Here is a 144,179-nt window from a genome sequence, read left to right as displayed (position 1 = left end):
ATAGGGAACAGGGAATTGAATTGAGGAATATATTCTGAATAATTTATTTAGTGCATTAAAATTTAAGATCACTTCCGATTTATTTTTATTTATTTAATTGCTTTCAGAATTATTAAGAGTTTTAAAGATTAGATCTTTTTTTTTTTTTTTTGCTAAAGTTATATAGCTACAAAATTAAAACTAACAGAAGTGACTGCTGAAGCTATGGGACAGTCTATAAAGAGCTCCCTACTTTTCCCCTTATTTACGGCAAAAATCTTCATATTGATTTTACCATTGAGAAATTCTGGTGCTGATTTACATTATTATCCTCTTTCAGATTAATCTTTCCCAAACACAGTTATCTTTATCAACAAAGTTCTCTGATCAATTATTTTCTGATTTTCCCACTGTATATTAAAGATTGTAAAAAACTGCATAAATCCACAGCTTCAATAATGTAGCCTCACTACAGTTTGTCTTTACATTTCTAATAACTATTACTCCTTTTTCACATACACCAGCTCTCAAGCTAAATCAAGTTGCTTTCTATTCTGTAAATACACGCTTGCTTGATGGCTGCATGATTGTACTTCTACTTAGAATTCCCATTTTTATCCATTCCATAGCTAATCTAAACTCCCCCTGGTATTTAATTTTTCTTGTTAATTATACCTACTGTAGAAAGAGATCATCAAATTTCTTGAACTGTCTTTCTTCTTAAATTTTTCCAGATAGCAAAGAATATATTATCATACACACAGGTTTGTGACGATTATATATTAGTCATGCATATATATGTATATTATCAATCTGTAACTCATGATCTCAAAAAGTTTAGCATTATCAGGAACACATAGCCATAAGTGCCATTGCAATAAATTGTGAGTAAAGTTATGAATGAATGGCAAATCTATAGGCCTTCACAAAAATATGTTGATACTTTATCATGTATTTCAATATATGCTCATGTCCATGGAAATTGTCTGTTTTCTCTCCTTAAATCACTATTTTCTGATATAATGATTTAAGTATAAAACTCTATGCTGGCCGGCACCATGGCTCGCTTGGCTAATCTTCTGCCTGCGGCGCCAGAACCCCAGGTTCTGGTCCCGGTTGGGGCGCCGGATTCCGTCCTGGTTGCTCCTCTTCCAGTCCAGCTCTCTGCTGTAGTCCGGGAAGGCAGTGCAGAATGGCCCAAGTGCCTGGGCCCTGCACCCACATGGCAGACCAGGAGAAAGCACCTGGCTCCTGGCTTTGGATCTGTGCAGCGCGCTGGCCGTAGTGGCTATTTGGGGGGTGAACCAATGGAAAGGAAGACCTTTCTCTCTGACTCTTTCTCTCATTGTCTAACTCTGCCTGTCCAAAATAAAATAAAATAAAATAAAAATAACTCTATGCTGCATGTGGAATGAGAAACAGGATCAGTCATGGCTTTTCTACAATCTGAAAGTGTTGAATTCCATATGAGAGTTCGTGTGAGTTCCAATTGCTTTTGGTTTTGTTGAAGATCTATTTATTTCTTTATTTGTTTACTAAAAATAAAAAAAAATTCTTTATTTATTTATTTTGAAAGAGTTACAGAGAAAGGAAAAGACAAAGAGATAGAGGTAGAGAGAGACAGAGACCAAGAGAGAGATCTTCCATCTACTGATTCTTTCCCAGATAACCAAAGGCCAGCGCTGGGCCAGGCTGAAGACAGGAATTAGGAGCTTCAATTGGGTCTCCTACAAGGGTGGCAGAGGCCCAAACATATGGGCCATCTTCTTTTGCTTTTCTTAGGCCATTAGCTGGGAACTGGATCTGAAATGGAGCAGCTAGAACTTGAGTTGGTGCCCAAATTGGATGCTGGCCTTGCTAGCGATGGCATTACCCACTATACCACAATGTTAGCCCCAATATGTGAGTTCTTTAACCATCTTGTGCCCTGTTGTCCTTGCTTAGAAAACGTAACAGAACTTATTTTGTATTATATTATCATGAATGGGTATTAAGCATGGCAATATACCTAACAATATTAACTCAGCAACTGTTAGCTGATATTTTTGTATATCATAAATTTGCATTCTTTTATTTTTTATGTAGTCCTTCTTCCACTGCCCTCCCAAGCCCCAGCAGAGAGCTGGACTGGAAGAGGAGCAACCGGGACTAGAATCCGGCGCCCATATGGGAGGATTAACCAAGTGAACCACTGTGCTGGCCCCTATATTTTTGAAAATTTGTAACACTCAAGAAGTTATGAGAACAAAAATAATGTCATAGAAAATTTTATCACAATAAAATACCACTTTTTTAAGATTATTTTATTTGTTTGAAAGACAGAATTACAGATAGAGGGAGAGAGAGAGAGAGAATCTTCCATCTGCCAATTAACTCCCCTAATGGCTGCAATAGCAGGGGCTGGGACAGGCCAAAGCCAGAAATTGGGAACTCTGCCGGGCTCTTCCATGTGGGTGTCAGAGGCCCAAGTACGTGATTCACCATCCACTGCTTTCCCAGGAGCATTAACAAGGAACTGGGTCAGAAGTGCAGTAATCGGGACTCAAACCAGCCCTCACATGGAATTCAGGTGGCGGCTTAACCCACTATGTCACAAGAGTGGCTCAAATATACCACTTTATTCATAGGAGTGTTGAGACAGGGGGAAACACATATGCATTGAAGATAATCATTAGCAGCTAAATGTCAGCCCGAAATAGAAAAATGAAATCCTGTCATTGGCAATAAAATGTATGCAAGTGGAAACCATTATATTTAGTGAAATAAGCCACTCCCCAAAAGACAAATGCCATGTTTTGCCTGATCTGTGGCAACTAGCGGAGTGCCTGAAAGGTTATCTATAGAAGTGAAGTAGACACTTTGAGATGTGATGATTTTGAACAGCCCTTGTCTCTACTGTTGAGGAACAATGCTATTTTTTTTCCTTCACACTATTTGTTGAACTCTTCATGTAGAGTTAATTTTATGAGTACAAAGTTAAAAGAAAATAGATCTTTGCAAAAAATAAGAATAGGAATAGGAGAGGGAGGAGGAAGAAAAGTGAGAGTGCGGGTGGGAAGAGGGTAGAGTGGGAAGAATCACAATGTTCCTAAATTTGTATATATGAACTGCATGAAGTTTGTATGACTTAAATAAATTTCTAGGTTTAAAAAAGAAGAAAAATGTTACTCAAACACATATATAAAGGCAGACTGCACATTTCCAGATTTTCTAGGATTATGTGAAACCATGGTGTTCTTCACACTGTGGCATATCTACTCATTTTCCAAGTGTGTCACCACACCCAGTGATATAAAGGAAAACAAACAGAGTTTCTGTTAAAGGTGGCACTTCAGCTCCCTGTGCCACCAGAAGCCACTGCATTGAAATCAATATGCAGGAGGCTAAAATTAGAATCAGTTAAATCAGCTAAAATTGGAATCAGTTGTCTTAAATGAAAGAAACAAGATGCCCTTGTCTTATAGACTTATTTTGATCGATTCCCACCTCCTACATGCCATCTCAGTCACCCCAAACTTTTCAAACCTTTACAACATACCCACTTATCCACATGCTCTTTCATCTCGATTCCCTAAACCTTAAGTAATTTCTTCTGCATGTCTCCTTTCACATTAGTATTTGTTCTGTTTCGTAAAATTAAGAGTCATTATAGTTTACAAGAGTGAGATTTATTTCTCTCACACCATGTATCTACCATGGGCTTGAATCTGTGGGTAAAGAAGTATTTTACTTGCTGCCAATCACTGGATCCAAATATTTTTTCCATGGCTGTCTTAAAACTCCAACCTCTTCTGAAAGTAACATCAATTGGTTCTGTTACACTTATTTCTAAATTTTGCAGCCAGTACAAAACATTAGTTTAATATTTAAAACTTGAACCATCCTACTTCCCTTTGCTATTAATAATTGTTTTTTGTCATGATCTTCAACATCTACTATCTAGAAAATCCTCGCTGCTTGAAATTTCAGATGTTTGACATTTTCAATCAAAATGTTTTTGCTATATTCCATCTAGCCAAACCATCTCAAGGTCTTTACCTAGACATTTTTACTACCAATAAATATATGACATACTAAATTTTCATGTAAAGCACACACACTTAATACCACTTCCTAGGAAAAATGTCAGTTCATTTCCTTTGCACACATGTGAGCAAGGTCTTCATTTCCCTAGATCATTTGGAGTGTGCCTGCCACCATTCTCAGTTCTACGGTGCATTTTGTATACAGTTTGTGTTTCTTGGTCTTTACTATAATTTCTTCCTTCATACAACAAAAGCACATAATACACTGTCAATCTGTGTTAACACTGGCATTGTTATTAAGACTAAACTCAAAACTCCACCTAATTTGAAAAAAAAAGGAAACATGCTGACTTGCCTCCTTTTAAATTTATGACTATTAATTTGGCATGTATGCTCAAAAGGGCCTATCAATAATATTTGCTTTGTTGACATTTTACTTTTCCTATATCTGAGACAATAATTCTACACTTTCTCCTTTTAAGTAGAAATAAATTCCAGGGCTGACTTTCTTGAATTCTTTCCTCATATGTGTGTGTGTGTGTGTGTGTGTGTTAAAGATTTATTTGTTTTATTTGAAAGTCATAAATACAGAAAGAGGGAGGGAGGGAGAGAGAAAGAGATATTTATGTATATATATTTATGTATATATTTATGTATATATTATGTATATTTATGTGTGTATATATATATATACATACATACAGAGAGAGAGAGAGAGAGAGAGATCTTCCATTTGCTGGTTCACTTTCCAAATGGCCACAAAGTCCAGGAATGAGCCAGGCTGAGCCAGGAGCCAGGAGCCTCATGTGGGTCTCCCAGGTTGATGCAGGGACCCAAGACCTCAGGTTATCTTCCTCTGTTTTCTTAGGAATATTAGCAGCAAGCTGGATTGGAAGTGTTGCAGTCAGGACCAGCAAACATACGGGATGCCAAAGCTGGGGATGGCGGCTTAACACACTGCACCACAGTGCCTGGCCCTGCTCATGTGTGTTTTGTTTTTGTTTTTGTTTTTATATTTGTTTTTGTGTGTTTGTTTCGATTTTATTTATTTATTTTAAAGGCAGAGTTACAGAGAGGCAGAAGCAAAGAGAGAGTGTTCTTCCATTCGCTGACTTACTTCCCAAATGTCAGAAATGGCTGGAGCTGGGCCGTACTGCAGCCAGGAGACAGAAGCTTCTTCCATGTCTCTCATGCAAGTGCAGGGGCCCAGGCATTTGGGCCACCTTCTACTGCTTTCCTAGGCCATATCAGAGAGCTGGATTAAAAGTGGAGCAACCAGAACTCGAACCAGAGCCCATAAGAGATGCCAACACTGTAGGCTTTACATGCTATGCCACAGCACCAATCCCTCATATATGTTATGAGGTTGTGCTTACTTCTCAGTTGCTTAATATTGTATAGTACATGCTTTTTGTATTCTGAGATCAAATGTTTTTATTTCACTGCTAATGTCCTGTTCTCGTTGTTTAATTTTTGAACCTCTTTTCATCTTTCATTTGCTTGTCTCCCATCTCTTATTTGTATTGGGCTATGATACAAGGTGAAAGTACTTTTTCAAAATACCATCTTGATTCAATTTCATTCTTTCTGGACTCAATTATTTTATACTTGGACATAATCATTTTTGTGTAGATAGCTCTAAAATCTATCTTGTGCTTTGATATTTTTCTGTGCTTCAAACTCTGATTACTGTGCATTATTACTTAGATTTTTCTTTCAACATAATTTAAAATTTATTTGTATAAAAATAATAAACTTTATGTATTTCATATACACAAATTTCAATTACGGTAACATAATCTACCAATTTGTCCATTCTAGAAATCTTGTGTGAGCATCATATTTGATGCCTCCTCTCTATTACCCTCAGCTCTCACAGTCAATCAATCCCAGGCCATCATTATACATTATCATGTTTCCTACATTATGCAAATTGCCTCCTAACTTGATTCCTGGCACCCAAATTAGCTCATCTCTGATCTACTCTTCTAGTTTAGTCAGGCTATTCTGAAATTTAAAAAAAAAAAAAAAGTTACCAATTTAATATGTAATGGCTTCAAAGCATTTGTGCTTAGTCCAAAGCCCACATGAAAGGCATTGCTGAGTACCTAGCCAAAGCTATGTCTCTCCAATTCGTGTGCCAACAAAGCCTGTCTTCTTCAACTTCACCTACTGAAATTGTCAAATGTCTGCCTTTCCAGATATTCTTGAGCTTGAAATTGCTCAGCCTACTGGACCTGAAGAATGACCTATTTGAGGGCTTCTCCCAAATATTTAAGTTTTTGAAAAAAATTGAGAGATGAATTTAGTTTATTGTGTTATTTCCTACTTCCCTCTGGTCTCTGTCACCCATGTGGACATCTGTTTGATGCCTGGCTGCTCCACTTCAATTCCAGCTCCCTGCTAATGCACCTGGGCAAGCAGCAGCAGAGGGCACAAGTGCTCAAGATGCTGCACTTACACAAGAGACCCAGAAGCTCCTGGCTTCAGCCTGGCTCAGCGGTGGCTATTGCAGCCATTTGGGGAGTCAACTAGCTCATGGACCATCTCTCTCTCTTTCCCTCTCTCTTGTGACTGTGCCTTTTAACTAACTAAATAAATCTTTTAAAAATATCATGAAAAATTCAAATAATTTTCATTTAACATTTGATGCTCTGGAAACACTTTGAAATATTTCATCACAGGGTAGATGAATTAATTTTAATTAACAATGGAAATTTAATTACTAATGGAAAGAACTACCAAAACTACAGATACATTTCGACACCTTCAGGTATCTTGATTTATCTACCCTAATTGAATGACATTTGAAGAAAAAAATAAGTCTTGCATCTTCCAAACCTTTCTAAAGAAACATATTATATAACTGTGGAATTCTTTTTAATATTCACTTTTTATTAACATAAAGAGAACAGTTGCCATGTATTCTATATATATGTGTATATATACATATATATATACCTTATTAAAAATATCTACTCACTGTTCATTTTTAAACAAATTTTCCAATATGGATCAGAAATAAAAGAAAAGAAAGAGTAGAGATATTCTCAGAAAATTGCCTGCAAAATATTTCTTTAACCAATTAAACATATATTAGATTCATTGTATTATAGAATTTCAATTTAAAATTAATTTTCTAAAAGAGTTAAAGTAGAAATATGTAATCAGATGAAGAAAGGTCCCTGTGCCATATAGCCAAATAAAACTAAACATGCATATCATAGGCAAAGTGGTGTTTTATTTATGAAGCAGAAATTGGAAAAAAATGAAGAATGAAAATATTTTACTCTTCTGGAAGATTAGGACATTAAATACACACAGAAGTACCTAAAACTTTAAAATAATCATTTAAATCATTTAAATTTATTAATAGCATTCCAATTGTTATTCATATGCTCTTAATCATAAATATGTTTTAATATTTTTATGCATCTACATTTCTAAACCTCCAAAGAATTGGAAAAAGTTACTTACGCTAGTGCTTTGTCTTTTCTAAGCAAACAAAAAGATTGAAAATAATATACTAAATTATTAAATCACAAAATTAGTCATTTTTTAAGATTTTCCTCAATAAGGCTATTCCTTTATTTAGCAGACATTTTTGAATGTCTGGTATGTGCCAGAAACTTCTTTTTAGACACTGGAAATATTTTAAGTAAATAGACAGGGAAGCCCTTCCAAGCTCTTTTGGAGCTTCTATTCTCTGAAGTAAAAATAGAATTTAAAAAACTACATGTTATGAAGTCTATAGCTAAGGTATTATGAGACAGTGTGAGTTGGATTGAGTGCACATTTAAATGGAGTTATTTGGAAATCTTTACAGAAGTGGTGAGGATATATAATATTGGCAAGAAGGCAAGTGTTTGGTGGAGGGATATCCCAATAGAGGAACAGCACAGTTTACACCAAAGGAGCTTTGCAAGTTTAAACAGTGGAAAGACGGTTTGGCTCCAACAAGCAGAGATAGCTGTCTAGAGAATGGATCACTGAAGAACAAGACAGGCAGAATGCACACTATTTAGGTGGTTGTTAACATAGTTCAGGTGAGAGATGAGGACAGATGGACCGGAGGGCAGTATTGGAGATGGGACAAAGGAATTGGTAAGCAGAGCTTGTTCATTTGTCGACTTTTATTCTTTTTTTTTTTTTTTTTTTTTTGACAGGCAGAGTGGACAGTGAGAGAGAGAGAGAGACAGAAAGAAAGGTCTTCCTTTTTTCCGTTGGTTCACCCCCCATGGCTGCTGCAGCTGGTGCGCTGCGGGGTGCCAGCACCACAGGCAGAGGATTAGCCTAGTGAGCCCTGGGCTCTGGCCGACTTTTATTCTTTAATTAAATTGAAACTCTGTATTTGCTGTGATATTGCATTTCACATAATTGTGTACCCATTCAATTAGTTTTGATTCTTAATTGATATAATTTGTTTGTTTTCCTTTTAATAACTAATGCCAATCACCAGCTTGGAAAGAAAAACTATCTGGATCCTAGTAAGTCAATAAATTTGAAACAATTGATACTTTAACGTCGCAGACACGGTAACAGAGGAGGAAAAATGTAATAAAAATTATTTTCTTCCATATAAATTAAATATGGTGAGTTTGGCAGTTTTTCAGATATTGGAAGCCAATATGCTGAACAAGTTCTTTTGAATAACTGACTGCAATTTGAAATACCGCCAAGAAAGTTATTTGTAAATTTTTAGTTTATATTCTTGAACCACGGTTTATAAGCACCTCTTTTTTTAGAAAACTTTTATTTAAACTTTTAGAAAACTTTTATTTATTTATTGGATTATAGCAGTTTCTTCCCCCCATAACCACCCTCCCATCCTCAAACCATCCCATCTCCAACTACCTCTCCCATCCCATTCTTCATTAAGATTTATTTTTAATTATCTTTATATACAGAACATCAACTTAGTATATACTAAGTAAAGATTTCAACAGATTGCACCCACACAGACACACAAAGTATAAAGTACTGTTTGAAAACTGGTTTCATCATTAATTTGCATAGTATAACACATTAAGGACAGAATGGAAGTTCTCTCCTCCCTTCAGAGAAAGGTACCTCCTTCTGTGATATCTCCTTCTTTCCACTGGGATCTAACTCACAGAGATTTTTCAATGCCTTAAGGGCTGATTCGGAGGCCAGAGTGCTGTTTAAGGCATTTGCCATTCTGTGAGTCTGCTGTGTATCCCGTACTCATGTTAGGTAGGTCTCTCCTTTTTAATTCTATCAATTATTATTAGCAGACACTGGACTTATTTATGAAATCTCTTTGACACTAAATCCTATCTTTATGATCAATTATGAACTTAAACTGATCACTTTAACTAGTAAAAAATCTACTATGAGGGCCGGCACCGCAGCTCACTAGGCTAATCCTCCACCTGTGGCGCTGGCACCCCAGGTTCTAGTCCCGGTCGGGGCGTTGGATTCTGTCCTGGTTGCTCCTCTTCCAGTCCAGCTCTCTGCTGTGGCCCTGGAGTGCTGGATCCTGGCTTCGGATCAGCTCGGGGGGCCGGCCACAGCGCACCAGTCGCAGCGGCCATTGCGGGGTGAACCAACGGAAAAAGGAAGACCTTTTTGTTTGTCTCTCTCTCTCACTGACCACTCTGCCTGTCAAAAAAAAAAAAAAATCTACTATGAGACCTTTAGCAGGTGAAACTTTAGTGCAAAACATTTTAGATGTCAGTACAAACAAACCAGTTTTTCTTCAGTATAGGTCTGTAATCCATTTGTAATTTTTAGCATTAGAATATAAAATTCATATAAATTAACATATATAAAAGTGGCCTATCTATATAAAATAAAATATATTTAATACAAAATGGGGGGAAACACATATTGAGATCAAAAGCAGGCTGCAAATATTTCCTCATTATTTCTTTTCCATACAAAGAACTATAAGCCATCCTAAATAGTTTTGTATTTCAAATCAAGCCTTGCAATGTCTGTAACAATAGAAACACACAGAATAACAGAATAATAAGTCTCTTTAACTGGCTTTATTTTTTTTTTTTTGACAGGCAGAGTGGACAGTGAGAGAGACAGAGACAGAGAGAAAGGTCTTCCTTTCCCTTGGTTCACCCCCCAATGGCCTCTGCGGCCAGCGCACCATGCTGATCCGAAGCCAGGAGCCAGGTGCTTCTCCTGGTCTCCCATGCGTGTGCAGGGCCCAAGGACTTGGGCCATCCTCCAGTGCACTCCCAGGCCACAGCAGAGAGCTGGACTGGAAGAGGGGCAACTTGGACAGAATCTGGCGCCCCGACCGGGACTAGAACCTGGGGTGCCAGCACTGCAGGCGCAGGATTAGCCTTTTGAGCAGCGGCACCAGCCTTTTTTTTTTAAGCAACAGTTGCAATATATAATTTAATATAACAAGAATATCTGACAAGTTGTAAAGTTGTATACTTTTACATTTAAGATGCTAATATTATAAAGCTTAATTACGCTCCATCTCCCACATACTATGTGTTTTCCAGTAATTAAAAATTCATATGGGAGGGGCAGCGCTGTAGCTCTGTGGGTTAACGCCCTGGCCTGAAGTACCAGCATCCCATATGGCCGTTGGTTCGAGACCCAGCTGCTCCACTTCCTCTCCAGCTCTCTGCTTTGGACCCAGAAAGCAGCGGAACATGGCCCAAGTCCTTGGGCCCTGCACCCACATGGGAGACCCAGAAGACACACCTGGCTCCTGGCTTCTGGCTTCAGATCAGTGCAGCTCCGGCCGTTGTGGCCATTTGGGGAGTGAACCAGTAGTTGGAAGAACTCTCTCTCTCTCTCTCTCTCTCTCTCTCTCTGCCTCTCCTCTCTCTCTGTAACTCTGACTTTCAAATAAATAAATAAATAAGTAAATCTTAAAAAATTCATGTATATTGTTTCCATAAACTTTCAATCAAATCCTTACTTTCTAAATCATTTTAAGCTGTTTTACCTGTAATTTCATTTCCAAAACACTGAAAACTCCTTTTAAAATAAATGAATATTCCAGCCTTTGAATTGACATACGCAACAGTCATGGCCTTCACTTCAGAACAGCATCTTCCAGGTGCCTGCATTGTGGTGCAGTCAGTTAAGCCAGGGCTTGGAACACTGGCCTCCCATTTTCGAATGACAGTTCCTGTCCTGGCTGTTTTATGTATAATCCAGTTTCCTGCTAATGCTCCTGGGAAGGCAGTAGAAAATATCCCAAATCTTTTCCTCCTCTGTAAATTATTTATCTATAAGAATCATGTGGGACTTCATTGGTAACTGCTAATTTTTTGTGTTGTACATGTTTGTCTCTCATCTATAGAATTTTTTAGTGCATTTAGTTGGGACATATGCTTTCCATACAAGAATCATCCCTAATATTTTCCATTAGCCTACACCATTTTTATGTTATTTGTTTCTTTATATATATATATACATTTATACATATGTTTATTATATGTGTGTGTATATATATATATAGAGAGAGAGAGAGAGAGAAAGAGAGAGAGAGAAATTGATTTAGATTGACTGAGCTCTCATCTCCTGGGCCATTGCTAAAATGGCTACAATAGATGAATATGTAGGCCAGGGCCAGGGACCAAGCCAGGAGTCAGTCTCCCACATGAATGACAGGGACCCAACCTCTTGAGATACCACTGCTGCTTCTTGGAGTATACTTTAACTTGAATCTAGAATCAGGAGTCCAGGTCAGTTATGGAACCCAAGGATGCCAGTTGAGACACAGGCATACCAATCCACATCCTAATCATTACACTAAACACCTGGGGAGATAAGATTTTTTTTTTCCTAATCACTCGGTGCTTTGTATATAGAGTCCACTTTATACACATACATTAAAGTACTAAACAGAAAAAAATCTTTCATGTGAATGAACTTTATTTTTTTTCAACTTTTATATATTAAATATAAATTTTGAAAGTACAACTTTTGGATTATAGTAGCTTTTCCCCCATAACCTCCCTCCCACCTACAAACATCCCATTTCCCACTCCCTATCCCATCCCATTCTTCATCAAGATTCATTTTCAATTATCTTTATATACAAAAGATCAAATTAGTATATACTAAGTAAAGATTTCAACAGACTGCACCCACATAGAAACACAAATTATAGAGTACTGTTTGAGTAGTAGTTCTACCATTAATTCGCATAGTAAAACACATTAAGGACAGGGATCCTACATGGGGAGTAGGTGCACAATGACTCCCGTTGTTGATTTAACAATTGGCACTCTTATTTATGACATCAGTAATCACCTGAAGCACTTGTCATGAGCTGCCAAGGCTATGGAAGCCTTTTGAATTCACCAACTCTGATCTTATTTAGACAAGGCCATAGTTAAAGTGGAAGTTCTCTCCTCCCTTCAGAGAAAGGTACCTCCTTCTTTGATTGCCAGTTCTTTCCGCTGGGATCTCACTCACAGAGATCTTTCATTTAAGTCATTTTTTGCCACAGTGTCTTGGCTTTCCATGCCTGAAATACTCTCATTTACTTTTTAACCAGATGCAAATGCCTTAAGGGCTGATTCTGAGGCCAGAGTGCTGTTTAGGACATCTGCCATTCTATGAGTCTGCTGTGTATCCCACTTCCCATGTTGGATTGTTCTCTCCTTTTAAATTCTATCATTTATTATTAGCAGACATTTGTTTATGTGATCCCTTTGACACTTAATCCTATCATTATGATCAGTTATGAACTTAAACTGATCACTTGGATTGGTAAGATGGCATTGGTAAATGGCACTTGATGGGATTGAATTGGAATCCCCTGACATGTTTCTAGCTCCATCATTAGGGGTAAGTCTCAGTGAGCATGTGCCAAACTGTACATCTCCTCCCTCTCTTATTTCCAGTCTTGCATTTAATAGGTATAACTTTTCAGTTAATTTTAAAATTATTATTTTGACAGGCAGAGTGGACAGTGAGAGAGAGAGAGACAAAGAGAAAGGTTCCTTTACCATTGGTTCACCCTCCAATGGCCGCTGTGGCCTGTGCACTGCGGCTGGGGCACCACGCTGAACCGAAGCCAGGAGCCAGGTGCTTCTCCTGGTCTCCCATGCGGATGCAAGGCCCAAGGACTTGGGCCATCCTCCTCTGCACTCCCAGGCCACAGCAGAGAGCTGGACTGGAAGAGGGGCAACCGGGACATAATCCAGTGCCCCAACCGGGACTAGAGCCCAGTGTGCCAGCGCCACAGGAGGATTAGCCTATTGAGCCGCGGTGCGGCCAACTTTTCAGTTAACTCTAAATACCTAAGAATAATTATGTGCTAATTAAAGAGTTCAACCAATGGTATTAAGTAGAACAAAAAAGTACTAAAAGAATAAAATAGTAAGTTGTTCTTCAACAGCCAGGACCATATCATGGTCAGGATCAAGTAATTGTTTCTCATAGTGTCCATTTCACTTCAACAGGTTTCCTTTCAGGTGCTCAATTGGTTGTCACTGATCAGGGAGAACATATGATATTTGTGCCTTTGGGACTGGCTTATTTGACTCAGCATGATGTGAGTGAACTTCAAATGAGAAATTTTGAGTTTTCTTCTAGTCATCATCATTCACTGATCCACAGAACAGAAAATTAGCTCTGAAGAGTTGAATGTCATGCCCAATGTTACACAACATGTAGGATAAGCTTAGAAACTGACCAGATCATACATAGGCATAACTTTTTTGTTCATACTATGACTGCACGATTCATCATACTAAGCATTGTTAGTATTTCATGTCTCTTCATTAGAACAAAAGCTGTTTATTCAAATTTTTGTGAAATTATTTCAGAGTCAGAAAGAGAAAAAGATAGGGAAATAGAAAGAGAGAGGTAGATGGAGACAGAGAGCAGAGATCGCTCCTATATTATGGTTCCCTCCCCAGATATGCCCAACAGAAGCTTGTCCAGACCACTGATTTGGGTACTCAGTTTAATATTCTCATATTGGTGGCAGGAATCCAACTTAAAGACTTGGGCAATCACTTGCTCACTCCAAAGGTGAGTAGGAAGCTAGAAATGAGAGCAGAGCAGGACCTTGAGTCCAGCCATATTGCTATGGCATGATGGCTCCCAAATGACATATTAACTGAAAGTAAAATTCTTGCCCTTGTTATTCAACATTTTTCCTGACAAAAATGTTGCATATAGTAAGCAATTAAAAAATGAGCTATTGATTCAACTACATCACATGAAAATTATGCTTCTTCAAAATTATTAGAATTCTCTGTTATTCCTTTTAGCTCTTGTTTCCTTTGAATTTTTTTATACTTTTTCCTATATTTCCATTGACTTTATTTTTTTTTTTTTGACAGGCAGATGGACAGTGAGAGAGAGAGAGAGAGAGAGAGAGAAAGGTCTTCCTTTGCCATTGGTTCACCCTCCAATGGCCTCCACAGCTGGCGTGCTACAGCCAGCGCATCACGCTGATCCGAAGACAGGGGCCAGGTGCCTCCTCCTGGTCTCCCATGCGGGTCCAGGGCCCAAGGACTTGGGTCATCCTCCACTGCACTCCCGGGCCACAGCAGAGAGCTGGACTGGAAGAGGGGCAACCAGGACAGAATCCAGCGCCCCGACTGTGACTAGAACCCGGAGTGCCAGTGCCGCAGGCAGAGGATTAGCCTGTTGAGCTGTGGCACCAGCCTCCAGTGACTTTAAAAGATGGAAAGGAAAAAAAAAATGTTGCCTTTCATCATCTTGGTACATCAGCTGGAGAAGAAAAAAATGAAAAAAAAAAGAAGTTTCTCCAAACAGCTTATGTATTCCTGTCAATTTCTTCCTGTTGGAAACATACTTCTTTCACAGTAGCCAGCAATGAAAATATTTGGAGCCAAAGTGATGCCTCTGCCTTCCTTGCCAACTAGTACCAAGTTGCGCTTTTGGAACCAAAAGCTAAGATATTTTATCCACCTCCTGTTACAAAATGAAGCTTAACCATTTTATGATGCTTTTCAATGACCCTGATTGGTAGAATTCACAACAGAACTGCTGAACAAGGTCTAACCACGAAGTTTATTTTTTCATATTTTCATGTTAATGTAATATTAATACTACACAACAGTCAATGTAGTCAGCAGAACTGCTGAACAAGTTCTAACCATGAAGTTTATTTTTCCTGATACTTTATTTTTTCATTTTAATGTAATATTAATATTAAAATAATAGAGTCAATGTAGTTCATAGATGCAATTCTTTTTTTTTAAAGATTTTATTTATTTATTTGACAGGTATAGTTACAGACAGTGAAAGAGAAAGGCAGAGAGAATGGTCTTCCTTCTGCTGGTTCAATCCCCAAGTGGTCCCAACTACCGTAGCTGTGCCGATCCAAAGCCAGGAGCCAGGTGTTTCTTCTTGGTCTCCCAAGTGGGTGCAGGGACCAAGGACTTGGGCCATCTTCTACTGATTTCCCAGGCCACAGCAGAGAGCTGCACTGGAAGAGGAGCAACCATGACTAGAACTGGCGACCATATGGGATGCCGGTGCCACAGGCAGAGGATTAACCTAGTGAGACACGGCATAGGCCCCACAATTCTAAGAATATAGTAATATTCCCTTCCATCATGAAATATTTCATCAAGTTCCCCAGGGATTCCTTTGATCTTGAATGGAGTGAGTCATTTAACAACTTGAAAACCTACTAATCAAGAAGTAAACAAATCATCAGTATGTCTATATACATCCCAAACTAAAGTATAATTCCAGTGTCCTAATGAGTTAATCTTTAAGACCATATTAACCATTTAAAAATAAGCATAAATACTTGAAAGTATGTTCTAAGCATTATATCAATGCTCTGAAAAGACAAGTTTAATATTGAATATATGTTTATTGTTCACAGTTTTAACAATTATACAGGGATTGGCATTGTGGCAAAGTGGGTTAAACCGCTGCCTTCAATACCAGCATCCCATATAGATGTCAGTAGGAATCCCAGTTACTTCATTTCTAATCCAGCTCCCAGCTAATGCACCTGGGAAAGCAGTTGAATATGATTCAAGTACTTGGGCTGCTAAATCCATGGTGGAGATCTCAATGAACCTCCTGGATCCTGGCTTTTACCTGGCCCGGCTCTGGCCATTGAGGCCTATTGGGGAGTGAACCAGAGTATAGACAATCTCTCTCTCTCTCTCTCTCTGTGTGTGTGTGTGTATGTGTGTGTGTGTGTGTGTCTCCATAACTCAGTCTTTCAGATAAATAACCATTTTTAACAAAAAATTTATGTAAACCATCTTCTGGGATCAATTCAAATAACGTTTTTATCTCAAAACTATCCTGCAGTTCCATTGCGTTTGCAAGATTATTGTTTACTGTCTTTGTATACAATGTTGTCCCCTCCCCATGCTCAGATAATGTGGTGGCTCTAATTCACAGAAGACAGGATTCAATGAATTTACTGTACATATTTTAGGTTTTAAATATCTATAATTCTCTATCTCTCTCTCTCTCTCTGTATATGTTTCTCTGCCTTTCAAGTAAATGAAAAATAAACTTTTTTAAAGAAAAACAGATTCAACCTTTCACTTAAAGTTTATTTTTCTCACATTAGTAATAAAGCTTTACAGATTTTACCTTCACTAGTTTAAAGTTGTATGTAATATCCTAAAATATGATGAAAAGTTAAAATATTCATTAAATTATTTAATTACAAACTTAGGTAAATACACAAATATCCATTTTCTTACAATAAGGTTACATTTTGTTAAATCATTGTAAAGTTGAAAATATTAAGTCAAAAATGAACTTAATATCCCTTAGCAGCTACTGAACCTCATAGTTTAGCAACCATATATTACACTACTGAATATCAGTTGTTTACCTTGGAATCGAGGACCAATGGGAGCTGCAGGTTATTGTCACAGACCAACATCACACAGTGTCATAATACTGCATGTAGCTAATCTACAAAAAGTTCAAAATGTGAAATTTGAAATATGATTTCTACTAAATACATATCTTTTTGATGTGATCATAAGTCAACAACCATCTGTGTAGGGAAGTGAATAAAAATACATCAGACAGGATTGGATTTCAATAATACATCTTCTACTTACTGGATTGCTTAATTAGTTTTAGGAAAATTACATCATTTCTGTAGTCCTTAATTTCCTATTTCTAGATAGGGTCAATGAAAGTGTGTACTTCATGATGTGAGATCAAAGGAGTTGATTAAAATGCAATGGAAGTGGATCCTATACAACATTTAAGGTGTGTAATTGTAGAACAAAAGTACTCTACCAAATTCTTGAAGCATATACATTTGTGTAAGACAATGTCTTTTGCTTCCAATGTAGGGAGAGATCTCTGTTTCTTCTATCAAGTATAAGGTATAGTCTATTTTGTGTTCACAAATGATATTACCTGAAAATCCTTTATGTTAAACTCTAGAGTAACACACAGGGCAACATGATGCTAATTTTGTGAAATTGCATAAAATGAGATCCAAGAGGATACACCAGCTAACATCTCACATCCTTGGCAAACTCCTGAACATATTAGTATTGAAATTACTTCTCTGTTATTATAGTTTCCATTCGGGATTATGTGAATGTTTTTATTCTTTGTTTCTGTTCTCTTTTAGGGAATACGGAGCACAGATTTTGAAATTTATTGATATCTGGGGTTTAGGATTTTTTATACTGATGCAGTTTAATTAATGCAGTGTTTTCTTTTTTTTGTTTGTTTGTTTGTTTGCTTTGACAGGCAGAGTGGACAGTGAGAGAGAGAGAGAAAGGTCTTCCTTTGCCATTGGTTCACCCTCCAATGGCCGCCGCGGTGCTTCTCCTGGTCTCCCATGGGGTGCAGGGCCCAAGGACTTGGGCCATACTCCACTGCACTCCCTGGCCAGAGCAGAGAGCTGGCCTGGAAGAGTGGCAACTGGGACAGAATCCGGTGCCCCGACCGGGACTAGAACCCGGTGTGCTGGCACAGCAAGGCGGAGGATTAGCCTAGTGAGCCGCGGCACTGGCAAATTAATGCAGTTTTATAATCATTTTCATAGTAGATCTTCCATATTTAACCTATTAACAATACTGTTTTGTTCATGCGTTCTTGAAATGCAGAATGAACAGATCCTCAGTATTTTGACAAATCCCTTAGCTACGTCTTTCCCCCCAAAATTGTAAAAATAGTAGAGGTGGAAAGTTTAATACATCACCTGTTTCTGCCTAAACCATGAGTAAAGTGGACACATTTCTTCAAAATAGGTTAGTCCATTTTAAGTTCACTGCTCTCTTACAACATTATAGTTCAAATTCCACTATTTTCTCCTTTTCTGTATTTTATCCCAAAACTCCCAGATGCATACTAACTTAAATGAAAATAAATAATTTCTTTTACTCTGACATTAGTTCTCTTCACATATTTGTACATGGTGGCTTATTCCCCTTCAGTTTAGCTGTAAATGCTTATTTCATTTATTGTTTACTGCTAAAATAGCCCTTTAATCAATTTTGGTGCTCTTATTTCAGAGCTGAATTCAACACAGTCAGTAATTTAAATCTTATGAAAGACCTTGACCATACTGAATATAATGTGTTTAAGTTTGATTTGAAGGTTTGGGTGCACACTTAGGAAAGCACTCACTATAAATGCACAATTGATATTAAGCTGAAAGACATTGATTTTATCTTGATATATATTCTGAAGGTGATTGGTAGTTGAACACTTTTAGCTCCTTTGTACCTGAAAGCGACAATACATTATTGCCTGGCCTCTCAAGAATTAATGAAGTTTCCGATACCCATCATCTTTGAGCAAAATCAATAAGCCTCCGGTTTTTAAGGCTGCTGTAACATCTGTGAGAGATATTGGTTATTTGAATATTTTTTTCTTGATCGCTGGAGTTGTCCCTTGATGATTCCCAAAAAACTGAAAGGCAGATATAGCAAAACAAGTTCTTGTGGTGACTAATAGACCTTTTATAATGATACTTGTAAGCATTTACTTTATTTTTTCATATATTTAAAGTTTATTCTTGTTATTCTCCCAGCTAACTACTGATTTTCTCTGCAACTGCCTGCAATCTCCCAGGAGTCAAGAATTCAGTCCAGGTTTCTAATGCGGGTAATAGAGACCGAATACTCCAGCTATCAACTATGGCCTCTCAGGGCCAGCTCCATGGCTCACTTGGTTAATCCTCCTCCTGTGGTGCCGGCATCCCATATGGGTGCCAGGTTCTAGTCCCAGTTGCTCCTCTTCCAGTCCAGCTCTCTGCTGTGGCCCAGGAGGGCAGTGGAGGATGGCCAAGTCCTTGGACCCCTGCACCCTCACGGGAGACTGGGAAGAAACACCTGGCTCCTGGCTTCGAATAGGCGTAGCTCCGGCCGTAGCGGCCATTTGGGAAGTGAACCAATGGAAGGAAGACCTTTCTGTCTCTCTCTCTGTGTCTATAACTCTACCTGTCAAATAAAAAAAAATGTGGCCTCTCCAGGTCTGCTTTAGGAAAAAATTGGAATTGAGATTAGAGCCAGAACTCAAATCCAGGCACTCTAATATGGAATGTGGGCATCCTAGTTGGTTTTATAATTACTAGGACAAATGTTCTGCACTGCACTTTGTTTTATATATAGAAATGATGACAAATGTACATTTATTCCTTCTCTTCTAGATCAACAAAAACGAAAAGCAAAGACTTTCTGAATTCTATATTTTGACACAAACTTGAAATTCATTTATTCTTAAATTTCTATTACAATACTAGACAACATTTTCTTTGAAAAGAAGAATTTTTACTAGCCATCAAAAGACTTGTGTATTTCCAGGTCGTACAGTAATTGTATGTATGATGGTGATTATCTGTCTTCCTAACTGAAAGCATGAAACATTCTAGTAGTGGTCGCTACTGCACAGAACACAGTGACTGCTTTGGCCATGTTTTATAAATAGGTTGTTGCAGGAAAATAGTCACACTGTGGTTGCAACACAGCAAATATAGACTTGGAGTATGGCTGACCCAGATTTGAATCCTTCCTGCCAGAGCAGAGGAAGGTTATGTGATCTTCAATATATGACTTAGACTGTCTGAGCTGAAGCTTCTTCATTTAGAAGCTGTGGATGATATCTTTTTACCCCAAATACTTGCTAAGGTCATAGAATAAAGAATCTAGGACACCGATTTGTACTTTGCATATATTTCACAAAAATCTAAATTTATCTGTCATGTTTTGTCATTTTTTGAATTCAATGAAATGTCTCAAATTTATGAATGCAGAGTAAAAGTAAATGTCTTCTGGAAAACAGGGGGACGTATGTGAGAGAAAATTTTAACTTGTTCATTTCACTTTTGACCTTCAGATGGTTTTTAAAAATCTCAGTGGAAATCTAAGGTTCAAGGAATCATGGTTATTACATGCATGATCTAAAATATTTTCCATGGTGGGTATTTGACTTAGCAGTTAAGACCTGAATAAGACACCTGTGTCCCATATCAGAGTACTTGCATTTGGTTGCCAACTCTGGATCCAGATCCAGTTTCCTGGTAATGCACACTCTGGGAGGTAGCAGTAATATTTCAGTTAGTTGGGTAATTGCCACCCATGTAGGAGACCTGGATTGTGTACGTGGCCCCCAGGTTCAACCTATATCCTAATCCCAGCCCTTGCAGGAATTAAGGGAGTAAATAAGCAAATGATTCCCTTTGTTAAATAAATAAAAACTAAATTACTCTCCACAGACTGATATGACTAACATAATCATGCTGTTGGTCAACATTTCTTTAATTTCATATATTCCTCCCTTATTAATATAAACTAATTGAATTCTTTATTGTTCTTAAAACATTCCAATTGCATCCATCTCAGAGATTTTGCTGTTTCTGCACCTATGTCTTAAAAAACCCTTCACAAGTATTTTGTGGTCCATTTATTCCATCCATCTACTCTTTCCAATATTTCCTTCTCAGAATGACCTTCCATAAACAGCTAGCTTAAATGCCACTCACTAGTCCCTATCCTGTTACTGAATTCCATCACTAAAACACGTAGTCTGAGAATTAAGACTTGATATCTTTCGTATGTCAATGTAATTTCTCTTCTTGGGACACTGCCCCATATAAAGTAGGTGTGTCCAAACCTATAATCACAGAATCATATTTATGTGAATAATATGTTATTGGAAAAATTTGGAGGAGACAGTTCATTTATATAATGTCCAGTATTTTTGTTTACAAATATGTTTACATGAATATATTTACTTGTCACTGTGAACTATAATCTGTCTTGACATACATTCTTTAAAAAGAAAGACTAGGTTGCAAAGAAATTTTGGTGTAATATACTTAGCATAAAAAGTTCCCTTTCTACGTGAACATTTTAATGAGCTTTTTTTGTTTTTGTTTTGTTTTTGTTTTTTCGTTGTTGACAGGCAGAGTGGACGATGAGAGAGAGAGAGACAGAGAGAATGGTCTTCCTTTGCCGTTGGTTCACCCTCCAATGGCTGCCGCGGCTGGTGTGCTGCGGCCGGCGCACTGCGCTGATCCGATGGCAGGAGCCAGGTGCTTTTCCTGGTCTCCCATGTGGGTCCAGGGCCCAAGGACTTGGGCTGTCCTCCACTGCACTCCCTGGCCACAGCAGAGAGCTGGCCTGGAAGAGGGGCAACCAGGACAGAATCCGGTGCCCCGCCCGGGACTAGAACCCGGTGTGCTGGCGCCACAAGGCGGAGGATTAGCCTAGTGAGCTGTGGCGCCGGCTTAATGAATTTTAAAATATGTGTACTCATCTATCACCATAATCAATAGCATATGCTTACTAACTCAGAAAAATCCCCTTTTGGCCCTTCCAAATTATTTTCTACTCTATGTCTGGTGTGTAACAACTACTGCTCTGGTGTCTTCAGATCATAGCTTGCCTTTTAGAGATTCAAATAAATGGAATAAAATAATATCCACTCTTCTGATCTGCTTTCTTTCAAACCATACAATGTCAGTGAAATTTATGAAATTTTTGTGTACACATATGTATTTCAGTGCTTTTTATTGCTTAATAGTAGCTTACTGTATCAACATCACACTTTTGTTTATCTTTAGCAGTAAAGGACATATGAGGTTTTTTGTTTAAGTGCTTGCTTGTTTGGCGCTATTAGGTATGAATATGCTGTGAATACCAATGTACAAATCTTGTATGGATTTGTTTGGCAATTTTAGCAGTGCAGTAAGTGAAGGTTAAGAAATAATTATGACTGGAAAGGCTTTATGGAGAAGTAACATCTGTGAAATATAAAAGGAGGGCGAATGGTAGATTATACAGGAAACTATTTCAGACTTCATTGCTAAACCGAAATTTGTTAAAGAATAAAAAGAGTAGAGTTTGGCAAGGATCACTATATACTAAAATGAGAACGTGAACAAATTTCAGCCAACCTAATGGGAAATACTGTCAAACATATTGCCTGTTATGGGAGTCATGCTAAACCAATTCATTCATTCTGGTCCCAAGACAGGTTTAGATAAACAAGAATATTATTGGGCCTGCTGGATAAGATGCTAAGACATCTTTCATGATGGCCTAGACTTGCTACAAACATTTTCCATGTCAAGTAAAATAGGGATAGGGAAGTATTCCTATGTAGGGCATATGTGCACTTCTGAAACAAATCTGTGCTTACCAGAGATTTTGCTTCCCATTATTTAATCAGTTTAGTTATCATGTTATCACTGAGTTATAAGAAGTCATTATATATTCTGAAATCAATCCCTCTGTATTAAGTGTCTTAAATATTGTTTGTAGTATTGATATCATTTAATTATAAAGTCTAATTTAATTATTGTTATTTAATTTAATATAAAATTAATTATGCTATTGCTTTAGTTCAAAGTAATATTTTTGCTCAAACAAGATTAAGAATATTTTCTCCTATGTTTGATTCTACTAATTTTATAGTTTTAGATTTTACATTTTGATTTGTGACATATTTTGACTTTTTCATTGTGGTACACATACACAAAATTTACTGTTTTGTCATTTTTAAAATGTAAAAATTTTATTAATGTAAAGATAACAAATTTCATGTATTTCTTTTTTTAAAGTTTTTTTTTTATTTATTTGAAAGACAAAGTTACAGAGAGAAGTAGAGACAGAGAGAGGTCTTCCAACTGCTGGTTCACTCTCCAGATGGCCACAACGGCCGGAGCTGCGCCAATCGAAGCCAGGAGCCTGGAGCTTCCTCCGGGTTTCCCCCATGGGTGCAGGGGCCCAAGGACTTGGGCCATCTTTCACTGATTTCCCAGGCCATAGCAGAGAGCTGGATCAGAAGAGGAGAAGCTGGGACTTAAACCTGTGCCCATATGGGATGCCGGAACCCTAGAGAGAGGATTAACCTACTGCACCACAGCACCAGCCTTGGCTCATTTGTTAAATGGATTGCTGAATTTTTTGTTACAGAGTTTCTTGAGTTTCTTATGTATCCTGTATATTAACCCTTTATATGATGCATAATTTGCAAATATTTTCTCCCATTCTGTTAGTTCCATTCTTTACTTTATTGAATGCTTCCTTTGATGTATAGATTCTTAGCTTGATATAATCCAAGTTGTCCATTTTTCCCTTTATTACCTGTGCTTCTTGGATCTTATCCAAGAAGTTTTTGCCTATGATAATGTCTTGCACTGTTTCCCTCTATTAATTTTATGGTTTTAAGTCTTAGATTTAGATCATGATCCGTTGTATGTTTATTTTTCTGTCTAGAGTATAAAGTAGAGGTCTTGTTTCATACTTATAGATGTGAACATGTAATTTTCCCAAAACCATTCATTGATGAGACTGTCCTTTCTCCAGGAAGTAGCTTTTGCTTGTTTGTCAAAGATTAGTTGCTTGTAGAGGCATGGGTTAATTTCTGGGGTTTTATAGTTTGTTCCATTGGCCGACATGTCTATTCTTGTGTCAGCACAAAACTGTATCAATTATAGCTTCCTTGTAATATATTGTGAAATCAGGTATTATAGTTCCTATAGATTTATTTTTATTGTTTAGGATTGCTTTTTCTATTGGGATCTCTTGTGATTCCTTATGAATTTTAGCGTCATGTTTTCAAGATCTGAGGAAAATATCATATTTTGATTGGGATGGTATTGGATCTGTAATTTGCTTTTGGTTGCATGGTCATTTCCATGATATTCATTCTTCCAACCATGAACATGGAAAAATTTTATATTTTTGATGATTTATTCTATTTATTTCATTGTAGAAATCTTTCACAACCTTGGTTAAATGTATCTTTAAAATCTTGGTGCCCTGGCCTTATATGCATATACATTTACTGTAGTCACATTTCCTGTTGAATCAATCTGTTAATTACATAATGCCCTTCTTGTATCTTTTAACAGTTTTAGTGTTCAAGTCCATTTGACTTCATATTAATATGGCTACTATTGTTCGTTTTTGCTTTCTGTTAGCATGGAATAACATTTTCCATGCTGTCACTTTCAGTCTACATGTACCTTTGTTGGTGAGATGTGTTTCTTATAGGCAGCAAATAGATGGATTTTGTTAGTTAATCTATTCAACCTGTTTGTATCTTTTAATTGAAAAATTTAGGCTATTTACATTCAAAGTTATTATTGATAAGTAACACTTGTTCCTGCCATTTCCACATAAATATTCCTACTGTTTGTTTTGGATTTCCTTTGTACCTTAACTAGCAGATTTTCTGTTTTCACATTGTTCCATGATCTTTCTCTGTTTCTGTGTGTAGCACATCCTTGATTATCATTTGTGAGGCTGGATGGATGCTGACAGATTCTTCAAATTTACATTTGTTTTGGAAGTTATTTCACCTTCCTTTATAAATGAGATCTTTGTTGTGTACAAAATGCTTGTTGACTTTTTTTTTTTTTTTGGACTTGGACTATGTCTCTCCATTCTCTCCTAACCTATAAGGTTTCTAATGAGTAATAAGCTGGGGCAATTGGAGATCCTGTGATATAATCTGGCAGTTTTCTCATGCACATTTTATGAATTTTTCTTTATGTTTTACTTTTGAAAGTTTGACTGTAGTGTGTCTTGGTGAAGATCTTTTTTGATCCTGTGTATTGGAGTTCTATGTCCTATCTATTCTTGGGTGTCCCTATCTAGCTCCAAATCAGGAATGATTTTTGCTATTATTTCATAGAATAATGTTCAAAGCCATCCTGTGTTTACATACCTTCAGGAAACCCTTAAGACATGTAGGTTTGGTTGTTTGATAGCACCCCATAAATCTCAAAGATTATTTTCAGTTTTTCTAATTTTTTCTCTTTTTTTTCTGTCTGACTGAAATATTTTGAGAATTTGTATTATAACTCAGATATTCTTTCTTCTGACTCCACTGAGTTTGCTTTAACGGATTTCCACTGCATTTTTAATTTGATATATTAGAGTGTTCATTTCTAATATTTCAGTTTGATTTTTCTCTAATATCTCTATTACCCAGCAAATTTTTTCATCTATATTGTGGATTTCTTTAACTCACGTATTCGCTTCTCCATGCTTTTGAGTAATTTTATCATTCTTTTTAATTCCTAGTCAGGCATTCCATTGAAATCTTTGTCCACATATTCTAATATTGAAGCATTGTTGTGTTTCTTTTGGGGAGTCATATTTTCCTCCTAGTTCATGTTCTTGTATTTTTAGATTTATTTTTAGGCACTTACAGAAAAACTTGGTTTTCTCTTCTGATATCTTTATCTATGAATCATGCTTTTGTGGCTTAGTGAGGTGTCTGCTCCTGGAGCAGATATCCAGAACCCTGTGCTGAGTGGGGCCAGGGAACTCTGGCCAGTGCTTGAGGGTGAAGCAAGAGTCCCAAATGGCTCTTGAGCATACCAGACCTCCTTTATCATCAGCCAGGAGAAGGATATGCTCATGTTGGCTGTTGTGATCAGAGCCTCAACCTCTCTTGGACAGGGTACACCAACTGCACGGTGTGAGCCCACAGTGGCTACACACTCCACCCACACAGGAACACGAAAAGCACAAAAGATATGTGCACTCCTGTAATATGGATCTCTGTGATGACTCACCCCAGGCACCCAGGGAACTATGAGCCTCTGAAGCCAAAGTGATTGCCCAAAGACCCAGCCACACCAATTTCTATCATACTGTCATAGAATTCCCACAGTCATTGTGTGCAGGGCTTCCACAGTCACAGGGAGCAGCAGATCTACTCTCAGCCCTGCAAGCTTCCCCTATCCATGAAGAGTGGCAGCATGGGCCAGCTGTCTGCCCAATGGAAGTTGCTTAATGCTTCACCTTGGCAAATCAAGGCTAGATACCACGATACAATAGGGGAGGGGAACGCTTCACAGGCTAAGTGGGTACCCCATGCCCACCAACTCTCCAGGCTAGACTCAAAGTCAGTGGGAACTGTGTTATTTATCCCTCTGATTAAATCACACAATCACCAGGAGCCGCACGGCCTTTACTGACTTTATTAACATGGAAGTTCCTTCCTGCTAGTCACTGAGTGCCCTTGGGAGATTGGGAATAAAGTGCTCTCCCTTCAAAGAGTTAGGTTGGCACTCTGTCCCCAGGTAGACTCCAGGCCAGACTTAAATTCAGTGGGGTGCATGAGGTTCTCCTTCTGGCAATGTCACAGGCTGCTGCATGGTCCTTGCACCTTGCTCCAAGAAAACATTTTCTTCTCCAGCCACTAGCTACAGCGTACCTGCCAGTGCCCAGCCCAGTGCTGTGTTATTGTACCATCCCCACTGCTCCATAGCATCTCTCTTTCTGTAGAATTTCCACTGCAAATATCTCTAGCCATCACCTGGGAATGCATTCCCCGCACCCCCACCTTTTCTTCTATTTTCTTCCAGTTGTCAAAATTAGCACATCTTTTCCCTATTCAGTCATCTTGGATTCCTATTATGTAAGGTTTTTTGTTACAATTCTGTGTTATTAAAAAATATTTACACAGTTGTGCAACATAGATCCATATTCATTCCCAAAACATTTGTATCATTTCTCATGCAAACTCTGTATATTTTTATTTTTATTTTTCTTAAAGATTTATTTATTTTTTTGAAAGTCAGAGTTACACAGAGAGAGAGGAGAGGCTGAGAGAAAGAGATAGATCTGCTAGTTCACTCCCCAGTTGGTCACAATGGCCCGAGCTGCGCAGATCTGAAGTCAGAAGCCAGGAGTTTCTTCTGGGTCTTCCACGTGGGTGCAGCGGCTCAAGGACTTGGTCCATCTTCTACTGCTTTCCCAGGCCATAGCACAGAGCTGGATCAGAAGTGGAGCAGCTGGGATTTAAACCAGCGCCAATATGGGATGCCAGCACTGCAGGAAGTGGCTTTACCTGCTATGCCACAGCACCAGCCCCAGCTCTGTACCCTTTAAACAATAACTCTTCATTCCACCCTCCTCACAGCTCCTAGTAACCCTTTTTCTATTTCTATATCTATAAATGTGCCTATTTTAAGTAACTCATATAAGTGAAATCTTGCAATGAAAAATGTTTTGTATCTGACTTATTTCACTTAGCAAATTATTTTTCAAGTTCCTTTCATGTCACAGCATATATTAAAGTATTATTCTTTTTAAGGCAACAATATTGAATTAAATTCAAATATAATATTAGTTTATTAGTGGGCCACAACGACCAGATCTGGGCCAGACTGAAGCCAGGAACCAGAAACTTCATCTGGGTCTCTTGTGTAAGTGGCAAAGACTCAAACACTTGGGCTATCTTCTATTGCTTTTTCCCAGACAATTAACAGGGAGCTGGATGGGAAATAGAGCAGCCAGGACCCAAAGTGGTACCCATATGAAATGTTGGCATTGATGGTGACAGCTTTACCTACTATGCCACAAAGGTGGTCCCTCGGTCTTTCTTTACTGTTCATACTAATCTCCTTACTGAATGTATTATCCTTATAATTCACTTAGTTTTGCTAGATTCTTTTTTGTGATTTTATTATTGAATTGTAGATACATTCGTTTCTTAATGTTTTTTTTTTGATGTATTGTTTTCTTGGTTACATTTTTTGATGAGACATCTTTAACTTTGGTGGACATTAATGTATCTCTTGTTACGTTTATTGCTTTCAGTTACCTGATAAAATATCAATTTATATATGATATCACTTAAGAAGAAAAGAGGAAATAAACATTGTTCATGAGCCTGACATGGTTTTAAAGTAAAAAAAAAAATTATGTGGGATGTACCATAGAGGGAATAATGACTGCACAGAGGGAATAATAAAATCCTGAAAGTAGAGACTGTATTCTCATCCATTCTGCACACAAAGTTTAAGTCCAGTTAAGGGTCTGCTGCTGATGTTTGGATAGTTAATATTCCCTTTAGTTCTGTTTGTACCTCTTGTCTGCACTTTGACCTCAAGTGATACACTTTGGAAGGTTCACTCTACCAGTAAATTTGCAGATGAAAAGAAAAGACAATATTAAAGTCCAGGTCCAAAAAGTGCCACTGTTTCTTTATCTGATGCAGATACAAAGAACTCATCAATCTTCCTAGGAAACACTTTATAGGTGATTTATGAGAAGTCTTCTAGTGTAATAAACACAAGTAAAATATAGTAGTTTAGAATTAATAATTTATCTGAGGGGGACCGGCACCGTTACTTGGTTAATCTTCCACCTACCACAGGGGCATCCCATATGGGCACCGGGTTCTAGTCCCAGTTGCTCCTCTTCCAGTCCAGCTCTCTGTTGTGGGAAGGCAGTGGAGGATGGGCCAAATGCTTGGGCCCCTACACCCGCATGGGAGACCAGGAGGAAGCACCTGGCTCCTGGCTTTGGATCGGCATAGCTCCGGCCTTAGCTGCCATTTAGGGGGTGAATCAATGGAAGGAAGACCTTTCTCTCTCTCTCTCTCACTGTCTAACTCTACCTGTCAAATAAAAAAAAAAAAAAATAAAATAATTTATCTGAGGATCTGTATTTTGCCTGATCTAAAAGTTGGTGTTCTTTAGGACTTTGGCTTATAGAGTAATTATATCACCAAATATATATTAGCTGCCTGTACACAAGCAACCCAACAAGCACAATGAAACCCAAATTATTTTCTGTTAAATAGAGTTATTTTTATTCAAATTTTTACCATATTTACTGTTTGTGAATGATTTTGTATAATGACATATGGGAGGAATCCTCTCCAGCTGTACTCATTTATTGTTTTCCCACCAATAAAGATAGTCACTTATTAATTCCTCATTCCAACTGTTTTAATCATCTGAATTGTTACTTATAATAAATAACGTTTTACAAATAGGTTTTTAATGAGGATTAAATAAATGCTTCATTAATATAAGTACACTATTTGTTTCTAGTAAATTTCATCATCATCATTCTTATAATGTAGTTGTAAGATTTTAAATTATGCATATTGAGGTTATTTTATATAGAAGTAATAATATGATAAATGCATTTACATTCAAATCACTGTTTATAAGGCCCAAATTATCCTATTTTTCCAATCTTGGAAATTGATCCTCCAATTATATGATAATTACTATTAAGTGATAGGGTAATTATAGAGTAATTGCTAAGTCATCATTGAGTAATAACATTGTAACACCATGAAATTACAGGATAGGTAATTGCATGACAAATTCTGCATACAAGCCACAGTACAGAAAGATGAATAATTATATTTCATTGTATTTGAGAAAAGCAAACAATAAATCACAGTAATCAGTTCTCAGCATTTATATATGGCAGGGAAATTGCTTTTAAGCAAAACCTTTATTGCTTTTCTAATTAAAGCAACTGGCTTTGTTTTTGTGTTAAAGTTAGTAATGGAGACAGAGTGTGTGATTAAGAGTTTATGTTTTCTCTTTAAATATCACTCTTTATATTACCTTTTACATTTCAGTAAACTATATTATACAACACAAATGAGTTTTCTTAGGAAAAAAAAAAAACTCCCAATGTTATTATTTTTAATGTAGTTATCCTCCAGAATTGGACACTAAACTTGAAAGAGCTAGCTTTTATCATTCTAATTTATATGCTAAATTTACATATATATTCCCATTTACAGGAAAGAAACAAGGAAACAAATGAAAAAGTCTGCTGTGTGAAAATGGATTCTAAGCTTCAGTTGAGTGCTTTCGCAAGGCTTTAATGTCATGGATGGTAAAGAAATCATTGGGGAAATTCTAGAAGATTAAAGGCTTATTAAATTCATGATGGCCAAAATTAAGGAATGATTCTAGATTAAATCCTGTCTGAAAGAAAACATGTATGGGCTGGCACTGTGGGGTAGTAGACTAAGTGTCAACATCCCATATTGGTGCTGGTTGGTGTCCCCACTGTTCTGATCAGGCTTTCTGCTTATGGGCTGGTAAAGCAGTAGAAGATGACCCAGACCCCGCAGCCATGTGGGAGACTCAAAAGAAGCTCCCATGCTCCTGGCTTTGGATAGACCCAGCTCTGGCCTACATGGCCATTTGAGGAATGCACCAGTGGATGGAAGACCTTTTTCTCTGTCTCACCTTCTCTCTGTCTCTAAATCTACCTCCTAAATAAATAAATAAAATCTGTTAAACAAAAAGAAAAGAAAACATTTAGAATAAATATCATTAAGAAGATAGAGGAATAATAATTTTAGTTATATTATTAAAATAAAATGATTGAAATTATGTATAGATTACTCATTGTGTTAATTATTTCGTTTTTTTCTTCCCTGAGAGGTTATATTTTAATCCAAAATCTTAAATATTTTTCAAACAGAACATAACGTTTTCTATTTTCCTTCTTGCAAGGCCTACACAGAAAATTGAAATGTTTTGGAGGGGCAAGTAGAGGGCCAGCACAGAGGATGAGTGCTTGCAGTTTGTCAGAAAGACCCTTCATGGTGAATGCTCTTCTGTCAGTTCCACAGCTTTTGCCACAGCTTCTTCTGTGGGTCCCACCATATGGAAGCTTCTGGAAGATGGTCATATGCACCTGCCAAAATCTTCAGGAATCCTTCAAGGACCTCCTTCAAGGGAACTAGCTTACCCATATGACCCAATCTGCAACCTGGAATGGCTGAGACAGGAAGTACTATATTTTCTGTACACAGGACATGGTCAAATTGTCTTCCCCAGGAAGTTCAGCCATACCCAGAATGGCAATGATGATCTGGAGTGATTTGAGGTCCTGCAGGACCTCTTGTGCTCCACAGACAACATCATCATCTTCGCTGCCAACGGTGCAGTCTAGAGGATCCACAGCTGAATAGATGCCCAGCTCAGAATATATTAGAGACAACACATGTTAATCAAGAAGTCATGCTCCATCATGAACTATATTGCTTACAATGTAAAATGTGTATATACACACATAACATACACATTTATTATAAAGGGCTCGGGTAGGGAGAGAGGAAGAAAAAGAGAAAAGTAAAAAGAGAAGGGGCCAAGAGAAGAGGGAGAGGGGAAAAAAGAGGATAGAGAAATAAATGTTCATTGCAGTGTTATTAAAATTAATTTAGGCTTATTTTTTAAATATTTGTTTATTTTTTTTGTAAGGCAGAGTTACAGAAGAAAGGAAGAGACATGTGCTGATTCACCCCCACAAATGGCCATCAAAGCCAAGGCTGGGCTGGCGCCGCAGCTCAATAGGCTAATCCTCTGCCTTGCGGTGCCAGCACACCGGGTTCTAGTCCCGGTCGGGGCGCCGGATTCTGTCCCGGTGGCCCCTCTTCCAGGCCAGCTCTCTGCTGTGGCCAGGGAGTGCAGTGCAGGATGGCCCAAGTGCTTGAGCCCTGCACCCCATGGGAGACCAGGACAAGCATCTGGCTCCTGCCTTCGGATCAGCGTGGTGCACCGGCCACAGAGCACTGGCTGCGGCGGCCATTGGAGGGTGAACCAATGGCAAAAGGAAGACCTTTCTCTTGTCTCTCTCTCTCACTGTCCACTCTGCCTGTCAAAAAAAAAAAAAAAAAAAAAAAAAAAAGCCAAGGCTGGGCCAAACTGAAGCTAAGAGCCACGAGCTGCTTCAGTCTCCCATGTGGGAGTAGGGCACTTGGGCCATTACCAGTTGCCTTCCTAGGCTATCAGTAGAGACCTGGATTGCAAGTGGAACAGCTGGGACTCAAGCTGATGCCCATATTTGGTGCTGGTATTGCAGGGACAGCTTAATCTTCTATGCTACAGTACTGGCCCCAGAGGTTTAATTATTTTAATAAAATGTAATAGAACTTTTCACATATCTTTTAAATGTATGGGAAATTCATTCAGTTCAATCACTTCATTTTGATTGAGTAGGAAAAACTCAGAAGAATAACAAAATCTCCTTTACTCAGGCCTAATAGATTCTTTTTTTTTTTTTTTTTTTTTGGATAGGCAGAGTGGACAGAGAGAGACAGAAAGAAAGGTCTTCCTTTTTTTGCAGTTGGTTCACCCTCCAATGGCAGCCGCGGCCAGCGTGCTGCAGGCGGCGCACCGCACTGATATGATGGCAGGAGCCAGGTGCTTCTTCCTGGTCTCCCATGGGGTGCAGGGCCCAAGCACTTGGGCCATCCTCCACTGCACTCCCAGGCCACAGCAGAGAGCTGGCCTGGAAGAGGGGCAACCGGGACAGAATCCGGCGCCCCGACCGGGACTAGAACCCGGTGTGCTGGCGCCGCAAGGCGGAGGATTAGCCTAGTGAGCCGTGGCGCCGGCCCTAATAGATTCTTGAATAGTGTAGGTACATACCGAAATTACCATATTATACAAACTGTATTGAGCTTGCAAGTTTCTTAAATAGTTTCTTAAATGTGGCCCCAAAAATGAATCCATAGAGTGTGGACAAAAACTTCAAATATCCTATATTTGTATGAAAATACAGAAAGTGATAAAACTCAGGGATTTCTGATACAATTAAATGTCAATGATAAATCAGTATAAAAATACGTATGTATTTTTATATAGCTTTTTTCCCATGTATTGAAGTACATCTGTTAATTTGATCCAAGCCTCTTCCCATTTTCTGCTCCCCAAAAACATTCATCTATGATTCTGGAACATTTGAATTTTTAGATTTATTTCCAAATTTTTTTCTAAGTATATTCATTACTAGATAAAACTGGTTATAACTGGAGGAAATCTCTTTAGCTACAAGCCATTCAAATTGGCAGCTTTCAAACTCCCTCCTTAACTCCCATCTTCAAACCCCACCAGATTTAGAGATGAATTACTCATTGCAGCTTCTAGATTAGAGGATGGCAAACTCACTGCAAAGGAATAGAGCAAAATGATTTAGGCTTTGCAGGCAATGCATGGTGTGTGTCACTATCACTGCCTCCTTCTCCTTTTGCTGCTTCTGTTGAACTGTACAATACTTTATATAAGAACACATAATTAGCTCACTGAGAGCATATGACTGCTATCTGATTTTGCCTCGCTGGCTATAGTTTGTTCACTCATGTTTTAGACTCTCTTTTTTCTTCCTTACAAAGTGTCCAGATCATTCGATTATTGTTTCTAAATTACCATCTACTGTTCTCCCATTAACATTACTTCATCCATATTAAGCTCTTTACATGCTCTCCTTCCAATTTCAGCAATCCAACCACTGTTCCTGCAGGCCTATAGATCAATACAGAGTATAGATGATCTACTCTTCAAGTAGATTGTGTGTGCATGTGTTTGTATGTGCTTTGACACCTCTCTCCTCAACAACTCAAAGCTACTCCACTTTCAAATCTAAAATGCAAATATCTCACTCTATGGTCATTGACATTTAACTCTCTGGCTCATCCCTTCAGCAGTTATTGTAACATAGGATGCTGCTTTATATACATTGACCTTAAAAATTTTTCCATTCATCATTGCCTAAATATTTTCATTTTTTTCGTGCTTTATTATTTCAATTATTGCCTTATCCTGCTCACTGCATTCTTCTACATTGTATTATACAGGCAAAAAATAAACTATACTAACATCAAACTCAGAAAGGCAGAATGACAGAGAAAAAAAGACAAAGGTTTTCCATCTGCAGGTCCACTCCCCAAATTGCTACAAAGGCTAAGCCTAGACCAGGTTGAAGCCAGTAGCCTGAAATTCAATCTGGCTCTCCTAGGGGATGAGAGGAACCCAAACATTTGGGCGATCTTCCACTGCTTTCCCAGCAGCATTGTAACAAGTTGGATCAGAAGTGGAGCAGCCCAGCATTAAACTGGCACTCTTATTTGGAATGCTGGAATAGTAAGCAGTGGTTTAAACCAGTGTATCACAAGGCTGCTTGTTCCACTCCCTGAAAGTTTTTTTGTCCTTGTCTCTATCCATATTTTGAACACCACTGATCAATTCTAAACCCTATCGTACTCAAATTCTGCGCAGCATTTGACACAGTTGAGGACTTCCTCCAAAGGGTTTCTTTCACTCAGATTCTAGGACACCTGACTCTTTTGCGTTTCCTTCTATAGCCTGGAGGCTTCTTCATATTCTGATCCATATCCCCTCTCTCCCTCCCTGTGATTCCAAAAGTTTTCATAGGGCTCAATTGTTGCCTAGTTTCTATTTTATGAAGGGGGTTTCTGAACTTACCCACTGATTCAGTAATTTGTAATTCAACACTGTGTAAAGTAGGGAGAATAAGATTGGCTAAGGAGCACATAGACATAAGAATTCTTAAGAGATGAATTTTCCAAAACCTTTAACAAGCACTCTTTACTGAAAGCAATCTTCCTGAGACTGTTCCTGAAGTGAGGTATAATTTTCAATCTTATTTCCCATCTCTTCTTAAACAATAACCTTCCTTGTTACTCAAAACAAAACAAAACAAAACAAAACAAAACACAGAACATGAGTCTTCTCATCAAATCCAAATCTTATTATTACATTTTTTTTTAGAAAAAGATTTATTTTATTTATTTCAAGACTGTTATGGAGAGAGGTAGCAACAGAGAGTCACTACCTCTGGGTCTGCTGGGTCACTCCCCAAATGGCCACAACGGCCAAAGCTGAGCCTATCTGAAGCCGGGAGCCAGGGGCCCATGGACTTGGGACATCCTCCTCTGCTTTCCCAGTCACATTAGCAGGGAAATGGATGGGAAGAGGAGCAGCACCCATATGGGATGCCAGTGCTGCAGGCTGGAGCTTTAATCCCCTGAGCCACAGCTACAGCCCCTTATTATTGCCTTAATACAAGTACAAATCTCTGAATGCCAAAGAGAGTTCAAATATTGACATGAATGAAATCTATTTTATTCCACAATATTATCAGCTCAGCAGGGATTGATATCCTCACTTATCTTAAGTGCATAATGCTTTAGGTAAAAGCATTATATTAGACACAGGGTCTCAGGGCCTGTGTTGTGATGCTATTAATTCTGATTTTATATATATATATATATATATGTACACACACATGCCACATATACACACATATATATGCAATTGATGGCACTACATTGAAAACTTGGACAATAATCCTAAGTTTGTTTTTAAAAGGAAATGGGCATAAATGTTTTAGATATTTCCCTTCCCTTCTGTTTTATTTAATTTTTCCAATATATCTTGAGACTAAAATAATCTCTTCTCCAAACATATGAGAGAGAGGGGGCAGAAATCTAAATCAATGGACACAACCTACCTGGGATTCTTAAGGAGGTAACTGTATATTAGCTTTATAATATCTCTCAAATATGAGTCTCATGTTTGTGTAGAGGAGGAAAATTACATTTTAGTTGAATTAACACTAGCAAAATAAATTTTAGATTTATGCTTATTCCAATTTTTCATGTGTTGTTCAAATCAAAGAGAACAACTAGTTTATAAATAATTCTGTATTGCTTACCTGAAAATATTTTTATATATTGCACAAAAATATGATATAATATTGACACTCTATGGAAAACTAAACACTTTTGAAGGAAAATTAAAACTTGTGAAGGTATTTTGAAGAAGCAATATTGAAACTGAAAATCATTTTTTGAAACTTAAAAGTACTTTCAGAGCTTGATAATAGAAGCATTACAGGGATATTATACTTTTAACCTTGCAAAGTTGGTTAAGATTAAAGATATAATATTATTGTAAAAGTAAGAGTATTAACCTTAATTATAAAATACTGCTTATACCAATTGTAGTAATATATTATTCAATGATTATCTTGCTACAAGAAACATATTTAGAAATATTCAATTTATTTAAATCTTTCTTAATCATAATATTTTTAAAAGCAACTAATAATTCTTCAAACTGAAACGTCCCCATATAAGATGGGAATTGTAATATCTGCTCAGTATAGTTTCAAGACAGGTCAATCCCCATAAATGTGACCTTACACATAGTAATTACTATTAAAGAATAGTTGTTAATATTTGATTAAGATGGTATGAAATTTATATTTGATTTCATGTGGGCCTTTGGGATTAATTCTATATTCTATGTGAAATAAAAGTAGTTTTTAGCAATCATAGCTATCAAATTCTATTAGTTATCTAATAACCTGTCTCTATTTCCCACAAAGAAACACAAATTTTCTTATATTTCCATTGCTGCTGTTTATCTCATGCATTTTTAGCCCATCAATTCAGGGATACTATATTCTTACTTTGATCTAGTATTTAAAAATAATAACAACATATTGCTTAGTTTTGCCAACAACGTTGAGAAAGCATTTATTAAGTTTTATTATATTCACTCAAGCTTAGCATTCAGCATACACACATAATACAGAACTCAAAAAGAACTTAATGTTTCCAAGTATGTTATGTCAGTGCTGTCCTTGAAAAGAAATTTTGTGCTTCCAAATACTGTTTTTTTCTGATGTGCAACTTATATTTTTAGTAAGTTGTTCAACTTAGATTTTTATTCAGTAAATAGAAATAGGTATACACTGTCTTGTATAAATACACATCCACACATACATGTATATGCATAGGTAAAAATACATTTTCCCCATGTCAATAAATTCTACAAATTGTTTAGGTCAGAAATAGAATTTGTTATCCTTACAATCAGTGAGAAGCAGTTTTTCAGTAATGATTATAAGAAATGGAAAATGAAATTTCTAGTGTCATTTGCAAGTACTCCTAGTTTTTTTGCAAGTTCTCAATGAAATTATGAAGAAGTTATTTCCATTTAAGTCAGGAAAATAGCGCAATTATATTGCAAAAAAAATTTGAAATGTTATCTTCTGTAAAATGTAACTTATTTGGGGAAATAGCATAGAATATGCACCATAATTAGGCAGAATTTAGATATTGATTAATATTTAAATAAAATTAAATAATACTTTTTTATAACTAAAACTTGAATTACTAGCAAATTTAAAAAAAATATATATATTTATTTCTTTGTTTAAGAGGCAGGGAGGGGCTGGCGCCATGGCTCATTTGGTTAATCCTCCGCTTGCAGAGCCAGCACCCCATATGGGTACCGGGTTCTAGTCCCGGTTGCTCCTCTTCTGGTTCAGCTCTCTGCTGTGGCCCAGGAGGGCAGTGGAGGATGGCCCAAGTTCTTGGGCCCCTGCACTCGCATGGGAGACCAGGAAGAAGCACCTGGCTCCTGGCTTCGGATCAGTGTAGCGCCAGCCGTTGTGGCCATTTGGGGAGTGAACCAACGGAGGGAAAACCTTTCTCTCTGTCTCTTTTTCTCTCATGGTCTATAACTCTACAAGTCAAATTAAAAAAAAAAAAAAAAAAAAAAAAAAAAAAAAAAAAAAAAAAGAGGCAGGGAGATATAGACAGAAGGCAGAGACACAGAAAGAGAGCCAGAAAGAGCGACCTCATCTCTATCTACTGATTGCTCCCCAAATGCCCACAACAGGAGCTGTATTAGACCAATGCTGGCAGCTAGGAATTCAATCAAGTTTTCCCATGTGGATGGAAGATACCCAAATACTTACATCATCACCTTCGGCATCCCATGGTACCCATTTACAGGAAGCTAGAATCAGGGGAGAAGCCAGGCTTGAGCCCAGGTACACTCTGGAAAGAGGTCTTCCCAATTAATATCCTATTCAGTGGGTCAAACTCCCATCATTCATAGTAATTTTTAAGGGAGTAATTGTTTTGCAATAAATTTGTAGTTGTGGAACAGCAGGCAATGTTTCTCCACAATCACAGAGTCTTTTACACCATAGCTACAGCAAAAGCACAAGCCTCTTAAATCCTAGCCAGTGTTCTCAGTTATTACTCTACTATGTAACTTAGTATCATTAATTCTATTGTATATGTGCTTTTGCTATGCTATTTTAATGTTTAGGTTTGGGAAATGAAAACTGAGAAGGTAACTAAAATATTCCCTAGCATCACTTCACATTTGCTGAATAAAACAAAGCCTTATTATAAGAAAGAACAATTACTATCCTTATAAGAAAATTTAAATAATGAAAACCTTTTCAACAGTTTAACATATACTTAGAGACAGAGATTGTATCCAGTACAGCATTTTATCTTGTACATAGCACTTAGCAAAAGGCAAGTATTTGTTCAGCAGCATTGCACTTTTCTCCAAGCCTGGCTGACTCCTTGTGCGATGCAAACATTGAAGAGAATATATCCTTTCACAGTAAGTGAAATTAGTCTGACACTCAAGAGGAAGTTGTGCTTGCTTAGTCATTTAGGCAAAACATGGTTTTTTTGTTTTTTGGTTTTTTTTGTCCAGTCTTTTTATTCTTTTTTTTTTTTTTTTTTGAAGCAAGATTTATTTAAGTCAGAGACCTCCTGGCAGAGTGGCCAGGAGGGGGGCTCCAAGAGAGGCAAAACCCCCAAAACATGTTTTTTAATGACGTAGAATAAATGCTAAACATGCCTTTCTCTTGGCATCCTAAAAGGGAGATTTTATTAGTAAGTGAAAGAGGTATTTCTTGAGGATTATAATTTCATCTACTTAATGTTGAAGTGCATTTGATAAGAAGGAGTTATTTTATGGTTGAAGACAGCCAAGTTGGATATAATCCATATCCATTATGCATGGCTCAAAGTTAGAACAAGTATCAAACTGCTCTTAATTAACCAGGTCTATTGGTAGGAAGATAACAGATTTTAGAGATCTTAATTTTAATTATTGTTTTTTTAATAGCTACAATCTTCCTTAAATAATTTCATATCTTTAAAACATTTTTATGTAAAACAAAATAAATATACCTACTAGATAATCATATAATACTTATTTAAAGGAGTTGATAAGGAGATGAGAAAAATCTTGATATGTGGGATAAATGATATTAATCAAGAGGATGCAGCAAATAAAATAAAATTTTGGCTGCACTAGACTAGATAGTATTCCTATTTTTCCTATATGGACAAGTTGGGGTTTATATAATACACACATAATAGTAGAGTTGGAGAATGTTAAAATTGGTTTAGTGACCCTAGGTAATTTTAAAAATATCCATGAGTTGCATTGTGAAACAAAATAGCCAGTTGCAGATTTAATTGTCATGCTTCATGTAAATAAGCTTAGAAATTAATGTAGAGATAGACAGTTAAATGATGTCATCCTTTATATTTTTATATCTACCAAATGATAATTTCTAATTTCCAATACAATCAAGACTCAAATTCTGACTCTGAGAAAAAAAATCACATTTTTTGTTGTTCTACTGAACATATCGTTTCTTAATAGTATTAATTCATGGCTGGTGCCGCAGCTCACTTGGCTAATCCTCCCCCTGGAGAGGAGGACTGGAAGAGGAGCAATCAGGACTAGAACTGGGCGTCCATATGGGATGTCGGCGTCGCAGGCGGAGGATTAACCAAGTGAGCCATGGCGCTGGCTGTCCAAATATTTCTTAACGATATCATGACTACTATTTAAGTTAAAAAATAGCAATATGATCATCATTTTGTAGAAAAGACAGAAACTGATGTTGAAATATGGCAATCTTTTAAAAAATCAGACATAATTATTCCAATATAATTTATTTTCATTAATGTGCTCTGGTTTACTCAGTAGCAACTGCAAATATCTTTAATATCGAAATGTCGAACAATTTATGATGAAATTATACAAAGAACAAAGAGTTCAGAGTACAACAGGAAGGATTTTCTTTTTTAATTTTACGTATTAATTATTTGTATTCCTTGGGTAATTTATTACATTTTTTAAACATTGTTTATCCTAGGGCCAGGATTGTGGAGTATTTGGTTAAGCTTTTGCCTGCAACATCCTTTGAGTCTGGCTGATGCACTTCCAATCCTGCTCCCTGCTAATGTGCCCAGGGAAGCAGCAGCAGATGGTCCGAGTGCTTGGATCCCTGCACACAAGCAAGAGAATTGAAATGGAGTTCCAGGCTCCTGGCTTTGGCCTGGCTCAGCCTTAGCTGCTGAGACCACTGAGGGAGTGAACCAGCAGATGGAAGATCGATCTGTCTCTCTGCCTCTCCTTCTCTCCCTCTAACTCTGCTTTTCAAATAAAAAAATGTTTACAAAAGAAAATTGAAATGACAAGCATTTTCCAGATGAAAATCCTACCATAGGTAATATAATCCTAATTTTCAAATTACTTATTCAAAATGATGATATGCTGCACATACAATCAAACATAACCAAGCGAAGAAGGTGAAATAATGATTTATTCTAAAATTTCTGAGATGAGGCAAAAGAGAACATATTAGAAACACACTGAAGATGAAAATATTTATTTCTATATTCAAGGAGATAAAACGTAAGCTTCAACAATCAGGAAAAATACCAGAAGCAATAAAAAAGGGCTTAACATACTGAAGAAACAGCTTCATTGAATTTATTGCAGTGAATAATACAATAATTTAAAGCAATGACTCAATGGACATACTCAATAGCATATTAAATATAGTAGAGGAGAAATAATGAATTGGAAGCTTGGCCAGAAAACAAAGCAAGATGCAGCATCTAGAGAAACAAGTTTTGAAATGTTTAGATAGGAGAATGGAAAGAAACAATACATAGGAGAAGTTCCAGATTATGTTTAAGAGAACCTCATATATGGATAGCATATTAAATAGACAGAAGTAATGAAAGAGGTAGCATATGCATTCCAAAGTGCATGAATATTATTTGGCTTATTTTCAATAGTTTTTATGTTAAACATAGTGAATATAAATTCTATACACAAACTAGAGATAACCAAAGCCAAATGAAAAGGAGCTATTGTTTTCAAAGCAGCAATACAGCCATGGACCACATAACTTTGCAATAAACACTGGATCACATATACAACAGAAGTCCCATATGATTATAACGGAACAAAAAATTCTATAGCCTTGTACTTTTACTGTACCTTTTCTAAGTCTAGATGCGTTGGGTTACACAAATACTAACTGCTCTGCTGATTGCCAAAAGGAGTCAGTACAGTCATATGCTGCACAGGTTTGTAGCCTTGCATCGACAGAATGCACTCTGTGCCTTGAGTGTTTAGTACACTCCATCATCCAGGCTTGTGAGAGAGTTCGGGATAATATCTGTACATTAACAGACTTATCTAGGGACGCATTTTTCATAACACACACCATAATTAAGCAGTGCATGACTGTATTTAGATTGATGGGTGATTTTTCACCAGCAATGGAAATCAGAACATAGTAATATAATACTTCCTTTTTACTGAAAGAAAACAACTGAACATAAAAAATCTGTACCAAGGAAAGCTATCACTCATACAACATGTTAAAGAGACATTGTTCAGGAAAGCAGAAAACAGGATTCACTGCCAGTAGAGGTAAATGAAGTGTAACTCTTAAAAATATCCTTAAAGCTAAAGGAAATGATATTTATAGGTGAGTAAAGAATGAAATATAATGAAAACATAAATATGTGTATAAATCTAAATGAATCCTACTTTTATAAAATATTATGGACTTAGAGACTGCTATGTATAGTTAGGATTCTAGATTCTAGATACTTGGTTTTTTAAGATTTATTTAATTATTTATTTATTTGAAAGGCAGAGTTGAGAGAGAGAGAGTATTCCATTATAGACGGTTCACTCCTCAAATGGCCACAACGCTGGAGCTGGGCCAATATGAAGCCAGGAGCCAGGAGCTTCATTTGGGTCTCCCACGTGGTTTCAGGGGCCCCAACGACTTTAGACATCTTCCACTGCTTTCCCAAGCAAATTAGAAGGGAGCTGGAGCAGAAGTGGAGCAGCTGAGTCTCGAATCGTAGCCCATATGGAATGGGGGTGCCACAGGTGGAGGCCTAGCCCAATACAGCATAGCACCAGCCCCAGTAATATAAATTCCTTTTTTAAAAAAATATTTATTTTTTATTTATTTGAAAGGCAGAGTTACAGAGAGGCAGAGAGAGAGAAAGAGAGAGAGAGAGAGAGAGAGAGAGAGAGAGAGAGAGATCTTCATTCCCAAAGTGGCCGTGAGGCTCAGCCAGAGATTCACTGATCCGAAGCCAGGAACCAAGAGCTTCTTCCAGGTCTCCCACGAGGGTGCAGGTGTCCAACAACTTGGGCAATTTTCTACTGCTTTCCCAGACCATAGCAGAAAGCATGATGGGAAGTGGAGCAGCCAAGTTTGAGCATATTGGGTGCTGGCACTGCCGGCAATGGCTTTACCTGCTACATCACAGAGCTGATCCCAAAATTCTTAATAATTTTGTTTTCAAATATTCACCCATGCCATAGGTAGTTTTTCACTTTGTTGTTTGGTTTCTCTCTTGTTCAGAAACTTTCAGTTTAATTTAGTCCTTCCTACTTATTTTTGTGTATGATATAACAAGGAGTGTGAGAATGTTTTTTCGCACACTGTAAATCTGATAAAGGGTTTATATCCAAAATATGTAAGGAACTGTTACAACTCAATAATGATAAACACAATAACATGATTATAAAAAATGTTTATGAGCTAAATAGACTTTAATCCTGTGAAGACACACAAATGTCCAGGAGTTAGAGGAGGGGAAATTTGGACATAGCAATCAAGGGGCATAAAATTTCAGTCAAGCCAACATGAATAAGCATTAGAGATCTGCTACATGACATTGTATCTATAGTCCATAATAATATACTATATATGTAAAATTTTGTTAAAAGTAAGATCTCATGTTAAGTATTCTTACCATTTAAAATAATATAAAATAAAGACAAATATATGGTACTAATGCGGGAAACTGAGGGAGACATGTGAAAATCGTATTATGTTCATAATTTTATGTGAATGCAAAATTTTTCAAAAATCTGATACATTAAAAATGGGTCCATACAGGATTAGTATTATAGATATTATCAGAAGAAATGCTATATATCTATCTGTCTACAAATTTATATGTATCTGTGTGAGTCTATCTATCTATCTATCTATCTTTCTATGTATTTATCTATTATCCATTCACTGCAATCAAATATTGTTCAATAAAGTTCAACTGTATAATGGTGTTTCTAATATAAGAGAAAAATGTTGGTGCATAAAACTTGTTTCTAATAATTTCAAAGTATTGATATATAATATGGAAATATTTTTCTGATAATTATGGCAGTGAAATCATAACTCCATGTCAAAGCAAAACCAAATATTCCCAAAACTTTGAAAACTTATCTGTAATGATGTTTATAGAGAGACGTATACCATCACATGCATATGTAAAAAAGAGAAAATTTGAGATTAATTAGGAGTTAGGGAGACACAAGTAAAATAAATGAAGTACAAAGAAGAAAGTAAGGAACAAAAATGAACATAGTAGAAAAGATTATCATTTTGGAGGACCACAGAAATAAATTGAAAAAATATTTTAAAAGCATCATATGGTTTGTAATGTCTGGTAAGAATAAGATGAATAGTAAAGAAAAAAATTGACAAAATCAGAAATAAAAAAACATAATAGCATATCTATACAATTAAAATACATGTACAATATTATTAGAACAATATTTAATGGATATGAAATATTACACATAATGGGCAACCTATAGAAAAATAGAACTTACCAAAATAGATGAAAGAAATACTAGCTTTCATGAATTGGCTTTATGGTGCCAGTATTTTGGCACAGTGGCCTAAGCTGCTGATTATGACTCCAGCATCCCATATTGGAGTGCTAGTTCGAGTCACAGCTGCCCTGTTTCTGATCCAGCTTCCGTACAATGGTCCTGGGATGATAGGAGATGATGATCCAAGTGTTTGGGCCCCTTTCAGCAATATGGGAGACGCAGATAGAGTTCCTGACTCTTAGCTTTGGCCTGGCTCAGCTCTGGCTGCTATGGCTATTTAGGAAGTGAACCAGCATATGAAAGATCTCTCAGTCTCTCACTCTCTATATTTTGTCTTTCAAATTAAATAAATAAATAAATAAATAAACCTTTAAAAACTGCCTTATACCTTTTCATGACAACAAATACTAAGAAAGCTAGAAAAAGAATAAAACCAATAAATCAGACAAAACTTTCTCATAAAATAAGTCACAGTACAGTATCACCCATGTATGTAAAACTGATAAAACAACTGGCAATGACCAATGAAGGCTATGTGTATAACAGAAACCCTCATCCATGGCAGCCATGGGCTAAAGGGTTTATAATCATCTGAATCATTTTGGAAAACAATTTGCTATTATCTGTTAAAATTGAAGATTCATTTTTGCTATCATGTTCCTACTCTGCTGTACTATGCTATTCCAAACAAATGAACACATTTTTGTGCCATGAGATGTAAACAAAAATGGGGAAATCATAAAATTTATAAAGACCCCTTAATAAAACAATTCCAATACCTATAAACAATATAGCTAATAAATAAATTTTGGTATACTCATTGAATATACAAGTGCTTATACACTATAGATAGATATGAAAATGAATAGCTAAAAGTGCAAGCAATTCAGAGGAGAAATCTTAAAAATAAAATGTTTCTTATTAAAAGTTTAAAATGTAAAATATTTTATTAATATGAAATACTTTTACATTTTTATGGGCAATCGTGCAATATTTTATATTTTATACAATGTAAACCAATCAAAGCAGGCAGGTAACATTTCCTTTTCATTTCTTTCTGTATGGAATCTATTAGTCCCTGTTTTCCAGTTCTTGACATAGTACTCAATGCATCATCCTGAACCATGTTCTCCCCACTGTGTTATGGAACACTAGAATTTATTACTTCTGTCTTGCTGTAGAAACAAGGGCTTCCAACAAAAAGAGAATCATACAAAAGAGAATTATTAGTGTTTTATATTATTTGCATAAATTCTCAAAATTGGAAAAATTAAAAGAATATTTAAGGATAGTTAGGTGATAAATTTGGGAAGAAAACAAAAGAGTAATTAATATACAACTGAATAAATGCAGGAAGGAGAGCTAACTGAGAAAAAGCATGGAGGTAGGCTTCTGAGGTTTTGATGTTCTTATTCTTCTATATGAAGACATAAGTGTTCTCATTATAATAATTTATCAAGCTCTATATTTTACATATTTTGGTATATTTTTTATTGCACAAAAATAAAAATGTATTTAGAAAATGACCCATTCCATTTACACAAAAATTGTGTGTGTGTGTCACATAGTATATATCTGTATTTTACAGGCAGCAGGTAACAAGAAATCGTCTCATCAGGTAAGGCAATTGACACAGAAGTTAAGAGGCTTCTTAGGATACCCAATTCCATCATTGCTGACTCATTTTTTAATAATGTACACCCTGGGAGACAACAGTGATGGCTCAAGGAGCCTGCCACCAACATGCGCTGACTCAGCACCTGCCTAGGCAGGCATTTGTAGAGTCAACTAGCAGATGAATTTCTCTCTCTTTCTCTCTCTCTCTCTCTGTCTCTGTCTCCATCCTCCCACTCTTCAAATAAATAAATTAGAATGGTTTTCTTTTTTTTAAGTTAAAAATAAATCATGTCATAAATTTCAACCACAGTGAATTTATTCCAGACATTAAGAAGTAAGCAAACTGAGTTATAATTATGAATAATATGCATCCCTTTTTATCAGTTAATTTCAGCAATCAGAAAATGTTATTCATGCTCACCAAACCCTGACCTTCCCAAAGATTTCTTCCCTTGATTTCTGATTTCAATTAATGGCCAAATACAATGGTCATAATCATCATCCGCCTAAACTCTAATGCATTCTAATGGTTTCTTGCCACTATGATGCAAATTTGTATTTTTGTTAAAAAAATTATTTATTTGAAAAGCAGAGACAGGGAGACAGAGATCTTCCATCTGATAGTCCACTCCTTAAATGCCCACAGCCTCCAGTGAGGGGCCAGTCTAAAGTTGGGACCATGGAACAACATCTTAATCTCCTACATGGGTGGCAGGGACTCAACTACTTGAACCATCATCTCCCGCCTCAAAGGGGCAAATATGCAGGAAGCTGAATTTGGAGCAGATCCAGGACTTGAACATAGGTTCTCTGACATGCGATGTGGGTGCCCTAACCAATGCCTTAAGGGCTAAGCCATATGCCCACCCTCAGATTTATAGCTTATTTGCCTTCAGGTTTTTGTGTGATATCACTGCCCTGTTTTCCACTCCATTTGCCATCATTAGTTCAAGTTTTCATTGCTTCATTTCTTTTTTAATTTTCTTTTATTTTTAATTAATTGATTGGTTTATTTTTTAAGGAATACAAATTTCATATGTACAACTTTAGGAATATAATTATTCTTCCCACCTTACTTTCCCTTTTACCCACACTCCTATCCCTCCCCCTCCCTCTCCCCTTCCCAGTACCATTCTCCATTAAGATTCATTTTCAATTAATTTTGTACACACAAGACCAACTCTTTACTAAGTAAAGATGTCAACAATTTCCACACACACATACACAAAATAAACTGAGAACAAGCATCCCAGTTACATCTCATAATACAACTCATTGAGGACAGAGGTCCTGCATGGGGAGTTCGTGCGCAGTGACTTCTGTTGTTCATTTAACAATTAACACTCTTATGTATGACATCAGTGACATGAGCTGCCTAGGCTATGAGAATGTTTCATTTCTTATTTTCTGCAATGGCCTCAATCCCTTGCTAAAAGTTCTCTATGTTTCTGTATAAACATCCTACATGCTGATGTGAATTATTTTATTAATATCATTAATATTTGCCATTCATTAAGATTTTATAAAGATTTATTTATTGAGAGAGCTGCAGATAGACAGAGGAAGAGAAAGAGAGAAAGGTTTTCCATCTGCTGGTTCATTCTCCAAATGGCAAAATCAGCCGGAGCTGGGCAGATCTGAAACCAGGAGTCAGGCGTTTCCTCTGGGTCTCCCACAGGCACCTGACTTATCTTCTACTGCCTTCCCAGGCCATTATAGAGAGCTAGATTGGAAGAGGTGCAGCAGGGACATTATCTGGTGCCCAAATGGGATGACAGCACCACAGGCAGAGGCTTAGCTTACTATGCCACATTGTGGACCCTTACATTAAACTTTTGTATGTAGATCTTTGAGCTAAATATTCATATTTCTCATTTTACCAAATATTTATTTAATCCTTAGAGCATCCAGATGGCATGGCTATTGTCTCTATTTACAAAAAGAAAATATGTTGGGTCTGGAGCTGTGGCAGGTAAAGCTGCCGCCTGCAGTGGCAGCATCCCATATGTGTGCCGGTTAGAGTCCAGGCTGCTCCACTTCTGATCCAGCTTTCTGCTGTGGCCTGGAAAAGCAGTAGAAGATGGCCCAAGTCCTACTTCCCCTACACCTGTGTGGGAGACATGTCAGATGCTCCTGGCTCCTGGCTTCAGATCAGCGTAGCTCCAGCCACTGCAGCCATCTGGGGAGTGAACCAGTAGAAGGAAGACCTCTCTCTTTCTCTCTCTCTCTCTCTCTCTCTCTCTGCTTCTCCTTCTGTGTAAATCTGACTTTCAGAGAAATAAATAAATCCTTAAAAAAAGAAGAAAATATGTGAATAAATTTTAAGTAACATGCTAAATTAATACAGCTGGTAAATGGATAGCTGGAAATCAGACCCAAAGCTCACGCACCAAAGTCTGGAATTCCTCCCTTTTTAAAAATACAATACAATAAAATAAAAAGTTTTCATGTGAGCACTGTTGTTGCTCAGTGATAGTTTTCCATGAGTTGGCTCAAGTGCATGATATCAGCCTTGTTTCCAGCTATTTTCTTTGAGATGGACTTTTTGTCTGCAATCTGAGTCATTTCCTCTTCTATGCTTTCATAACAACTCTGCTTTCTCAGCTGTGTTTCATCTCAATTATCCAAGTTAAATACCACTCAGTTTCAAAGCCCTATACATTGTGACTCCTTCATGAAACCTTCATTTATCATCAATAAGGAGTATTTCTCCTTGCTGAGTCTTTCCAGAGGACTCTAGTAATGTCTCTGTGAACATTTTTATAAACCTGCAATATAATTTACATATTTCCTTCTCGTGGCCCATCAAAAACTTCAGGATCTGTACCTAACTATTGTTTTCAAGGAGTTAAGACATAGATTCTTAGGGTCACAGCAAATGTATAATAATTACTACAACACAATTCTCATTAATTCTAATATTAATATGTTAATACAAAAAGAATCAATGTAGTAAGATACATACAATTTTTTTTTTTTTTGACAGGCAGAGTGGATAGTGAGAGAGAGAGACAGAGAGAAAGGTCTTCCCTTTGCCATTGGTTCACCCTCCAATGGCCGCCACAGCTGGCGCGCTGCAGCCAGCGCACCGCGCTGATCTGAAGGCAGGAGCCAGGTACTTATCCTGGTCTCCCATGTGGGTGCAGGGCCCAAGCACTTGGGCCATCCTCCACTGCCTTCCCGGGCCACAGCAGAGAGCTGGCCTGGAAGAGGGGCAACTGGGAAAGAATCCAGCACCCCGACTGGGACTAGAACCCAGTGTGCTGGCGCCACTAGGTGGAGGATTAGCCTATTGAGCCACGGCGCCGGCCACAATTCTTATAATATTTTCCTCCTCATTTTTCTCTTCCTTTCTCTTTGTTTAATTTTCAGATAATGCATTTTTAATTTACATCATCTATTCTAGCCTCTGCACACAGCCTCTTCCCTTTCACTCTAACAGATAACGCCCATTGGTTTCTTGACATTCTGTAAGCTACCTTGTTTCTATCCCAACCTAACATGAACCCTTTTTTCGCATGTCCTCCTTCAATCACCATCATCCAGCTCTTCTTCCCTACCCCAATGGAGAGTCCTCCTTTTTCTTCTGACCTGGCATCAAGATCTATTCCTCAGGACATCTTTCTTCTGGTTTCCAAACTCAGCCCTGGCCCACATCCTCGACACACTTGCTCTGCACTAAATTAGTCCTGTGTATTAGCCTTTGTAATTGTATTATGACTTCAATAAATTACGCTAATCTTCAGGATTGTTTCTTCAAATAATTTTTCTTTTTTATAAAAGATTGATTTATTTATTTGAAAGGCAGTGAGAGAGAGAGAAAGAGCGAGAGAGAGAGAGATCCATCTTCCATCTGTTGGTTCTCTCCTCAAATAACCAAAACATCCAGAGCTGAGCTGGGCCAAAGCCAAGAGCTGGGAACTCCATAAGCACTTGGGCATTATCCATGGCCTATTCAGGTTCATTAGCAGGACGACGGATCAGAAACTGAGTAACCAGGACACAAACCGACACTTTAATATGGGGTGTCAGTTCTGCAAGCAGTGGCTCAACCCTCTACACCACAATGGAAGCCCTTTCAAATTATTTGTTACTCAATAACAATAACTGTGTAAGCATAGAGAATACATAATTTTTCTCCTTTCCTAATTTAGCATTTAGTGCTTAGCTAATGTTAGATTCATAATAAGAAAGATTGTTATTTTTGTGTGTAAATATTTGCTGAATGGTCAGGTTCTTGTGGACATGGGCAATGTTATATGTAGTACCCCAATCAAAGGTACTCTGACTCTCACAATGAAAGGATCATGCTGTGTGTAAACCTAAGTAAAGTTTAAACAAAACAGAACTGTTTTTTGTAAGTTTAAAATTCATTTCATCGCAAATCCCTTCTAAGTAATGGAAAATACACAGATTTGTGCAATGGGGAAGATCTATCTAAATGCTGTTATACATGGTACAGTCTCCATGAATCAGGCTTTAGGTACCATGTTTTAGGTATGGCCCCTGTATTAAGCAAATGTAAAATGCATGCATCATGCTAACTCTCTTTTTATCCAATTTTCCTTCATTCTGTTTGTAATTTCATTGCATATATTTGTGAATACCTGCCTGCAACGTCAGTCATTCAGCACTATAATCTTGACTGCATGTAATCATTTTAATAACTTCCACATTTGACTTCGCTGACATATAGGTATTGATAACTTTTTTTTTCTGTCCTGGTTTCTCCACATATCTCCATAGCCTGCCTTTTTATTTTTATTGAGATTTTTATTTGTTTTGCCCGACTCTCTGATATTATATATTTTATGAATGTTTTGTCAATGTTTTTGAATGTTATTCAATCATTTATGCATTCCCAAATAATCTATATCTCTCCTTTGCTACCAATTGTCTGGCCATGAATTTCTAATTGAAACACAGATACAGGAATTTTAACTTGTTACTCCAGAATGAAAGTTGGCAGTAAACCTATGCCCTTGGAATCCTTGGGTATTTCCTCAGATTCACAGGGGTTCCCTAAACAGTGTTCTCTCTCGTTGTTCCAGCTTCAGTGTCTATGTTTTTTACTTTTTTGTTACATATTCATTGATGTCTCCTTTCCTTAACTACACATGGATAGCTTTACTAGAGGCCTGTGCACTATGGAAAAATTTCTATCATTTTTTTTAGAACCATAAGTTTCCTGCACTGATGCAAAGTGAACCAAATAACATTGCATTGATTTTATAACAGGCTTCAATTTTGAATTTTCAAGTAAACAATTATTAGAACCATTCTGAAAAATCCAGTATCCAAATTCAGTGCTCTGTAGGACTAAAAGTGTTTAATGATTTAACAATACAGCAAGAGCACAAATACATTTGCATCTTTTAAGAAAAACATCAATTTCCTATAGTTTATGACCACATTTTGAATTTAAAACATAATTGCAATTAGGGAAAATGAAGTAAAAGGTGATACAGTTGGTGAGCATCTGGTCTACCACTTAAGCTGCTGGTTAGGATGCCGTGCCCCACACTGGAATACGTGCATTTTCTTGGCTCCTACTTTTAACTCCAGTTTTCTGCTAAATGCAGACTCAGGGAGGCAGCAGTGATGACTACTGGTTTCAAGTAGGCACAGCCCCAGCTATGTGAAGGCATTGAAGAAATAAACAAACAAAGGGATGCTATCTATCTCTGTCTGTCTCTCCATATCTCGAATAAGTAAGTAAAACGTGAAAAATGAAGTTTTAAAAAATGATGCAAATGTAAGCAAACAATAGTTGAATGGCACAATGATACAGCAGATATATTATTCAAAGAATGCCAAAGTCTATATCAAAATCAACAAAGTTGGTTAGTATACTTTTAAACTGGGAAGAAGTGAGTCTGCATTAAGTTAACAGGAACTGCTCGGGGATTTTCTTCCTCGCACTTCCTGTCATCTTCTCTCTGCTTATACTGACTAAGTGTCCCACATGTGTATCTTCTAATGAGATACATTTCACAAAGCATTTACCCTAAATTATAAGTTTAGTATTAAACCCAGAGAAATGTTTATACCTCAACTGCCAAACAATATCATATTCTACTTCATGTTTTCTGGAAAAATTAGCCCTACTATTCAATTGTAGTACCAAAATGCAATTATAACATGTCACATATTGATTGTTGAAAGGTATTTGACTGCAGTAAATATGAAGAAGAATGCAATATCACCCACTGAGGAAATGAAGTGAATTGTCACAGCTAGCTTCATTTTAACTGACAATAGCATGATCACCCCAGGACAGACAGAAGTAACTTGGAATGCTAGAATAATAAACCATTTCAATAAATTATAAAAATAGTATTCAACCAACGGTGTTTTTTAACTTTATTTATTTCACAGGCAGAGTGACATACAAGAGAGGTAGAAACAGAGAGAAATGTCCTCAATTTGCTGGTTCACTCCCCAAATGGACCAATGGTTGGTGTAGGCCAAGTTCAAGAGCCCAGAATTCCATCCAAGTCTCCCCCACTGGTTGCTAGTTCCCAAGTACCTGGACATTATCTGCTTCTTTCTCAGGCATGCGAGCAGGGAGCTGGATCAGAAGTAGAGTAGTGAGGGCTCAGAACTAGCACTCCAATAAGGGATGCTGCTGTTACAAAGGGTGGCTTAACACATTGCATCATAACACCCACTCTTGACAGTTATTTGTAATGTTAACCGTTTATTACAAGTCATGGAATCACCCACATAGATGAATAGGAGGGTGGTGGGTGGTAAGTGTCATTATTGGCTTAAATTGTATATATGACATACACAAAATCTGTTCTCTTTATATAACTAAAATTTGGACATTTTTCTTTTCTAATTTGAAAAAAAAAAGTCTATTAAATACTTGTAAGCACCTATTTGAGTAGTTGTGATATCTCTAAAAAAAGCAAGCTTGAATGATAAGAAATTATGAGGAAAAGTTTGAAATGTAATTTAACAAAACAATAATTATTAGCATACAAATTTTTATAATAAACAGTTACTTTTATCTTTAAAATATGTATTGAGTTATTTGAAAGTCAGAGTTACAGAGAGAGGGAGAGATAGAGAGAGAGAAAGAAGCTTCCATCTGCTGGTTCACTCCCCCCAGAAAAGTATAGGAACAAAGCAGACATCTTGTGATTTCATTGTCGTTTTTAGCCCTTGTTCATATTCCTGTGGAACTGTGTTCTTTCTACCTTTTATTTGTTAAATAATATTGTTAGGAAATTAGTTTTTAAAAATTATACAGAAAGACATTAAACATGATTAATATAAAAGCCATTATTTTAAAGAAACATGTGTGCTCATAATGCTTTAAAAAATAAAATACTGACTAGAATTGTAAACAGAAAATTAAGGAATAAATTCTACATAGTGTGTGATAAATTTAAAACTCTAGTGAATTGTTATCAAAATATTAACACTGATTGTCAATGGAATTTGGGTATTTGGGCATTTTTTCCTGTGTTGCCAGACGAACTACGTGGGTGACTAGTTGAAAAACTGGAAAATAAAATTTTAGGATCTAACACTGTGGCATAGCAGGTAAAGCTGCTGCCTATATTGCCCGCATCCCATATGGGCAGCAGTTCAAGTTCCAGCTGTTCCACTTCTGATACAGCTCTCTGCCATGGCCTGGGGAAGCAGTGGAAGGTGGTCCAAGTCCTTGGGCCCCTGCACACATGCGGGGGACCCAGAAGAAGCTCCAACCTCCTGACTTCGGATCGAGGCAGATTCGGCCATTATGGACATTTGGGGAGTGAACCAGCAGATAAAAGACCTCTCTCTCTTTCTCTTTCTGTGCCTCTGTCTCTCTATAACTCTGACTTTCAAATAAATAAATAAATCTTTAAAAAAACTTAGTCACATTTCTAGCCTGTATTTATTCTGATATTTTACCCAAAACAGCATTCCTTCATTTTGTGAGCATAGTACGCACTTTATATTGGGTAGGTTCTGCCAAAAATGTATTACAGGAAGCTCACTAATCATACTGTGTAATCTGAAGACTTGATCTTCAAAGTTAATGATTTTGGCAAATAATTGTAGATGCTGCCATAAGGATTGGGCGTATACAATATGCTACTCCTTCTGTTAAAAAGTTTTGTGTGAGTATTTATCTCTTTCATTACAATCAAGGTGAAGAAACACTGGCATCCATTTCCTGAATCCCTGCCAATTGAAACAACTTCCCATTTGCTTCTGACTCATGTTCTTGCATTGGATCTAGATAATTTTATATTAAAAAAGTGAGTGATCTTGAGCTCAGCTAGGAAATCATGTGTTTTGATAGATGAATTAATATAGTCAACATGATTATCTTTCTCAACAACTGGGGCTGGACCAGGCCAAAGCCAGTAGCTAGGAATACCCTGCAAGTCACGACTAAGACTGGCAGGAACTCAGCTCTTTAGCCATTATCCCCTGGCTCCTACGCATATTAGCAGGAAGCTGAATGACAAGCTTGGAGTAGCCAGGACTGAAAGGGCACTTCCATCTGTGATGCGGGGCGGCGGGGGAGGGGGCGCGAGTGGCACACAATCCACAGTGTCACAGCTCCTGCCCCAGTTTGGGATATTTTTGTAGAAGATGCATGCAAAGTTATTTAGAAAATGGAAAGTTGTTGCTACTATGACTGCTAGTCACTGGGATAAATGATTTTATGGAAATGTAATTGGATTTTTTTTATTTAAATCTTGTTTAAAAATGCAGTCAATTGTATATAGGGAAAAAACTTTGTAACTTAAATATTCTTATTTTATATTTTAAAAAATATGTGGTTTTACAAATAAAATATCAAATACACAGGCCTGTAAGTATCAGAAGGACTGTGCATGTTTTAAACATTTTTGAAATACAACACAGATATGAAGAAATGCACAGTGAACAGATAAATAAGATTTTTTGCTCTGTATCTACCTCAAATAAAACAACTAAATCATCTTCAGAATTGCTCAATTTTATGTCTAAAGAAATACATTCATAGATATAACTGGTGTTCCAAGTAATAATTTTATTTCAGAAAAAATACATAAAATGGAGTTGAATTAAAGCTTTGATAAATAACAATTTGACAAAATGACAATATTTAGTTTCAGAAGAGGAAAGAGAAAAATTTTAAAAATGTATTAAATAGTCTTCAAAACCAACATACCATCACCCTCATTTAATCTAATTCTCTAGTAAACAACATAAAAAATATTACGGTCATGCATGGAAAAAATAAATACCACTGGGGTGGGCAGCATTATGGCATAGCAGGTAACTCTCCTCCCTTGATACTGGACGATTCACTTCCAAATCAGCTCCCAGCTAATTGCCCGAGACAAGCAGAGGAAGATGGCCCAAGTGTTTGGGCCCATGCCACCCATGTGTTGAGACACAGACGAAGCTCTCAACTCTTGGCTTCAACCTGGTGCAGCCCAGGCTATTATGAACAGATGATCTCTCTCTCTCTCTCTCTTACTTTCTTTTTTTTTTTAATTTCCCTCTTTCCTGTTATTTTCATTTTCCTATGGTATGGTTTGAAGATGTTACATCTTTTTTCTTTTTTTTTTTTTATTTAGTAAATATAAATTTCCAAAGTACAGTTTAGGGATTACAATGGCTTTCCTCTCCCCCCATAACTTCCCTCCCACTTGCACCCCTCCCATCTCATGCTCCCTCTCCCACTCCATTCACATCAAGATTCATTTTCAATTATCTTTACATACAGAAGATCGATTTAGTATATATTAAGTAAAGATTTCATCAGTTTGCACCCACATAGAAACACAAAGTGTAAAATACTGTTTCAGTACTAGTTATAGCATTACTTCACATTGGACAACACATTAAGGACAGATCCCACATGAGAAGTAAGTACACAGTGACACCTGTTGTTGACTTAACAATTTGACACTCTTGTTTATGGCATCAGTAATCTCGCTAGGCTCTAGTCGTGAGTTGCCAAGGCTATAGAAGACTTTTGATTTTGCTGACTTCCAACTTATTCTGACAGGGTCATAGTCAAAGTTGAAGTCCTCTCCTCCGTTCAGAGAAAGGTACCTCCTTCTTTGATGACCCGTTCTTTCCACTGGGATCTCACTCACAGAGATCTTTCATTTAGGTCGTCTTCTTTTTTTTTTTTTTTTTTTTTTTTTCAAGAGTGTCTTGGCTTTCCATGCCTTAAATACTCTCATGGGCTCTTCAGCCATATCCGAATGCCTTAAGGGCTGAATCTGAGGCCAGAGTGCTAGTTAGGACATCTGCCATTCTATGAGTTGGATCGTTCTCTACCTTTTTTATTCTATCAATATTAGCAGACACTAATCTTGTTCGTGTGATCCCTTTGACTCTTAGACCTACCAGTGTGATCAATTGTGAACTGAAATTAATCACTTGGACTAGTGAGATGGCATTGGTACATTCCACCTTGATGGGACTGAATTGGAATTCCCTGGCACGTTTCTAACGCCACCATTTGGGGCAAGTCCGATTGAGCATGTCCCAAATTGTACATCTCCTCCCTCTCTTATTCCCACTCTTACATTTAACAGGGATCACTTTTCAGTTAAAATTTAAACACCTAAGAATAATTGTGGGTGAATTACAGAGTTCAACCAATAGTATTAAGCAGAACAAAAAAAATACTAAAAGGGATAAAGTATTACATTGTACATCAACAGTCAACAAGGGCTGATCAAGTCACTGTTTCTCATAGTGTCCATTTCACTTCAACAGGTTTCCCCTTTGGTGCTCAGTTAGTTGTCACCGATCAGGGAGAACATACGATATTTGTCACTTTGGAACTGGCTTATTTCATTCAGCATGATGTTTTCCAGATTTCTCCATTTTTTTGCAAATGACCAAATTTCATAATTTTTGATTGCTATATGGTATTCTATAGAGTACATGTCCCATAATTTCTTTATCCAGTGTACTGTTGATGGACATTTGGATTGGTTCCAGGTCTTAGCTATTGTGAATTGAGCTACAATGTGCAGACAGCTTTTTTGTTTCCCAATTTCATTTCCTTTGGGTAAATTCCAAGGAGTGGGATGGCTGGGTTGAATGGTAGGGTTATCTTCAGGTTTCTGAGGAATCTCCAGACTGACTTCCATAGTGGCTTAACCAGTTTGCATTCCCACCAACAGTGGGTTAGTGTCCCTTTTCCCCACATCCTCACCAGCATCTGTTGTTGGTAGATTTCTGAATGTGAGCCATTCTAACTGGGGTGAGGTGGAACCTCATTGTGGTTTTGATTTGCATTTCCCTGATTGCTAGTGATCTTGAACATTTTTTCATGTGTCTGTTGGCCATTAGGATTTCCTCTTTTGAAAAATGTCTGTTGAGGTCCTTGGCCCATCTCTTAAATGGGTTGTTTGTTGTGATGTTCTGGAGTTTCTTGATTTCTTTGTAGATTCTGGTTATCAACACTTTATCAGTTGCATAATTTGCAAATATTTTTTCCCATTCTGTCGGTTGTCTCTTCACTTTCCTGACTGTTCCCTCTTTTTCAATTGTTCTGAATATTTCAAGAAGAATTGGAGTTATATCTTCTTTAAATGTCTGGTACAATTCAGCAGTGAATCCATCTGGTCCTGGGCTTTTCTTTGTTGGGAGGGCCTTTAGTAGTTTCTGATGATTCTTTTTATTGCTGTGAAGTCTGTTGTTATGTTTCCTTTTTCATCTCTGATTTTTATTGATTTGGGTCTTTTCTTTTTTTAGTTGGGATAATGGGGTGAAATTTTGTTTATTTTTTCAAAAAACCAACTGCTTGATTGACTGAGCTTTTGTAATTTTTTTTTTTTTTTTGGATTCAATCCTGTTGATTTCTTCTCTGATTTCATTATTTTTCTTCTCCTACTAGATTTGGGTCTGGTTTGCTGCAGATTTTCTAGATCCTTGAAATGAATTGAAAGCTCATCTATTTGGTGCCTTTCCAATTTCTTGATGTAGGCACCTATTGATATAAACTTTCCTCTTAACACTGCTTTTGCTGTATCCCATAAGTTTTGGTATGTTGTGCTGTTATCCTCATTTACTTCCAGAAAGTTTTTGATTTCTCTTTTAATTTCTTCTATGACCCATTGTTCATTCAGGAGCATGTTGTTTACTCTCCATGTGTTTGCATATGCTCTAGGGATTCCTGAGTTGCTAATTTCCAACTTCATTCCTCTATGGTCTGAGAAGCTGCATCGTATGATTCTAATTCTTTTGAATTTGCTGAGACTTGCTTTATGGCCTAGTATGTGGCCAATCTAGAGAAGGTTCCATGTACTGCTGAGAAGAATGTAAATGTTTTATGTGTAGGATGAAAAGTTCTGTAGATATCTGTTACATATATTTGGGCTATAGTGTTGTTTATATCTACTGTCTCCTTATTGATCTTCTGTCCTGTTGATCTGTCTATTTCTGAGAGTGGAGTATTGAAGTCCCCCAGTACTATTGTATTGGAGCCTAAGTCTCACTTTCAGTCCCTTAACAATCTTTTAAATAAACTGGTGCCCTGTAATTAGGTGCATATACATTGATAATCGTTATATCTTCCTGTTGAATTGATCTCTTTTTTTTATCTTTTATTTAATGAATATAAATTTCCAAAGTAAGACTCATGGGTTACAATGGCTTCCCCCCCCCATACCGTCCCTCCCACCCACAACCCTCCCCTTTCCCACTCCCTCTCCCCTTCCATTCACATCAAGATTCATTTTCGATTATCTTAATATACAGAAGATCAGCTTAGTATACCTTAAGTAAGGATTTCAACAGTTTGCTCCCACACAGAAACATAAAGTGAAAAATAATAGATGATTTTTTTTAAATGATGATGAAATCAGAGCAGACCTATTGTCATGTTTAATCCCAGTGAGAGTCAAGTTGGGAATTGATAATTTCTTTTTTTTTTTTTTTTTTACAGAAGATCAGTTTAGTGTACATTAAGTAAAGATTTCAATCGTTTGCACCCCCATAGAAACACAAAGTGAAATATACTGTTTGAGTACTCATTATAGCATTAAACCTCAGTGTACAGCACATTAAGGACAGAGATCCTACATGAGGAGTAAGTGCACAGTGACTCCTGTTGTTGACTTTACAAATTGACACTCTTGTTTATGGCATCAGTAATCTCTCTATGCACCAGTCATAAGTTTCCAAGGCTATGGAAGCCCCTTGAGTTCTCCGACTCTTATCTTGTTTAGACACGGTCATAGTCAAAGTGGAGGTTCTCTCCTCCCTTCAGAGAAAGGCACCTCCCTCTTTGAAGACCTGTTCTTTCCACTGGGATCTCACTCACAGAGATCTTTTTGCCAGAGTGTCTTGGCTTTCCATGCCTGAAATACTCTCATGGGCTTTTCAGCCAGATCCGAGTGCCTTTAGGGCTGATTCTGAGGCCAGAGTGCTATTTAGGACATCCGCCATTCTATGAGTCTGCTGAGTATCTCACTTCCCATGTTGGTTCACTCTCCCCTTTATTTATTCTATCGGTTAGTGTTAGCAGATACTAGACTTGTTTATGTGCTCCCTTTGACTCTTAGTCCTTTCATTATGATCAATTGTGAACTGAAATTGATCACTTGGAATAGTGAGATGGCATTGGTACATGCCACCTTGATGGGATTGAATTGGAATCCCCTGGTATGTTTCCAACTCTACCAATTGGGGCAAGTCAGCCCGAGCATGCCCCAAATTATACATTTCTTCCCTCTCTTATTCCCACTCTTATGTTTAACAGGGATCACATTTCAGTTAATTTTCAACACTTAAGAATAACTGTGTGATAATTAGAATTAAACCAGTCATATTAAGTAGAACAGACAAAAAAAAACTACTAAGAGGGATAATGTATTAAGTTGTCCATTAGCAGTCAGGGCTATGCTGATCAAGTCACCATTTCTCATAGTGTCCATTTCACTTCAGGAGGTTTCCTTTTTGGTGTTCAGTCAGTTGTCACCGATCAGGGAGAACATATGGTATTTGTCCCTTTGGGACTGGCTTACTTCACTCAGCATGAGGTGTTCCAGATTCCTCCATTTTGTTGCAAATGACTGGATTTCGTTGTTTCTTACTGCGGTATAGTATTCTAAAGAATACATATCCCATAATTTCTTTATCCAGTCTACCATTGATGGGCATTTAGGTTGGTTCCAGGTCTTAGCTATTGTGAATTGAGATGCAATAAACATTAGGCTGCAGACCGCTTTTTTATCAATTTAAACTCCTATGGGAAAATTCCAAGGAGTGGGATGGCTGGGTCGAACGGTAGGGTTATCTTCAGGTTTCTGAGGAATCTCCAGACTGATTTCCATAGTGGCTTGACCAGTTTGCATTCCCACCAACAGTGGGTTAGTGTCCCTTTTTCCCCACATCCTCACCAGCATCTGTTGTTGGTAGATTTCTCTATGTGAGCCATTCTAACTGGGGTGAGGTGAAACCTCATTGTGGTTTTGATTTGCATTTCCCTGATTGCTAGTGACCTTGAACATTTTTTCATGTGCCTGTTGGCCATTTGGATTTCCTCTTTTGAAAAATGTCTGTTGAGGTCCTTGGCCCATCTCTTAAGTGGGTTGTTGGTGTTGTTTTTGTGGAGTTTCTTGATTTCTTTGTAGATTCTGGTTATTAACCCTTTATCTGTTGCATAGTTTGCAAATATTTTTTCCCATTCTGTCGGTTGTCTCTTCACTCTCCTGACTGTTTCTTTTGCAGTACAGAAACTTCTCAATTTGATGCAATCCCAATAGTTGATTTTGGCTTTGACTGCCTGTGCCTCCCGGGTCTTTTCCAGAAATTCTTTGCCTGTGCCAATATCTTGAAGGGTTTCTCCAATGTTCTCTAATAACTTAATGGTGTCAGGACATAGATTTAGGTCTTTAATCCACGTTGAGTGGATTTTTGTGTAAGGTGTAAGGTAGGGGTCTTGCTTCATGCTTCTGCACGTGGAAATCCAGTTTTCCCAGCACCATTTATTGAATAGACTGTCCTTGCTCCAGGAATTAGTTTTAGATCCTTGATCAAATATAAGTTGGCTGTAGATGTTTGGATTGATTTCTGGTGTTTCAATTCTGTTCCATTGGTCTATCCATCTGTTTCTGTACCAGTACCATGCTGTTTTGATTACAACTGCCCTGTAGTATGTCCTGAAGTCTGGTATTGTGATGCCTCTGGCTTTGTTTTTGTTGTACAAGATTGCTTTAGCTATTCAAGGTCTCTTGTGCCTCCATATGAATTTCAGCATCATTTTTTCTAGATCTGCGAAGAATGTCTTTGGTATCTTGATTGGGACTGCATTAAATCTATTAATTGCTTTTGGGAGAATGGACATTTTGATGATGTTGATTCTTCCAATCCATGAGCATGGAAGATTTTTCCATTTCTTGGTATCCTCTTCTATTTCTTTCTTTAAGGTTTTGTAATTCTCATCGTAGAGATCTTTAACGTCCTTGGTTAAGTTTATTCCAAGGTATTTGATTGTTTTTGTAACTGTTGTGAATGGGATTGATCTTAGCAGTTATTTCTCAGTCATGGCATTGCTTGTGTATACAAAGGCTGTTGATTTTTGTGCATTGATTTTATATCCTGCCACTTTGCCAAACTCCTCTATGAGTTCCAATAGTCTCTTAGTAGAGTTCTTTGGATCCTCTAAGTACAGAATCATATCGTCTGCAAAGAGGGATAGTTTGACTTCTTCCTTCTTGATTTTTATTCCTCTGATTTCTTTTTCTTGTCTGATGGCTCTGGCTAAAACTTCCAGAACTATGTTAAATAGCAGTGGTGAGAGTGGGCATCCCTGCCTGGTGCCAGATTTCAGTGGAAATGCTTCCAACTTTTCCCCATTCAATAGGATGCTGGCTGTGGGTTTTTTATAAATTGCTATGATTATATTGAGGAATGTTCCTTCTATACCCAATTTGCTTAGAGTTTTCATCATGAAAGGGTGTTGAATTTTATCAAATGCTTTCTCTGCATCAATTGAGATAACCATATGGTTTTTCTTCTGCAGTCTGTTAATGTGGTGAATCACATCGATTGATTTGTGAATGTTGAACCATCCCTGCATACCAGGGATGAATCCCACTTGGTCTGGGTGGATGATTTTCCTGATGTGTTGTTGTATTCTATTGGCCAGAATTTTATTGAGGATTTTTGCATCTATGTTCATCAAGGATATTGGTCTGTAATTTTCTTTCAGTGCTGCATCTTTCTCTGGCTTAGGGATTAAGGTGATGCTGGCTTCATAGAAAGAATTTGGGAGGATTCCCTCTTTTTCGATTGTTCTGAATAGTTTGAGAAGAAATGGGATTAGTTCTTCTTTAAATGTCTGGTAGAATTCAGCAGTGAATCCATCTGGTCCCGGGCTTTTCTTTGTTGGGAGGGCCTTTATTACTGTTTCAATTTCTGTCTCAGTTATGGGTCTATTTAGGTTTTCGATGTCTTCATGGTTCAATTTTGGTAGATTGCATGTGTCCAGGAATCTATCCATTTCTGATAGGTTTTCCTGTTTGCTGGCATACAGGTCCTTGTAGTAATTTCTGATGATTCTTTTTATTTCTGTGGTGTCTGTTGTTACGTTTCCTTTTTCATCTCTGATTTTATTGATTTGGGTCTTTTCTCTTCTTTTTTTAGTTAGTTGGGCCAATGGGGTGTCAATTTTGTTTATTTTTTCAAAAAACCAGCTTCTCGCTTGGCTGATTTTTTTGTAGTGTTTTTTTTGGATTCAATCCTGTTAATTTCTTCTCTGGTTTTAATTATTTCTCTTCTCCTACTAGATTTGGGTTTGGTTTGCTGCAGTTTTTCTAGGTCCTTGAGGTGCGCTGAAAGCTCATTTATTTGGTACCTTTCCAATTTCTTGATATAGGCACCTATTGCTATAAATTTGCCTCTCAGTACTGCTTTTGCTGTATCCCATAAGTTTTGATATGTTGTGTTGTTGTCTTCATTTACTTCCAGAAAGTTTTTGATTTCTCTTTTGATTTCTTGAATGACCCAGTGTTCATTCAGGAGCATGTTGTTCAGTCTCCATGTGTTTGCATACTTTCTGGGGTTTCCTGAGTTGCTAATATCCAGCTTCATCCTGCTGTGGTCTGAGAAGCTGCATGGTATGATTCTAATTCTTTTAAATTTGCTGAGACTTGCTTTATGGCCTAGTATGTGATCAATCCTAGAGAAGGTTCCATGCGCTGCTGAGAAGAATGTGAAGTCTTTAGATGTAGGGTTGAAAGTTCTGTAGATATCTGTTAGATCCATTTGGGCAATAGTGTCAATTAAATCTGCTGTTTCCTTGTTGATCTTCTGTCCGGATGATCTGTCTATTTCTGAGAGTGGAGTATTGAAGTCCCCCAGTACTATTGTATTGGAATCTAAATCTCCCTTTAAGTCCCTTAACATATCTTTTAAATAGACCAGTGCCCTGTAATTAGGTGCATATACATTTATAATAGTTACATCTTCCTGTTGAATTGAACCCTTAATCATTATATAGTGTCCCTCTTTGTCTCTCTTAACAGTTTTTGTATTAAAGTTTATTTTGTCTGATATTAATATGGCTACACCTGCTTTTTTTGGTTTCTGTTGGCATGGAATATCTTTCCAACCTTTCACTTTCAGTCTGCATGCCTCTTTGTTAGAAAGATGTGTTTCTTGTAGGCAACAAATAGTTGGGTTGTGTTCTGTGAGCCAGTCAGCCAAACGGTGTCTTTTAACTGAAGAATTCAGACCATTAATGTTCAATGTGACTATTGATACATAGTGACTTTGCCCTGCCATTTTCCCGGAAATATTTTCTAGTATATGCTTTGAGCTTCCCATGCTCTTTTACTGGTAGGTGTTCTTCCTTTCCCTTCTTTCATATTGATGGCCGTGTTTCTGTGTTTCTGAGTGTAGCACATCTTTAAGTATCTTTTGCAGGGCCGGACGAGTGGCCACAAAGTCTTTCAATTTCTGTTTGCTATGAAAGGTCTTTATTTCACCTTCATTCACAAATGAGAGCTTGGCAGGATATAATATTCTGGGCTGGCAATTTTTCTCTCTTAGCACCTGTGCTATGTCTCGCCATTCCCTCCTAGCTTGTAGGGTTTCTGATGAGAAGTCAGCTGTGAGTCTGATTGGAGATCCTCTGAGAGTAATCTGACGTTTCTCTCTTGCACATTTTAGGATCTTTTCTTTATGTTTCACTGTGGTAAGTTTAATTACCACGTGTCGTGGTGAGGATCTCTTTTGGTCATGTTTATTGGGGGTTCTATGAGCTTCCTGTACTATAGGATATCTCTGTCCTTCTCCAAACCTGGAAAGTTCTCTGCTAGTATCTCACTAAAAAGGCCTTCCAATCCTTTCTCTCTCTCCATGCCTTCAGGAACTCCTAGAACTCGAATGTTGGTTTTTTTAATAGTATCCTGTAGATTCCCAACAATATTTTTTAGGTTTCTAATTTCCTCTTCTTTTCTTTGGTTTGACTGTATGTTTTCCTGTGCTCTATCTTCTAAGTCCGATATTCTCTCTTCTGCTTCACCCATTCTGTTTTTAAGGCTTTCTAATGTGTTTGTCATTTGATCTATTGAGCTCTTCATTTCATTTTGATTTCTCTTCACTATTACACTTTCCTGTTCTACTAGTTTCTGAGTTTCATTTTGACTCTTCCTTAAAATTTCATTTTCACGAGAGAGATTTTCAATCTTGTCCATTAAGGATTTCTGTAGTTCAAGGATTTGCTTTTGAAAACTTCTAAATGTTCTTATCATAAATTTTTTGAAATCCGTATCTTGCATTTCTTCTATCTCATCATCTTCATACTCTTGGCTTGGGGTGTTTTGCTTATTTGGAGGCATCATAGTGTCATCGTTGATCTTGCTCCCTCTATTTCTGTGTTTGTTACTCGGCATAGTTAATTCTTCTTGCGTCACTGTGCGTTTTTTTTTTTTTTTTTTTTTTTTTTTTTTTTTTTTTTATACTGTGTCCGTGTTAAGTGGACTGCCTGCTGTTGGAGGAGCCTTGGAGGCTTGAGATGGGTGCGGCCTGAGAGCTCTGCCTGGTTCTTCCTGGTTAAGGGTGTGCATAGGTGACACCCTCAGGTTATGCGTGGTAAATCTCTCTCTTTTTATTTATTTATTTATTTTATTTATTCAGGGGGTAAGTAACACTGCAGGGCAGGGCTGTGCAGAATTGATGGTATTTAGCTTCCAGTCTTTGGCTCCTCTGGACTCCCACTGGGTTGCCTAGGCTACTGAATTGTAGTGACTCAGTTCCTTAGCTCTCCCCCATTGATATGTAAATCCAGAGAGGAGGCCTGCTCTTTGTCTCTTGGGAATTCTTCAAGCCTTGCAGCCTTGTAACCTTTGCAAGGTTAGGGGGAAGAGAAACCCCGAAGCTTTTTTTTTTCCTTCTTTCCGGTAGTGAGTTTGCTGCACTTTCCGGCCCCCCTCTAGATTCTGACCCCCGTTTCCCCACCAATGTCTCGGGTTATTGAGCTCACCTCCCCTTCCAGCGCCGATGTGTGGACTCGGAGCCCTGAGCGTCCCAAGTCTCCCCGCTGTTGTCTGTGTGGCATGCACTCCCCTTGGAGCATTGGCGCGCAGACCCTGGGGCTTCTGCGGCTCGGTCCCGCGACTTGGCTTCCACGCGGTAGGCGACCTTGTTCTCCCAGTAGGTCCTCCGATTCACAGCTGCTCCATCCAGAAGGGTTTCCCCTGCAATTTTTTTTTTTGGTTCTTTTTTCTGCAGCTACCATAACTCCCCTTTTATTAAACTAAATATTCCCGGACTATCGGTGCGCGCCCTCACTATTCAGCCATCTTGGCTCCGCCCCAAACCGAATTGTTCTCTTAATCATTATATAGTGCCCCTCTTTGTCTCTCTTAACAGTTTTTGTGTTAAAGTTTATGTTGGCTATGCCCACTCTTTTTTTATTTCTGTTGACATGGTATCTTTTTTCAGCCTTTCATTTTCAGTCTGTATGCATCTTTGTTGGAAAGATGTGTTTCTTGTAAGCAGCAAATAGATGGGCTTTGTTCCTTAACCCGATCAGCCCATCTGTCTTTTAACTGGACAGTTCAGGCCATTAACATTCAATGTGACTATTGATAAGTGGTAATTTTGCCCTGCCATTTCCCAAAGATATTTTCTAATATATGCTTTGAACTTCCTGTGATCTTTTGCTGTGAGGTTTCCTTACTTTACCTTCCTTTATATTGATGACTGTGTTTCTGTGTGCAACACATCTATAAGCATCTTTTGCAGGGCTGGACGAGTGGTGACAAATTCTTCCAATTTCTGTTTGCTATGAAAAGTGTTTATTTCACCTTCATTCACAAATGAGAGCTTTGCAAAATATAGTATTCTGGGCTGGCAGTTTTTCTCTCTTTGTACCTGGGCTATGTCTCGCCATTCCCTTCTAGCCTGTAGGGTTTCTGATGAATAGTCTGCTGTAAGTCTAATTGTAGATCCTCTGAGAGTAATCTGATGTTTCTCTCTTGCACATTTTAGAATCTTTCTGTTTCACTGTGGTGAGTTTTATTACAATGTGTCGTGGTGAGGATCTCTTTTGGTCATGTTTACTAAGGGTTCTATGAGCTTCCTGTACTAGGATATCTCTGTCCTTCTCCAAACCTGGAAAGTTCTCTGCTAGTATCTCACTAAAAAGGCCTTCCAATCCTTTCTCTCTCTCCATGCCTTCAGGAACTCCTAGAATCTGAATGTTGTTTTTTTTTTTTTTTCAATAGTATCCTGTAGATTCCCAACAATATTTTTTAGATTTCTAATTTCCTCTTCTTTTCTTTGGTTTGACTATATACTTTCCTGTGCTCTGTCTTCTAAGTCCGTTATTCTCTCTTCTGTTTCACTGACTCTGTTTTTAAGGCTCTCTAATGTGTTTGTCGTTTGATCTATTGAGTTCTTCATTTCATTTCGATTTCTCTTCACTATCACACTTTCCTGTTCTACTAGTTTCTGCATTTCATTTTGATTCCTCTTTAAGATTTCTTTTTCTTGAAGGAGATTTTCTATCTTGTCCAGTAAGGATTTCCATAGCACAACCATTTGTTTTTGAAAACTTCTAATTGTTCTTATCATAATTTTTTTGAAATCGGTATCTTGCATTTCTTCCATCTCATCATCTTCATAATCTTGGCTTAGGGCGTCTTGTTCATTAGGGGTGTTGTAATGTCTTCCTTGTTCTTGTTTCCTTGGTTTCTGTGTTTGTTGCTTGGCATTGTGGAGATATTCTTTGGTTTCTTTGCTGTGGTGTTTTTTCTTGTTATATTATGACTGTATTAAGTGGACTGTTTGCTTTTTATGGAGTCTTAGAGGCTTGAGATGGGTGTGGCCTGAGAGCTTTATTTGGTTCCTCAGGGTTAAGGGTGGGCCAAAGGTGACACTCCTAGGTTAGGTATGGTAAATCTCTCTCTTTCTTTCTTTCTCTTTCTTTCTTTCTTTCTTTCTTTTTTTTTTTTCAAACGGGAAGTAATTCCGCACAGCTGAATGGAATTGGAGGTAGTTAGCAGGCAAATGATATACCCACAGGAGCCAGAGATCGGAAGCTCTTTCCCAAGGACCACACAGGGAATCAGTTCTGCCCTCAGTGTGGGCTCAAATTCTCCTGCAGTCTCCCACTGGGTTGCCAAGCTTACTGAATTGTAGCGTCTCTGGAGAGTATTCACATGAATTCCATGAGTTCTCTCACCCACCGTCTCTTTTTTCACAGTCTCAGTTCATTAGCACCACACATTCACTAGGTCCTAATCTCCTGTTATTTCACCCCCTCCCCTCCAGACTCATGTTTTTCTGCTTGGCTGAGGGTGGGTGCAGCTCTGAGGTCGCCCTGCTTATGACGTATGTCCAAAATGGTGCCTGCTCTTTGTCTTGCTCGCCTTTGAGAGGTGAGAGAGAAACTTGTGTCTGTATCGGTCACTTTTTTTTTCTCTCTCTCTCTTCTAGTTAGCCTGGTGAAATTTTCCCCACGGGGTCTCAAGCCTCATTCCCTCTAGTCTCCTCTTTCCATTTGCCTATCGGTGTCTCGGGCTTTTGAGGTTCGGCTCACCTCGCATTCTAGCGCTGGTGTGTTGAGTCTGCCACTGGTGTCCTGAACTGTGGGCTCCCACGCTCTCCACGCAGGTCCACTGTGAATCACTAGTTCTGGAAAAGTTTCCTCTGCTGTTTTTTCCCCTACTCTTTCTTGAACCTGCAGTATCTCCACTTTTATTAAACTGTCTCTCCTCGGACTATCAGTGTGCTCCCTTCCTATTCCGCCATCTTGCCGCTTCCTCCATTACTTTCAAAATAAACAAATAAGTCTAAAAAATAAGTCAATCAAAGAAAAGAATTTTGAAAATTTCCTTTAGGAAAATTTTCCACTAGTATAATAAAATTTTATTAATGGCAATTTTTATTGGCAATAGAGTCATTTATTATTATGCTACTCTTGCTTGCATCAAATTATGAGAAGTCACCTCAGAAGAAGAGGTAGATCAAAGAGCTCAAAGAAAAGTGGGAAGTTCTCTTTTCTTCAGGGATTTCACTAAATGAGAATCTCGATTTTTCAGAAGAAACAAGATATGTGGGTTAATAATCATTTTCAGAAAAATAGAAACAAAAGGCTTCACAATTAAAAAAAGAGAAAAGGAGAGGAGAGGAGGGGAATGGAGGGCAGTGGATGGGAGAGGAGAGGAGAGCAGAGGAGAGGAGAGGAGAGGAGAGCAGAGGAGAGGAGAGGAGAGGAGAGGAGAGGAGAGGAGAGGAGAGGGGATAATAGTGTTGTACTACAGCATTAGTGGTACAAGAATTATGAAAAAGGAAAGAAAGAATTCAGCAAGCAAGTCACCTCCACTCCTAAACTCTCTGTCTCTGCCTCTCTCTCTCTTTTTCACACACACACCTTTCTGTTTCAAACACCAGATCTGAATTAATTTGGCTTATATTAACTAACTTTATCAATAAGTTTTTTTAATAGAGTGTTTTTCCTGAATTTCAATTATTACCTGGAGTGCCGAGGAAGGGTAACATGCCAACACGGCAATGTTCCATGATACTAATTACCCGGGGAAATAGGTGTAGAAAGCATAGACATGGAAATTATAGCTAAAAAAATAGTTCTTATTTGTACTCCCACATATCTACAGAAAGATTTTGAGACTGCCAAGATTTAAAACATATTTTGATATAATTTTTTAATGAGAGCAATTATAATGTCTACTCATTTCTATGAATATGGTGGCTCTGAATGAAAATGATGAAATACTTTTTGAATACAGATTCCTATCTGATCATTTAGTTGAACCATATAGTATTTAAAAGAAAAAGTGTTCAGACTGTGTGATGTCTTTGATTTTTCATTTATTTTCCTTCCATTCTTCCCTTTCCTGTTCTTTTCTTTTTGCGTTCTTTTTGAACTTCTCTGGATTACTTACACTATTCCTTTCTGTTTTACAGTTCCATTTAGGTCATATTACAATTTTAAATTGCATTTATTAAATTGTGCTCCAGGAGGTCGATTCTGTACTATAGTTTGCTAAGCCTCTGCCTGAGGTGTCAGCATTCCCTATGGGCACTGATAATTGTCCCAGTTGCTCCTCTTCTGATACAGCTCTGCTATGGCATGGGAAAGCAGTAGAACATGGCTCAAGTGCTTGGGTCCTTGTATCAATGTGGGAGTCCCAGTAGATGCTCCTGCCTCCTAGCTTTGGATTGGCCTAACTCCTGCAGTTGCAGCCATTTGAGAAGTGAACCAGCAGATGGAAGACCTCTCTCTCTGTCTTTCTGTGTGTCTCTCTCTCTGTAACTCTACCTCTCAAATAAATAAATTAAATATATAAAAAATTGTGCTCCAATGAAATAAAATGGACAGATATTAGCCACCTATATAAACATTTTTAAGATTTATTTTATTTATTTGAAAGAATTACAGAGAGAGGTCTTCCATCCTCTGGTTCACTCCCCAGATGGCCACAACAACTGAAGCTGTGCTGATCCGAAGCCAGGAGCCAGGAGCTTCTTCCGGGTCTCCCATGTGGCTGCAGGGGCCCAAGAACTTGGACCATATTCTACTGCTTTCCAGGCCATAGCACAGAGCTGGATTGGAAGTGGAGCAGCTGGGACTCAAACCAGCACCCATACGGGATGCCGGCACTGCAGGTGATGGCTTTACCCGCTATGCCACAGCACTGGCCCTACCACCTATATAAATTAACAAAGTAGAAATCAGAATGGCATAATAACGGAATCAGTGTCTATACACAAACTAGTTTAAAAATAGTAAGAATAAATCAATTTACCCCCTTTTAATTTATTTTTATTTATTTATTTGACAGATAGAGTTAGTGTGAGAGACAGAGAGAAAGGTCTTCCTTCCCTTGGTACACCCCCAAATGGCCGCCAAGGCCAGTGCTCTGCTGATCTGAAGCCAGGAGCCAGGGGCTTCCTCCTGTCTCCCATGCGGGTGCAGGAGCCCAAGCACTTGGGCCATGCTCCACTGCCCTCTCGGGCCACAGCAGAGAGCTGGACTGGAAGAGGAGCAACCAGGACTAGAATTGGCAGCCATATGGGATGCCGGTGCCACAGGCGGAGGATTAACCAGGTGAGCCACAGTGCCAGCCCCCAAGTTACCCCTTTATTTAATTAATATATGTTAACATTGTTTATTTCTCATGGAGTATTGCCAAAATGGCTTGAGTAATATAAAAATGTTAGAAAAAAAATCACCCTAGAGTAACAGGAGAAATCTCCACAATCATTGTTAAATGTTGCTAATTGCAATTTCTCATAAACAACTATTTTGTCACTGATATATTCTACTCCTCTATCTCCATGAAGTCTACCCACACTGGAGTTTCAGAAACAGTGTAACCAGAAGCAGAATATTTCCTGTCATGGGTTCAATTGTATTCCCATGTAATGTGTAAGCAGAAGTCCTAACTCCAGCATATCAGAATATAACCTTATTTGGGAAAAAAAATGTTGCAGAGTTAACTAGTTAAGATGAAGTCACATTAGACGAGAGTGAGTCCTTAATCCAACAATATTGATGTCAGTGTAAAAGAAGGGAATTTGAAGATAAATACATCCACAAAGAAAATGCTATTTAATTTTGAAGGCATAGAATGCTAAAGATTTGCAGAGAACCTCAAGTTGGGATAGAACATGGTGCAGATTCTCTCTCTCAGTCCTCAGAAATAACCAGCCTGGCTGTCACCTTAATCTAAAACTTTCAGCCTCCAGAACTGTGATACAATAAATTTCTGTTACTTAAGCCATTGATTTTGTTGTACTATGTTAAGTGGCAGCCTAGAGAATAACGTTCCTATGAACCATCTTTTTCTTGTTCTTAAATTCCCAGTCAAATGAAATTGTGACTTCATAGCAGTTGTAAATGAAGTTCACTGATGATACAAACTGTAAAGTTAAAGGTAACTATGTTGATATTACAAATATATAATGCCATATAAATTGGTAATTTAAATACAACATCTTTTGGAGAAAACTGAGTAATTGCTGTTACATGCTACAAACTCTTCAGGTATCAATAGTTAAGCATTCACCTTTTCCCCTGTCTATGTATCTATACCCCCCCCCACACACACATTTATGCAAGTAGAAGAAATCGAAGAGTTGAGAATTTTGCTACTTCTTTCAGAAGAGTGAAATTATGTTTATGGTGCCAAAACCCAAAGTAACAAAAGGCAGGAAACCTCACTAAAGAATAAATCAATTTGGTTTACTAGGTGTCAAAGAAATCGTTTTAATGGCAAAAGTCACTGGACATTAGTTTCATTGATTAACATGTGTAATCACAAAAAAATAATAAATTGCACCTATAAACTGAGACAAGCAGGTAGGTTTCATATAGCAGAGCATGTAGTTTATACATAAATAAAATGAACAACTGTATCACCAAAGCTACTGGATAGAATCATTCATTGCCTTCTCTATTGTTGGATAGTTTATCATCTCTGTGAACTATTTATTGATTCTACGTGTAGCACAAGAAATGGATATAAACACTTAATCTTTTATTTTCTCCAAAAACATAGCTCCATAGTGTGTTCATAACTGCATTGGTACAAAGGTAGCTGAAATCTTTTCATTCATCTTAATAATATTTTAAATTATTTCTTGATATTTTCGTAACATCTTTTTTCTCTAAGAGCTTAGGTTAGTCTTAAAAAACATTGAGTCCAGATTCATTCCTGTGATAATACTCAGTAGGCTAATCCTCCACCTTGCAGTCCCGGTCGGGGCGCCGGACTCTGTCCCGGTTGCCCCTCTTCCAGGCCAGCTCTCTGCTGTGGCCAGGGAGTGCAGTGGAGGATGGCCCAAGTGCTTGGGCCCTGCACCCGCATGGGAGACCAGGAGAAGCACCTGGTTCCCGGCTTCAGATCAGCACGGTGCGCCGGCGGCAGCATGCCGGCCGCGGCGGCCATTGGAGGGTGAACCAACGGCAAAGGAAGACCTTTCTCTCTGTCTCTCTCTCTCACTGTCCACTCTGCCTGTCAAAAAAAAAGTAAAAAAAAAAGTCAAAAAAAAAAAAAAGACTGACAACAATTCCCAATAAAGAAATCAAGTAAATTTAGATATATTAAAAAATAAAATTAATAAATATGCAGTTTCTGATGATTGCCACAGTTCTTAAGCTTGTGGCCTTATGGCTCTAATCTCTCTCCTTCTCTCTCTGTATTTCAAAGCTGTCACCTTAGTTCGTGCCAAATTTCTTCCTGTTCCTCTCTTATATGATGAATATGTGATTAGATTTAAGATGACATGGGTAACTGAAGATGACCTCATCTCAAGATCCTTAAGCACACTTTGAAAGTCCTTTATTTTGCCACATAGACTAACCCTCAGAAGCTCCAGAGTTTAAGATATGAATATTTCTCTTTTTTTCAGCCTACTACAAATGATTACATGTATGTTTATATCGACAGCCCTCCATTTACTCAGTTTACATATTCATGGATTTGACCAACCTTGTATCCTAAACTATATACTTAGACCTAAGATAGTTACATCAATTCTGAACATGTGCAGACAGTTTTTCTTGTTATTTTTCCCCAAGCCACACAATATAACTACTACCTACAAAACATTTACTTTATACTAGGAATCACAAGTAATCTAGAGATGCTTTGAAGTATATGAGAGGATAAGTACAGATTATATGAATATACCACAGTAATTAAAATAGAGGAAGATACTTGAGCGTCTGTAGACATTGTTCCTTGAACAAATCCTCTGAAGATTTCAGCAGACAATTTTGTATATGTGCATGTGTGTGTGAGTGTGTGCATATTCTTGTGGAAGATCCTACGAAATATTTGTCATGCTTAGGTGTCAAGACTTGGGAAAGTTTATTTTTAAAAAGTATTTAATTAAAAATTTCATAGAAATAGAAATTGTACATGTTTCTGATGTGTTGATACATGTATATACTATGTAATGTTCACTCAGGGTAAATATATCTATCTCTTAAAAATTTAACATTTCTTTTTGAGGAAAAAGTCAAAAATCCTATTTTTATTCTTTATAGAGAAATATATAGCACATTAGTATAATGGTCGTGAAGCTTTGTAAGAGTGCAACTTACTACTACTTAGCTATAAATTAGTGGGGTCTCCCACATGGGTTCAGGGTCCAACCCCTGAATATTTCATCCACTTTTATGGTTTAGTAATATTCTACTCTATATATATTTCACATTTTCTATATTCATTAATCAGTGTCTAGACACTTGTTTGGTTGCCATTTCTTGGTTAATACTGCTGCAATAAACATGGATATGGAGATGTCTCCTTAACAGACTGATTCCATTTCCCTTGGAGATGTACTAAATTTAGTAAGATTCTTGGATCATGTAAAATGCTATTTTTGCTGTTTTGAGGAATGTCCATACTGTTTTTCACAATGGCTATGCTAATTTACATTCCCACCATCAATATGCCAGTATTCTCTTTTTGCAACATTCTTGATAAAACTTGTTAGCTTGCCTCTTTGATGAAAGCCATCTAAGTGGAGTGAGGTGATATCTCATAACACTTTTTGAATTACACTTCCCTGATAATGAGTGATGTGGAGCATTTTTTCATGTACCTGTTAACAGTTTGTATACCTTCATTTGTGAAATATGCACTTAGATCTACTGCCCATTCTTTAATTGGAATTCTTAAGGTTTTTTTTTGTTGTTGTTTTTTTTTTTTTTTTTTTTTTTTGTTTTTTGCCATTGAGTTTTTTGGATTCCTTATATAGACTGGATATTAACCTCTTATCATATGTATAGATTACAAATATTTTCTTCTATTCTATATTTGTCTTTTCATTCTATAGTTTCTTTTGTTGTGAGAAGCTCTTTAGTTTGATGAAATCCCATTTGTCTACTTTTGCTTTTGTTTCCTGTGATTTTAAGATCTGATTAAAAATTGCTTAATTCTAACATCTGAAATGCTTCCTTTATATAGTACTAATTATTCCTCTATTCTTATTTAATAGTTACTCATTTCTATTTGAAAATTAAAATTGTAGTTGAGAAAGAGAGAAAGCACATGTGAGAGGGAATTCCTATCTTCTATTTCAGTCCTCAAGTGTTTGCAGAGGCCAGAGCTGAACACATGGTGAAAGTCAAAAACCCACACATACTATCCTGCTCTTACATGTGGGTGACAAGGTTCTAACTACTTGAACCAACTCTGGCTACTTCCCAGGGTTTGCATTAACATGTAGGCAGAGACAGGAATCTAATCAAGGTATGTGAGTATAGAAAAGAATGTCTTAACTTCTACAATTTCAACATGAAAATAATAAGAACATTGTACTTTCCAGCACATACTTTATAGTCATGGTTCAAAACTACTGGCTAATAGAACTGGTATGAACACCAGATGAAATGATGTGATTTTATTGGAGAATTAACAAACTCATTGCCAAAAGTTACAAAAAATTAAGCAAAACATAAAAATATGTAACATGTATTATCACTTTTAAGACACCTTAAATACTGTTCAATTCAGTGTTAAAGCACGTGTTATCTTAGATTATAATGGAAAACATAATTGAATCAAGTTCTTTTTGAGTATTGCATACCAAAAAAAAAAAAAAAAAGAGAGAGAGCATGAAAAATATGAGGTGCAAATGCAATATAACAAGACCTAGAAAAGTGACAGGATATGGCAATTGACAAATGCAGATCTATCAATTCTGAATGAACAGAAATTGAATGGATATTTTCTGGTTGGTTCATTTCATTTTAACTATAGTGAAAGTTCCATATTAAAAAATAGTATTAAAAAAGCTGTTCTACTTTTGGATCTACACTTATCCCAAAGCTTTTGTCAATGACCTTCATGAGAAAAATACTCCAAATTGTACCTGAAATAGCATACAGGTGAAAAATATTTAATTTTATTGCTTCAGTAACTCAAAAAATAGAAAATGGAATTTCAGCAAATTTCCAGTGAAAATCCTCATTTAGGAATGAGGAGAAAAATGATGATGAATTTCAAGCCTATGCGTTTTTGATGGCTGTAACTAGCTGCAAATAGGACTTAGCAAGAGATGCCTCCTCAGCTCCTATAATATAGTAATGTATGAGACTGTAATAAGCACAATCAATTTTTATTAAACAAGAATTGAAAAGAAAACATTTAAGTTTCTTTTCAATCACACCATTACTGACAATCTCAAAATTATCTACTTGCTTTGACTATAAGCATATTTCTCAAATATTGTTTAATAAGGTAGCTTTTTCTACATTTTCTTCAAAAATAATAAACAATTTTGATAAATAGAACCATGGTGAACTTTTCATACTAGTACATTGATGTAATAGTATCAATTTGCCATGAGTTCAACACATTTCATGCTTTCTTGTTATCTATCTGAAATACTAGTATAAATAATGAAAAGTATTGTCCTTTTGGGCCAAAAGCATGACATGTTTATTTTATGGTTTCTGCTTTATCTAAATATTCCTTAATATTTTCCTTAGCTAGGGGCAGGCATTTGGTTCAGAAGTGAAGTCAAAGTTTCAGTTGCCAACAAGCAATATTGGAGTGCCTCGGTTTCAATCCTGGCTCTGATTTCAACCCAGTTTCCTGCTTATGTGCACTCAATAAAGAAGAAATTTATGGCTTAAGTGTTTGGGTCCCTGTCACTCATGTGGTAGATTCATATTGAGTTTAGGCTCTTGCATTCAGCCCGGCCCAGAATCGGCTATTGTGAGCATTAGGGAGTAAACCAGTGCACGAAAGATTCTCTCTCTCTCTCTCTCTCTCTCTCTCTCTGTGTGTGTGTGTGTCTCTCTCTCACACACACACACATCTTTCTAATAAATAAAAATTTCAAACGTTTTCCTTATCTAATATAAACTATCAGTATTGAAATAGTTAGACCACAATTTCCATATTTGTGGAAATCCAGTTTGTTCTTGGATTCAGTTCTAAGGTGAATGAAGAGTGTGAAGCCCAATGCCTTCAGCAATAGAAAGATACCAGAAAAACAAAGGAAGGGCCATGTTCCCAGGGGACTGATGAAGAGAACCTTTCATTGGAGAACTAACAGCACAGAATACAGACTCTGTGAGGCAGTGTAGAAAGACAAGAGACATCTTGCCATTGGTTGTTCTGCCAGACACTCGTACCTCTACACAACTGGCTCCCAGTTAGGAAATGCCATGATACCAGAGTAAAGTGAGGGAGGCTGCCACATCCCTCACCATTGAGGGAGAATTCCATGTCCCACACTGGCCTAGGTGGCTGTCAGTGACATGGGTAACTACTTGTTCCATGAAAGGAGGCCAAGTTACATCCTTATCCTACCCCAAACAAAGTGACAGACTCATTTTGCTGTGGTAGAGACACAGCAGAACTCGGGTAGTCCTGCTGCTGCCACTGGCTGCCGGAGACGAGGATGAGGCAGCTTTCAAGGTGGAGAGCAGACCCTCTGCACCCTGTGACTCGGAGGTTTTAGCCATGGGGCTGAGAGGGTCAGAAGATATGATTGTGGGTGCTGGCGCTGTGGCTCACTTGGTTCATCCTCTGCCTGTGATGCCAGCATCCCATTTGGGTGCCAGTTCTAGTCCTGGTTGCTCCTCTTCCAGTCCAGCTCTCTGCTGTAGCCCGGAAGGGCAGTGGAGGATGGCCAGAGCACTTGGGCCCCTGCACCTGCATGGGAGACCAGGAAGAAGCACCTGGCTCCTGGCTTCAGATTGGCCCAGCACCAGCCGTGGCGGCCATTTGGGGAGTGAACCAATGGAAGGAAGACCTTTCTCTCTCTCTCTCTCTCTCTCTCTCTCTCACTGTCTATAACTCTACCTGTCAAATTAAAATATGATTTTAATTTAATTTAATAACACATATGATTTTGTTCCCACGCACCAGCCCAATTTGACTGCAGAGTTCCTGTATGCTGAGGAAAGCTCTCACAGAGGAATCATGGGGCACATTAAAGAGGTGGTTGGTGTTCCGGTGGTTGGTGATCCAGATGATGTAAATGCCAGGATGGGTGGGGTGCACTAGAACCATGATCTCACTCTAGGCTGTGAATCAACAGGTTGACCCTGGTTTAGAAAGGAGTGGGTGGGTACTGTAATATATTAGCTGGCTCCAAAATACACCAGCACACCACTTACTGTGGCCAGAGATACTCCACCACTAAGGTTTCATTCTAAACCCTTTCCCCACACACAAACAGTAGCTAAAGATTCCTGCACAAGCTTAGCACACACCCCTTGATCTCAAGTGTAAGGCTTAGTCATTCCATGAAGCCATAAATGTGTTTCAAGGAGTAAAGCCTACACCACACTCAAAAAAAAAAAAAAAAAATCCTCTAGAGGTGGTAGGGTGGAGTAACAAAAGATCCTACAAATATGTATAAATGAAAGTAGAAACATAAAAAATGAACCAAGAAGGCAACATGACCCCCTAAAAGTAACGTAATAATATATTAAGATTAGACTATGAAAAGAAAATTGTCAAAATTGTTGGAAAAGAATTCAGAAGAATCACCATAAAGTTTCTTTTAGAAGCAGAGTAATAGTTAAATAAAAATAAGGAAATTAGTGCATGGTGTGTAGATTAGTAGATGAGAAATTCTGCAAAGACAGAAATACTGAAGAAAAACAAAGCCAAACTGTAAGAAATGAAGTATTCAGTAAGTCACATAAAGCTACCATGAAAGACCTCAACAACAGTCTTGGTGAGACAGAAGAAAGATGACCCAGGCTACATGATGGGCCATTTGAAGTATCTTAGAATTTAAAACAAAAAAGGAGATTAAAAAAGTTGAAAGGACTAACAACAGTGTCCGAGTCTGTGGAACACTATCAAATGACCAAATATACAAGTCTTAGGAGTTCCTGAATGAATGGAAAAAAGAATAGCTTAAAAAACCTGTTAAGAGAAGTAATAGTAGAAAAATTCCCCAATTTTTCTAAATTCTAAAAATTCCCTAAATTTTTCTCCCAACACAGGAAATATATAGAAGCCCCAAATAGAAATGGACAGATAAGATTGTCACCATGACGAATTACACTCAATCTTTCAAAACATAAAGAGAATATCCTAAAATTTACCAGAGGGAAAAACTAGATCATATTTAAAAGAACTACCATTTGATAGCAGACTTTTCAACAGAAACCCCACAGGCCAGGACATAATGGATAGATGTAGATCTGAGTCCTAAAAGAAATAAAAAGAAAAATTACCAACGCCTAATATTTTACCCACTGAAGCTCTCATTCATCATTTAAGGTGAAATGAAGGCCAGCACCATGGCTCACTAGGCTAATCCTCCGCCTTGCGGCGCCGGCACACCAGGTTGTAGTCCCGGTTGGGGCGCTGGATTCTGTTCCGGTTGCCCCTCTTCCAGGCCAGCTCTCTGCTGTGGCCAGGGAGTGCAGTGGAGGATGGCCCAAGTGCTTGGGCCCTGCACCATCATGGGAGACCAGGTGGAAGCACCTGGCTCCTGGCTTCGGATCAGCGTGATGTGCCAGCCGCAGCAGCCATTGGAGGGTGAACCAACAGCAAAAGGAAGACCTTTCTCTCTGTCTCTCTCTCACACAGTCTACTCTGCCTGTCAAAAAAAAAAAAAAAAAAAAAAAAAAAAAAAAAAAAAAAGTGCGATGAAGATCTTTCCAGAAATACAAAAATTGACTAAATTATCACCACCTGGTCAGCCTTAAGGCTGATAGTTAAGGATGTACATGCACTATCATGAAAGAAGGTGGATTCAGAAATCTTCCCAGCAGAAAAGCAAAGGAGATTCAAAACAAACAATCCAAATTTTCATAGAAATACGGCAGGACCAAGTCTAAATTTATCAATAATAACCTTGAATGTAAATGGACAAAATCTCCAATTTAAAGACCCATGAATGCTGCCTAGAAGAAACACATTTCACCAATAAAGATACAGACTGAATGTGAAAGGTTGGAAAGGTATTCAAATGGAATATAAAAAACAAAAAATTTTAAAAATGCAGAGAGAGTTATAGCAGATAAGAATTTAGAAAAAAGTGTTAAAAGAGATAAATGAGGTAATTACTTTATGATTGAGAGATCAATTGAACAAAAAGATGTGATTATAATAAATGTATTTTCACCCAATTCTAGGGCACCAGGTTTTATAAAACAGATCTTAATGGATCTAAAGGGAGACATAAACCCCAATACAATAATAAATGGAGGCTTCAAGAACCCACTTTCATCAATGGACAAATCAAGCAAACCAAAAATCAACAGAAACAGCTAAGCTACTCTATGGATTATAGGGATATAGTAGATATCTACAGAGCATTTTATTTCACAGCTGCAGAACTCATGTTCCTTTCATCAGTGCATGGAACTTTCTCTAGGAAAAACTATAAGACAATGCAATGCACCATAAAACAGTTTTCAACAAATTCAAAAACATAAAGTCATAATCATGTATCTTTTCTGGCCAGAAAGAACGAAGATGGAAATTAACAGGTATGTCGAGAAAATACAAAAACACTTGGAAACTGAATCACATACTTCTGAATGAACAGTAGGTAACAGAATAAATCAAAAGGAAAATAAAAATTCCTTGAGATGAATGGAAATGAAAACATAAAATATTAAAACTTTTGGGATACAGTGTTAAGAGGAGAGTTTATTGCAAGAAGTGTCCACATAAAAAAATTGGATAAGTATCTAATATGTGATTTAACAATGCATCTCTAGGACATAGAAAAACAAAAAAATGGAGAAGAAACATACAAAAGAGAAATTAAATTAAAACTATACAAAAGTTCAGTGACATGCAAAACAGGTTATTTGGAAAAACAAACAAAATTGATAAACCACTGGCCCAACTAACTAAAAAAAAAGAGACTCAAATAAAAATAAAAGTTGACAAACAGATAAAATCACACTTAAAAGCTTCAGCCTAGAAGTGGAAACAATTAAAAAAGAGGCAACCAACAGAATGATAGAAACTATTTTCAAACTATGCCTCTAATAAAGGATTAATATCCAGAATATATAAGGAACTCAAGAAACTCAACAACAATAAAACAAACAATTCAGCTAAGAAATGGACAAGGGATATGAGCAGGCATTTTTCAAAGGCTGATAGACAAATGGCCAACAGACGTATAAAAATATACTCAGGGTTACGAACCATCAGTGAAATGTAAATAAAACGACAATGATATATTACTTCACAGAAGTTGAAGAATGGATGTGGAGAAAGCTGCTCTAATACACTGGTGGTGTGAATTTAAACTTATACAGCCATTATGAAAAGTAGTATGGATATTACTTAGAAAAATAGATCTACTATATGACCTAGATACTCCTCTCCTGGGAATATTTCCAAAGGAAATTAAAGCAATGTATGAAAGTTACCTGCACTCCCATGTTTTATGGTAGCTGAATTATCAATAGCTAAAATATGGAATCAACCTAGATGTCTGTCAACTGATAATTGGATTAACTGTGATGTATACACATGATGGCATATTATTTAGGCATAAAAAGCAATGAAATCCTGACATTTGCAACAAAATGGATGAAACAGGAGATCATTATGCTAAGTGTAATAAACCAGATTCAGAAAGAGAAATATGACATTTTCACTTACTTGTCATAGTTATTATAAAGAAAATATACAAATTCTGTAGGTGTCATACCATTTGGTATATAGTTATAAATATTGCTTGAATGAACCATACCACACAAATGACAATATACTCTTTATTCCCAGTTTAAAAAAAGATATGGGGGATAGCACGGACTCTTGGCATTATCAGTAATGTTTTATTCTTAATTTGAGTGTAGGTAATGAATGTGATTAGATGACAAAAAAATTCATTCATCTGTATGCTGATGTTCATTTCTTTGTCTATATACTATATTTCAATAAAATATTTTAAGCATAAGAGGAAAATGTAAGACCTATGCTGTGTTTAGCTGTAGCATGTGATATCAGCATCCCATATCGCAGAGATGGTTCAAGTCCTGGTTGTTCTGCTGTCAATCCAGCTCCCTGTTAGTGCCCCCAGGAAAACAGCCTATGAAGGCCCAAGTGATTGTTCCCTGTCACCCATGAGGGAGTCAAGCATGAAGCTTCTGGCTCCTGGCTTCAGCCAAGCCCAGTCCTGGGGAGTGAACCACTGGAAGAAAGATGTCTTTATTTCACTCCCTGTCTGTCTCTGACTTTTAAGTAAATAAAATAAATATATTTTAATTTTTTTTTACATTCAAGGTAGATTTTATTATCATTCTTACTTTATAGATGGAGAGACTCAAATATCCAAGGGGTGAAATATGTTGTTTTTTTTTAATTCTTTTTTTATTTAGTAAGTACAGTTTATGGATTACGATGGCTTCCCCCCCATAATTTCCCACCCACTCGCACCCCTCCCATCTCCCGCTCCCTCTCCCATTCCATTCACATCAAAAATTGCCTTCACATTCCCTCTTTTAGGGCGGTATTGTGGTACAATAGGTTAAGCTACCACCTGCAGCATTGGCATCCCATAGGGACGTTGATTCAAGTCCCGGCTGTTCCACTTCTGATCCAGCTCCCTGTTAATGCGCCTTGGAAACAGCAGAAGATGATCCAAGTCTTGGGGCCCATGCACCCAGGTGGGAGATCCTTGGCTCCTTGCTTTGCCCTGGCCCAGTTCTGGCTTTGCAGACATTTGGATGGAAGACCTCTCTGTCTGTCCTTCCCTCTCTTTCTGTGACACTTAATTTAAAATAAATAAAATACATCTTAAAAAATAAAATAAAATAAATTCTTTTTCACAAAGTCTTCATTTATCCCAGTCCAGTGTGTGGCTACTCCAAGCACCAATATGTGTTCCCCTAAAACAGTGTTCAGTCCTTAGCAAAGTTCTTAGCCTTATAATGAATGTTCTCACATCCAGAGACCTGTGTCTTGCTCTCAAATTTAAGTCTTACTTTGCTTATCTTATCTCTTTCTCATTTGATCACAACTTCTGAATGATTACAGAATTTCTACATCTATTCATGTAAGAAGTAGACTTCATCCCCAACTATCCTTCCTGACCTATCTACATGGGATGACCAAGGAAATAGAGACACTGTGCACCGGTCGTCATTAGGGACAATGAGAAAACCCCACCACACATGTTGACTCTTCCCAGTCTCAGTCACCAACCTCCAGACAACATAAAGACCCAAGCTCTCTCTGCTTCATTCTTGCTTCTTTCTTACAAAACCTGAGCTATCCATCTTAAGAAAACCTTTTGACATTTTCTGTTAGAATATCACCTTTTTTAAAATATAAAAATTGCTTGTATTTGGAATCAAAGAGGAATGCTAACTAACATCAAGCTCCTGGTACTGTAATTGTAGCTGCCCAAAGGAAGACAGAAAAAAAAAATGTTGAATTGAATGCATGTTTAATAGACAGAAAGTTTTTTTCAATGTCAGAAACATTACACCAGAAGGAATTACATTGGAAAATATGTGTATTAAGGTCATTTCACATATGATCTATATAAACTCATTCATATATTTCAAGAATACAGCCATTGAGGAAAGAGATTGAACCCAATTCCTCTGAAGCAAAAAATAAAAAGGATTTTTGAATGATGGAGTGATCAGGCAGATACTTGGCCTAGTGATTAAGATCCCATTTGGGACTAGCACCTTCCATATAGGATTGGCAGGGTTTTAGTCCAAGCTATGCTTTTGATTCCAGCTGTTTTCCAATGAGCATACTAGAGGCCTTAGGTGATAGCTCAGTATTTGGGTCCCTGCTACTCATGTGGAAAATCCAGCCTGAGTGCCATGGATCATGAATCAGCAGAAGAGAGCTGGGTCAGAGTTCCAATATTGTCTCCCACTAATTGTAGTACAATGGGCAATTTATTTAATCCCTCTGAGATTTATTTTCTTTATCAATAAAATGATGATAATTTACACATTTATTTTCTAGAGGTGGCTACAACAATAAGGCCTGGACCACAGATTCTTTCCATTGTAAACTTACCAGTCTGTTAGAAGCAGAAGTGGAAGAAAATGTCTAGGTAGGTCCTATAACTGCTGGGACAAACAGCCCTGCCTAAGTTGCACCATCACATGACCTGGCAGTTGCTCCTTTGTGTCTATTGGGAATCAGCTACTTTGCAAAAAGTGTGACAATCTGGCCATCCATGTCTGAGAAACCCAAGTTGTGTGGACAGAATGAGATCTTGGAGTTGGAGCAGAGGGAGAGAGTTAATGAGAGAAAAAACAAAATCCATGTTTCAAGAAAAGTTACAGCAAAAGAATATCTAGAGTATTCCATGCAACTATGAAATCGGCCTTAAGTCTTCAGATAAGATCAACCAGAGCCATTTCTTCTACTTACAGCCATGTGTAAATGCCAGGAACCACCCAATTGAGTCTAGTCCTCTTACAGACATGGGAAAAGTAGTACTAATTTTTTTGCTTTCAGCCATTAAGTTTGGATAATTTGTTATGCAGTAAGAAATACTTGGAACAATGCCCAGCTGTTTCATTGTATCTATTTGTTCTCCATATACTTTATAATTTGGAGAAAACCACCTTTACTGAATTCAATGTGGTACTAGTATTTTTTTCTCAAAACTAATTTTCTGGTCATTGCTTATAATTTTTCATCTTCTCTGAATTTTTAGCATACTTTACTTCAATTGATTAAAATTAATCAAAATAAAACATTTTGAGGGCTTCCAAATAATGAATAAAAATTCACTTAAATTATACAGAACATATAAAGATTTGAAGCTTGGCCTTGTTCTGGTTAGATAAAAATAACACGACAACCTTTCAAGAAGCAATCATTTATTACTGCAAATCCACTTCAACTGGAACTGTATTCTCCCTATACTTTCCCCACAAAAGTCAAGTGCACAAAAAATCTGAAACTTTTCAACTTACATAATAACATTGAATTACGATGACATTTAGCATGAATAACACTATCTTAATACTGTTGGGAACATATAGAAATTGCCTGCAATGCATTATGACTATGCACATTAAGCAGTATCTAACTCTCTTTGGCTTGCTTAGTCAAGTTCTGAACTTGTCCAATGTCACTTCTTAGACATTTGATTTTTATATCATACAGTTTCTGTTTTAGATTTTCATTGGAACCAAAATGCTAAATATGCATATGTGTGATGGCCTGTTGGCTGTAAGAAACATCATGTTGAACAGAAAAAGGCCATCCCAGATGAAATCCCCTTAGGCCAGTCAGCCTGACCTAACCCACCACTTCATCCCAGGTGTATGAGTGAGCCAATGCAAAAAATAAGTTATAAGAACTACCTGAGACTAGCCCAAACTTGCTAACCCACAGAACCATGAAGAGAGCAAATTTTGTTGTTTCCAGATATTAATATTTGGATGATTGTATTGTGGATGACTGGGTGCAATCTCTTGTCTCCAATGCAACAAAAGGTTTGAGGAAGAGACACTGGTAAAGGCCAGCAGAGAAACAAGGTTTGTTTACATGCAGACTGAAAGTACCCACTCAGGAAGGAGTGCAGCTCAAGAGGTAGTGCATTTGACAATATTTACTGTCTACCAACGCATTTGTAAATATTGTTAAATAATCAGTGAGCATCTTGTTCAGAAAAATCGAAATAAAATACAATCATGATTGTCTCAGTCCTGCAGAGTTTTAATTAGATAATCTGATCAAAGATCAAATAATAAACCGAATGTAAATATTTAATGTTACAAGTTAAAACAATATCTTTAAAAGGATATTTTTATTCCTATATCAGTATGTTTAACTGAGTTACTCTTTTTCTTCATTCAGTGTTGTTTGAAAGTTAAAAATAGAAGTATTTAGTAAACTAAGCAATATAGAAGTTCATGACTTTGTTTAAAGATTTGTTTTCTCTGTCCAGAAAGACAGTCATTTTTAGCAGGAATATATTTTTATTTTGGTGTTTAATGATGAGGTAATGATGACAACACAGAGATGACATCATTGTTTATGTTTTATTTCCTAAATGTGCAATTTATTTCTACCTTAAGAATTATTAAATGTGTAAGGTAATGATATCATATAAAATTATGAGAATAAATTAAGAGGCAATAAACGGGAATGACACACAAGAGAAAGCTGATGTTTCAGGAAAACCAAATAGGGGAATGAAAGGAGAATGTCTTCTTCCTTCATTTTGGGGTCCTGCCAATGCTAATGAACAGTGTTTGGGCACTGTTTGTTTTCCCCCTTACAAACACATGTGAGTGATAATGCAGCAAGCTCAAGATACATAAGCTTCTGGCTATCAGATATGACACTGACAATGATTTTTTTCTCCCTTATGCATGGACTAGCAAAGAAATTAATGAGGGAGCTCACAGAAGACCACTGGTGAAATAATGTTTTGACAAGTTTATTTTAGCCATATGAAAAGGGGAAGTATGTTTGGAGCAGAAGTTCAGTTGCCCTTTAAGATAGCTATACCTCATACTAGAGTACCTGGATTCAAGTCCTGTCTCTGCTCCTGATTCTAGTTTCCTGCCTGCCCTGTGGGGCAGCAGGTGATGGTCACCCATATGGGTGACCCAGACTGAGTTCTTAGCTCCTGGTTCAGTCTCACCAAACCCTCGATTTGGGAGGTTTCCAGGAAGTAAACCAGCAGATGAACAATCTCCTTCAGTCACTCTCTCTCATGCTTTCTCTCTCCCCTCTCCCTCCCTCTCTTTCAAGTAAAATGAAAATAATAAAAAATTTCAAGAAAGATATACCTAGAATGATCTTGAAACAAAATAAATGTGTTCAGAAGGATATGTTTCTTCTAAGTGTGAAATAATTAGATATCATTGCATCAGTTGAATTTGTTGAATATATGGAACAGAAAATTCTAATTCTTTTGCGTTTTTATGTAAAAAAGTATTCACATTCCTTTTTAGTTCTATAAATACATCTTACCTAGTGGGGTTTCATTAATTACATGAATAATTTTCATGGAAGAGACACAGAATGCATTGGGACTTCTTTATCATACAGGTTGTGTCAGGACAATGGCCAGAGGATGTACTCTGAAATTCTGGGTCACAGTTACTTGTAACGGTTATTGAAAGATGGTTAAAAGTGGCAAGAATCGGAAATTGGTTAATGTTGCAGGAGTGAGTGCACAAAATCACAAACTGAAACTATAACCCTAATAATCAACCTCAGTAGGGGAGTAAACCGAGGCACCAAACAGAAGGTCAAAGAGTTGAATGACAGGGCAGAATGGGATCAAACACTGCTATTTGAACTATGGCTGTGAGCTTCCAGCTCCTTTCTGCCATTGTCTTATAACCTGTAAGTGCTTAAACTGAATTAAATGTATTATATTTTGATGTGTTTATCTTTGACATGCTTTTTTGTTATTGTTAAACCACTATAGGAGAGCGTTATGGCACTGGATTTTCATCCAGTGAAAAACTCGTGAGGTTTTGCATTAGCAGGCATAGAACTTGTCTTTTATTTAATAAGCCCGTCAAAATTCTTGGTGCAATTTTTCCATAAACTGTAGTGAGAAAAAGTGATGTCATGGGTAGAAGCATAAACTCTGAGATCAGATTAGCTTTGAATTTTAACTTTGCCATGTATTGAATATGTGACTTTGAAACTTTCTAAGTCTGATTTTCATCAGCTATAAAATTGGCTAAATCATAACTGATTCACAATTTTTAATAATTAAATATGGTCATGAATGCAAAATACATAATACAGATTGTGGCCTATATTTTATATATATGGACATAGATGAATATCTCTTATCTAATAAACACAAAAAGAAACATGGACAACTATGAGTATTAATTCCTCAATTGCCATAAGCACACCTCCCAAATTTGCTTGAGTTTTGTTCATGGTAACATACAAGTCATTCATCCACATTGGATTTTAGGTAGAAAGTATTAATTAAATTCATATGCTACATATGTGGAAACATTGAACATGGAATAATATAAGAAAAATAGCCATCTTTTACAAGCATTGATCAATGAATAAATGGCATCATAAAATACATCAATGATTTTGTTATAGATCTAAGCACCTTCATGCACTTATCTGGTTGCTCATTATTCTAGTTAAAAAAAAAAAATCCTCCGTTTCTTCCTTATATGTTGGGGAGAGGGAGAGAGAGAATTTTCAAGGATTTATTTACTCTCCAAATGCCTACAAAGCCTAATGTTAGGCTAGGGCTAGGCTGGATATAGAGCCAGGAGACTCAATACACCTCTCCTGCCTGGGTATCATGGAAGCAGCTCCATGAACTGCTGCTTCCCAGGATCTGAACTGGCAGACAGCTAGAATTGAAAACCATTTTCATACTCAGATATTTTGTTATGGGACCCTGGGATCTTAACTGACACTTTAACCACATGGCCAAACCCTCTTTCTCCAAAAACTTGTTTCTAAAGCAAAACAATGATGATGGAATTTGATAAACCTAATAGTTTGGATCTGTCTAACCATAGCGTTGTAAAACTAATTTTTAAGTAGCTTCCTGGGCCGGCCTTGTGGTGTAGTAGGTAAGGCCAGTGCCTGCAGTGCCAGCATCTCATATGAGTGCTGGTTCAAGTCCTGGCTATTACACTTCTGATCCAGCTTTCTGCTATGGCCTGGGAAAGCAGTGAAGGATCTCTCAAGTCCTGGAGCTCCTGGACCCACGTGAGAAACCCAGAAGAAGCTCCAGGCTCCTGGTTTTCAGTTGGCTCAGTTCCGGCCCTTGTAGCCATTTGGGGAGTGAACCAGTGGATGGAAGACCTCTCTCTCCCTCTCTGTCTCTCTGTCTCTGTCTCTGTCTCTGTCTCTCTCCCTCTGCCTCTGTCTTTCTGTAACTCTGCCTTTCAAATAAATAAATAAATATATCTTTAAAATAAAAGTAACTCTCACCTTTATAATTTTGCATAGCCTAGATCTTAATTGTGGGATCAGTTTTATTAAATATTTGGTGAGGTTAGGGAAAACGTGACACTGATAGGAAAAAATTAAGAGTAGATTGACACCTGTGTACAATAGTGATTTTTCAAAATGATATAAATGCTTATAAGTGGATTTCAAGCATCACTTTGTTAAATAATCAATGGGATAAATAAACATTCATCTCTTCCATCTTTACTGGCCATTTATGCACAATCCCAAAGTCTTCATTTCACTTTTCTTTTTTTGACAGGCAGAGTTAGACAGTGAGAGAGAGAGAAAGGTCTTCCTTCCGTTGGTTTACCCTAAATAGCCGCTACGGCCGGCATGCTGTGCCGATCCGAAGCCAGGAGCCAAGTGCTTCCTCCTGGTCTCCCATGCGGATACAGGGCCCAAGCACTTGGGCCATCCACTTCTGCCTTGCCGTGCCACAGCAGAGAGCTGGACTGGAAGAGGAGCAACCTGTACTAGTACCCGGCTCCCCAACCGGGACTAGAATCTGATGTGCCGGCGCTGCAGACGGAAGATTAGCCAAGTGAGCCACAGCACCGGCCACCAAAGTCTTTCAATCCTCATATTACAAAGAAAAATTTGCTGTAGAATTAACAAAGTTAGGGATTATTAAAATATAATATTAAGCCAAAATTGTCAATTAAGTGTCCGTAAGAGTTTTTGTGGTTTAAATAACATGAAGCCCACTATTTAAAGTATAATATTTTTAAACTATGATAAATTAGGGGTGATACAATTATCAGTCTATTTTGAATTCATATTGTATTTTTCATATAAATATGTGACTCCATACTCTTTAATGACTTAATCATGTATTTTAGACTCTTTAGGCATATTGCTTAGGATATTTTTCTACAAAAGATTGAATAAGATATGTGGGTCTTAGGATTTGCAAAAATTAGAAACAAAAAGTGAATTACTATTCGAATTTTTCATTTATTTATGTATTTATTTGAAATGTGGGAGTAGTGTGGGAGAAGACTTTCCATCAACTGATTCATTCCCTAAATCCCCATAACAACCAGGACTGGACCATATAGAACTCAGGAGCCAGGAAATCTACCTGGGTTTGCCAAATGAATCGAGGAACTTGGACAATCATTTGCTGCTTCCCAGTGCATTTGCAGGAATATGGTTGAGTAATAGGAGTGAGACTTGATCCCAGGAAAAGCAATATGCAATGTCCCAAGTGCCATGACCTGCTGCACCACAATGAGACAAAACCAACCTCTGCATTTTTTTCATTTTTTAGCAAGTTATTTTGTGGTAGAGAGACCTTAACTTTTTTATTGAAAATTGCTTCTATTACTAATAATGTAAACATGTGTGAGAATTTAAATGTGAAATTAAAGGTTAGGATTAGAATATATTTTTTTTTTCGATTTTAGTTTTTGACTGTCTACTTTTAGACCTGATTGTTTAGACCTGATTGTAACCTTACATGATACAAGGAGACTATGAAAATAACAATTTTCTTCTCTTAGGAATGATTGTTTTCATCTACAAGCTGAGGATGAAATAATTGATCTTTGCTTATTGTAGAGGTATGCTTCTGAGACACTATGGATTCACACAGATGTTTCAGATGTGGGAGAAACAAAATCAAGCCAACTGATTATATCAGCCTAATGAGAAACTAAGTAACATAGGTAATGTGATGTTTTCATAGTTGTGACATTGCTGCCACAGGCTGTCTCTATTTTTAACAAAACCACTTGATTTCAAGTTCCTTTAAAAACAGCAATATAATAATTGATTGCAATGAAAGTAAGTAAACTAAAATAGAATGAAAACATGAAAAAAGTGCAAATGGAAAAATCAAACAAAAGTAACAAGCAAAAATTATTACCAACAATCATGTTTGGCACATTTCAATTTTTATTTAAATATTTGAACGTTAGTAAACAGTTTTAGCAGCAATTAAATGTCGTACATCACAACTGGAGCAGCATCTCTAGTAAGAACTGTAAGTATGATATTGAGGATCACCTGGGAACATGAGATTTTCAATGACCATGTGGTGAAATTTTGTGCTTCTCTACCTTCAGTAATCAAAATAAAAGCAGATGTTGAGATTGGCCCAAGTCTCTCTCCTTCCCTCCCTGTCTCTCTCTCTCTCTCTATTGGGTGGGGAAAGGTGTTGTGAGCGATGGCAAATGTTGGCACTTTCATGCCTTTGGGGAACCTATTGGTGGAGCTAATGTCCCATAGAGAAGATGATGTTCCTCAATACATTTCAGAAGCTCATCTAGCTTGTCACTTTTCTAACCTGTGAGTTATTAATTTATTACATAAAATCTCCTGCTTCTCAGAAACCAATTTATTTTCTTGCTGAACTAATACTTGATTGAATTTTGGTTTGTAAAGATGTGAACAGCCGTAGACCCATCTCCCAATACAGTGAATTGTTCAATAGTTAAAAGTAATTAAATTTGGGGGGATATTTTCTTAATTTCCTATTTTGTGGTATTCTTCATTTAACCATTCATAGTATTATGTATTTTAAATGATCATTTCAGTTAGGAACATTAAAAAGTGGCAGGAAGACAGACCAGTTATAACATATATTTGAAATCTGTTCATAAAAGACTCAAGATAATGAGTGAAATTCAAAACAACATGAAATAATTGAGAGTTGTGATTGGCATGACACTGTCCCTGAGATTTCACACAGTAGAACTGGCAATGAATATGGAATTTAGGTCATCAGATAAAATTTGTTGAATCTCACTATTTCATAAATGAATCCAAATATGTCTTAATTCAACATGGAGCATATGTGATTTTAATAAAATAAAAAGGTGCTAAACATATAACCCTATAACGGGTGTATTTGAATGTGCATTCAGTGATGACATGTGATTATAAACAAGTAGATAAAAACTTTCTTCACTATGGAAGATTATTGATGATTTCCTTTAGACCAGAGTAAGGCATAAGCATTGTGTGGCTATTTGTTAAGGATATAATATTGGTTAAAACAGTTGTGGCTGCCACTCTCACTGAAGAGATGTAGAAATAATTCGCAGAATTACATAACTTAAGTGCAAAATTTCAGTTATGCTTACTTTTCCAAAGAGAACACATAAAATACCATCAAAGTTCTATGGGGGCTAGGCAGATAATTATAGCTAACATTTACTGAGTACCTACCGTAAGCTGATAATTGTTCTAACATTCCATGCATTATTTCATTGAAAACTTATGATAAGCCATGAAATAATTATTTTTATTATCTCAATTTTACAGATAAAGTAAGTACTAGGACAGAATGGTCATACATTTTGCTCAAATTGCACAGATTGTGAGAAGCAGAGGCTAAATTACAGCTCAGAACCTACACTGTTATTATCTGTTATTATCACTGGGTTATACAAGAAGAGATGTCTTTTCCATGTATGCTAACATCCAGAACGCACTCAGAGGAAGAAGTCATAGTACCCAACATAAATTTGAAAGTCACCAAATAAAAAATCCAAGAGTTTGTGTAAAATTTTCCAGGAGAACATGTTTTGGTTGAGTAAAGAACTCAACAGATTCTTAAAAGACTTAAATAATTCAAAGTTGGTAAAACAAAAAGAAGCCAGCAAAAAAAGTAAAACAAAACAAAAATTAGTAACCAGAGATATAGGAGGAAACACAACAGTTGTGGTAAAATTCAATGATGCTAGAAGCCAAGTTTAGAAAAAGATAATTTAAATTACCTTTGAATTTGATGTTTGATAAATATGAGTGATAACCTGCTGAACATTTTCAATGAAAAGGGAAAGGACATTATGGAATAGATTGAGGATTTAATTTAGGTGAAGAATTTGAAAATCAAGTATATTAATTGTCAAAAGATTGTTAAAGAGAGGGGAGACTCTGAATGTGGCTAGAAAGGTGTTAATATGTGAGGAAAGATATTTTAAAATGGTAGTGTTATTAATTTTAATCAGAAATAATTTAGGCGAGAGAGATACATATACTATATGCATGTAAAACTATAACAGAGCAATAAAGAGTTTGGAAGATTTTCATTAAGAAATAAATTCTCAATAAATGTTAACTATCAATATATTCTTACTGATTACTATCTCAATGTACACTAAAAGCAATCTGTTTAATTAAGATATGAGTAAGTGCTAGGAAGATAGATGGCATAACATGAAAAAAGATTCATTCCATGTAATAGGAGAAAACATTTAAATTAACATTTACACATTGTATTATATATATATATATATATATACATATATAATGAATATATATGAATGTTCAATGAAACATGCTAACTACAATGATAAAATCAGTTATAAGCCAAGGAAAAAGTATTTGAATGTTTAAAGTTTTGGCTGCAGAAATAATGCAGTGGAAGCTTCACGGAAACAATTAAAAGAGTTAATTTGGAAGGCTGTCTGTTGGAATATACCAAGTAGACACAAAGAACATGTTTTACATAACTGAATTGATAGGGCAAGAAGCAGTTTGCTTTTCTTGTGGGCTAATGGATTCAAGTAGAAGCCACAAGCTATTGGAAATTGAGCCTGTAACCTAGAAAGATATGTCCTATACTTAGCCAGGTAAATTTTGGTGGCTATAAGAAACCATTGACTGCTTACAAGGAAAGAAAAACATAATTATATGTTCAGCTAAGGAATATTGTTCTCTTGGATTTAGTTGAAAGTTTTTTTTTTTTTTTTTTTTTTTTTTTTTTTTTTTTTAATAACAGAGTTAGTTTCTCATTATACTACCTCATTGAGCCCAGGAGACTTGCAATAAGATAATTACTGTCATCATCATGGCAATAGTCTGGAATCATAAAAAAATTAATATAGGGACTCTTATGTAATCACACTTTACTCCAATAGCTCATGTAAAAGACAATACTCAACTTTTATTTTCTGCATTTTGTATGGATCCAGTAGCCTATTTAAGATATAAATAAAATTGTATTAACTTGAACAGAATTAATTTAATAATTCTATAAAATATTAAGACTAAATACTAGGTTTTTAATAGGGTAAATGTAATATATATATATATATATATATATATATATATATCATGGTCAGCTCCTTATCTTTCTGTTTTACATAATTGCATTAAGAGTTAATTATACTACTGCCTAAGGTAAAGTTTTTTTTTTTTTTTAAAGATTTATTTATTTATTTGAAAGTCAGAGTTACAAAGAAAGAGAAGGAGAGGGAAAGGGAGAGAAGGAGGGGAAGGGGGGTAGAGGGAGAGGAGGAGGGAGAAGGAGAGGGAAGGAAGGGGGGGAGAGAGAGAAAGAGAGAGAGAGAGAGCTCGCGTAGAGAGGTCTTCCATCCACTGGTTCACTCCCCAACTGGCCTCAACAGATGGAGCTGCACCAATCCGAAGCAAGGATCCAGGAGCTTCTTCCGGTCTCCCACATGGGTGCAAGGGCCCAAGGATTTGGGCCATCTTCCACTGCTTTCCCAGGCCATAGTAGAGAGCTTGGTTGGAAGTGGAGCAGCTGGAATTCAAACCCGGGGCCATGTGGGATGCCAGCACTACAGGCAATGGCTTTACCTACTAAGCCACAGTACCAGTCATACAGGTAAAGTCTCTTCTACTCCTCCTATCAATGCAAATGTTAAATTGTACAATTAATTATAAAGTGGCCTTTTGGTAGCCAGAATATAGCAATGGTCTTCCATCAACATAGATACTATTGCTATATAATACAAAAGACATCTGGTATTCAGTTTGTAAAAGGAGAGGTCCAAAATTGGAGGAGACATGAGAACAAAAAGAACTGGAGTTTAATAACACAATTAAATATATTAATTTCAGTATATCACTTTTAATGTTTCTTTCTACAAGCAAAAATCACTCCATTCAATGAGTCTTTAGTATAGGATAAAGTTGGTCATAGTTCCAGAGAGGCAAAATTTATACAAATGATCTATTTTTATACTTTTTGAAAGCTGAACTGAGCTATAAGCTGAATCAAATGTTGAAGCACCCCTAAGTGGACTGATGAGTTAGGTATGGGTAAAGCATAGAAGACAACCTGCCATCATAGATGCTTCCTGTTTCTCCCCTTAAAGGGTAATGGCTGGCATATCCTCCTAAGATGCTTGAATGATTCTGCTCAGTGACAAAAGAATCGTTGGTTGAGCTGGGTCTGGACAATTAGCTGATAGCTTCTATCAAAACAGAAATAACATAAGAGTCATATAGTAATATATTACTCAAATTATCACCTTTTACTATTTTAGAAATTATAAAATATAAGAAAATTACCAGTGAAAAATTTGCTTGAAGTTAATGGATATAGACTATTTTGTTTTTATAAAACAAATGATTAGTTAATTTGAGGGAGAGCAAGAAAGGGAGAGGGAAAGAGAAAGACACACTTCCCATCCACTATATCCACTATTACACTGCCTACATGCCTGCAACAGGTGGAGCTGGGCAATGTCAAGCCATGAGACAGGAACCCAATCCAGGTCTCCTGTGTGGGTGATAGTTTGCTCCCACACAGAAACATAAAGTGAAAAATACTGTTTGAGTACTAGTTATAGCATTAAATCTCAATGTACAGCACACTAAGGCCAAAGATCCTACATGAGGAGTAAGTGCACAGTGACTCCTGTTGTTGACTTAACAAATCGACACTCTTGTTTATGGCATCAGTAATCACCCTAGGCTCTTGTCATGAGCTGCCAAGGCTATGGAAGCCCCCTGAGTTCACTGACTCTGATCATATTTAGACAAGGCCAGGGTCAAAGTGGAAGTTCTCTCCTCCCTTCAGAGAAAGGTACCTCCTTCTTTGATGACCCATTCTTTCCACTGGGATCTCACTCACGGAGATCTTTCATTTAGTTTTTTTTTTTTTTTTTTTTTTTTTTCTTCCCCAGAGTGTCTTGGCTTTCCATGCCTGAAATAATCTCATGGGCTTTTCAGTCAGATCCGCATGCCTTAAGGACTGATTCTGAGGCCAGAGTGCTGTTAGGACATCTGCCATTCTATGGGTCTGCTGTGATTCTATGGGTCTGCTGTGTATCTCACTTCCCATGTTGGATCGTTCTCTCCCTTTTTTATTCTATCAGCTAGTATTTGCAGATACATTTCTTGTTTATGTGATCCTTTTGGTTCTTAGTCCTATCATTATGATTAATTGTGAACAGAACTGGATCACTGGGATTAGTGAGATGGCATTGGTACATGCCACCTTGATGGGATTGAATTGGAATCCCCTGGTATGTTTCTAACTCTACCGTTTGAGGTAAGTCAGCTTGAGCATGTCCCGAATTGCACATCTCTTCCCTCTCTTATTCCCACTCTTACATTTAACAGTGATCACTTTTCAGTTAAGTTTCAGCACTTAAGAAGAATTGTGTATTCATTACAGTATTCAACCAAAAGTATTAAGTAGAACAAACAGAAAAAAATACTAAGAGGGATAACATATTAAGTTGCTTATCAACAGTCAGGGCTATGCTGATCAAGTCACCGTTTCTCATAGTGTTCATTTCACTTTAGCAGGTTTCCTTTTTGGTGCTCAGTTAGTTGTCACCTATCAGGGAGAACAAGTGGTATTTGTCCCTTTGGGATTGGCTTATTTCACTCAGCATAATGTTTTCCAAATTCCTAACAGGGATCAGTTTTCAGTTAAAATTTAAACACCTAAGAATAATTGTGTGTTAATTACAGAGTTCAACCAATGGTACTAGAACAAAATAAATACTAAAATGGATAAAGTATTATGTTGTACATCAACAGTCAGGACAAGAGCTGATCAAGTCACTGTTTCTCACAGTGTCCATTTCATTTCAACAAGTTTCCCCTTTGGTGCTCAGTTAGTTGTCGCTGATCAGGGAGAACATATAATATTTGTCCCTTTGGGTCTGGCTTAATTCACTCAGCATGATGTTTTCCAAATTCATCCATCTTGTTGCAAATGACCGGGTTTCGTTGTTTTTGACTGCTGTATAGTATTCTATAGAGTACATGTCCCATAATTTCTGTATCCAGTCTACTGTTGATGGGCATTTGGGTTGGTTCCAGGTTTTAGCTATTGTGAATTGAGCTGCAATAAACATTAAGGTGCAGACAGCTTTTTTGTTTGCCAATTTTATTCTTTGTAAACAGGCAGTCAAAGCCAAAATTAAAAATTGGGATTGCATCAAATTGAGAAGTTTCTGTACTGCAAGAGAAACAGTCAGGAAAGTGAAGAGGCAATCAACAGAATGGGAAAAAATATTTGCAAACTATGCTACAGATAAAGCATTAATTGCCAGAATCTACAATGAGATCAAGAAACTCCACAACAACAAAACAAACAACCCACTTGAGAGATGGGCCAAGGACCTCCATAGACATTTTTCAAAAGAGGAAATCCAAATGGCCAACAGACACATGGAAAAATGTTCAAGAATACTAGCAATCAGGGAAATCCAAATCAAAACAACAATGAGGTTCCACCTCACCCCAGTTAGAATGGCTCACATTCAGAAATCTACCAACAATAGATGTGGGGAAAAAGGGACACTAACCCACTGTTGGTGGGAATGCAAACTGGTCAAGCCACTATGGAAGTCAGTCTGGAAATTCCTCAGAAACCTGAAGATAACCCTACCATTCAATCCAGCCATCCCACTCCTTGGAATTTACCCAAAGGAAATGAAATTGGCAAACAAACAAGCTGTCTGCACCTTAATGTTTATTGCAGCTCAATTCACAATAGCTAAGACCTGGAACCAACCCAAATGCCCATCAACAGTAGACTGGATAAAATTTTAAAAAGAGAAAAACACAATAACTTGGCAGCTTTATATGAAAATACCTTTGCAGGATGATTGAAAACTCGATAGGGTGTTGACAATACCAAGACTGAGAATATCAAAGACATGGCATATATATGTATATCATGTAATAAGCCTTACATAGAGAAAATCAAGAAACTCTATTTACCTTCATTCTGGACCAATTGGAATGGATTGACATCTATAGAATATTCCACTCAATAGCTTCAGAATACACATTTTCATCAACATTTTTGTGGGGAGCAACCCGGACTGGACTGAGTTACTGGAATTAAGACTTATTCTATGCATCTGCTCTCCCACAATATGGCGCTGAGAAGAGAGAGACGGCTTCTGCACAGCTGCCTCCAGTTCAACCAATAGGCAGCAGGACCTGCTCCTGATTGGAGGAGAGCAGCATACTCGGCGTGTGGGTAGCAGAGTTGGGATTGGTGGAAGAGGACTATAAAGGAGGAGAGAGACAACATGCACCAGGAACATCTAAGGGGAACATCTGAGGGAACACCTGTGCAGCCCCCGAGAGAGCCGGCCGGCGGTGTGCCGCTCCCCTGCGGAAGTGGGGAAAGTGGCCACGGGGAACCGCCCTTCCACGGAGGTGGAAGGGACAGTAGCCAACCCGGGAAGAACCAGCAGCAAACCCGGGGAGGGCCGAGCAGACGAAAGAACAGCGCAGGGTCCTGTGTCGTTCCTCCACGAAGAGGGGGAGCGACAATTTTTATCATGGAATATCCTCCATGTCAGATCATATGATAGGTCGCAATATAAGTCTCAACAAATTTAAAAACTGAAATCACAATAAATAACTTTTATAACCATAATATGGTAAAATCAGAAATCAGGAAATAGAAGAGCTTTCTAAACCATATGAATATATGGAAATGAAACAGCTTTCTACTTAATACTTAATGGATAAAGAAATCATTACCCTGGATTGCCAAAAAAATCTTTATTAAAAAGAATAACAGAAAGTATTACACCACCTGACTTTAAAATATACCATATTCTATGTTAATTAAGACAGCATAATTTAGCACAAAAACATACACACATGTATGGAAAACAATAGAAAGCTTAGATTTAAGTTCATTTGTGTCCAACCAACCATTCTTTGACCAAAATGCTAAGAACCTGAATTGGAAAAATGAGAGTCTTTTCAATTAAGTGTTACTCAAATAATTGGATGTCTACAGGCAGAAATATGACCCAAGACACACTATCTCCAACTATGTTCAAATACCAATTAAAATTAATAAATGCCCAAATCTAAGATCTGAATCTATAAAACAACAAGAAAACATAGAGTGAACACATCAGGAAATTGAAATGGGCAATGATTTTTTGGATTAGCAAATGATGGCACAGGGAAAATGGACAATGTGAATTCATCAAACTTAAAAGCTTGTGCACATTAAAGAAAACATTCAATAGAATGAAGAGATAATCTATAGAATGGGAGAAAATATTTGCAAAATATACATCTGTTGAGGGATTAATAAACAGAGAATGTAATGAACTCAAATAACTCAACAGCAAAAAAACTGAAAATTCTAATTTAAAATTGCACAGTACATCAATACATAAGTATTTCAAAAGATAATTGAAAATGAATCTTGATGTGAATGGAATGGGAGAGGGAGTGGGAGATGGGAGGGGTGTGGGTGGGAGGGAAGTTATGGGGGGAAAAAGCCATTGTAATCCATAAACTGTACTTTGGAAATTTATATTTACTAAATAAAAGTTTTTAAAAAATTCCTTGTGCATAATAGCATGCTAATGAATACCAAAGCCTCAAAATGTCTAACCTGTCCTTACCATGTGCATGAAGTTATACAATTTTCTTGAGTTATCTGTTTTCACTACCACTTTACAAAAGAAAACAATAATTATTTCTGTTGTGTAGTTAAATATTAAAGTGACACATGTAAAAGAAATTGTTAAAGTTGTTAAAGGGACACATGTAAAAGAATATGTTAGATATTCAATTAATGTCTTTAAAAATAGAAATTTGGATGCAGGCCTTGTAGTGCCGAAATTAGCATTGATGCTTGGGATGTCTTCATCACAATTTAGAGGATTTGTCTTGAATCCTGGTTAATAGTAGGACCCTTGCTGTATTTTAGAAAATGGAAGAAATGTGGTGTGGTATAAGCACTAAAAGAGATGGAAATAAAAGTTTGGGAAAGATCATGTGGCAATAATAGAGATGTGGAATCTTATTCATAAGCCCATCCAAAGAATGGACTTTAAACAACTTTAAAAGTGTATATAATCAGACTGGGTGTTCATCCTACCATGATTAATTTTCTGAGTACAATATCTAAAAATTCATATTCTTCTTATTTAACCTCTGCAGCAACTCAATGGCACAGCTTATCTTGTTATATTGATTTTATGACAATAAAATTGAAGTATAAAAACTGAGTAAGCTAATATAGTATCAAAAACCTTTATCTGTATAAAAAAGTTTTAAAAATTGAATATATGCTGACCTGAACATCAGTACCTGAGATAAAAAGTGCTTTTCCATATCTCACTCTAGTTTAAAAATGTGTTATACTAAACTGCTTCTAATTATTTCATTCTGGCTCATTTTTACATTCTTTTGGCAATTGTCATGATGAACAACACTTGAACATTATACTAATATTGAATTTTACAAAAATACCTAAACTATTAAGGGTTTTGACCTAACGTTTTGGAAATGACTGCCTTTTGGCTCTCTGTTTCCTTTGGACCATGTTTCTAGAACCAAGAGCTAGAGTGTAATCAATCATGGTTACTGATCTTTAGTCCAAGCAGTTCGTAATTTGGTTTCTAAAAATCTTTTCATTTCACCTGGAACTGGCAGATTTTGAATGTGTTCCTTGGCTCATTGGACAGGATCATAAAGTAGCATGAACAAGAGGATAACAGAGAGAGACAGCAGGTTTGGCGTGAGAAATGGCAGCATCAGGATCCTCAGCAGGGGTGACAATATTTCCAGGCACTTCACAAGCATCACATCATGAGTCCATCCTGTTCAGGTCTTTCCTGCCTATGGAGGCTGGTTCTTTATTAATACCAAGTCAAGCGTTTTGTCCTTGTAAGATTTCACTTAGTAAGCCTGAGGTTAAAGATGTGTTTTCCTTTTACCTGTGGTTATTTTATCTTCCATTTATAGATGGAGGGCCTTTTTACCCAATAAGAGAATTACAATAAGTTAAATTTCTTTCATGAAAAAGGTAATCAAGATTAAGTCTGATGAAATTATAGATAAAGATAAAAACAATTTACACTCAGTATCAATGTGTAGTGGTAATATTGACTTCGTTTTCCACAGCAGGATTTGAGCATAGAATGTATTTGACTCATTCACTGAAGCCATGTGGAGTGTCTACCAATATTTTGCTATTGTATAGTAGTAGTATTAACAAAATAAAAAGCTATTGTTTTATGTATATGGGCACAAGACCTGAAGTCAGTAGGATTTGTGGCTAGTGTCACCTCTGACTGTAACTTTAGCCAATTCACTCAAAGTATTTGAATATCTGCTATTTGGTCTTAATCTGTGAGGTTCCTATTGTCAGTACAGACTTAGTGGGCCTTTGATGAAGGGAGCTTATTACAAAGATGTGTGGGAAACAATATTATCAATTTGATAATACCATGTATTCTGGAGTTTCAAAAACTAGAATTATGTGGCTAATGAAGAAATAAAACAGTAATTAAATTTCATATGAAATTAAACTGGCAATGTATTTCATACTCCCCATGTGAACTTAATATTGTTAAGATATATCACCTAACTTGATAAATTTATCACCAGGCCATAATCCCAATTTGAAAGAGGTTTGTTACAAATTACTTCAAAGCCAGTCCTGGCTGTTATTTTGATCTGTCTAGCCAAGTTGCCTTTGACTCACAAAAAATCCTTGCTATAATTAATTGTGCCCAAAGTAGTAGCTTAAAACACACTTGATGAACATGATACGTCATAATGTGTTCACAGAAAAAAAAATTGGTGGAAACAACACACTGAAAATCATTTACATGTGTTATTTGCCACAATCCATCAGCCTTCATTGCCTGAGGATTCTATATTTGCAAACTCACTCATTTGCTATTTTTTGTTTGTAATCATAAAATCCATACATGCTGTGCTTTCATAATAATTTGCACACATCCCTAGTGACTCAATATTTGTGGCAACACACACATATTCTAAGCTGAAGTTAAATAAGCAGGCATCCGAGCACTTTACTTTCTTGCTTGAGCTGTCAAAAAACTGAACAAGTGACATTTTCATGATTTAGCGTTGCGTTATTTCTATTTTTGTATCTTACGTTGATTATTTTGCTCTGCAAAGTGGCCCTCAAGCTTAGTGTAGAAATGTTGTCTTGAGGCCAGCATTGTGGCATAGTGGGTAAACTCATCACAATGCCAGTATCCCTTATGGGCACTGATGGTGTGCCCCAGCTGTTCCACTTCTGATCCAGCTCTCTACTAACCACCTAGGAAAACTAGAAGATAGTCTAAGTGCCTGGTCCTCTGGCATGGGTGACCTAAAAGAATCTCCTGGCTCCTGGCTTCAGCCTGGCCCAGCCCTAGCCACTGTGGCCATCTGGGGAGAGAACCAAATGATGGAAGATCGCTATCTCGCCCTCTCTCTCTGTAACTCTTTCAAATAAATAAATAAATAAATATATATATATATATATATATATAAGAAATGCTGTCTTGTATTCTAATCTAAAGAAGGCTGTGACATGCCTTATAGTGATATGTGTTTGACAAACTTCATTTACAGATGTGTTGCAGCACTGCAGTGAGTGCAAAGAAAATGTATCTACAATGTATATTTAATTAGGGTCTTCACATAGGAATACATGTTAAGCAAGGTTGTGTATTGACCACATTGTTGTTACAAGTGGCTCATTGGAACCTAATCCTGTATTTCCCCTAGTAGCTGTGATTCCATGTTTGCAAATTCTTAATGTTATAGAATAAAACTACCAAAAATGAAAATAATCAAGTGCACTTATTTCTGTTGTTCTGTTTTGTGTTCCTGAATGACAGAATAAAACACAATCAAATACAAGTAACATAGAGGAAATTTGACCATTTTAATTAAGTTACAGGCTTAATTCATGTAACCCAAATGCACTAGTAGTAATCAGAGCAATAAAAAGAAAGTTTGAGGAGAGAGGTTATAGAACAAGGTGGGTTGTTGAGAGCAGCAAGTTAATCATCCTCCTCACCAACTGTGTTACAACTTATCCTTGTGTAAAACTTAATATAGGCCAGCGCCGCGGCTCACTAGGCTAATCCTCTGCCTTGCGGCACCGGCACACCAGGTTCTAGTCCCGGTCGGGGCGTCAGATTCTGTCCCGGTTGCCCCTCTTCCAGGCCAGCTCTCTGCTGTGGCCAAGGAGTGCAGTGGAGGATGGCCCAAGTCCTTGGGCCCTGCACCCACATGGGAGACCAGGAGAAACACCTGGCTTCTGGCTTTGGATCAGCGTGATGCGCCGGCCGAAGCACGCCGGCCGCGGCGGCCATTGGAGGGTGAACCAAAGGCAAAAAGGAAGACCTTTCTCTCTGTCTCTCTCTCTGTCCACTCTGCCTATCAAAAAAAAAAAAAAAAAAAAAAAACTTAATTATAGAGCCATATTTTAAGCAAATATTTGCATCTCTGTTTCAGCTAACACATCATAGATTTCCTGAGGGTAGAGACAATGCCTAAATTAACAATAGTTTGAGTTTTGCAAGACTACACCATGATGTAAGTAGAATCAGCATCATAATCAGAATCATTATCCATATTTCAGTGCTTCTAATATTGCCTATTAAAATAATCCCACAAGTACTCCTGAGAATCCTTTGGATGATACATCTGAGCTTGTTAACACTTCTGGCTCATTACAGTTACCATGAGGCCTAATTTGTTTATTGCTTGCTTCTTTGGCTTTCTTCCCTTGTCTGCGTCTACCATCATGTATACAGATACGATAACATTTTCTCACATTACTACTGATACTATTGGTTCCTGACAATTTTGCCACTGTGCCTGGGAAATGGTACTTCTACCTAGAGCATTACTCTCTATATTGAGCACTGTAGCTCTTTTTCCCAGTACTTTTCTCTCCAGCAAAACACTACATTAAGGGAAGCCTCCCAGATTCCAAGGTTGTGTGATAATCTGAGATAATGTGGGAGTATAATACCCCTTTCATATATTTCATATGCTCCCTTAAATGGATAATGGAGAATTGCTTCTTGAATCTCAGACTTGCAAAGTGTTTAGGAAAAAAAAAAAAAATCCTTGATTTTATTCATACTCCCTATTACATGTGAACTCATCAGAAGTCAAGAGAAAACTGATAGTAAATAAAAGTGGATTAACAACTTTACACAATCTTTTTAAAATCTTCTATCATGCTACCTTGTTCTTGGTTCAAAATTGGTTGTATAGTGTTAATTAAGAGTTTGGGGGCCGGTGTGGTGGTGCAGTAGGTTAATCCTCCTTTTGCAGCACCAGCATCTCATATGGGCGCCGGTTCTACTCCCAGCTGCCTCTCTTCCAGTCTAGATCTCTTCTATGACCTGGGAAAGCAATGGAGTCCTTGGGCCCCTGCACCCATGTGGGAGACCAGGGAGAAGTGCCTGGCTCCTGGCTTTGGATTGGCGCAGTTCAGGCCTTAGCAGCCATTTGGGGAGTGAACCATCGGAGGGAGGACCTTACTCTCTGTCTCTCCCTCTCACTGTCTGTAACTCTAACTCTCAAATAAAATAAATAAAAATAAAAAAGGAAGAGTGAAGGGTCTGGGGCCAGTGCTTCGGCATAGTGGGTAAAGCCACCACCTGAACTGCTGGCATTCCATATAGACGCAAGTTCAAGTCCAGGCTGCACTACTTCCAATCCCGCTCTCTGCTATGGCCTAGGAAAGCAGTAGAAGATGGCCCCAAGTGGGCCCCTGTGCCCGCATTGGAGACTCAGAGGAAGCTCCCCGCTCCTGGCTTCGGATCAGCACCTCTCTGGCCATTGCGGCCAACTGGGGAGTGAACCAGAGGATGGAAGACCTCTCTTCCTTTTCCTCTCCTTCTCTATATTTGTAACTCTGACATTCAAGTAAACAAATAAATTTAAAAAAATTGTCTTTACGAGTGAAGGGTCTAAGTCTAGTTAGTTATGTTTGAATATTAACGCCACAACTAATTATAAAATGACCATTGGGAAATTACTCTCTTTCAGGGCCTCACATTCTATTTATGAAAAATCAGTATTACAATGGTATCAAACATATTTATCTGCATGCATTAAATATGTATAGATTTTGCATATCAACTGTATTTGAATAAAGCTGCTAAAATTCAGTTATAGAAAATATATACTACAATAAAAATATTAAAATAGTACCAACTATAGAGGCATACAGGATTAAATTGGCCATTGTGTATATGAGTAGGATTTATTTATTTATTTATTTTAGTGTTTAATAAAAAACAAAATATATAATAATTTATTTTGTCATATACACAACATACACATTCTTTGTTATCAAATAAAAATGGAAATCAGTTTACTTAGGTGATTATAATATCCATTTGTTTTATACAAACTTTCAATTTTTTATATTTTATTTGCTATACAAGGTTCATATACTTCATATATACAGATTTAGAAACATTATGACACTTTCCCCCCTCCCCTCCTGCCTGCCCATGCTCCAATCTTTCCACACCCTCTCTCTTGCATTCTCACTTTTACTTTTTACAAAAATCTATTTTCAATTTACTTAATGAATGTATAGTTAACCCTATTCTAAGTAAAAGAGTTCAATAAATAGTATGAAGAGAAAAAATATTTATTTCTAAGATAAAATTTATTGTGCATATTTAAACTACACAACATGTTTTGGGGGTATATATAAATGGTAAAAAGTACTATTGTGAGTCACATTCACCTTTCTATTATCTTCCATAGTTAACTATTTTTTGATGTTATGAAAAGTACAGTTTATGAATTCCATATGAAAAGTATAGTTTATGAATTCCACATATAATACAATTTTATAGCTTGTCATTCATGCATTCTACATTTAACCACTAGACTAGGCCATCCTATATATGTGTTTATTTGTGTCCTTTGACCTACATCTCCTTATGTCACTGCCTCCCACCCCTGGTTTCCACTGTTTTATTCTCTTTCCATATGCAGCATTTAAATTGAAGTAGAATTATTAAACACACAACTAGTTTTAGTCATTAGTTTTCCTTTAGCAAGTGTTTTCATATTATGAAGTTGATGTGAATTAGATATACTCCCTCAATTTTCTAGACATACCCAGATATGTCTTTTTTTCATAGAAATCTTTTATTTAAGATACACATATTTCATGCATTTCATAAATACAAGTTTAGGAACATCGTAATTCTCCACACTGTACTTGTCCTCCCACCTGCATTTCCACCCTTCTTCCTCATCCCTCTTCTATTTTTATTTTTATTTTTATTTTTTACTAAAATCTATTTTCTTTTTTTTTTTTTTTTGACAAGCAGAGTTAGACAGAAAGAGAGAGAGAGAGAAAGGTCTTCCTCCCATTTGTTCACCCCCCAAATGGCTGTTATGGCCGGTGTGCTACACCCATCCGAAGTCAGGAGCCAGTGCTTTTTCCTGGTCTCCCATGCGGGTGCAGGGCCCAAGCACTTGGGCCATCCTACACTGCCTTCCTGGGCCACAGCAGAGAGCTGGCCTGCAAGAGGGGCAACTGGGAAAGAATAGGGCGCCCCGACCGGGACTAGAACCCAGGGTGCCGGAGCCACAGGCAGAGGATTAGCCTATTGAGCCGCGGCGCCAACACTAAAATCTATTTTCAGTAAACTCTATATGCAGATATACTTGCCTATTAGCCCATCTAACTCCTCACACCCTCATGTCTTTCATCATAATAACTTAATATAGGGAAAATAGGAGCTCTATGAGCATTGAGAAAAGAATTGGAAAATGTACTTAAAAATGCAAAACTTTATTAGTGCTGCAATTTATGTCCATACCTCAATTGCTACTAAAGATAAAAATGTCCTGGAACCTTACTTTATCATATGTGTTGGGCAAGTATAGCTGGTTGTATCAATAAGATAGTTTTAATGATGGAAGCAATGCTGTATCTAGCTGTTAAGATGCTGCTCAGGACTAAAGTTTCTCATGGTGGAGTGTCTGTTTTCTGGTCACTGACTCTGCTCTTGATTCACTTCCTGCTCGTGCACATAATGGGACAACAGTAGTGATGGCTTAAGTAGTTGGGTCTCTGCCAAAGATATGGGAGACCAGTATTGTGTTCTGGCCTCTGATAATTGCATGGACCAGCCTCAGCTGTTGTGAGCATTTGGGAGTGAACCACCATATGAGAGCACACATGTGTTCTCTCTCTCTCCCTCTCCCTCTGCCACCCAAATAAAACAAATAGTAATTTTGAGGGTAAATATTTCAAAATATTTCCAAAATTTTATCATTTAATGTATGAGCTTCCTTCTTTATGTGTGGCAGATGCATCTGGATGAATGAATGAATGAATGAATACTTCCTGGATGAATCAGGAGGTATGTGCTGGCTAATTTAAAGTAGTGGCCATTGCCCTGAAAAAAAAAAAAAAAACCTGGTAAGGAAATAGAGAATGAGCAGAATTTGGTAGGTTTTCTTTTTTGGACAAGGTTTTCAGGAAGACATAAGATATCTCTGTAGAGGTGGTATTTGTTAAGTTCCAAATGATGAGAGGAAGAGAAGGGTGTCACGTGAGGCAGAAGGACATTCAGGTCAGGAAACAAAAGTTCAAATCTTCAAAAAAGGAAGTAACCTGGTGTGTGTGACAAATTGCAGGAAAGCTCGTGGGACCAAGACAGGAGGCAGAGCTGAAGCAAGAAAGCGTTTAGGTCGGAAACTGGATGATGTTAGGACTCATAGCCTGTGTTGGGAAGTTAGATGTCCTTTTAAATGTCATGCAAACCACTGAAAGTTTTGAATTTGAGATTTATATGATCTTATTTAACATTTCAAAAGGTTATTCTGATGTCTCTATGGTAACTTGAATAAATTAGAAGTAAACAAACTACAAAGGTTGCCATCGAAGTAGATCAGGTCAGAGATGATGGCAGCTTTGACTTGGGTGGTGGTGGTAACAATGACAACAAGTGGATAGATTTAAGAGATCTTTCCAAATTTGATCTGTACATACAAATGTATCCAAAGCAAATGAAATCAGTATATTGCAGAGATTTCTGCACTCTCATATCCATTGCAGTATTATTCACAATTTCCAAGCTATAGAATCAACTCAAGCATTTATTAATGGATAAAGAAAATAGTATATGTTTACCTATATCCATTTGTATATATAGGATGGAATACTATTCAGCTTTTTAAAAACAAGAAACCCTATCATTTAGGATAATATGGTTGGACTTGGAAGACACTATGATGAGTTAAAGAAACCAGGTACAGCAAGAGAAATAGTGCATGATTTCATTTATAGGTGGAATCTAAATATGTGAATTCATAAAAGTGTAAAGAAGAATGATAGAAAGGTTTAAGAAATGTTGATTAAAGGACACAAAGTATCATCTGGTGAGGAAGAACAAGTTCAAGAGATACACTGTACAGTTTTATGATTATAGTTAATAACAATGTATTATATACTTGAAAATCATTGAGAGAGTAGATTTTGTACCTCACAACAAAATTTATTTAAGTATTGAGGAAATGTATATATAAACTAGCTTGATCTCACCATTCTACAAAGCAACATACTATACACCACAAATGTGTGAAATTTTGTCAATTAAAATTTAATTGAAATAAAGTAGAGTTACCAATGTGTATGGATTGCATCCCAGGTGAGAGTGATTCAAGGATGACTTAAGCACCTGGATGAATGGAGAATAGTAGGTTAGAAAAGGCTAGAGTGTGAGTTCATTTAGAGGAAAGTCAGGATTTTGATATGTTAAGACCTTTTCATGGAAATGTCAAGAGGTATTTGGTTATAAGATTCTTGAGCTCAGTGACATTAGGCTATAAATCTTGAGGTCAACTGTGTGTAAGTAATCCTGAGTGGGCTTGTAAGAAGGAAGGTAAAAATAGATAGAGAAAATTAAAGAAAGAAAAAAATGGAAAATATTCACATTATCCACCCTAGTGTTTAGGAACAAGAGTTTAGCAGGAAAAACAAGGGAAGGGGAGGAGAGGGCTGGGAAGGGAATGGAATGAAGGAGTAGCAAAGAGAATAGGAGAAAAATGTATCAGCATGATGCATATAATAAACCCAAGTAAAACACATTTTGATACAGATGTCTTCAAATTTACAAATACTCTCAAGGTATACAATAAAATAAGGACTAAGAATTGATCCTTGGACTGGACACATGGTCATTACTGATGACTTTGAAAATAGTGAGTGATATGGCAATGTTTTTGGAATAGAATCAAATGTGAAGGAATAAAATAAATACAGGAAGTATTAGTATTATATTAAGAAATTTTATACATGAAAATATCTAAATGAAGCTGTAGTTATGAAAGGACATGGGCAAGGAAGATGTTTTATGACTTGTATTTCCTGAGATTATGTTTTCCTAAATGTAGGACTTGCTAGAAAACAGGTTTTTTCTTTTAATATATTTATTTATATGACAGGCAAAGAGAGAGAGAGAGAGAAAGAAAGAGACAGACTGCTGCTTCATACCCCAAAATTGCCACAAAACAAGGGATGGGCCAAGCAAAGCAGAGAGCTCAAAACTCCTTCCTGGACTCCCATGTGGGTGGCAAGTATGCAAGTCTTTGGGCCATTTTCTGCTGTTTTCCCATGAGCAGCCAGGGCTCAAACCAGTGCTCTCTTATGGGATGCCAGTGTCCCAAGCAGCAACTTAACTCTCTGAACGACAATACTCGTCCTGAAACTGGATTTTCCTTCTTCAACAGTACAAATGCAAGGGTTTTTGTTTGTTTTACACATGTTAGCATTCCTACAAAGTGCTCACTCTGGACCTCATGCTTATGTGGTAATTTCTCTCAATATAAAATCTCTCTAAATTCAATAAATATACTCAAAATTACATTTTCTTGACACCTCAGTGAAGTCCTCTTTCATCATTCCAACTGCTATAATTTTTCTGTGAAGACATTTTTTTTATTTTTTTTAACTTTTATTTAATGAATATAAATTTCCAAAGTACAGAATATGGATTACAATGACTTCCCCCCCATAACGTCCCTCCAACCCGCAACCCTCCCCTTTCCCACTCCCTCTCCCTTTCATTCACATCAAGATTCATTTTCGATTCTCTTTATATACAGAAGATCAGTTTAGCATTCATTAAGTAAAGATTTCAACAGTTTGCACCCACACAGAAACATAAAGTGAAAAATACTGTTTGAGTACTAGTTATAGCGTTAAATCTCAATGTACAACACACTAAGGACAAAGATCCTACCTGAGGAGTAAGTGCACAGTGACTCCTGTTGTTGACTTAACAAATTGACACTCTTGTTTATGGCATCAGTAATCACCCTAGGCTCTTGTCATGAGCTGCCAAGGCTATGCAAGCCCCCTGAGTTCACTGACTCTGATCATATTTAGACAAGGCCATGGTCAAAGTGGAAGTTCTCTCCTCCCTTCAGAGAAAGGTACCTCCTTCTTTGATGACCCATTCTTTCCACTGGGATCTCACTCACGGAGATCTTTCATTTAGGTTTTTTTTTTTTTTTTTCCCCCAGAGTGTCTTGGCTTTCCATGCCTGAAATAGTCTCATGGGCATTTCAGCCGGATCCGCATGCCTTAAGGGCTGATTATGAGGCCAGAGTGCTGTTAGGACATTTGCCATTGTATGGGTCTGCTGTGTATCTCACTTTCCATGTTGCATCATTCTCGCCCTTTTTGATTCTATCAGCTAGTATTTGCAGACACTATTCTTGTTTATGTGATCCCTTTGGTTCTTAGTCCTATCATTATGATCAATTGTGAACAGAAATTGATCACTGGGACTAGTGAGATGGCATTGGTACATGCCACCTTGATGGGATTGAATTAGAATCCCCTGGTATGTTTCTAACTCTACCGTTTGAGGTAAGTCAGCTTGAGTATGTCTCAAATTGCACATCTCTTCCCTCTCTTATTCCCACTCTTATATTTAACAGTGATCACTTTTCAGTTAAGTTTCAGCACTTAAGAAGAATTGTGTATTGATTACTGTATTCAACCAAAAGTATTAAGTAGAACAAACAAAAAAAATACTAAGAGGGGTAACATATTAAGCTGCTCATCAACAGTCAGGGTGAGGGCTGATCAAGTCACCGTTTCTCATAGTGTTCATTTCACTTTAACAGGTTTCCTTTTTGGTGCTCAGTTAGTTGTCACCTATCAAGGAGAACAAGTGGTATTTGTCCCTCTGGGACTGGCTTATTTCATCAACGTAATGTTTTCTAAATTCCTAACAGGGATCACTTTTCAGTTAAAATTTAAACACCTAAGAATAATTGTGTGTTAATTACAGAGTTCAACCAATGGTACTAGAACAAAAAAAAAAAATACTAACATGGATAAAGTATTAATCTAATCTTAGGGACCAGCATTGTGGCATAGTAATTCCCATGGGCACTGGTTCAAGTCCCAGCTGCTCCACTTCTAATCCAGCTCTTGGCAATGGCCTGGGGAAGCAGTAGAACATAGCTCAAGTGGTTGGGCCTCTGCACCTGCATGGGAGACCCAGAAGAATGCTGTTGGCTCCTAGCTTCGGATCAGCCCAGATCTGACCGTTGTGGCCATTTTGGGAAGTGAACCAATGGATGGAAGACCTTTCTCTGTGTCTCTCCCTTTCCCTGTCTTAGCTCTACCTTTCAAATAAATAAAATAATCTTTAAAAAATAATCTAATCTTTTATCTAAAATTTCCAAACCACAAACCTCAAAATGCAGATGATTAGTGTAATCCTGATAAAATATTTTCATGAGGTTCTTTGAATAATTATTTATTCCACAATACAGAGTGCTGGAGTTATATACAATATTTAATATATTACTAAATTGCTTCTATAAAATGTAAGAAGTTCTGAATTCCAAATTTTATCTAGCCTCAAGGATTATAGCTAATTGAATGTGGGAAGACTCATAGAAGGGCAAAAGCCCTGAACAGCACTCTGGCTCAGAATCAGCCCTTACAGCATTCGAATCTGGCTAAAAAGCCCATGAGAGTTTCACAGGCATGGAAAGCCAATACGTTGTGGCAAAAATAAATAAATAAATAAATAAATAAATAAATAAGACCTAAATGAAAGAACTCTGTGAGTGAGAACCCAGCTGAAAGAATGGACCATCAAAGAAGGCAGTACCTTTCTCTGAAGGGAGGAGAGAACTTCCACTTTGAATATGGCCTTGTCTAAATAAGATCAGAGTTGGTGAACTCAAGAGGCTTCCATGGCCTTGGCAGCTCATGACTAGAGCCTTGGTGATTACTGATGTCATAAATAAGAGTGTCAATTGTTAAATCAACAGCAGGAGTTACTGTGCACCTGCTCCCCATGTAGGACCTCTGCCCTTAGTGTGTTGTACTATGAGAATTAATGGTGAAACTACTATTCAAACAGTGCACTATACTTTGTGTGTCTTTGTGGGTGCACTCTGTTGAAATCTTTACTTGGTATATACCAAGTTGATCTTCTGTATATAAAGATAATTGAAAATGAATCATGATGAAGAATGGGATGGGAGAGAGTGCGAGATGGGATGGTTGCAGGTGGGAGGGAGGTTATGGGGGAAAAGCTGCTATAATTCAAAAGTTGTACTTTGGGAAATTTATATTTAATAAATAAAAGTTGAAAAGAAAAAAATAATTGAATGTGGACTTGAATTATATAGACATCAACTGAATTCGTTCTTATAAATCTGATTTTTATAAAAATATTAGAATGTTCATTGGAACAATCCTTATAAATGTGTCAAAGCTTTGTGTGCAGAAAGAAACAGCTGTCTTAGTTTAACTTTGAAATTTTCAAATCTAGAGGTTATGATAGAGCCACTAAAAGTATATGTTTGTTTTACATTTTTAAAAAGATTTTTTATTAATTTATGTGGCAGAGTTACTGACAGAGTGAGAAACAGATAGAGAGGTGTTCCGTCTACTAGTTCACTCTCCCAAATGGCCAGAATGGCCAGAGCTAGGTCTAGCTGAACCAAGAGCCAGGAGCTTCCTATGAGTTTCCTGTGTGAGTGCAGGAGCCCAAGGACTTGGGACATTTTCCACTGATTTTGCAGGCCATCAGCAGGGAGCTTGTTCTGAAGTGGAGCAGCTGGGACTTGAACTGGTACCCATTTTGGATGATGGCGCCACAGGCGGAGGCTTAATAAACTATGCTACAGCACTGGGCCAGTTTGTTTTACATTTTATAAAATATTTATAGAAGTTTTTATTAGAATCAAATCATGACTCAATTTACTTAGGTCATTTGTTAAGTATTTTACATATAAAACCTAATAATGTTCCTTAATGAGACCACTTTTTCAATGATCAATGTTCTTAACACAGTATGCATTCTGGTATAAAGTGTACCTGAAAAGATTGCATATGGAAAAGACTTATTGCAGAAATTAGAGAACACCCATAGTGACAATGGCTGCTATCCTAACCCTGTAACAATTTTTATTCACATAACTCAAGTTGTGAAGAAGCTCTCACTTTTTCTTACTACACTAAAAACGACATTGCCACCTGCGTCTCACTGCATATCTGTAAATAACAGATTGCACCAATTATGCTAGTGTTCTGTTGCTGTGCATTAAAATAAAATGCAGCAGTGGGTAAGATTTATAGGCAAGGGCCTCCTTTAGAATTCTAAAGCTGATAACACAGAAGTATGAATTATTAAACTGAATAGAAGCTTTTATAAAGGCTTGTAATCAAGCTTTGCTTGCACAAAATAAGAAACCTATAACTAATTTCAAATAATGATGTTTACCTAACAAAATGGGACATTTAAAGGTCAACTTTATAATGAAAATCTGATTTCAAGGAAAGGAAACACTGTTACTTTAGTCCTACATTTCATTCAGAATATATATCATACAGCATAAAAAAGTGCCCTGTCATTGAAAGTTAAATGCATTTGATGACAGTTTAGAGTGACTACATGTGAAGGTCAGTAGTAACTGAAGCAAACTTAAATGTTAAGGTTTCAAATTATCACTGAAAGTTGGGCAGCCAAAGTCAGATAAACATCAGTTTTTTTTTTAATCTTAAATTTTAGTTAAAAGAATCATTTTCAGATAACTTCATGATTAACTTGATAATAAGCTTGTATCCTCTTCTCTGGAGCTTTCTCTTAGGAAAAATAAAATGAGGCATTTGTAAATAAGAGGACCGAGAAGACAAAATGGAGCACTCTGATATTACACGTGTTTTTTTTGTTTGTTTGTTTGTTTTTGTTTTTGTTTTTGTTTTTGTTTTTTTTTTTTTTTTTTTGACAGGCAGAGTGGATAGTGAGAGAGAGAGACAGAGAGAAAGGGCTTCCTTTTGCCATTGGTTCACCCTCCAACAGCCGCCACGGCCAGCACATCGCGCTGATCCAAAGCCAGGAGCCAGGTGCTTTTCCTGGTCTCCCATGAGGTGCAGGGCCCAAGGACTTGGGCCATCCTCCACTGCACTCCCAGGCCACAGCAGAGAGCTGGCCTGGAAGAGGGGCAACTGGGACAGAATCCGGCGCCCCAACCAGGACTAGAACCTGGTGTGCCAGTGCCGCTAGGTGGAGGATTAGCCTATTGAGCCGCGGTGTCGGCAATTTACACGTGGTTTAAAGAAATACATTAGGTATATTTATCAAGAAGAAAACCTTTTCTCCTTTGCTATTAAGACTGTAACTTATTTTTCTTCTTAATTTAAATATGTGGAAGAGAAGAAATGTCATTTTTTTTAAGTACTCACATTAGAAAGAAAAGGAAATTCCACACATTGCTTTTTCTTATCCTGTTCTCACAACCTGTATTACACCTGTCAACATTCATGTAATAAAATGCATTCTGCTTTTAAGGTGTATCCAGCTTTAAGCCACTCAAGCTAATATATATGTTTTTCCTGAACACCCCTAAAATCTGGCTACTGTACAGAAGGAAAATGAAGATTTTAAGATGCATTAGGAAAAGATAATTATTTATGTAATTCTGTATGACTAAGTATTCTGAAATCCAAGAAATCCAATTCTAACAGGGATTCTTTTTTTTTTTTTTTGTCTCTTCTCTCTTTGAGAAGAGATGTGGTTTTAGTTACATACCTGAACATAAACACTAAGCATAAGTGAATTATTGGGATTTGATTTCTCTGCTTCATATCATTGACTTCAGTAGATCATTTCTCTGTATCATTACAGTTCTTAATTCCAGAATTTTTGGAAATAAAAATAATAATGTGTTTCTTGAGAATTACTGAGCTCATAAATGAGAAGTACACTGCTATTCATACAGAAAGTTGAAAAAGTTACATTAAGAATTGGCACAAGAATCACCCTAGAATTTCTTACTTTTGAATTCCAGCTACTGAGCCTCAGAAAGCTCAAGCCTAGCAGAGAAACAACATGGAGGAGAACCAGGTGTGCTGTTCCACAGTCCATATGTGTTCCCAGACAATGGTGCCAACCCATAGACAGCCATGTTATTGAACCATCTGACTTAGAGCTCAAATTGAGCTATAGACTTAGTCAATGCTGCCCACACCTGCACAGGAAAGTACAAGTGAAAACGTTCTAGGTAATCCCAGTTTACACACAGACTCTTGAAAATAAATAAAAGAAAAGATATTTTAAGCTGTGGTGGGGGTATTCTGTTTTGTAAAAAAATAAAAGACCAAGTTACATTCATAGAAGCATTAAATTATGATACAGTATAGTCATTACTACATCTCTCAGATTTGATGTACATTTAAGTACAGAAAATACTTTAAAAAAAAAAACAGTTTTTTCATCTTTTGCATTAAAACGGACTCGTTAGGGGCTGGCACTGTGGCACAGTAGGAAGACCTCTCTCTCTCTCCCTCTCTCTGTCCATAACAATTCCTCTCAAGTAAATAAAGAAAAAAAATGGACTTTTTAGTCTGTTTATGTTGGTTGAAAATTGAAGTATCTGAATTTATATTTAGCACTAATTATACTTTATTTTTCACATATATGTCGTTTTCCCTTTTAATTAATGAGTATAATTATTTTTCTACTTTTTCATTTATTATATTATTTACTATAACATATTTTGCAATGGATTTAAAGTTTTCATGTATAGATTCACCCTTATCAGAATGGACAAGTTCTGTTATTATCATTTAACATACAATTTTATGAACACAGAACATACTATCTTCTTTTACTTTCTCTTAACTTTACTGTTATTACGTTTATATATTTTAATTCTACATTTGCCTTGACCTCCATAGCTCATTATAGCTATTATTTTCTACAAACCAACAGTCATTTAGATTTATCCATACAGTTGGCATTGTTACCATTACTTTCTTTTCCTGTCTATATTTCAATGATTCTATTTCACTTAATTTTCTTCTGTGTAAAGAACATTATGCTCCACTAAATTAAGAGTTCAACAAATTAAAATTGCAGTCCCGCAGGAAAATAGGCAAAGGCTATAAACAACAATCAAATGAAAAGATGTACAACTTCACTGATAGAAATTTTAAAATAGTCCCCAAGTTATTAAATGATATGAAATGTAACAGAGATCACTTTGCAGTTACATTTAAACACCTAAGAATAATTGTGTGCTAATTACAGAGTTCAACCAATAGTATTAAGTAGAACAAAAAAAAAAAAAATACTAAAAGGGATAAAGTATTATGTTGTTCACCAACGGCCAGGACAAGGGCTGATCAAGTCACTGTTTTTCATAGTGTCCATTTCACTTCAACAGGTACTGAAAAGTGATCTCTATTAAATATAAGAGTGGGGATTACAGAGGGAGATACATAATTTGGGACATGCTCAATCAGACTTTTCCCAAATGGTAGTTAGAAACGTGCCAGGGAATTCCAATTCAATCCCATCAAGGTGACATGTACCAATGCCATCTCACTAGTCCAATCAATTTATATTCACAATTGATCATAATGATAGGTCTAAGAGTCAAAGATATCACACAAACAAGACTAGTGTCTGCTAATACTAACTGATAGAATTAAGAAGGAGAGAATGATCCAACATGGGAAGCAGGATACACAGCAGACTCTTAGAATGGCAGATGTCCTAAACAGCACTCTGGCCTCAGATTCAGCCCTTAAGGCATTCGGATCTGGCTGAAGAGCCCATGAGAGTATTTTAGGCATGGAAAGCCAAGACACTCTGGCAAAAAAAAAAAAAAAAAAAAAAAAAAAAAAAAAAAAAAAAAAAAAAAAAAAAACACCTAAATGAAAGATCTCTGCAAGTGAGAGCCCATTGGAAAGAACAGGCCATCAAAGAAGGAGGTACCTTTCTCTGAAGGGAGGAGCAAACTTCAACTTTGACTATTACCTTGTCTAAATAAGATAGGAGTTGGCGAACTCAAGAGGCTTCCATAGCCTTGGCAATTCATGACAAGACCCTCGGGTGATTACTGATGCCATAACAAGAGTGTCAATTTATTAAATCAACAACAGAAATCACTTTGCCCTTACTCCCCATGTAGAATCTCTGTCCTTAATGTGTTGTACTATGTGAATCAATGCTATAACAAGTATTCAAACAGTACTTTACACTTTGTGTTTCTGTGTGGGTGCAAACTGTTGAAATCTTTACTTAATCTATACTAAATTGATCTGTATATAAAGATAATTGAAAATGAATATTTTTTTTTGACAGGCAGAGTGGACAATGAGAGAGAGAGAGACAGAGAGAAAGGGCTTCCTTTGCCGTTGGTTCACCCACCAGGGCCGCCGTGGCCAGCGCGCTGCAGCCGGCACACTGCGCTGATCTGATAACAGGAGCCAGGGACTTATCCTGGTCTCCCATGGGGTGCAGGGCCAAGCACTTGGGCCATCCTCCACTGCACTCCCCGGCCACAGCAGAGAGCTGGCCTGGAAGAGGGGCAACCGGGACAGAATCCGGCGCCCCGACCGGGACTAGAACCTGGTGTGCCGGCGCCGCTAGGTGGAGGATTAGCCTAGTGAGCCGCGGTGCCGGCCGAAAATGAATCTTGATGTGAATGGGATGGGAGAGAGAGTGGGAGATGGGAGGGTTGCGGGTGAGAGGGAATTTATGGGGGGGGAAAGCCACTGTAATCCAAAAGCGGTACTTTGGAAATTTATATTTACTAAATAAAAGTTAAAAAATGATATGAAATGTAAAATAAAATTGTATATATATATATATATATATATATGTATGTATTCGCTCCCACATATAGGGGTGAATATGCACTATTTGTCTTTCTATATCTAATGTATTTCTCTCACCATGATGGTCTAAGTTCTAATCATTTTGATACAAATAATAGAATTTCATTCTTTTTTATAGCTGAATAATAGTCCATTCATTTTTCTTTGTCCATTCATTTATGATGAACATCTGGTTTGTCCCTTATTTTGGCCACTATGAAAAATGCTTCTATGAACATTGTGGTGCAGATATGTGTTTAATTCATTGTTTTCATGCCAGTGGGTATATGCCCAGTAATAGCATTACTGGATCATATCGCAAGCTACCATGGTAGTCCTCTGCCAAGCTCTTTATCTTCTTGTTCTATGTCACTTAAGATATGTAATAGGCCTCAAGGATCAAAGTGAGGTATAGTTGTTGGATTACCTCAGTAAATGTCCCATTTCAGGGATTATGGTCCCATTGTTTTGATGCCTTTGAAACCTGCATATACATGTTGATTTTCCAATTTTATTTATTTTGTTTTATATTTTTCCAACTTTCCCTATAAACAACAATAGTCCATATAAAAGCTATAGTAACATAGGAGGAGAAATTGTAATGATTTCTTCATTAAATTGAATAAATTTCTCTGTATAAAATATTTCAAGTGTCTGTGTTGTCATGTGGCAGGTAAAGCTGACACCTGTGACACTGGTATACAAAATGGCAGCAGTTTGTTTCCCAGCAGTTGCACTCCAATCCAGCTCCCTGTTAATGGCCTGTGAAAGGCATTAGAAGATGTTACAAGGATATGGGCTGTTGCCTGTCACCCACGATTGAGACCTAGAAGAAACTCCTGATCCTGGGTTCGACTTGGCCTAACTCTTGCCATTGAGAACATCTGGGGAGAGAACCAGCAGTGGAAGATCTCTCTCTTTCTCTTTCTCTTTCTCTTTCTCTTTCTCTTTCTCTTTCTCTTTCTCTTTCTCTTTCTCTTTCTCTTTCTCTTTCTCTTTCTCTCTCGTGCACTCTTTCTCTGTAACTTTGACTTTTCAAAATAAATAAAACTTTTAAGAAAATTTTACAAAATAAATTTCAAGTCCTCAGAATTTAGCATTTTATCTAAAAGATACAGCTTTCCCTCAGATGTTCTGTATAATACTGGCCACTTATGTAGTGCCTAAATATGACTTTTTTATTTTTCACAGTAATGAATTTTTTTGGGTAAAATTACCATGTGATATTTATGTTTTATAAAATTAAGTGTGTAATCAATCAATGTATCATATTAAGGTATAAATATATAGATACACATTTGTTATGGAACAGAATTGAATGAGGAATTTAGAATACATTTGTGTATAAGGATAAGGAAGAGGCCTATAATTAATTTATTAAAATAATACATATTTATAGAGGAATAAACTAGGTGATCAATGTAACATACTAAAATGCCTCAAATACTTTTGCCATATCCAACATTGATATATGCTAAGAATGACATGGCCAGTAACTGATAGACTGAAGAAGTATTTAAGAAATAAATTGGAATCCCCTGGCTTGTTTCTAACTCTACCATTTGGGGCAAGTCTGATTGAGCATGTCCCAAACTGTACATCTCCTCCCTCTCTTATTCCCGCTCTTATATTTAACGGGGATCACTTTTCAGTTAAATTTAAACACCTAAGAATAATTGTGCGTTAATTAAAGAGTTCAATCAATGGTATTAAGTAGAACAAATAAATACTAAAAGGAATAAAGTAGTAAGTTGTTCCTCCACAGTCAGGACAAGGGCTGATCGAGTCATTATTTCTCATGGTATCCACTTCACTTCAACAGGTTTCCTTTTAGGTGTTCAGTTAGTTGTCACCGATAAGGGAGAACATATGATATTTGTCCCTTTGGGACTGGCTTATTTCATTCAGCATGATGTTTTCCAGATTCTTCCATTTTGTTGCAAATGACCGGATTTCATTGTTTACTGCTGTATAGTATTCTATAGAGTGTATATCCCATAATTTTTTTTATCCAGTCATTGGTTGATGGGCATTTAGGTTGATTCTATGTGTTAGCTATTGTGAATTGAGCTACAACAAATATTGAGGTGCAAACAGCTCTTTTTTTTTTCCATTTAATTCCCAACGAGTGCGATGGCTGGGTCATGTGGTGGGGCTATATTCAGCTTTCTGAGGACACTCCAAACTGTCTTCCATAGTGGCTTTACCAGTTTGCATTCCCACAAACAATGGGTTAGTGTCCCTTTTTCCCCACATCCTCACCAGCATCTATTGTTGGTAGATTTCTGAATGTGAGCCATTCTAACTGGGGTGAGGTGAAACCTCACTGTGGTTTTGATTTGCATTTCCCTGATGGCTAGTGATTTTGAACATTTTTTCATGTGTCTGTTGGCCATTTGGGTTTCCTCTTTTGAAAAATGTCTATTGAGGTCGTTGGCCCATCTCTTAAGTGGGTTGTTAGTTTTGTTGTTGTGAGGTTTATTTATCTCTTTCTACATTCTGGTTATTAAACCTTTATCAGTTGCATAGTTTGCAAATATTTTTCCCATTCTGTTGGTTGCCTCTTCACTTTCCTGTTTCTTTTGCAGTACAGAAACTTCTCAATTTGATGTAATCCCAATTATTAATTTTCGCTTTGACTTCCTGTGCCTCTGGGGTCTTTTCCATGAAGTCTTGCCTGTGCCTATATCATGTAGGATTTCTCTGATGTTCTCTAATACTTTGATGGTGTCAGGTCGTATATTTAGAACTTTAATCCATGTTGAGTGGGTTTTTGTATAAGATGTAAGGTAGAAATAAAGATGGAAATAATTCTGGAGGACTATTTCATTTCTAAAATTTCATAGAAGAAAAACTGAACAAAAATACGAGTCACCATAGCAACTCATTTCATGTGAAGTAGTGGAATAGAATAGGTACAATACCAATGGGTAGATGTAAAATTTTGGGATATTCTAGTTTGCATTTTGGTGTTAGATTAAAAGGTATTATTTTTTAGATGAATAAATGTCAAGAATATTCCCATAATGATAGTGGGTTGTTTATTCAAAATTCTGATTAATATAATCTGAACCATTAAGCTTCAAGGCAAAAAGAAAAATTGATCACTAGTTTTCATTTAATACTTTAATCCAGTATCCAAACTGCACAACGTGGTTTAATTATGACAATCCTAAAAATTATGTATGATATCTAGTAAATGTTGTAAAGTAACATAGTTTAAAAATTAAAAGTAGTCATGATTAGAAGTTGTAGAATACATTTTCCTTGACCTCTAAGCCCATAAGCTAACATTATTCTCATTTTCTCTGTGATAGACATCATAAGACATTGGTTGTCATCAAGCCTAACTGGAATTCTGTAGCTTCATATTAAGTCAATATCTCCTGCCTATAAGAAGGATTTAATTTATGTGTCAATCTTAGCAGTTTAATATTTGGTACATTCCAGTGATTGAAGAACGAGACTCTTTTTCCACCATAAACAAACATTGCACAAAAATTTTGGGAAATGTTACTAAGGAGAAATGAATTATAACAATGACCTTATGGTTTTCAAACTTAAATACTTCCTCATAATAAAACAGTCACAGCTTTGCAAATGAGTGCACGGACATTTTTGGGTTTCCTGATTTAGAAAATGCAAAATGAGTAAAATGCATACATATTTAGGGTTTTATTGCTTTAGTGTATTTATCTTGTTAGAACAGTTTACCTCAGACTGAGTAATTTATGATAATCAAAATGGGGCCGGTGCTGTGGCTCACTAGTGAACCAGCGGAAGGAAGACCTTTCTCTCTGTCTTTCTCTCAGTCATTGTCTAACTCTATCTGTCAAATAAAAAAAATGAATAATCAAAATTAATTACTCAAAGTTCTGGAGAATGAGAACTCCAACATGAAACATCAGCAAAATCTGTGTGATGAAGACTTATTTTGTTGCTTCCTAGATGGGTCTTTTTGCTATGAACCCACATGGTAGAAGGAGGACATAGTCTCCTTCAATTTTTTTTAACACTGATCCTATTCATGAAGTCAGAGCCCACATGAATCAATCATTACCCAAAAGACCCCCACTATTTAATTCTATCATATTCAGTATTAAATTCCAAATATGAGTTATGGGATGGGCCTTTAATGAGTGATCAAGATGCCAATATCCCATATCAGAATACCTGGGTTTAATATCCAGCTGTGAATTCTTACTCTAGCAAGGGTCTGTGCTGCCTAACAAAAAATTTTTCTTATGTAAATTCTCCCTTTTGAAAATCTTTTTCTTATACTTAGCCAATACTTGCTTAGCATGGACATATTATTAATTTCACTTCATTTAAAGCATTTCCTTGTTTTTGTTAATGTCACAAATCGGCAAAAATCATCATTATTTTACATTAACTTCTATGTATCCTATATTATTTTGTCTTTACATAAATCAGTTTCCTAGTAACATATCGTAGTAAAAATAACCACTCTTCAACATGTATAAATTTGATCAGTTACACTCAAATTTGCCCACTAACACGGAATTCTTTTTGTTTTGGTTTAACCAGAAAAAAGAGGTAAACAAATGCTTATATATTACATGACAAATCACTCGGTATCTGGGTATCTGCCATATGTATTTTTCATTTAATTATTCATCAAATTTCCACCAGGCAAGAATCATTTACTCCTTTTTTTGAAGGACTCCCAGCACAAAAAAATCACCATTTCTCAGGCACCACGTGAGTAAGGTCAGATAGCTACTACAACCCCCTGGCTCTTTAGATATATGGATAATACCTACTTTCCCTCCCTTGTAATGTACACTAAAATAAAGAGTATCTTTGCAAGCTGAATGTTATACAGTGATGTTATTGGCAAATCAATTCTGTATTTGTCAGTAGAAATTAGAAATATAGTAGATAGGAATGGCTTGCAAAACACCTTTTATAACTCAGATATCCAAGGAATTAACTTAGATGTAAGTGTTTGGCAAGCTTAACATTGAAATATATTTATTATATGCTATATAGAATAAAACAAGTAATAGAATATATGGAAACTGAAAGACAGCATAAGACTCCTATATCACGATTAGGCTACCATACAATGATTATCATCTAGTCTATAAAAATGGAATCTGAGAGTTTTAGTTAAGAATTACTGGAACACATATAAAGATTTCAAAAACTAGTTAGCCATGGAACTAAATCTGCATGTTAATTCTAATTTTGAAAAATATTTTAAGTTTTAAATCTGCACTTCAATTATAGTTATGCATCATCCACTTGAAATGCAGGGTGCTATTGCCTAAATTCTAAATAGAAAATTCAAGAAGTTATTAGAGAGATTTTCTCCACCTCTCATTTTTTATTCTTAATTTTTTAATTTAAAAATTAAACAACATAAAATCACATGAATTTATGGGATAATATGTGGTGTTTTGTTACATGTATAAATTGTGTATTTCTAGTCAGTTTAAATATATTCATTCCTTCAAGATTTTTGCATTTTATATAGAAAAAACATTCAGAATTCTAAATTATATCTTCTATGTTTTTATAGAGAATATATTCAGTAAATTAACATCATCTATCTTCATCCTACTGTGCCATTGAACCACAGAACTTTTACTCTTATCTAGCTATAACCTAGTGCCCATCAGCCAGACTTTCCTAATCCACCCTCTCTACTTTCTTCCTGACAGTTGGGGTAACCACAGTTATATGTATATATATGTGTGTGTATATATATAAATATATATATATATAATTTGACAGATAGAGTTATAGACAGAGAGAGAGAGGGAGAGAGAGAGAGAGAGAGAGAGAGAAAGGTCTTCCTTCCATTGGTTCACTACACAAATGGATGCAACGGCGGGAGCTGCACTGATCCGAATCCAGGAGCTAGGTGCTTCTCCCTGGTTTCTCATGCGGGTACAGGGGCCCAAGCACCTGGGCCATCCTCCACTGCACTTCTGGGCCACAGAAGAGAGCTGGACTGGAAGAGGAGCAACCGGGACTAGAACCCGGTGCCCATATGTGATGCCAGCACCACAGGTGGAGGATTAACCAAGTGAGCCACGGCGCCGGCCCCAACCACAGTTATATTTTTAACCACTATGAGATCACCTATGTTTTGGACTCCAGGTAAGACTGAGGTCAAGTGATAGTTTTTTGTTTGGTTGGTTTTGTGTGTGTGTGTGTGTGTGTGCGTGTGTGTGTGTGTGGTTGGTTGGCTTATTTCATTTGATAATAATGATCTCCAGTTCCATCTAAGTTGTTGCAAATGCCAAGATTTCATTATTTTTGCAATATTTCATTACATATATGTACCATATTTTCTTTATCCTTTCATTAAATGATGAACTCTTAGGTGGTTTCCACTTCTGGCTATTGTGAATACTGCACCAATAAATAGGGGACTCCAGATGTCTTTTCAACGGATTTAATTTCCCTTGGAATATATATCCAGAAAGGGGATTCCTGCAACATAGGATAGTTTTTTGTTTTTGTTTTTGTTTTGCTTTTGTTTTGTTTTAGTTTTTTGAGAAACCTCCATGCTGTTTTCCACATGGCTTTATTAATTTACACTGCCACCAACAGTGGGGAAGATTTCCCTTTTCTATATTTCTTTGCCAAACACTGGGTGAAGCTGACTGGGTCAACTTTTGGGAGGTCTACATCCCCTAGCATTGTTGGTGTGAATCCTAGCTACTGTGCTTCTGATCCAACTTCCTGATAATGTGTCTGGGAAGACAGCAGATGGTGGCTCAAGTATTTGAATTCCTATAGCCCAAATGAAAGGCCAAGATGGAGTTTCTAGAGCTGGACTGGCCCGGCCCTGACGATTTTAGGTTTTTTGGTAGTGATCCAGGGCATGAAAGAGCTCTCTCTATCTCCCTTTCTCTCTGCCTTTTAAATAAATAAATGAGTAAATAAGTAAGTAAATCTATCTCATGATGTAAGCTGATAGCGCATGTTCAGGCAACAGGTAACACAAATGAGGGACACGTGCAAGCACACATTGCCCGAGCAGGTACCCATAATGCTGCTGCTCCTGCTTTCATCTCTCCTCATTTTAAATGATAGCTAGAAGTTAAATTTTCTTGAGCTTTGGATGAAATTAAATGGAAACATGATAAAGTTATATTCACTGAATCAACAAGAAAAGTAAGGAACATATGAATAACACCTAAAATACACTATATAAAGTAACCTACGCCATATGGCATTATTTTTATAGGAGATATTTCATGTCCCTTAAATAGTCTTTGTTTGTTATAGGAATGGACAGTTTATGTTAAGCATTTATCTTAAATAATCTGTTTATATTAGCACTGTATCCCTTGTGCCATCAACATTTTGTTTTTAAAAATGTATATATAATACATTTCTTTACTAATATCTTCAATGTATATGTGACATGCTTAACTTGGAATCTATTTTTACTATTAGCCAATTAGTTATTAAATCTGGTTAAATAGTTCACCTGGATTAGCAGTATTATTGGACAACCCTAAAAAATGGCCAGATTTGAAATTCTGGAATGTAATACTTTTTTTTTTTTTTTTTATTTGAGAAAGGTCTTTCTTCTGTTGGTTCAGCCCCCCCCCAAATGATTGCTATGGCCAACATACTGCACTTATCTGAAGCCAGGAGCCAAGTGCTTCCTCCTGGTCTCCCATGAGGGTGCAGGGACCCAAGTACCTGGGCCAACCTCCACTGCCTTCCCGGGCCACAGCAGAGAGCTAGACTGGAAGAGGAGCAACTGGAACTAGAACTGTCACCCATATGGGATGCTGGCGCTGCAGGTGGAGGATTAACCAAGTGAGCCATGGCACTGGCCCAGAATGTAACACTTTTGAAATGTTACATAATCCTCTCATTCCTCCAAGAAAGCCGATTTTATTGGAGTGAAGTGGTATCCCATTGTGGTTTTGTTTGTATTCTGTGCTCATAATAATGAGCACTTTTTCTGGTGCCTGTTGATTATTTGTATCTCTACCTTTTAGAAATGTCTGTTTAGATCTGTTGCCCATTTTTAAATTGGATTGTTTGGTTTACTTTCTACTGAGTTGATTGAGTTCTTTATATATGCTGCATATTAACCACTTGTCAGATGTGTATCTTGCAAATAATTTCATCCTCTCTATAGGTTGTTTCTTCACTCAGCTGATTGTTTTCTTTGTTGTATAAAAGCTATTTAGTTTGATGAAATCAATTTTGGTATTTGTTTTGATTACCTGTGCTATTGCAGTGTTATAAAGAAAATCATTGCCCATTTCCATGTCCTGAAATATTTTGCTAAATTCTAATATTCTCAAAATTTTAGGTATCACATATACATCTTTAATCCATTTTGAGTTACGTTTTGTAGATGGTGAGAAGGGACGAATTCCATTCTTTTGCATCTCTATATCTAGTTAACAAAGCACTAATTGTTAAAAAAAAAGAGTATCATTTTTCAAGACATGTTTCCTGAAACTTTGTTAAATATCAGTTGGTTGTAGATGTGTGGGTCTAGTTCTAGAATCTCTAGTCATTCTAAGAGGTCAGCATCCAGACCAGACTTGTACACAACAAAAGAATAAAACTGCAAACAAATATCCTTGATGAACATAGATGCAAAACATCAGTACAATACTAGAAAATTGAATCCAACAATACGGAAAAGATCACTCATGATGATCAAGTAGGACTGATACCAGTGACACAAGAATGGCTAAACACACACAGATCAAGAAGTGGAAAATAGAACAATGCTCATTGTTAGAAGCAGATGTGTTACATGTGTTAATTTTGCAACCACATTGAAATAACTCGAAGTTAAGTAGATAAATATGTGTTAAAGTGAAAAGTAATAGCAACATTTTGTAAATTCTCATATATGCATCAGAAAGTGAAGAATAATTTACCCTATATGTCACTTATATAACTCTTAATATATGCAAAATACACCATTTATGGAAAAGTATATAAAACAAGATGACAGTTTCATAGCTTCAGAGTCCGTCAGTTAATCATGTGTTTTTGGTCATATCTGAAATTCCTTTTTCCTGATTTATCTGGTATAATAAAATATTCAATGTTATACTTTGTGCTTGGAGGTATAGAGTAGGTAGAGTCTAGCTTCCTGACTTTAAAATACAGATATACTGAAAGATATTAATGATATATTCATATTCAGATTTATAGTCTCCTATAAAATAATTTGAATTGATTTATATGAAGACTTTTAAATGAAAATGACACACATATCACAAAAAGTGGAATATTGAATCTGTGCTGGCTGATATAGAAAAATGATGCTCATGTACCAATCTAATTTTAGACTCTGTTGACTAGCAGGGAATTGGTTCTGAATATGCAACCACTAGCCTTAGATCGCTTTATTTACTGAAGGGTTATACACCAAAGTATGCAACCATACAGATACTTCAAAAAGTTCATGCAAATATGGAATTAAAAGATGTTCATTTTGCTGCTGAAAATGAAATTTGTGCATGTTTCCATAATGTGTATTCTCAATGAACATTTTGAATGTCCCTTATGTTAATGTTAGGCTAAGGCAGGATTGGGAAAATTAAGAATGACAATCACCATGAAAGTGAACCAGCATAATATCCCTTTCAGTGACTAGGAACACCCACAATATTTGATGACCTCTTCAAAGTTAAATAACTATAAGATAGTTTTAGCTCTGAAATTGTATTATTTTATTCCAAGTTTATTATGACTGTCTCTTGAAATTGTATTTATTTACATTCAGATGCATGTACATGAAATTTTAGCTTATTCTATTTTTGCTGTAAAACTAAAATTTGAAAGATGAAAATATATTTGTAAAAACAATTTGGCCAGCGCGATGGCTCACTAAGCTAATCCTCCGCCTTGCGACGCCAGCACACCGGGTTCTAGTCCCTGTCAGGGCGCCGGATTCTGTCCCGGTTGCCCCTCTTCCAGGCCAGCTCTCTGCTGTGGCCAGGGAGTGCAGTGGAGAATGGCCCAAGTGCTTGGGCCCTGCACCCAATGGGAGACCAGGAGAAGCACCTGGCTCCTGCCATCGGATCAGTGCAGTGAGCCAGCCGCAGTGTGCCGGCCGCGGCAGCCATTGCAGGGTGAACCAATGGCAAAGAAAGACCTTTCTCTCTGTCTCTCTCTCTCACTATCCACTCTGCCTGTCAAAAAATAAATAAATAAATAAATAAATAATTAAAATCCCATATATTCCATTTTTTTTATTTTTTAAAGTAGATCATTTAGCTTAAGTAATATATACTCGGGAACATTTTCTAATTTTTTTCCGTTGACAGTCAGCATGGTCTAATCTTTACCAATTCATTCATGTTTTAGTATATTCTTTGTTAGAATACAGTGTCCAGAGTAAACAAAATTTTCTTTCCTGAGTACATTAATCAATTTCTGACTAGAAGAATACAAGTTTGGTATTTCAGATGAATACAGATAGTAACTCAACAAGTAGTCTCTGAAAAAATTATTTTTTTTCAGGAATCTACTCAAATTTATCACACTGAGAGTAAATTTTGTGAGGAAATGATATTATCTTTGGATCTAATTTGAAGTAAGATAGATTTCTTAGAGTAGTATATAAGAGCTTATTCATTTCTTTGATATTTTTTCTTCTTCTTTTTTTTTATATATAGACATTAAGCCAACTGATTCCTGCCATATAATTCAGTTTGAGCCCTTCTGTCATGATCAATGTCCACTGAAATACAGTCTCATCATAGAACAAGGCCACCTGTGATGACAACGTGTGATTAATAGTCTGTCATCAGTACCCAGAAGAGCTGACCTTGGCATTGGTGAGAACTAAATTAGTATAAATCCTTAGCTCACATTTCATTATGCATTATTTCTCATGGTCCACAGCTTTGACCAGATGTTTGGCACCTAAATAAAATTAAAAATAACCTCTTATTTTTAGCAAATATGATCTTATCCACATTAAACTTTTACAAATAATTGTAATTCACAGAGAAAAGAAAAGAGCTTAATCTAGGTTGTTTTTTCTTTCTTTTTTTTCACCCTCTTCTCTTAGGACTGAATTTCCACATAACCCTACTGCAATATTAGCAGTTACAAGATTCATGCTGCAAGGTATTAATTTTTTGAATATTATATGACAAAAATCTAGAAGCATTTCCAAATTTTTTTTTATTATATCGGAGCAGTCCTGACATTTGAGTTTAAAGTTTTGACAAAAAATACTTAAGTGATTTCTAAAAAACATATTCTGGTTTATCTATACTCAATAATACTGCTTAATTATTTTAATAAATCCTAGAAAATAAACTCAAAATAATTTTATTTCTACGTGTTGCTTTCTAACATCATCTTTGTGGAAAGATATATTTTGAAATTGGAATTTGAATTTTGAAATACCTATGCCCAATATTTTGCTCCAACTTGAATATTGAGTAAATTTCTTCAATCTCTAGGGTTATGTATACATTTTCCCTTGCTTCAAATATCAAAAATGTAGATGTGCTATGAATACTGTTTAAAGTGCTAGCCATAGACACTAAAGAAAAGGTCCATCTTTGCTGACATAACTTTAGAGTATATTGTTAATAAATTACTCTTTGCCATATATTTTATTTCATTTTTTAAAATTCCATTCTGTTCTTTTCTCCTCAAATGAGTAAAGCAGACAAAATTAAAATCTTGGCTAATCAAAGAAAAGTATTTAATTCTAAAATCAGGAAATTAAGATTTTTACTAAACATCAATGAATAATTTTTATATTAATTTTCCCTCTAATTATTTTCTCCATTGCAAGTTCTATCATATAACACAATGTATTTTCAGTCAATGTTTAATTTATAGAAAAGGATCAAATTTCATGTATTTCATACATACAGTTATAAAAGCACAAGGATACTTCCTATCCTACCTTCTCCCTGACTCATTCCCACTCTCCCTTTTTCTTTTCTTATTTTTCTTTTCATTTTCATTTTTAATCATTAAATACACACTTGAACAAGCAGTAAGCAGGAAACAGAAAAACAAAAACAGTGTTCCTCAAAGGGTATAGCCAAGGGCTTTAAACATTAAGAAATCTCAAAATGTCAATTTCGCTACATTTCATTTTTTGTGCTCTGTATACTAGTTACCACAAATTAAGGAAAACATATAGCAGTTGTCTTTTCGGAATACAATTATTTCCATAAGCCTAATGATCTCCAGTTGCATCTATCTGTTACAAAAGACAAAATTTCATTCATTTTAATGGATGAGTAGTATTACATCGTGTATATTCTTTATCCAGTCATTAATTGATGGACATGAGGATTGAATCCATATCTTAGCTATTTTGGATTGAGCTTCTATAACCTTGGGGATACAGATAACTCTTTCATATGATGATTTTATTTTCTTTGGGTTCCTTCCCAGGAGTGGAATGGCTAAGTCATGTGGTAGATCTATTTTTATATTTCTGAGGAATCTCTATACCATTTTCCGTAATTGTTGTATGAGTATACATTCCCACCAACAGAGTATTAAAATATATTTATCTCTACATCCTTGCCTTTTTGATTTTTTATGGTATTTATTCTAACTGGAGTGAATTGAAACTTTATTGTGGTTTTGATCTTCATTTCCTTGCTAACAAGTGATCCTGAGCATCTTTTCATGTGTCTTTTTGTCATTTGTATTTCATCTTCAAAAAATTCTTGTTCACATTCTTAGCCCATTTCTTAACTGTATTGCTCGTTTTGTTGATGTTGAGTTTCTTGAGCTTCTTATATATTCTTGATATTAATCCTTTATCAAATTTATAATTTGTAACTGTTTTCTCCCAGTCTGTCAGTTGCCTCTTTATTATTTCCTTTGTTGTACAGAAGCCTCTTAGCTTGTTGTAATCTTGTTTGTCTACTTTTACCTTTATTGCCTGTGCTTCTGGGTTTTTATCCAAGAAGGGGAGCCAGATTCTGTCCTGGTTGCTCCTCTTCCAGTCCAGCTCTCTGCTGTGGCCTGGGAGTGCAGTGGAGGATGGCCCAGGTCCTTGGGCCCTGCACCCACATGGAAGACGAGGAGAAGCACCTGGCTCCTGGCTTTGGATTAGCACGGTGGGCTGGCCGTAGTGCACCAGCCGCAGCGGCCATTGTTGGGTGAACCAACGGAAAAGGAAGACCTTTTTCTGTGTCCCTCTCACTGTCCACTCTGCCTGTCAAAAAAAAAAAGTCTTATTTTACACCACAGTCTAGTAGTGTTTCCCCAATGTTTTCTTCTATTTATTTGATAGTTTCAGGTCTTAGATTTATATTCCTGATCCATTGTGAGTTGATTTTCATTTAGGATGTATTGTAGGGGTTCTTGTTTCATAGATCTGCATGTGGATGTACAATTTCCCATAACAATTTCTTGAAAAGACTATCCTTTTTCAGTGAGTTACTTTAGTTCATTTGTCAAAAACTAGTTGATTATAGATGCATGGATTAATTTTTTGGGTTTTCCATTCTGATACATTGGTTGATATGTCTATTTTCATGCAGATACCAGGCTGTTTGGAATATAATTTCCATGCAGAATGTCTTGAAATATGATATTGTGATTCTTCCAGCTTTGTTTTTATTGTTTAAGATTGCTTAACTATTTGAGGTGTCATGTGTTTTCACATGAATTTTAGCATCATTTTTTGCTAAATCTGAGAAGAATGTCATTGGAAATTTGGCTGGGATCACATTGGATCTGCACATGGCTTTGCATAGTATGCGTATTTTGATGATACTAATTTTCCCAATCCACTATCATGGAAGATTTTTCCATTTTTTGTATTTTCTTCCATTTCTTTCTTTAATGTTTATAATTTTAATTGTAGAAATATTTTGCCTCCTTGGTTAAATTGATTTCAAGATATTTAATTTTTTGCAGCTGTTATGAATTGTACTTACCTTACAAGTTCTTTCTCTGCCATGACATTGTTTGTGTATACAAAGGCTATTGACTTTTGTATGTTAATTTTATATCCTACAACTTTACAAACCTCTTTTATGAGTTGCAATAATTTATTAGTGGAGTCTTTTGGTTTATCTGTATTTGGAATCATGTCATCTACAGACAAAGATAATTTGACTTCCTCTTTTCCAATTTGTGTCCCTTGGATTTCTTACCTAATAGCTCTGGCCATCCTTGTGTTTCTCTTCAGGACATGTTGGACTGTGGGAAACCTGAAAATGAGAGATGCATCCAAGAGATTTAGCTAATAGCTACTGCTGATGTAACAATAGGATTTATTCTGATTCTATATTTCTTGGTTTTGAAATGTCATTGAAATTATGCTTTCTATAAAAATTTGAGAGACAGAATGAGAGAAAAAGACAGAGACAGATATTAGAGGGGTAGAGATACATAGAGATGATAGAGAGTACCTATCAACTATTTCACTCATCTAATATGTCTAACAGCTTGGTCTGTGAGGAGCAAGATCCAGGAGCTGGGAAGTTAATGCAGTTCTCCCATGTGGGTATCAGGATCACAATCTCTTGACCCATCATTGTTGCCCCCCAGTGAGGGCAATAACAGAAACTGGAGTTTCTATAAGGGCAATAACAGAAACTGGAGTCAGGAGAAGGAGATTGGAATCAAACTCGGTTATTCAAAGTTGAGTGCAATAGTCATAACTGGCATCTTAAACACTAGGCTTAACACCCATGTTTTACTTTAAAGTTTGATTTAATAGTTTATATTCTTTTTTTTTTTTTTTTTTTTTTTTTTGGACAGGCAGTCCAGTGAGAGAGAGAGACAGAGAGAAAGGTCTTCCTTTTCTGTTGGTTCACCCCACAATAGCTGCTGCGGCCAGCGCAGCACACCTGGCGCACCACACTGATCCAAAGCCAGAAGCCAGGTGCTTCTCCTGGTCTCCCATGCGGGTACAGGGCCAATGCACTTGGGCCATCCTCCACTGCATTCCCGGGCCACAGCAGAGAGCTGGACAGGAAGAGGAGCAACCGGGAACCCCGGATGCTGGCACAGCAGGCAGAGGATTAGCCTATTGAGCCACGGCACTGGCAATAGTTTATATTCTTGGAGACTGGCACTGTTGCATAGTGGGTAAAGCTACCGCCTGCAGTTCAACCTCACTTGGGTGCTGGTTTGAGTCCTGGCTGTTCCACTTCTTATCCAGCTCTCTGCTATGGCCTGGGAATGCAGTAGAAGGTAGCCAAAGACCTTGGGACCCTGAAAATGTGTGGGAGACCTAGAAGAAGCTGCTGGTTCATGGATTTGGATCAGCCCAGTTCTAGCCATTGCGGCCATTTGGAGAGTGAACCAGTGGATGGAAGATGCATTTTCTCTTTCTCTCTCTCTCTCTCTCTCTCTCTGCTCTCTCTCTCTCCCTGCCTCTCTGTAGCTCAGCCTTTCCAATACATAAATGAATCTTAAAAAAAAAAAAAAAAAAAAAAAAAGGTGAACTTCTTGCTCTCATTCTCAACCAAGTATTCTGTAGAAAGATAATAAAACATTTTTACCTTAATTAAGTATTGTAATAATCTGTTATCTATTCTGTTGCAAGCAGATAAAATTGATTGATTGGGGCCGGCGCCATGGCTCACTCAGTTAATCCTCCGCCTGTGGTGCTGGCATCCCATATGGGTGCCGGGTTCTAGTCCCAGTTGCTGCTCTCCCAGTCCAGCTCTCTGCTGTGGCCCAGGAAGGCAGTGGAGGATGACCCAAGTGCTTGGGCCCCTGCACCCACATGGGAGACCAGGAGGAGGCTCCTGGCTCATGGCTTTCGATCGGTGTTGCTCTGGCCATAGCGGCCATTTTGGGGGTGAACCAATGGAAGGAAGACATTTCTTTCTGTCTCTCTCTCTCTCTCTCACTTTCTAACTCTGTCAAAAATGATTGAAATATGAAAAAAAGCAATTTGTTTAAAATTTAAGAGGGAAACAAGAGTTGACAAATGTTACTGTTTAGAATCAACCATCACAAACATTGGCAAAATTGAAATATAATTATTTTTCAAAGTAACTATTAATTATATTTTAAAGTTTTTCCAATTAATTGTATTTCTTTAACTACGTGTTTCTATATAATTTGGATTTGGTAATCTTCCCTGTTTATAGATAAGCGTTCCAAACAAAATTTCTGTGAGCCTGAGAATAGAGCTATTCCAATCAATCAGGCATTTTATTGAATAAAAACCATGAAAGTTTTACTTAATATATACTAAATCGATCTTCTGTATATAAAGATAATTGAAAATGACTCTTGATGTGAATGGAATGGGAGAGGGAGCAGGAGATGGGAGCGGTGCGGGTGGGAGGGAAATTATGGGGGGGAAAGCCATTGTAATCCATAAACTGTACTTGGGAAAATTATATTTACTACATAAATGTTTTTAAAAATTTGAATAACATTGATATATCCATGAAAATAAAAAATATTTATATGCATGTATACTATAGATGGTATCCTGCTAACCACGTTTGAATGATTAAGGAAAATCTAATATGGATTCTAACTAAGGGAAGATTAGGGAATTTGTTTAGAGAGAGTGATGAGTGTGATCACTGCTTTATTATACATGAGATCAATTTATACGGTCAATCTAACATTTTAAAAATATGAAACTGAGTAATATAGGACAGATTAGGATATTAAGTTACAAGATAATATAGATGGCCAGGATAACATAGGATAGGGTAAGATAGGCTGTGATAGGAAAAAATAGATTAGGTGTTATCATGTTGAATTAGAACAGAACACAGTAGAATAGAATGGGAAAAAAAAGAATTAAGTAGACTGGCATGGAACAGAACATATCAGAATAAGATAAAATATAATAAAATCATGACCTAAAAACCAAAGGTTATTATAAGAAAGAATACTGTGGCTAACCTAAGAGATGTACTTCTTAACTAAAGTGCTAGTCAAAATACAAAGTTTCATAGATGAAAGAAGTTCACTTCACTTGAGGAAATGTGATGATAGTTCAGATACCATTGTTAGCATTCTGGAAATACAGAAAAGACCATTTCTTTACAGAATTAGTGGGAGGATACAGGAAGATGTTTGCAATGAAGTGGGAGATATAATCACACTGTGAGTATTACTTCAAAACAACATTCTTTCCAATATTGGTAAATATGTATAAGCAATGAATACTTAAACTTCAATTTATTTGGTTTTTATTTCCTTAAATTTTAGGTCTATCTTGAAATAATCATGGCACTTGGAAAACTCACTGTCATTTTTCACTCCATTGTATGTCTATAATATCAGCCTAGATACATTGTATCACTTGATCAGCATAAACATATCAAGGTAGGTAGGTATGACTAATATTCCCACTTTAGATAAGGATCTGCAAAGGTTAGGAAATTTACCTCTTGGTCATGCATGCAGCTTGTGGTTGACTCAAGCTGTGTTACTCTCAAGCTTCTATTCTAACTCAACATATTATCTTACTCTCAGAAAGCATAAGGATATCATCCATCTGAGTAGTAACCAGGCCCAAATCTGCTTAGCTTCTGAGATCAGACAAGATTGGGCAAGTTCAGGGTGGCTTTGCCCTTCACAATAGGTAGGAGAAAAAAAAATTTAGGAATAAATTTAACCAAAAATAGTGAAAGATCTCTATAATAAAAATTGTCAAAGATTAATGAAATAAATCATCAAGGACACCAAAAAAGGAAAGATATTCCATGCTTATGGATCAGAAGATTCAATATAAATAAAATGTCCATACTACCTAGAGCAATCCACAGATTTTATGGAATTCCTGTCAAACTACCAATGACATTCTTTATAGAATTAGAAAAGGTAATCCTAAAACTCATATGGAATCAGAAAAGACCTAGAATCGCCAAAATGATCCTGAACAAGAAAAATCAAGCTGAAGGTATCACAAAACTGACTTTAAAGCATACTACAAAGCTATAGTAATTAAAACACAATGGTAATGGCATAAAAACTGATACATAGATCAATGGAACAGAATAAAGAGCCCAGAAATTCATTCACATAGATACAGACAACTGATTTTTGATGAAAGTGATCAGACAATACAGTGGAGGAAGGATAAATTCTTCAACAAATGGTGCTGGTGAAATTAAATATACATTTGTAGAATAATGAAACTAGAACCATTTTTCTCACCACATACAAAAATCAACTCAAGATGAATCAAAAACTTAAATTTATGACCTGAGACTGTGAAATTGCTGGTTGAAAATGCAGGGGAAATATTCCAAGACATTGGTGTAGATGATAACTTCTTCGACAAGACTCCCAAAACATAAGCAACAGAAGCAAAACTAAATAAATGGGACTATATCAAACTTAGAAGCTTTTGCACAGCAAAAGAAATGATTGATAGAGTAAAGAGAAAGCCAATAGAATGAGAAACAATATAAGGAAAGCACCTTACAAAGGATTATTATCATAAAGAAATCATGGCCGGCGCCGCGGCTCACTAGGCTAATCCTCCGCCTAGCGGCGCCGGCACACCGGGTTCTAGTCCCGGTCGGGGCGCCGGATTCTGTCCCGGTTGCCCCTCTTCCAGGCCAGCTCTCTGCTGTGGCCCGGGAGTGCAGTGGAGGATGGCCCAGGTGTTTGGGCCCTGCACCCCATGGGAGACCAGGAAAAGCACCTGGCTCCTGGCTCCTGCCATCGGATCAGCGCGGTGCGCTGGCCGCAGCGCGCCGGCCGCGGCGGCCTTTGGAGGGTGAACCAATGGCAAAAGGAAGACCTTTCTCTCTGTCTCTCTCTCTCACTGTCCACTCTGCCTGTCAAAAAAAAAAAAAAAAATCAAATTAAAAATCTCAACAACAAAAATAAACTAATCCAGTTGAGAAACAAAGAATTTCAATAGACAGTTCTCAAAAGAGGAAATGAAATGACCAACAAAACTATGAAAAAATGCTCAACCTCACTAGACATCAGGGAAACGCACATCAAAGCCACAATATCACCTCACCCCTGTCACAATGACTAAAATCCAAATCGCAAAAAGTAACAAATTCTGGTGAGAAGGTGAGAATGTGAACAAAGTGGAACACTTCTTCACTGTTGCTGAAAATGCAAATTACTGAAGCCACTGTGGAAAACAGTGTGGTGATTTCTTTAAAAATTGGGTGAACCAATGGAAGGAAGGCCTTTCTCTATTCTCTGTCTCTCTCTCACTAACTCAGCCTGTCCAAAAAAAAAAAAAAAAAAAAAAAAAGAATATTATACTTGGGACTGGTGTTGTGGTGCAGCCGGTTAAGCTGCAGCCTGCAGTGCTGGCATCCCACATGAGCACTGGTTCCAGTCCTGGATGCTTCACTGTTGATCCAGCTTCCTACTAATGCTCCTGGGAAAGGAGAGGAAGATGGCCCAAGTCCTTGGGCCGCTGCACTCATGTGGGGACCCAGATGAAAGTCCTGGCTCCTGGCTTTGGCCTGGCCCAGGCCTGGCCATTGTGCCCATTCAGGGAGTGATCCAGTGGATGGAAGATATTTCTCTCTCTCTGACTCTGCCTCTGCCTTTAAATTAAATAAATAACTCTTTAAAAATACAAAAGGATCTGTGATTACTTTAAAATTTACTGTATATTGGTGTTTCTGTTCAACTATTGTTTGTAGCATTGTTTACATTCCCACTTTTTACTTGTTAAACTTCTTATTAGGTGAAGCATTAAACCTTTTTATTATAATATAAATTTAAAATATATTATCTCAAAAACTAAAATAAAAAAAAGGAAAAGAAGAAAAAAAGAGGGTGACAGGGAGAGGGAAGGAGGGTGAAGGGGAGAAGGGGAGGAAATGGATACCATTATGTCGTAGAACTATATCTACAAATTGCATTGAATCCGTTAAAAACTCATTAAAATTAATGTTAACAAATTTAAAAAGACAATATAATGATATCCACAAACTTTCTATGAATCCATACAGATAGTTCATTATAATAAAGTGTCTTTCAGGTTGAAATACACTTGAGGATATTGTAAGGTGGTTTGCTCTATGGTATCTTTCTTTCTTTTCTTTTTTTTTCTTTCCAGGCAAGTTAGACAGAGAGAGAGAGGTCTTCCTTTCCATTGGTTCACTCCCCCAATGGCTGCTATGGCCAGCGCTGCACCAATCCAAAGCCAGGAGCCAGGTAGTTCCTCACCGTCTCCCATGAGGGTACAGGTACCCAAGTTCTTGGGTCATCCTCTGCTGCCCTCCCGGGCCACAGCAGAGAGGTAGACTGGAAGAGGAGCAACCGGGACTAGTACCTGGCGCCCCAACCGGGATTAGAACCTGGGGTGACGGCGCCGCAGGCGGAGGATTAGCCAAGTGAGCCATGGCACTGGCCTCCTCTATAGTATCTTACAGTACTCAAATAATCTGTTCCTATCTTTTAAAGATTTTCCAAGTTGTTTGAAGCTTAGGCTAATTCTGCATCTGACCCGGGATGCAGCCATCCACAATTGTAGGAACAAAAGCTAGCCTCACTTTTCCCAATATGGATTTCTGGATACGAGTTTCATCTCTTTTGGCATCAAATCCTAAAATTTCCAGTAATCACAATGCAGATGTACAACAAGACAATGTTAGCTATAGTCTCATGCATAAAATATAGCTCAATTTTTATGAAAAGGTTTGGAAGAAACATATTGGGATGCCTGTCTATTTACATTTTAATAGGATGTGGGTTTGAGGCTATATTTTTTTCTATTGTATAAAACCAATTTCCTACAAAGTATTGTAAATTCTGTTGACATTTTGCCTTAGTGTCTCTTGATTATTTAAATATAACATATGAGCTTACATAATCTTCCAACATCTTTAAATTTGTTCTGAAGCTCAAAAATTAGCCCCTAGAGTATAAGTGCAACTTATAAATCAGTGCTTTACCAAATGCCAGAAATAAAGGATCAATGCCAATAGAATGAGAGAAATATTTTAAGAATTTTTATAATGAACTTCTTAGAGTACTTTGTAAAGGGCAGCTTCATGACCACCCAGCCATTATCATGCATTATTTTCCTTAAATCCAGAGATTTAAAATAATGAAGTCTCTAATTTTTTTAATATGATACACTCCAGTTAGAGCCTTGAGTTTTTTCTTCAAAGCACTATAAACCAATAAAATTATCTTACATCCAATCATGATTCCCTTTATCTAGCTAACACCTATGAATTTTGAAAAATGCTGCAGGCAATATGCACTTGTATGCCTTTCTCAATACAGTGGAAGCTTCATTGTGTGTTGCTCCTTCCTCATTACTTCCTTTTCATACCTCCCACAGAGATTAACAGTCTTCAATTTGATGCATATCATTTCCTGTATATCTTCATAATTTTCTTACAATGAATTAGTTTGTATGGTTTCATTATATCTTAATGGTATATTATCCTACACATATATAGTCTTACATATATATATATATAACATATTATAATAAATATACATATATATATAACAAATATGACTCACTGTTTTTCAGCAATGGATTTTTAACGACTTTAAGCAAGAAATGGAAATGTATAGTGTAAATTTAATTATAGTAATTGTTATAATATGTATCATTGCAAGAATGTTCCTGAAATTATTGAACCGGTTTCCTTTTTATGGCCATCAACATTTTTCTCGTAATTCGAGTATGCAAATATCATATATATATATATATATATATACAGTATATATAACATATATGATATATGTTAGCAAAGTAGAGTTGCTTAATTGAGATTATGTGAATATATCAGTAATAACATTGCTGCATTTCTCTCCAATGTTTAAGCCAATTTACCTATCAAACAGTGTGTAAATGCAGGTATACTTGGGTCCTTCTCCATGTCAGGCTTCATTTTTAATTTGATTTTTTTCTTTTTGGAGTAATGCCTATTAGTTTGGTAGGGATTCTGATTTGGCCTGAATATTAATTTATGGTTAGTTATAATCATGGTAAACGTTTTCTCCCAAATTGTCTTTGAAAATAAATTATGAATTATAGAAGATGGTGGAGTAGGGAGGGAGCTTACTGTTCTAGTCTGGAAGAAGATAGGCTTAAAAAAAAGTGTGAGTCCTTGCTGACACCTGGATTTTAGATCTATAAGACTATTTTTAGAGTTCTCTATCAAAGACCATAAAAACAAAGTATTTGTTTTCTCTCTCTCATTCTCTCTCCATCCCTCTTCCTTCTTTATTGTGTCTGGGAAGGCAGAAGGTAATGGCCCAAGTGCTCTGGTCCTTGCAATCCACATGGGAGACATGGACTGTGGTGGAATGAGAAGGCCAAGCCAAGATGGCCGCTGGCAAGCGAGCGTCAGTTACTCAGGAATGGCTTTGAAACCCACCTGGCAATGGAGCCTGCCTGGCAACAGGCTGTGATTGGATGGCTTTGGAGTCTGCCTGGCAACAGGCTGTGATTGGATAGGGCATAAACCGCCCCTTGACCAGATTGGCTGTCTTTGCTATATAAGCTGTTGTACCAACTGCTACCCTCCAACTGGCTTTCACCTGATTCCCAGGGTCTGTGTGGTGACTCCGCCCCTCTTTGCCCCCACCACACTCTTCATCTCAGGAACGAATCTACTTCAACACTGGATGGAGTTCCTAACGTCTTGCTTCAGTCTGTCCCAACCCAAACTGTCACAACTATTTGAGGAGTGAACCTTGGGATAGAAAATCTCTCTGTGTGTATATGTGTGTATATATGTGTGTATCTCACACATGCATATATGTGCACACAGGTACACAGGTTTTCAGATTTATCTCCTATAAATTAAAAAAAAAAAAACTACCTCACATTAAAATTTTAGATTTTCTTTGGGGATATTAGCAATTTGGAATAAAATTTTGAGTATAATGGAAACAATAAAATCAATATTGTCAATCATATTAAAATAGTTATTGTTCTGTATAAAGCATTATTTATTAAATGACACCTTAATTAGTGAGCATAAGAAATTGAACCTCATGTTGCTTACAGTCTAGAAGAAACAGATAAGATAATAAATAAATAAAAGATATAGTGTGATTTAATCTAAGAAGAATAAAAAATAAATACAAGTTATAGTATGACTTTAAGAGAAAAATTTACCCCAAAGTTGGGGAAAGATATTGTAGAGATTCGGAGAGAATTGTATTTAATTGTTTTAGTAAAGAATATGATTGGAAAAGCCTTAACTGAAGAGTTTTGCTTTTCTACAGAAAAGATTGAAGGTAATATTTTCCAAAAGGCATTGCAAATAGCAATTTTTCATTTGTAGGAAGTGTGAGAGTAAACATATGCAGATATTTGGTGGAGGAACATTTGGGGCAGGGAGAACCATCTCTGCGAATATCTAGAGGTAAAATATGCCTAACATGTTTGAAAATCACCAAACAGCATGGTGCTTCAAAGAGAGAGAGCAAAGGAACATAAGAATAGAAAAAGATGTTCTTAAATTAAGGGAATAGGGCAGATCCTGAAAAACTTTTAGGGGGATTTATAAAGATCTTGACTTTTATTCTAAGTGAAAATAATATTACACAATTTTGAGCAGAGAGGGACACAAGGTTACTTTCGTTTTAAAATGAACCTTCTAACTAGTGTATTGAGAAAATCCATAGAAGGGCACAGAGGATCATAAATCAATACAAAGACGATTGCTACAATCTAAGTGAGAGATTTGGGCCCAGTCTAGGATGAGAGTAGATTGGAGAGAACTCGCCAGTGTGCCTGCAATTTCAAAGGGCTTCCCGTGAGCATCACGTGGAGTAGGAGACAAAGAAAGCATCAAGAACATCCACACTGTCGTTAGTCTAAGGCAACAAATGGATTTGAAGTTTACTTAGTTAAGAATGACTGCATGTGACACAGGTGAAAGGAGAAGATCTGGATTTTGTTTTCAAACACGTTACTTGATTTATGGACATAGAAGGGAGAATATAGCATATATGCAGTTGCTAACTACAATTTAGCAAAGTGATCTAGGCTGCATAGCTATTTTTTAATCCTTAAAGATCATTTCCCAAAGCGTATTCTGTAAGTGTCTGTTGCTAGTAATAATTATTAAGCATACAATTTATGTTGTCAAAACTTCTGGCCAATGTTGAGTAAATACAAACAGGTTTGCATACTTTAGTGCATATCAGAATATTTAATAGCATAATTTTGACACCTCAAGCTTAAGGTACAGTTTGTAGATATTTCTAACCTTGTGCTATCTAAATTCAATCTTCCATCACAGTTGAGATTATTATTTTGAAAAAAAGTTTTTTTTTTTTTTTTGTGTGTGAAAATACTATTACAACAACCCTGAGGGTATTATTCCCGTTGTAGAAAATGAGATAAAGTTTTGAAGATTCTGAGCAGTTGTCTAAGGCCACACAGCAAAGCTTCAAACTGATGTCAGTTCTTACAACTGTTTAATTTAACTCACAAAAAAGAAGAGGGTAGCAATACAGGTGCATATTGTTTTACTCTTAGTATTGAGAGCAGAAGAAGGGGTCAGGCAAAATTCCCCAGAATATGGTATCAGAGTCCTGCTAAAGAAAAGGAAGTACAGAGTATTAACTGATGCAAATCAAAACATCCTGCTTGATTCTATTTAGATCTTGTTTGAAATAATTTAATTAACACCAGCTATATAATTCAAAGTATTTTAGAGAATTTGAAGAATAATTTTGAGCTATGACAAAAATATTTTTAATATATGTAAACCATGTGGGTTATTGGAAAATTTCCCTAGCTTGAATTATTGGCTATATCTTTATCTATAGTATTTTTGATATATTCATTGATAAAGAACATTTTATCCAAATAGATGTAGATCAATTAATGATAGAATTGGAAAAGTTAAGCAAAAAAGTAACAATGAGGCACTCAAAAATGCATTTTGTTTAAGTTGATATCCTTTTTTAGAAGTTTTGAAATATATTAAATTATTTCCTCAAGTTTTAGTTTCCTAAACAATAATACATCAAATAAGCCTTGTGGTCCAGTTGGGGTCAAGAGATCATCACAGTGGGCTGTAAGTTGAATGCCACAATAGCTGTTACTATTCCTATCAGCCAATTCCATATATGTTAATGTTGAATGCCAAATTTCAGATGATGTATTGTCATTGACTTGGGACTGTTAAATTTTATGTTCCTAAACTAAAGTACATGATTAACATTTAGTGATGGCTTTGATTTCATGTTCCACACACAAGATTGACCACAACACAATATTTGGCAAAGCTGCAAATCTACATATGTGTAAGTAGCCATGTAAATAAACAAAAATAAGGAAAGTTTCAGCTACTCATTTGAGTTATAGAAAGCAATATTATATATATATATATATACACACACATATCTACATAAAATACTTTATTAACACCTTAATTGTGTAAACTTTCCAGGATGTTCAGGGTAAATGTTACATTTTCCAGCTATCTACTTCCTAATCCTACAAATCCATCTTGGATTCTAGTTTCATGTTTTACTTCATTTACTGTACTTTCAAAGTGAATTACGAGGAATCCACACCAAAATGTACATAGGAAAATCATAAATCCACAAATACCTTCATATAAGGTGATGGATATTGACTAATGGATATAAAGAGTTATTGGATAGATAGTATAGCAATACAGTTAAGAGTTTGAGGTTTAATAGCAACAACACATAAGTTGGCATCCTGGCTTTATTATTATCTGAGAGTTCTAAGATAAGTTAATTAACTTTATAAGTTTCAGATTTCTGGTATGTAAAAAGGTAAGAATCACTGTCATATAAATTATAGAGTTAAATTAAAAAAAGGAATAATGTAAAAACTCAGCACATCACAGAAAAAGCAATTTGTTGATGTTAGCTAAAGAAGAATTCTTGCTTTACCATGGTAAACTGCTTGAGGTTCTTCTGAAACTGTGTTGATATTTCCATCTGAAAAGAAGATAAGATACTCAAATTATTAAACTTGTGGAATATTCTATTTTTAAAAATGCTATTTAACTTAACTTCCTTGACTCAAATTATTCCCATTCTTGAGCCAAAGATCACATGGCTCTGATGCTTATGGTGAAAGATTGATGGATGTACTCACTTGTTTCCAGTTTTTGGCGAAAACAACACGCTACAGCTCTATCAATGAGCTGTAGTGCCATAAGGTACAGGCTAAGGTACAGGCTATGCCTTTTAGTAAAATCTTAAGCTATTATGGTAGCTTTGAACAGAACTGGTATTTTCTTTGCTTAAAGATATATAGCAAAGAAAGAACACAAGGAAATTATATTTTTAGACTTATGAAGAATATAACACAATTTCATGAATTAAAGTTGATACCATGAATTAAAGAATGAGAAACAAAAGTTAATTTTAGGCTTATGTAGGGCCAGCACTGTAGCATGGCTGGTATAGCTGCCACCTGCAGTGCTGGCATCTTATATGGGTTCAGGTTCAAGTCCTAGCTGCTCCACTTCTGATCAGCTCTCTACTATGGCCTAGGAAAGCAGAAGATGGCCCAAGTCCTTGGGCCCCTACACCCACATAGGAAACCCAGAAGAAGCTACTGGATCCTGGCTTTGATTTGGCACAGATTCGGCCATTGTGGCCATCTGGGGAGTGAACCAGAAGATGGAAGGTACCTCTCTCTCTCTCTCTCTCTCTCTCCCTCTGTCTCTGTCTCTGTCTCTGCCTCTCTGTAACTCTGCCTTTTAAATAAATAAATAAATATCAAAAAAGTTAATTTTAATAATGATACAATTGCTTTTCTTATTATTATACAAAGTAATTATTATATTTAATTTCTGCCAATTTCCAGAGAGTAGATATTCTTGGTTCTAGAATTAGAGAACAAATAAATAAGACCAGATTTTAGAGGAAATGATTAGCATGTTTAATTACTATGATTTTTTGCTTATTAATTTAATCTCATGCTTAAGAATCAAAACAGAACAGTTCCATGGTAATCTTCTATAATTAAATTAGTAGACTACAGTGTGGTGACCCTACATGCTTGCAGAAACGCAGGCAAACTATAATAAGGAAACACTAGAAAGCAAGGTTTTAGACAAATACCAGTCTGGAATCAAAGAAGATAATCAAAATCTGGAAGGTCAGAAAGACAATAATATAACAGAAACAGAACAGACATGATGAGATAAACATATGGGAAAAATCACTGATCATTAATTATAATAATTATTTAATGTTTTTATGTTGATTAAAAGTTACCAAAAATAGTTTTGTTATTTAACTTCATTCAAGTAAAAATGTACTACAACAATGTCAAAACCTTTATAGAATTGTTATATAGCAAATAGAAGTACCATATTTTCTTTAGAGGAAAATTAATATGTGTTAATTACAAGGTTATAATTGGTATTTTGACTTCTCTACAAGTTCAG

This window comes from Oryctolagus cuniculus, chromosome 1 (genome assembly GCF_964237555.1).
Source record: "Oryctolagus cuniculus chromosome 1, mOryCun1.1, whole genome shotgun sequence".
NCBI classification, from domain to species: domain Eukaryota; kingdom Metazoa; phylum Chordata; class Mammalia; order Lagomorpha; family Leporidae; genus Oryctolagus; species Oryctolagus cuniculus.
This window is presented reverse-complemented; position numbering follows the sequence as displayed.